The sequence below is a fragment of the Cucumis sativus genome, chromosome 1, assembly GCF_000004075.3.
Source record: "Cucumis sativus cultivar 9930 chromosome 1, Cucumber_9930_V3, whole genome shotgun sequence".
In the NCBI taxonomy this organism is placed as follows: Eukaryota; Viridiplantae; Streptophyta; class Magnoliopsida; order Cucurbitales; family Cucurbitaceae; genus Cucumis; species Cucumis sativus.
Genome location: NC_026655.2, coordinates 31607350 through 31751528, shown reverse-complemented (window position 1 = coordinate 31751528; position 144179 = coordinate 31607350). Strand labels below are relative to the sequence as shown.

Here is a 144179-nt window from a genome sequence, read left to right as displayed (position 1 = left end):
TTGCATAGAAGAACATGATAATTTCAATGCAAATATCTCATATTAATTGAAATCATAAATTTTTGTGTAGTGTAACAATTTTACATCTTCTTCATGTGAAATTTAAAAATGGTCACATTAGCCTATCTTAATAGGCCCAACTACACTAATAGCCTAAACCTACCATTTTTTCATGAATTCTAAAAAGAAGTATTTCAAAAGGAAGTTAGGCTCAAATGTCATTTTGAAAAAAAAAATATTCAAGCAATATTTTCTCACAATCCCTTCCATTTGCCAATCTTCTTCTTCAATTTGGTTGGTAATTTTTGTAGAATTTCGTTTTTATGGTACATTGCTTTCACTATGGTTCAAATTTTATTATACTTCCTTTTAGATACATTAACGTGAAACGGGCACAAACATGTCACAAAAATTGTATACATGACTATGTATGCTTCTTTTTTTTTTACCGATAACTTATATTTTAAAAAAAAGATATTGTGATAAAAGTTAACTTTTGTCTCCATTTTTTACAAAAAAACAAAATCTACTAATGTAATATATTTAAAGATCATGACATTTTTTAATTAGGCTAAATTTTTAAATATTTTCGATCATAATTTGTATCACTTGAGATCAAGGTGGCCACAAAAGTGTAATCAAGTATTTAATATACTTCACGACAAAAACTACATGATGTTACGTGTAAATATTTTATCAATTTTCCTCAAAATTTAAAGGGAGATTCAAAAAAATTATTGATCGAGAGGGGGCTCAAGCCCTCGACCTACCCTAAATGCGATGTGATATGTATTTAAATGAAATGTCCCACAAACTAATATTGATAGACAAACTAGATTTTTAAATCTCTCATATTGAATAATTCTACGTGAGGAGAGATATTGAAAAGATATTGAGCAATACATTTGTTGATGTGTGATTCTGGTGACATGTTTCCTAAGATCCACATTTATTGCAAAAACATAACTTCAACATTGATGGAGTTTTGGACCCAACCCACGTTGAAGCTTAAGTTCATATCCGATATAATTGTGGTCAAGATGAATAAGATCATACTGGCATGCCTCTATTTCAAGCAATCATGTTTCCTCATTCATATTCTTGAATTTTTACACAAACACTTGTCTGTATGTCAGCAAAGGTTAAAGGAAACATTTAGTTTAATTGTATTGTATGAGTGCACTTAGTGAGGCATTACTACCTCTTTCACGAGTCAAATTGTTCTTTGGCATTCACTACGAGAACTTTAAGATCTTCGCCCTCCTCTTTTTTATACTTGGACAATCATAAACTTTGTAGTAATCATAAAGTGATATTTTTTCTTAATTCAACCTATAACAAAATGGTTTCTACCTTCGATAATAAAAAACGTCACGCAAAAATAGCTACCTCATACTCTCTCTTCATTAAATTTACCAAGACTAATTTTTTAACTCAAGGTAGAGAACAGTATATTGACTTAACTTTCTCTAATAACTACACAAATTTCAACAACCATAATTGTTGAACATCATGTCCAAAAATTCAATTCACCAACATACCTTACCAAACTAGAGCATCACAAGCTGCAGACTAAAAAGAATCCTTGTAAATTAAAGCATAACTTTTAGTGTATATATATATATAAAAGGGTATTGAGCAATCTCTATAATATCTCTCTTGTCTGTCATGGATTTCGTCAATACTTTAGCCAATAACTCTTCTCTCAAAATTGTCCATCTTTTGGTGTGTGTACGTATTTATATATTCATAAACATTCTTGGTATGTTAAGAAATGATCAATATTGTTTTTAATTTTGTCGCTATTATTCAAAACCAAAACTAAAAATATGCTATTTGTTCTAATTTCTCTAACAAAATTCAAAGTGATCGAAAACTTGAGCATAAATTGGATTGATTGGAACGAATTTTTTAATTCCTACTTTTAATAATTAGTTCTCTTGTAATAACATTCCCAAGAATGAATTTGGTTTACATCATCCAAAAGTCATAACAAGGTTGGTTTATATATAATGATTATTCTTATATGCTTTAGTTTGAGGCCAAATAATGAGTAAAAAAGTTGATAAGATGGCGAACTGTTAGAGAACTTTATGAATTAAAAATAAGACTCAAGGAATAACTTAATAGTCCTTCAAATTTATATATAAACATCACAATTGTTTGTTCATTATATAAGGGTATTTACTTCAACACAAGAAGCATAAATGCTTATGAGAAAAACAAGAGAATATGTGCTATTATCTCACTCAACGAATAAATTTATGGTTTAAACTTTATTTTTGAATCAGATTCTATTTTAATCTTTAAATTTTCATATAATTAGTTACTTTACTCCATGCTATTTAACACCTATATAAGTAGATACATAATATAATTAGTTACTTTAGTCCATGTTGTTCACCCTTTATTCCTTCTCCAAATATTTGTATGTGAGCCTTGTTAAGTTCCACTGAGGTATGAGAAAAAGCGCTTTTAATTTATGGGCTATGATACCAAATGATATGAAAATTTAGGGATTTAAAAATTATGAATCCAATTGGTGAATCCTTAATACAACACTATTCAACGGAAATGACTAGAATTAGATTACCTTTTGATCAAAGACCAAGAAATAAGGAGAATTAGCTCCACGTTACAAGTAAGGCGATCAAATTTAGTTTAATGTCCTTTGCACGGTGCAAAAAGCTAGGGATGGGACTTTCTCATATGCTAGAGGATTTCTATCGATAAAAAAGCCCTCAAACTTCAATTATTCAAAAAAATTCACAAACAACGTAAACGCGGCTTAAATAGTCTCCCAATAAACCCGAATGCATTATGAAAAAAAAGACTAGATTAATCATATTAAATCTTATTTAAAAAAATAAAACTGAAAAATAATTAATTAAATTAAATTACATCAAATTATTAAATACAATTTAACTAATAATTTGATGTTTGTTTGGTTCATAGGGCTTGTTACCACATGAGTGCCTAAGAAAGAAAGGGATTTCAAAGCTTGGTTTCCCAAAATGTATTTCTAAAATTTGTCACTCACTAGACTTTTTGTCACGCGTCGCCATGCACGCATCCTTAAACTTGTTGTGTGAATAAAACATGATTTAAAAACTTTGAACCATTAATTATTACCATGCAAACTTAACATTAACAATATCTTAATTAAGTAATATTGGGTTTTATGTTCTAAAACTCGTAGATAGTAAATATAATTCATTGACAGTGAGTCGTAAAGTATTATTATTTCAATAAATGTTATAGATTATATTATTAGTTTTGTTTTAATAACCTAAATCCAATAAACTAACATCCTAGACTGTTTGATGAGTCTTGAATAGTATGTAGAGACATACAGAGATCAATGTCCGAGATACAATTTAAATGGTCTATACTATAGGGATAAGGTTGGACAATTTATCTTGGTAACACTATGGATACATCTCACTTTATATTTGATACAAACACATGATCCAACGCATTTGTGTAGGTGACATGTGAGTGAATGTATCCTTTGAAATGAGTTTACATAAGATCGAGCCACAAAATAGTAACCACTAGATGTAACTTCATTAACTAGTTGAGTTTCTGTTTAATTAGGATGATATAGGTAACTTAATCTTAATCCTGAGTGTATTATGAACTCCTGTTTGTGAGGGATTGTCCTTTGATTTGTACGGGTGAAAATGGTCAGATTGTCGACTCAATATGCTCATCATTTTGGGGACAAGACCAAGTAGAGACCTGGAAACATAATCACACAAGATGGAATTCATTCATTCCCGAGTTTAGGGTAAGTAGATGAGTCTTCCCTTAAATGATGTTTTCAAGACTTGAACAAAGGGTTCTACTCTTTCTATAGCACGAGAAGGGTTTCTATTTAGTGGTTGGACCATAAACAAGTTGTTCATTAGAGAGGCACTCGTATTTAAGGACTAGAAGTAACCCAAAGGGTAAAATGATAGTTTGACTCAGTTGGTGTTACGAACACTTGTGAATGACTAACTTGCTGTTATTGGTCTATATCCGTGGACACAGAAATATATCTATAGTGAGAAGAACTCAGTTGTGAGCCTTTAGTGGAGTGTACACAATTAACAAATATTGATTAATGTGGTTAATGAGATTAGTCAATTAATCTCATATTGTTGTAGCATCTGATTTGTAGGTCCATTAGGTCTCGTTCTTAGCTCGTAAATGGTAATGAGATTTATTTATATTGAATTGTACTTTGAAATGTTCAAATTTACTTTGGAAATTAATATAATGTATGGTGATATTTATGTCAATTAATCTTATAATTATGTCAACCTTCTCCGATGTGCTTCTCCATTGCGTCGGGGATGCTCACCAATAAAAATAATATATTCAACCATCCCCGACGTGCTTCTTCATTGCGTTGGAAAAAATCTAATGATAAATTAGAAAATGGTAGATGGAGTCTGACGTGTTGGATTACGACGTCAGCCTTGCATGACTAAGCCGACGTCACGTTACCTGAGTCAATATTAGTCTAGTTTCTCGACGTTTTGTTTGTCGACGTCCATCGCAACATCAAAAGACCCCATTTTCTTGGGGTAAAATGTTGTTTAATAAATAAAGCTAAGTTTGAGTATACTACTTTGCATGTGCGTCACACAACATGTATATAGTTTAAATAAGAAGCATAAGTAGCTTAAAGCATTGAGAAATTTAAGTTCCTACTACGCATTGAATGTCACCCAAAAGCAGGATGCTAACAAAATATATAACAAAATGCCATAGTCTACTACTTGACTAATATATATGTTTATTTGTATATATGTTGATTCATTTTAGTACGTTTACGATCCAATTTTCTTTCAAAATTAATTTGTTTTACTAATGAAAGCAATATGAATATGAAAAATGGTTGAATATCAACAAACAGAAAGGTATGAATGAAAATTTGGAGAAAAAAAAAAAAGGAGAGAAAGAGAAGCAAACAAAAGAGGTGACGTTGTTTAATTAACACAAAGCCGAATTGTTTCGGCCCTTCTCCACATTGTACCTTCCTTATTTATTATACTCTCATTTATCACTCACATTAATAATTAATCATCTTGAACTAACTAATACAGATAACAAACCTTGATTAACATAAATTCCTATTACCAAACATTGAATTTAAAGTTTAACCCTTTACTTATCTCATGAGATTGTAAAAGAAAAGAGCAATTGTGTTTTGGTTTCTTAAACTTTTAGTAGTTGAAGGGAACAGAAATGAATGAAAGTGAGATATTAAAGTAGGGGTGAAAGGTAGATGGGATTTTAAGATTTGGCCCACTCATTAACTATAAACACTCTGACTCTCTCCAGATCTCGAGAAACAAAAAACAAAAGAAAATTTTACCACCAAAAATAAGACACTTGAGTGTATGAATTAAAAGATTAAAATTCTTCCAACTTCCAAATATAGTGACCTAAATAAAATGATTTTTTTTTCTTTCAATTTTATATTATGAAAGATGTTAGATTAGGATACACTCTGTCTTTTAGTTTTTGTCTATTTAGTGTCTCCATTTTTCTTTTGAAAAAGTCTTAATGAAATTAAAATATTTGAATTTTGTAGCAAATAAACTCAACCTCTCTAATGTATTTTTTAAAGTTAAAAAGAGTTTTGACAGGTTCAAATTGACACAAATAAATTATAAAAAAATATGTGGACTTTTGATTAGCTTCATATATTCGAAAATGGAAATAGCTATGGATTTCAAATTATTTTTGGTTTTTTCTTATTATTAGAAAATGAAGTTAGACAGAATTGGGAATGCTTAAACTATTTTTGTTGTTTATATTTCTTTCATGGACTCTGTGATTTATATTAAAATAAAGAGGCGAATGATAAAAAAAGAACTGTGGAGAAGAAATTGGTCCTTTTTCAATTGTACATTTCTCTGTCTTTAAAATAGAAATTGTTCCATTTTTTTAATTTCTAATTTAATTTTTTAAGATTTTGATTGCCTCCTTCCCAAACCCAAAAAATATATATATATTTAAATTACGACTTAATCATTGATAGAGTTTAATTCATATCATTTTTTTTGTCTTAATGTTCATTTCGAACTAACCGAGTTTAATTGGAGGTTTTAGTACGTCAATGAAGCAGGGAATTGATGATTGACAAGTTGAAGGCATGACATCATAGTGCTCCATAATGCTAGTCGTGGCACCATAAGATAGAATGGAAAGCATTTAGGCATATAACATGACACTCCGATGCTACGAACGTGGGATGAAAATGAACGCACAAAACACACGGCACCACAACGCACAAAATCTCACCTACACAAATACGTTTTAAAACTTGAGTCGGATTAAATTTAGGTCTTCAAAGACGAGACGTCCATACAAAAAATTATTCTTTGTGTTTGTAACAATCTTTCACGTAGTGTTTTTCTTTTTTGTTTGTGGTTTTTCTTCGAGTTGGAATTGTTTAACTAAGTTTTTATTGCTTTCTTTAATTTCTCTATTATTTTTCTACTTATTTCCTACACTAGAAGTCGGAGGTTTTCTTTTTAACAAGTTTAATTTGTAGTTTCTTGCATTTCTAAGTATGCTTTGTGGTTACAGAAGTGTATAACAACCCTCCAAATCAGACAAAGAATTCTTGAAACAAACTACACTATTTGTGAGTAGTGTGAACTGCATGCTCACTATTTGCTAATTTGCTAGGAGTGAAGTAGATATTTATGAAGTTTTATGAGTTAGGTAAACTTCAATGTGGAGAGATTTGATGGAAGGCAACTTTCGGCTTGTGGTAAATTCAAGTTTAAGGATGTGTTGATTCAAACTAGGTTACAAAAGTGCAAGTTAAGCACGATGTTATTCTAGTGATGTTCCAGAGTGTGATTCCAAAAAAGATTCAAAGAAGATAGTCTTCGACCAAATTAAAGATAGATTGTTGGGAATGCAAACAATCCAAGCACATGAAAAACAAAGCAAGTTCGTCAATTAAAGGCTTTGGATAAAATGTTGACATTATCTTTCTTGTTAGGGGAGGTGATGACCGCTTCAGAAGAAGACGAAATTCATCTTTGTGGTATGTTCGCTTTATCATGATAGAAGATGTGATATTGACGGTTCCACAAGTTTGTACATGGGCATGGACTTGGCAATTATTCAAGGTGTGTGGTGGATAAGTTATGTTGATGGCTAAAGAACTTTTAGGCGTAAGCCAAGTAGGCGAAAGTTGCACCATAAGTCTCGGCTGTAAGACTCTTATTTGATATATGTGACAAAAAATGAAAAACTTGGGAGGTGGTCTTCCACGGTGGTTTACTCTTTATGTGGTGAAGTGAGTTATAATTATATAAGTTACTGAGAATTATATATGATTTACGGTGAAAACAATAGGTGTCGTAGAAGGCTATGGATTCTTCAAATATCTTGCTAATTAAGTGAGAATTTGTTGGCGTATTCTAAGTTTTTGTTGCTTTCTTCTAATTTCTTATTTATTTTTTCTGTTTATTTCGGTAGGAGTGAGAGGCTTTCACAACACATACATGTGGGATATTTTTAAATATGAAAGATGAATAGTAAAAAGGAATTTTTAAAAAATATAACAAACCAGAAAAATATTTACATTGTATACAACAATTTTGAAAACGAAAAAAAGTTTAAACGAACGTTTTTATATAAATGATTGTGTTCCAAATATAAACGATAAAAAAAATCTAAACGAACGTTTTCCAAAAAAAAAAAATTAGACGACCCAAATTTAAAGGATCAAATCTAAACGAACGTATATCAAAAAATTATTAAAAAATCGTTTAGATTTGGCTACCCAAATTTAAATGATCTTGTACCAAAAAATTATTAAAAAACCGTTTAGAATTGAGTTAAACAATCGTGTAAAACAAGATAGTTAAATCTAAAAAATTGTTTCCCAAATATATTAAGTGCGTTGAATGCAAATTAATCTCATAAATTTTTGGTATTTTTCATTGTGAGTTTTGAACTTTTTTTCGCTTTTTAAATTGTTCTATTACATGTAACTATTTTGTCGCTTTGTTATATTTTAAAAAAGATCCTTTTAAAAGTCCTATAATTTTTTGTTTATAAAGAATTTGTAGAATTTTAATATCTCGTATATGTAACAACTATGAAGATTGAATTTATTATTTATACAATTTTAAAAAATTTATAGAAACAACCTTGTTTGACAACAATTATGAAAGGGCCAAAGGAGTTTAGCTAATTGACTATTGACGACTTTAACTTTCATTCTAAATATCGACAGTTCAATTCTATATCCGTCGTTGTTACCCTAAAAAAATATCAAATGGAAGTAAATATAAATTTATTTATTTTTTAAAAAAATTAGTCATTAACAATTTTAATTTGGAAAGTCCATCTAAAAGTTAGGTTTGTCTATTTTATTTTACTATAAGCATTTGTATTTGTAGTAGAGTTATAATCAAATGATGAGTGTATATCTAAAGTACTCTTTTTTTTTCTTTTCTTAAAGTAATTACATTGAATAAGATATAATTTCTTTTTCTCTCATAGTTTGAATTAGATATTAAAAACATGTAATCTACTAATTTGTAGTTAACATCACGATAATATAATTCAAATTATTTTGGTAACATTATCTCAATCAAAATTCAATTTCATTATCTTTTAACTTGTAAAATTTGAACTAAAAAAGCTAAAATTAATTCATAGTTTATATAAAATAAACGCACAAATTAGTAGAAAGAGAATTCTATTGAAGAAGAAAAACAAAATAAAAAAAATGATTTGAATTACAATGAAATTAGTTGTATTATAAGACACTAGAAGATGACAATCCATACACGTTACTTTCTAATTGTCGTAACTCTCTTTTGATCATCTTGCTACTCTTCAATTATATACATACATACATATATCTCATTTTTGTAGCACACCTTGATTGTTTAAACTGCATTTCTATCAAACGTTGATTGAAGGGAGAAAATGAATTTATTAAAATTAAAATAAAAGAAGAAAGAAATGAGATAAATAATCAAATTTGTATTGTTACCCTAAACCTAACGTAATCTTGCTCTATTTTTGTTTAGTCGACAAATGAACTATCCACCTTGTTTATATATGTCTAGAGGGAGAATAAGAATAAACTTATTTGATTTAATTTGGTTTTTCTATAATGTATATTTATCACAATATTTAATTTTATCGACCGTTATAATTGAGTGTTTATTAATTGATCTAAAATTAATAAAGAGAAATTCTTAAAGATAGCAAAATTTACAAAATATTTACAACCGGATAAAAGACTATGAATGATAAGATCCAAAATTTTTCTATAACTTGTAAATATTTTAATTTATTTTGCTATTTTTAAAAATACCCCGTTAATAAATTATATTATAATTTACTCTAATCTATTTATTTATTTTATTGAAAAAGATTTGACCCTAATTTAAATTAATAGCTATTTTGCACTTTTTCCTCCCAAAAAAATGGTATGCTATTTTTGAAAAATGGCCTCCAAAAACATAGCTATAAAGTCTAAATTTCATTGATTTTTCTAAAACCGCCCACACAAAATTAATTAATTTAAAATCTCTTTATAAAGCGATGTTAGATAGCAAGACACAACCACCCTAAAAAGGTGATTAAGCTTATAATCTAACTTTGTTTAAATTATAAAGTAATGAGTCAACAATTTGATGTATTGCCACCTAATGTCTACTCTTATGTGGGTTCAATTAGCCTCTTCCAAATAGATTGTGTTCAAATTATTGAGTCTAGTTGGTTTGGTCTAAGTTAGTTTGGTTCACATACTTGGTTGATTCTACGTTTTAGTTATTGTTCGTCAATTCTAGCGTTTGTAACGTTTTTAGATCTTCCAACGACGACTTTGTTTCATTTTCAAATTGGTCATTGTGGGTTCTATCGACCATGAGAATTTCTAATAATAGTTAATTAAACGTATGAATTTGTGTAGTTGTGTCAATTTCCATCATTCTTTAAACTTTAGTTGGATTTTGAAATAGTTGAGTAATAAAATGGGGGATTATTAGAATTTGATTTTAGAAAGAAAAGTGGATTGAATGTGTAATTGATTAATATAGGGAAGTTAAAGAATTGAATGAGTAGAATAAATGTAGGTTATGTTATAAAAGTAAAGTTAGATTAGAAAGGGCGTGGAGTTTGGAGTTTGGAGTTTGGAGTGTGGAGGGAGAGGCACCGGCAAAGGATGCAAGTGGGGGTTTTAAGTATAAATAAGTTTTATTTATACTTTCTTATTTTTGGTGGTTTTCTTTCCTTCTCTCCAAAGTAGCTGCAAATTGTTGGCCTTTTCATACCTACGCACTTTCTTCACAAATCTCCCTCTTCTTCCTTCCTTTCTTCCTTCCTTTCTTCCTTCCTTCCTTCCTTCCTTCCTTCCCTCCTTCACTCTTCGCCATGAAAATACCTCCAGAAACCGACCATTTCCTTCTATCTAACAACCTCATTTCTTCTCTTCTTGACGATATTCCTCTCATCACCATTTTCAAAGGCAAGTGGTCTTCCATCAGAGCCAAACTCTCCGATCTTCGCACTCAACTCATCGATGTTTCCCACTTTCCAAACTCCTCTTCCAATCCCCTCTCTCTCGATTTCCTTCATTCTGTTCTCGAAGCTCTTACTCAGGCCGCTTCTCTCTCCCACAAGTGCCGGAATCCCGCTCTCTCCGATGGTAAACTCAAGACCCAGAGCGATATTGACGCTATTCTTGCTAAGTTTGACTCCCTTCTCAAAGACGGTGAGGTTTTGATCAGAAGTGAGATTCTTCACGACGGTGTTGTTTCCAGTTCTTCGTCTAGAAGAGAGGCTGTGAGAGCGGAGTCCAGGAATTTGATTACTAGGTTGCAGATTGGGAGTATTGAATCCAGGGTTTTGGCTATTGATTCGTTGTTGCAGTTGCTGAATGAGGATGATAAGAATGTTACTATCGCCGCAGCTCAAGGTGCTGTTCCTGTTCTTGTTCGGCTACTGGATTCCAGCTCTTTGGAATTGAAGGAAAGGGCTGTTGCTGCTATTTCTATTGTTTCTATGGTGGATGGCGTTAAGCACATCATGATTGCTGAAGGTCTAGTGCTTTTAAATCACTTGCTCAGGATTCTTGATTCCGGTAGCGGTTTTGCTAAGGAGAAGGCCTGTTTAGCCCTCCAACCTCTCAGTATTTCCAAGGAAAATGCTAGGTCTATCGGTTCTAGAGGAGGAATTTCATCTCTGTTGGAGATTTGTGAGGGCGGTACTCCTGGTTCTCAAGCTTCTGCAGCTGCGGTTTTGAGAAATCTTGCGTCATTTAGTGAAATCAAAGAGAATTTCATAGAAGAAAATGGGGTTATTGTTCTTTTGGGGCTTTTGGCCTCGGGAACTCCGTTGGCCCAAGAAAACGCAATTGGTTGTTTGTGTAATTTAGTTCTGGACGATGATAATCTGAAGCTCTTGATTGTTAGAGAAGGCGGAATCGAGTTCTTGAGAAATTTCTGGGATTCTGTTCCATCAGTTCGTAGTCTTGAGGTTGCTGTGGAGCTTTTAAGCCTCTTGGCTTCTTATTCCCCAATTGCAGAAGCTCTTATTTCAGATGGATTTGTCGATAGACTTCTTCCAGTTTTGAGTTGCGGAGTACTAGGTGCTAGAACTGCAGCAGCTCGAGCGGTTTATGAACTCGGATTCTGCACGAAAACGAGAAAAGAAATGGGGGAATCTGGATTCATTACACCCTTAGTTAATATGTTGGATGGTAAATCTGTTGATGAGAGAAAAGCAGCTGCTAAGGCATTGTCTTCTCTATTACAATACTCTGGTAATAGAAAAATTTTCCAGAAAGAAGAGAGGGGAATTGTAAGTGCAGTTCAACTCTTAGACCCTTCGATATCGAATCTCGACAAGAAGTACCCTGTTTCATTATTATCCTCAGTTGCGATTTCAAGCAAGTGTAGAAAGCAAATGGTTGCTGCTGGTGCTGGTTTGTATCTACAAAAGCTTGTTGAAATAAATGTTGAGGGGTCAAAGAAGCTATTGGAAAGCCTTGGCCGTGGTAAAATCTGGGGTGTCTTTGCCAGATCTTAGCCCATCAAGGAGGCAATTTTCCAAACTTCTGTTTATTGTATAGGAACAGATGCATGATTCGCTGTATGTACAATATATGTTTGTATATTCTTAGTTTTAATGGGTGTTGATTTTTAGTTTACAAGTTAATAAACTTTTTATCTGTTCTTATGTGGTAGAAATGTCAAAATGCTGCACCATGCCAGCTGAATTTGAGCATCACTTTACAGACACGATCTAGGTTTGATGACCCAACTTGATTTTGATTCTGTGATCATTACTGGAAACTTCATTGTCCAATAATCGAATGACACACCTTCAATTATTTTAGGAACTGTTCTCTATAATATTAGATTTTGCAGCTGTTATATTATTCTAATGAAGAAAATAAACTTCGATATCAGGATGAATTTTGTGTTCCATTCAACTGATGGAGAAAGGTTGGAAGGCCTTCTCTGAGTCTTCTTTGGTAATAAATTCTAGTCTGCATCTTTTATTCCATTATTAGGTCTTGGTAATCCTTGAACTTTAGAATACAACCCTTCTCTATTCTTCTATATATCTTTCAAACAAAATTATTAGGGTAGGTTTCTGATTGCCTTTTCTATTGTCAATCATGTATGTATCTTATTTACAGCACTTTTCTTACCTTTTCATCATTTGCAGTTTAGAACATAAGAATAATTGTATATTGTTTTGACATTATTGATCCCATATATACTTATTGTGGTGATGTTGAATCCTCCCTGTAACTGTGGGTCTAAACCACGTGCATCTGTAGTTAAGCATGTGCTTTGTTCACTGATTAAGGCAAGAATTAGACTGTATTTGTTGGCTGGTGCCTTAACAGGTAAGGGTCCTACCAAACCCTTGGCCCATTCCACCCATTTGCTCTGTTGACTGACCTAAGGTAAGCTCATTATTTTATTTTGTATGCTCTCAGTCCCTTTTCTTCTTCTTTACATAATGATGTTATCCAGTTTGGAGCTGAAGATATAACTTTTTTTTATTATGGAAGCCGTAGTTTATTTCCTATGTTCTTAGCTATATAATGGATTTGACTTGACCCAATATATACTTGAGTAGTGAGAACCAAATGGATTAGAAGGTCACAACTTTTGGGCAAATTATGGGTTTTCCTTTTTCCCTGCCCAGTCCCTTTTGTATCCTAGCTGGTTTCATGATGAAATTACAAATTAGTGACTAGTGGAGTATCTAGTCATGAAAGTTGTCCAAAACATGAATTTACACTCCATCTGTGTGTGTGAGAGGGGTCGTTGTATCTTACGATTTAGATTTAGATAACAAGAAGCATAAACATTCTTAGACTCCCTTGTCTAATCAATCAGTCTTAAGGAGACGTTTAGGATAACAACGACGTTGTTAACATCAAAGCAACAACTAAGCAAATGGCGGATGCTTCTTCTTTCCTGTTTTATCAACATGATATCGTAGAGAAGAGATTAACGTTAATGGCTAAAGGAAACTAGATTTGGGTTTTATGTGATGTTTTCTGATGTGGTTTATAGCTTTTCTAGTAGTTGCTTTTCATCCATTTGAAAGTAGATTGAGATATTAGTAAAGACAACAAATTGTGTGATTGTAGATGAAGGTTCCCTTCCTCCACGTGTACCCATACACAATCAATTTAGGAACAATGGTAGATAGTAACTCTCCTCATCGTTGTCTTGGAAAGAGTAGAGAGAAGTGTTTTACATATGTCAAAATCCCATTCTCACTCATATATGAAAGAAGTCTACATATATGCTTTAAGCAACAACATGAAAAGCAAAACACATTGGAAGACTGTAAAATACAGTGATTCAATTCATTTGACTAATAAAAGTGTAACTGAGATGGGGCAAGATAGAAACAACAATAGTAATAATCATTGGTGTGCTAGTTTAAAACATCTTATGACCTATATGATAGAGAAGTGATTTTAGAATCATTAAACTATTATAAAAGGCGTATTACATTTGAGAGAGAGAAAAAAAAAAGTAGAGGGAAGTAAAGATTTGGAGATAGAAGAAAAGTAGAGATGTAAAGAAATTTTTTATAAGAATCAGAGACAGATAAGGACAAATTTTAAAGTGACAAAAAATAGTAAAATTAATATGCATAACTGTCTTTACATTCAGGGCCCACTCTACGATGCCACGTGTATTTGAAAATTTAATATTATTTTTCATCTTTTGATAATATTTTATTTCCCTTCCCTTTTTATTACTTTCTTCACAAAATATATGTATAAATTTTAGGATTTTTTCAAAAAGAAAAATTCACAGGGCCATATTTATTTCAAAAAAAAAAAAAAAAACTGGGAGACCTATTTTGTTTTATAATAGAGAAAAGGGAGAAAGTTGGTTGAACACGTGGCATGATTGGAATAGGTAACGTATGAATGTATGGGTGGAAAGTGGAAAGCATTCTAAGTTCAACTCCAAAAGAAAATAAAACATCAGTATTGTTATTTTAATTAATGATGCTAAAGCTAAAAAGAAAAAAGTTGAAAAGTTGGAAGTGTATATATCATATGATAGTGAGAAAATTTAGAGAGGAAAATTAATAATAAAATAAAGACATGAACAACTATTTTAGAATTAAGAAAAGGTTAAAAATGATAGAAAGAAACGAATAGACATTTTAGAAATGGAGAGAACAAAATATTTGAGAAAACTTCTCTTTCTATTCTAAATTTGTATCAATTTGACACATATATTTTTTCATTTTTTCATTTTAATTTTATCAAATCTAACCTTATAAGCTTACATCATTTCAATTTCAACTCATTTTAACTAAACAAACAATATAAAATGAATCGTAATTTTATTACTGCAAATTAACTATTTTAATATATTAATTCATATTCATATCTAATTTAAATCTTTTTTAATTAAATATATTAATTTATAAATTTAAATAAATACAATCAATCCCATATATTAATATTACTTGTTATGTGATTGTTTCTTTTTTTTTTTTTTCTTTTTTGGATTTGGTACTTTGAAATTGAAAAAAAAAATAATGATTTTTTTTAGTATAACCAATTATATAGTTGAATTTTAAATTTCATATCAATCACAAATCATCTCTCACTAAATTACAAATAATTAAACTTAAATTAACCTATGTTCAAATTAAAATCGATCCATTTCGAAGGTATCATGTGTTTTCATTTTAATCATTAGATTAAATTTAAAAAAAAATTGAAATTAAACAATAAAATTTGGGCTAAAATTCACAAAAGCTGAAAAAAGAGATAGTTGCAAATTTAGCAATTAAATTCAAAATAATTAAGTATATAGCAACATTTTAAAAAAATTATAAATATAGCAAAATTTGTCAAATTTTATCAATGATAGAGTCTATCACTGATAGACCATGTTGTAAAAATTGGTCTATCACCAATAGATCATACGAGTCTATCTGTGATACAAGTCTATCGGCGATAGTTTTGCTATATTTGTAATTTTTTTAAATGTTGCTATATCCTTAATTATTATTTCTCAAATGGTTATCCATTACAATTACCCCTAAAAAAAAGCTTACTTTTGATCAAAATTTCAAATAAGATCGAAAGCCATTTAGTTAGGTCCAAGGGTTAGAGAACTGAAATCCACCCAGTTCATGGAAGAACTCTATTAAATAAAAAGAATTTAGAAAAACCATTTTAGTGATGATTTTTCAATAATGTCTTAAGATTTGATTTATTATCTTAATTGTGTTTTTTTTAAGACTATTTTAACTTTCACATCAATATTAAACAAGAGAAATTTTCAAAAATAGCAAATTTTACAAAATATTTATAATCTATAGCAAATTCTATTACTGAGAGTCATTGATATGTTATAGTGATAGAAGACTATTATTGATCGAATCCAAAATTTTGCTATAACTTGTAAATATTTTAATTTATTTTGTTATATTTAAAATTTTAATTTTAGAAAATATATAATAAATATTACCTTAATTATATTATACTAAATTAATTATTTACTTTATAACTTTCATAATTATTATAATAAATAATTCACAATTATACTTACATTTATTATTAAGATATCATTTGTCCGTATATTATTTTTAATATAGTATTAATTTGAAGCTAATATGGTAAATCTATTTTTTGTTTTTTAAATGTTCCATCCACCATATATACTATTATATATCACTATATAATTTAATTCTATTATGTGATATATTAGATATATACACCTGCATATTTTTAATAATACATAAGTTGTGACACATATAGTTATATTATTGATTGTCAGTGCATATTCGTTTCATTAAACTTATTTATTTTCTTACTTTTGTTTCTTAAATGTGTCGTCAACAATATACTATGATGAGTTTTTCAATGATTGTGGCAACTACATTAATTATACTGTTTCTGAAATATTAGTGCATGAACATATGTCTTTTCAAGATTTGTACAATAGTCTTCTATCTAAGTTAAGTAATTATATTGATATATACTTCTATTCCTTCGAGTGCATATTTGTTTCATTATTATTGTATACATTGTATATTTAAAACAATTTTGCGATGTGACCTATATATACATTGTATATTTAAAATATTACGTAAGCAGTAAAATAATACCAAGGTGGCAATGATGGACTCCTTCCCCTAAGTTAAACGTTCAGCTGGTAGGCTTAAAAAAAGAGGTTTACTTTATTTTTCAAGAAAAAAGCTATTGTTCATTGCAACATATGTGGTTAAAGAGGTCATAATTGTAGGTCTTGTAAAGAACTCATACATCATTAAGTTTTCGATTTAACATTTTCGTTAGTTCTTAGTTATTATTTTTAAGTACTTGATTTTGTTCTGAAATTGTTAATTAATGTTTTCTTTGTTATTATTAGATTTGTTTAGTTGTATGGAAAAAAATATGTGCTCATGTTATTGAAATACAATGTATTTCTTTTATTTTACAGTCACCTAAGTATATATATTGATTTTGTAAAATTATACTCTATTGTAGGTTATTCGTATTAAATTTAAGTATTGCTCTTTTCAAATTAGATATATTCATATTGTCATAATCAGAAATTCATGACATATATTATCATTTAGGGTCAAGATACAATATGTATAGTTACCACAGTTGTCTTACAGAGTATTTGTCTTTTTTTTATTTGTAGGTTCAATTATTGTAAATCTAACATATTGGTTATTTCGAACAAAAAGATTATACGTTGGTAGCTAAACAATATGTTGGAATTTATAACGGTTAAATACATCGTCGTTATCTTAATGAATAAGTTAGGATATGCTTTTGATTAAATGTAGTTCGTACATTAAAAATTACAGTGTAGTTCTGAAAATGACTTGTCATAACATGATTTAATGATATTAATCTTGACTTTGTCCCTCACTATAGGATAATTTGTAGATTCAAACTAGGGGCACTTGCAAAAGTGACAAAATAAGTTATAATAAATAAGTCAGTAGCATACACACTTTATTATTTGCGACAATAGTAAAAACGAAGTCCAGCCCACACATCAAGAGGCAAAATGTCACAAATGCCCTCGTTACTAATATACGTTTGATACACCTTATACCCTCCTTGATACATCTAATACACCCCTTGATACACCTGATACTTCTTGATACATCTAATACTTCTTGATACACCTGATACATTTGATTGATACACTTGATGTATCTAATACTCTTTAATACAATCGATACATTTTGATACACTTGAAACATTACTAATATATGTTTGATACACTTCATACACTGCAGATACATTTAGTATTCTTACTTATAAAATTGATTGATTAAATGCACCTAATATGTTTGAAGTTCCACTTATACATTTGATATACATTTGATATACACTTGTAAACTTGATTCATATACTTGATAATGATTCACTTTACTGATATGCTTTAACAATATATTGTTGATATACTTGATAATGATACACTGAGTTACATCATTCATATACTTAATAATACTCTAATGAACTGCATAAAATTTGAAAAAAACGAAAATTATGTAGTAAGTATATTAACCAACTAATACATATAATATAGTATATCACAACACTGATATACGAAACTAAGACAAAGTAAAATAAAAAATTAATATAAAAAAATAAAACAAAATTATTTGGAATCAGATTCAACTCAAAATACACATCGAAGATAGTAAAAAAAAAATCACAGATGAAGTTAAATTACTTCGATCAACAAATATTATATTATATTTCATATTACAATTATTGTACTACTGATATTTTAAAATTAAGATTAAGACAGAAAGAATAAATAATTTTTCTAATATAAGAATAAACAAATAATTAAGGCCTTAAAAAGTGTGAGAATAAATAAATAATGAGTAGAGAATTAAAAAGAGAGATAAATAAGTTATTGAAGGGTAGTTTAAGAATAATAACAAATTTAAGATGAAGAAGTGAAAAAATTGCCATACTTGAAAAATTCTAAAACAATGTGTTATAATTGCTATATCATATTCTTAAAATGCTATCATATGCAATATTCCTTCAAACTACAATGTATTTTAATGGATCCAACATAAGGGAGGATATCTCAAACACAAGTGTATTTTACAAACAACCTTCAACTTTAGTAAATCCTAACAAAATATGTAATTTTGTTTCTAGACGAGATTGGCAGCAACTTTCCTTATAATTGTATTTGAGATACTGGTTTTTTCACTAAATTAGGGACATTTAAGACATTGTTGCAACAGTTTTTTTCCATAATTTTTTATTTTGCTATTTTATCAATTTAAATAAAATTTTGCTATTTATTCAAAGTAAAGCTTCGATTTTGCTATTTTTCTTGTCAGCCTAAAATTTTATGTTTTAGAAACTCTAGACACTACAAGAAAATGGGGATCTTCCGACGCACAAAAGCGTTGGGAGAAATAGCAAAAACGTTGGAAAATGATTTCCCGACGCATAAGTTCGCGTTGGGATCAAAGTCGGGAAAAATATGTAGGGAGAGGATATCCCGACGCTATGGGATATCCTCTATTTTTTTTATAAAAAAAAATGACATTCTCATCGTCATCATCTTCCTGCTTGGGTAACCATCTATTTGATCATCTTCTTCCAACTTCCTCCTCTTTTGCAATTATTGTGCAAAAACAAACATTTGCAAAAATTCAAACCACAAAGACACACTAAGTAGAAAGTAAACAACAAGAAAAATAAAATCATACTTTATCTTCCAAACTCACCATGGTTGCCAAGAACATCAAGAGCGATTATAAAACATTCCAAACGGTTGAATATAACAAAAACAGAAATCAATAAAAAATGTTCGGATACTTAGAATAAAAGAAAGTCAATGATAGAAAGGAAATTGAGAACAAATCGAAGGGATTTATGTTTAGGATTTTGAACTTTGAATTACCTCCAATCAAGAAGTTGTGAAAGAGACGAAAATGGAGGAAGTTGCGGCAGCGGACAGAACGGACGACAATGGAATGGGCGTACAACGATCTCTCTCTCATGCCCTCTTCCTCTTTTTTTTTTTTCAATTTGAGTTCTGTGTTATGTGAATACAAAACTCAAATATGTAGGAAATCTCCCGACACACTTCATGAACATCGAGCAATCCACCTATTCCTGACGTCGTAAAGTACAACATCGAAAAAAAGTGTTCTTCATTCTCGACGTTTCGCTAACGGCGTCGAGAAAAGTTTAATATTTTTTTATTTTAAACGTTTCCCAATGCCGTTATTTTTTCTTCCGACATCTTTTATCCCAACGTTCGTGTTGTGCGTCGGAAAATACTTATTTTCTTGTAGTGAGAAATAATCTTTTCAACAATTAGAAACTCTCTAAGTCCTAAAGGACACTTGAAGACTAAAATTCGTTGAAGATACAAGTTTCCTTCTAAGACTTCAACTTAAAAAAGTCACGCATCTGCTTTTTCAAAGCGTATGCATTCAACCAAGAAAAAATTAGAAGATCAAGTTTTAGATATTGAACCACATTGCATTCAAATCGACACAAACACAAGTTTAACTCCATAGAGGATAAAGTTCTAGATATTGAACCACATTGCATCAAAATGGACACAAACACAAGTTCAACTCCATAAAACATGTTTATTTAAAGACCTTGTATGAACATATAGTTTCCAGATTCAATTGATAGTACATCTGCTAAAGATTAAGGATATACATAAATGAATGGTTGCCTACAAACGTATGCATTTACTATTGTATGAATTAGAATTTTGAACTCTACGCATAACTGATATAACCATTAACCACTGCATTTCATAGGGCACAATGAGTAAGATCATCAAATAGCCTATACATATATATGGACCTTGCATTTCTTGTTCTCTGGTAGATATTTACTATGTGTGAATCTAGTGAACTTACATTTTACATATATCATAGATTTTGCGTAATTGAAGGGGAAGAAGTAACTGATTTCTTTATACAGTCTACAATGCTTTCACAATCTACTTTGCAGGGTCGCAGAGTGCCTCGTTATCTTCACCTAAGCTATCTGAATAAGAATGTGGCGACTGGAGATTCCCGTGCGATTGACAAGCTTTCATTGTCTTGCAATGCTCGCCTTCGTCGTCTCTGATGTTAACAAACACGTCGTACAAGTTCTCTACAAAAAAAGATATCACACATTCAGACGTGAAGTATGCCCACATTATGGACATTCTCCATTTATTTTGTGAAGTAATGCAATCAAACGAAAACAGTGTATATTGAAGTAAATTAAGGCAAAGGAAGAAAAAGGAGAACAAGTTGGTGCATAAAATAAGGAATCAAAACCCTTTTCTACAACTGAAGAGTTAAAACTTTTGATGTTTCACGACCAATTCTAATTTTAAGGTCAATTCTGAAGGTATCATCAAACTTTTAATATTCCAACTATAATGCCTTCATTAATCAATTTTTCAGGTGCATTCAACACATGGCTTCATGATGGCAGTATGTTATCGTCATATAGTAAATATTCCAGATTATAAAATTATTTTACCTATCTTTGGTCTTCGTGATTTCGGAGGTCTGGAAGTTTGAAATTCATCTGAATGAAATCAATCTGTTAGTGTCAATTTGAACAAAAGAACTGCGCCATGCGCTGAGAAAGATAGAACTTACCAAATAAGTACAAGTCTCCTTCAGTGTAATATTTCACAGCAACCTCAGGTGCAGGCAATTTTTTCAACTCATCTATGATGACACACAAGGAATGGAACATGTCAAAACCATATTCGTGTTTCAGAATAAACGTTAACCAAATGAAAATTAAGATCATTATCTAAGAAGCAAGGACACTTTAGTTTGGTTAACGAGTCTTTGTTGACACCTTACCTGGACACTACGATAGAACTTCGAACACATTTAATAGGACACACGGGTTAGTGCAACAAAATGTGTTAAGCATGCATAGAACATTTGTTAAAGTAGACGAAAAAGATGCGTATACAGCAATAATTTCTGAGTGTGAAATATATTAAACTAAGCTTTTTAAACATATAAATGCATCAACCCATTTACTTAATTTTCTTTTGGTATAAAAAACAAACATTTTTAATAAATGTGTCTCCTTAGTATTTGTATCTATGCTTAATTCTTAGATCATTGTCAATATAATGCAAGCAACATACCTCCTTGGGCCTTCAGAAACTTATCATAAGTTGAAAATGCATGGCTTTCAACACATTCAGAAAGATGATCTGCACTAATCAAATATATATCAATACACAACAATGTCATTAAAAGGTTAAATACAAAAAACTTGAAGATGTTAAAGCCAAAGTAGAAAGGTGTCAAAAATTAACTAGTAACTGAGTGTATTACACCAAAACTGATGTGCCAAACTTTAATTTAAATTATAATTAACTCCTTTGTAGGTTTTACTAAGAAGGAAAGTCATGACAATTTTCTGTTTTCTTGGTTGTAAAAACTGAACAAGTCCATAAAAGAATGCAAGAAAGAGAGTAGCAGCTGACGTGAATTTATAAGCTCCAACAATACTTACATGCCATTCTTGGGCTAATCATGTACATAAATACTGTCATGAAGTAATAAGCAACAGCGATATGTTGTGCAAGAAAACGGTCGAACCACCCATCATTACCCCCGAGTTCCTGCACACGAATCAGAAACAGGCATTTTGTTCAGTAATTCAATGTCTAGATGGGTGGACAAGCTTAAACAGTTCATAGAGATGGTTTAAAAGCAAAATATATTGTTGGAAAAAGGCAAGTTTTATGCATGCAGCCACCATTATTATGATCAATATATTCTAATGGAACCGAAATATACTGGGAATAAAAATGTTACAAAAAATCAGAAAATACGTAATCTTGTATATATAAGAGAATTTGATCTGAGTGATTTTATATTGTCTTCTTAAGAGACAATTTTACTAACTCTGGTGTCTTTCATGGTAATTGTTTCTCAAGATATAATAGATTAGCTTATGCAGCATTGGTCAAGCTATACTTTTTGAAAATAAATCGAATTTGAACAAAATTATAAAAGGAAAAAGAATGCTTGTGAAAAAGTTTAAATGCAATTTGAAGAATCTTATCCATGGTCATTTGAATTAGTGTCGTCTCTTTTTCAATTTGGTTGTTCGTGAAAAGACATACATTCATGAAACAGTGCAATTCATGGGAATAAAAAGATACACTTCCAGGGAGGAAACATAGGAAAGGACATCAAAGGAAGGGCTAATAATAATAAATACCTCCATGATCAACAAGTGATGCATCTCATTCCAGCTCTCAGCAAAGTGAACTTTTAGATAATCAGCTCTTCTCCACCACCCAAAACTTTCATATAAATGTAGAACTGACAGAAACGCTACCATTTGAAAGGGAGAAATTAGAAACAAATTACAAACTAAATACTACTTACTCTTCTCGTCCTCAAATAACATCAATAGGAGGAGTGAACTCTGACTCCAAAATTAGAAAGAAAAAAAAAAGTCCCTCCCATATTAAGATTATTGCAGATTAGCTCTGTTTCAAGGGAGTTAATGATAAATTTTGAACCAATAGCTCACCAAAGAACTTAACAAGTTGAGAAATTTGAAAGAACCTAATTCTTCCAATAAAAAAAAAAATCTCCAAATCAAATCAAGATCCAACCGCGTAATCATAAGTTCAAACTCCACACAACACTTTTCTTCAAAAACTATGTAAGAACACAAGAAAGATATATATATATATATATATAAAGACTCACCAAAATAGGGAACCCTGGCAATAGTTTCTAAGACAAAGAACCTTGCGTAGTGTCTATCATGGTAGAAGGAGTCGAGAATTCTTATTACCGAATCCTGGAAAGATTAGTAAATCAGAGTCATCATACATGATTCAACATATCAATCAGTAGTATAGGGAACCAATCATATATGCAGAAATGAAGAGAATGCAGTGAGATGAGTTTGAAGTGATTGTTTTACCGTGAGAAAAATATTAACAGATTGTTCAAACTTAATGATCCATTTATCAGAATCATTATCGGATGATGAATTTTGTGGTCCTTGGTTACTGCCTCCTTCACCGTCCTGAACAGGAAAAGCCTTAGGAGGGAATGATTCCTCCGCAACCACTTTTTGATCTTCATTTTCCTTGATAACTGTTGCCATCGCTCGACATGATGATTTTCTACATCACAAATGCCAATTACAATTGAGGTACCCATAGTTTCTTATACTTAATTATATGAACAAACACTTTTAATACTCACTTACTTCTTTCTTCTTCAATACCTCATATTCCCCTTTTTGTGATATCTTAATGTTTGATATTTTCTATATGGACTATATTTAGAATATAATTACACAGTTAGATATATATATGAACTATACTTAGAACAAAGAAAGATAAAAGCACCAATGAATTGATATTAGATTGTAAGGGAACCCATTAGAAGTAAGATAAACATGAATCAAAATCTGGTGTAAACACACCCTATGGTTTAGACGAAATAATCAAATCAAAGCTTTAGATTCTGTGTATTCTTTGTTTGGAGTTGGAGAGCATCAGGTGCGGTAGTAAAAATGGAGAAAGTAGTGTAGTAGATGTGATTTTAGAATACCTGGAAATAAAAGGAGAAGAAGGAAAGAAAGTGGAGGGTAGGTTGTTGTTTCTGCTGTTGCTTGGCTTCAGTTGGAAGGAGGAGGAGAGAGCAAAGACAGGTGAAGCAGTACTTGTGGAGGACGCCATAGCTTTGTTTGGAAACTAAACAATAAAAATTGAAGTATGAGGATGAAGAAGAAACCCCATAATATTAATTGAGCTACAAGTATTATTGTAGTGAAGAATATAAGAAGTGTGTGTGATTGATTATTTCAATTGTGTCCACATGCAATCAAACAAAGAAGCCTCTTTTTCCCATATTTTGTTTTATAATATCAGACCTTCCCAATCCCAACAGATGGCGTTATGAGAACCTAGTATATATATTAATGTTTTATCCACTCTTCACAAGAGTACACTATTTTATCCACACACCTACTCCCTTTCCTTCCTCCTCCCCAAATTCATATTCATCTTGCATCCCTTTTTTTGTTTTTCTCAATCATTCTCTATTAAGATTGGCTACCCAGATTTTTATAAAATATACTCATATATGTAATATATATTAGTTTATCATGCTCTCTTCCACATTATCACATTTTAATTTTCTATATTTATAAATATTTTAATTTATATTTTATTATAAATGAGATTAGAAAAATTCTAATAAAATGTAATTAATCAACCTACCATGAATGAATTATATTATCATAGTAAAAAAAGTATGAATTAACTGGCTATTATTATTAATAAAAATAATTTCTTAATCATTTGATTTGAAGCCTACAAATCTGGTATAAATTGAAAGCTGAGATGTTGGTTATATGAGATTAATTCTGAAAATAAATATTTTTTTAATACTTTTATGAAACTGATTGGTATGCATATACACTGTATTTATAATTCCGTGTTATATTCCATTATTTCACTCTACACAAATGCATTGTATCTGAGAAAAGTGAGTTTCAATATATGAAGGGGTAAAATCGATTGAAAGATTGTAAAAAAATATTTACTTCAGACGGTTTTGCTAAAAATCATAATATTTTTTAGGTTTGTTATTTTCCAAATTGTTATCTATTATTATTTTGTCATTTTCACGGTCGTTTAACGTACTAACTAAATTTTATAATAACCAATAGAATTAAGATTTTTCAAACATTGTATATATCAAATATGAATGATGTTATGAACAATGGATTTTAGAGACATGAAAAGGTAAAAAAATTGGTAATCAAGAGATAGTATCATTCGTCTATGTATAGAATAATCTATATATTCCAAATGTAGTGTATTTGAATAGCTCAAAAAATGAGACATGAAATTGGAAATAACATGAAAACAATTTATTTTGCAAACAACATTCAAATTTCGTAAATTTTAACTAAATTTGCTATTTTGTTGTTACACAATATTGCAACAACCTTTTACAAGATTCCCTATAGTAATTACAAGATTCCCTATAGTAATGACAAATATATATACAACATTCTCGAATTTTTTATATTTTAAACAATTTATTAAATAATACATTATATATATTTTTAATAACAATTTGAATTTGAATTTTAATATATATTTTTAATAATAATTTGAATTTAAATATTAATATATATTTTCAATAACGATTTGAATGTGAATTTTAATATATATTCTTAAAAACAATTTGAATGTGAATTTTAATAAAAATTTGAATTTAAATTTTAAACTTTAATTATGCTTCAATGTCATTTTTGCAATTATTTGAATCTTCTTCTTTTAGGTTTTATTAGATCAAAGAAAAGAAGAAGATTGAGAAAGGGGGACATCGGCAAGACACAAACACAAACACAGTGAGAGAAGAATTGAAGAAGTTCATTGTATGCTTATTTGTTTTCGGTAAATGTTGTGGCAAATTCTTTGATGAATTGAAGAAAAAGTGGGTGATTTTTGTCGAATATCATCACTGCGCTGTTCAATTTGAGAAAGTTTGAGAGGTTTTGACCCAAAGAAATTTCGTCGGATTTCATGATTTCTTGTCGAAGCTGATTGAATGATGGCTCTCTTCCGTGTTTTTGAAAATTGAATCAAAATGCTGCGAAATTGTCAATAAGGAGAAGAGGAAGAGAAAGATGAACAGGTGAAGTTTTTTATTAATAACAACTTTTCTAATCTTTATATTTTTGGAAGAATTTGTATGTAGCATATGTTATTTCAATTACAGTGTATTTTGGGTTTATGTGAGCAATTCTATTTTTCATATTAGAGAGAGGCATTTGAGGGATTGTTTCATTTATTTTTTTCTTCTAATTTTTATGTTTTGCTATTCTATCAATTTAAAATTATTTTTGCTATTTTTCCAAGTAAAATTCATAATTTGTTATTCTTAACAAAACACCAAAATATTTACAGTAACAAAATAAAAAAGCCAATGATATTGTCATAAATTCCAAGTTTGCCCTTGAATATTGCTAACGATTTTTTACTTTTTTTTCTTCTTCGTCTTTACGATTTATTCATTTCCTCTTCATATTCTTACTTCTTCATCTTCATATTCCTACTTCTTCTTGTCCGTGATTTTTTCATTTCCTATTCTAGAATTTATTCCTTCTTCGTCATTTCTCATATATATTTTTTCTTTCTTTTTTCACTTTTTCAAATTTCCACTTGGTAAATGATCTTCATCATCTCTCATATATTTCCTCTTTTAAATCTAAACGATCATGTATCAAGATCGTATATCAAATATAAAAAACCTTGGTACACGATGATGTACCAAATCTAAATGATATTAGTACACAATCTTGTACTAAATATATATGATCTTGGTACACCGATTGTAAATCAAGATCATTGAGATTTGGTACACGATCGTTTATCAAGATGGTTTAGAATTGGTACAAGATCATGTACCAATATCTGAACGATCATCTATTATTTCCTACACGATCGTATAAGATGATCATTTAGAAGAAGAATTACACATGCATGTGTGGTCGGTGTTAATATTACCTACTTGATCGTGTATCATTTTTTACATGATCGCGTATCATGATCGTTTAGAATAAAAATTACACGCATGTTTGTGAGGCGATGAATCTCGTGTTGACTGTGACATTTTTTCTATTTTCCATTGTAGGCCTAGGGACGTTTTCCATTTTCAAAATTGTAGTATACAATGTAAATATTTTGTCGATTTGTTACATCTTTGAAAAAAAACTTCATTAATTAATTGAAAAATTAATTAATAGTTTGGTTTTATTTTATTCTATTTTATTAATTATATTAAAACTATATAGATGATGTAAGAGATATTCATTTAAGTGAAATAATAGTATAATATAATTAATTAATACTCCCTCGACTAAGGGAGTTATCTAGGGAATGTGAGTGATTTCCCACATATCCCAAATTCTCTCTAATTCTCTCTTCTTCCATCTAAGATCAGGGAGGTAAATATATGACTGATATGAGCAAGAGTTTTCTCTAGGAAAGAACTCTCATTCCAATTTTGGTTCCTACAAACCAAAATCTCAAACTTAGAGAATAAAGAGGTCTCCGAGTAGTGTTGTCCCAATTTGGTGTTTTAGCAAATATAGAGTTGTTAACGTGAGTAAATACTTTTTCTCTTATCTGTATATTTTTTTTAAAGCATGCTTACCTTAGTTTCTGTAATTGATTTTTCAATCCACTGGTGACCCTAATTAAATTTGAGTTAAAGGTTCGGTTTAAATTTATTCTAATGCATCGTGCTTTTATCCTTTCAATTGTTATCTGAGGCAAGTTAATTTTTAATTGGGAAATTTAAAAATTTGCATTGGTTTGGTTAGATATCTACATTATGAATGTGGTTTGCAATTGAACGTTTTCTATAAAATTTGGTCATAAATTTACATTTTTCTTAATTTGATCCATTGTAAAGGTCCTTGCGTTTTTTTAGCATTTTTTTACTCTAAATCTTGTAATTTAGAGTCTGATTTTTGGATTCGTGGTGTTTTTCTAAGAAATTTGACACCAAATTCGTGATTTTTCGACATCGCATGGAAATCAATGCAAGGAAAAAAAAAACTTCAGCTGCAACGCACTAGGGAAAAAGAGGGTCAACATGTTATATCTTTAGTGAAGTGTACACACAGTCAATGAATATTGATTAATGTGGTTAATGAGTTTAGTCAATTAATCTCATATTGTTATAGTTTCTGATTTGTAGGTTCATTAGGTCTCATTCCTAACTCGTAATTAGGTTTATATATATATTGATTGTAATTTGAAATATTCAACTTTGCTTTAGGAATTAATATAATGTATGGTGATATAAAGTTCATATTTTAATTAAACTTTATTATATAAATTTACATTTTGGATATAATTTAAAATTAATTTATGAGAATAAAATATTTGAATGAGTTCAAATATTAATTTAATGTGAATTAGTTTTATATTAAAACTATAGGTTAAAATTTATTAAGTATATGATTCGCATTAAAACTATAGGTATAGGTTAAGTGAGAAATTTATATTTATGAATATATATGATTCAGATTTGGATTAAATTAAATATAAGATATTTAATTTAACAATTAATTAATTGAAAAATTAAATTATGTGATAGATGTTAATTTTAATATGATTAACTAAGGGAGTTATTTAGGCTCGGAATGTGGTGGATTTCGCACGTATTCCAAATTCTCTCAAACTCCCTCTTCTTTGGTCTAAAGATTAGAGAGGTAAAGATATAACATACGTGAGCAAGAGCTTTCTTTGGAAAAAAAACTTTAGGTTCTCTGCGTCTTCTTTCAAAAGAAAAAAAAATCTTTCTGAAAAATTCTCGTTCCAACTCTGGTTCCAGTAAACAAAGTCTCAAACTTTGACAATATTTTTCAAGTGGTGGTGTCTTAATTTGGTGTTTTACTAGATACATAGTCGTCAACGAGAGTAAGTACTTTTTCTCCTCTCTCTTTATTTTGAAAGCATGCTTAGCCTTACTTTCTATAATTGATTTTTCAATACATTGATATTTTTACGATCACAATTATATTTGAGTTAAAGGTTCTATTTAAATTTATTCTATTGCATAGGGCTTTTATCCCTTTAAAAGACATACACCATATCAATATCTTTCAATTTCTCTTTGAGACACATGTCAATTTTCATACTAAATTTATAGCTTTTAATTTCATTATTAATTTTAGAAATAACATGACAATCTTTATGATTGATCCACAATTATTTCTAATGCTTTTCTTTTTAATCTATATGTTAAATAAAATTTCAATTGAGTTGTACAATTTAGGGTTGGAGTCTCTTTTGATTGAATTAATAATTTTTTTTTTCAAGAAACTCGTTTTTATTTAAACTCTTTTTCCTAAAAATTGTTTAAAATACACTTAAAAAATCTACTTTGAGTGGTTTTCAAACATTTTAATTCTTTTTAAAATGACTTATTTTCTAAATTAAACACTTGAAAATATAATCCAAACATACCATTAATCTCAATTTGCTTTTTACATTATCTGTTAAAAGTTTCATTTGGTCTTCTTATTTTGTGATCTTTATGTTTTTTCTCTTCTTTCTCTTTGTTTTTTTTTTTTTTTTTATGGTTTATATTTTGGTTAAAATATTACTTTGGTATGTGTAATTTACCATTCGTTCAATTGTAATCCTATAATTTTAAATAATTAATTTTAGTCCATAGACTTTCAATAAATCTTAAATTTAGTTCTTACTATTATTTTATTGAAAATTGCATCAGATAAGAAAAAAATTTAGAAAAAAACAGCTCATAACATTTCTTTTTTGCATATTGCGAATATGACAAATATGACAAGCAATTAATGACATAGTACGACTATTAGATGACTATCAGGCGATATCGAAGCTACCAGAGGGATATCCACTTTTAAATTTGTTACTTTTGCAATTTAGAAAATATAGTGACATGGACCTTATTTTCATAAATTTTTTTTGCTATTTTTGCAAATGTCCATTATTTTATTATAAATTTTTTCATTACTTTAATTTATATTTTTTATTAGCACTCTACAAAAAAAATGGGGATCTCTACGAAAAAGCATCGAAAAATAATTTTTCAACGCATAAATTTACGTTGGGATTGAAGTCAAGAAAAATAACAAAATGTAGCGTTGAGAAATCCTTGACATCTTTCAATTCTACATTTTATGCGTCGGGAGATCCTCTATATTTTTTATAAAAAAAAATACTGTAACACAGAATGGAAAACAAATGGAAAATTAGAAGAAAACGAATAGAAAAATAGAAAAATTATAAGAAACTCAAAAGAGTAACACACAATTTAATATTTTTTCTCAACCTCAAACAAAGATAAAATTGAAAACAAAGACTTACCAGCGAGGGGCGGATGGTAGCGACGGTAGAAGAGCAGCAACGGACACCGACTGCAAAGAGAAAAACACACAAGAGAAGACCTTGACAATCACAAAAAACATACCTATTTAGTTTTTTTTTTTCTCAAACTCAAACCAAAACAAAGAAAAAATAATAATAACAGAAACATTTACTGGTGAGGGACGAACGACGACTCACAAGCGTCGATGGCAACAACAAGCAATGGACGGTGGATGGCGAGCAGCGATGGACGTTGTTCTTCCTCTTTTGGCCTTCAAAACCTTCATTAATTCATCTGCCTTTCCCTCATTTTTAGCTAACAAATGGTATTTAAAGGGGCATTCCTGACGTCATTACATATGACATCGAGAGAAGTTAAATATATTAAAAAAATTATAAACTTTTCCCAATGTCATGCATAACAACATCGAGAAAAGTTAAATATATTTTAAAAAAATTATAAACTTCTCTCCATGCCTGTCATGCATAACGACATCGAGAGAAGTTAAATATATTAAAAAATTATAAATTTCTCTCGACGTCATGCATAACAGTGTTAGGAAAAGTTAAATATATTAAAAAACACTATAAACTTCTTCTGACGCCATGCATAATTGCATCAGAAGAAGTTTGTAATTTTTTATATTAAATTACGTATACTGACGTCACCTTATGTTGCGTCAGGATTGTCAACCTTTCCTGACGAAGCTTCTACGACGACAAGAGAAGTTTTTTCTTTCGATGTTACATATCCTGACGTATGTGTTGTGTGTCAGAAAATACATATTTTCTTGTAGTGCTTTCACTATAAATCTTAAAACATATTCACATTTTCTGTTTCTATGCGAAAGTTATTATGATTATTTAATCAACTTTCAATAAAAATGAAATAATTTCAAGTGACTAAATTTAAGATTTATTAAAAATACCATAACTAAAATTGAACCAATTTCAAATTTGATGGAGGAAAATGATATTTTAATCTTATATTTTAAAGTTGATTATGAACTTGATACTATTTAAGCTAAAGAAATTTAAGATACCAAAAGAATTATATTAATGTAAAAACAAAATTTCAAATAATACCAAAAGAATTCTATTAATGTAAAAATATACCTAAAATATTATAAGGAGGGACCTTTAACTTTGTCATTTATTTTAAAAATATCTCATTATCATTAAATGTTCATGAATATTTCAAATCTAACATCAATTTACAAATTCTTTAGAATTTAGAATAAGAATGAAGCAACAATACCATTTTATACCTTGGGCTTCGTCCTTTCATTTTAGAAAGACTAAAGTATTTACAAAATGTTTTTGAATTTATAAGCGATAAAAGTTGAGATTAAAGTTAATAAATTTGTAATTATCACAAACGTGAAAAACTAAATCAAAATTTTAGTATATTTACATTTTTTTAATGGAGATTTTTTCAAGAATAATAACAAACAAAAATACAAAATAATATTTTTGGTTATTTTATTTATTAATAATAGAAAAAAAACAAAATAGTCATAATTCTAAAAGTGGATGTCACGTCCACAATTAGATGAAATGATATATTTAAAAGGAAGCAAGCAATCAGAAGAGCCAATTAAGCGCCACGTGGAGAATACAGCGCAGCTTCCAGCAGAAGATCAAAAGCAATAAGGAAAAATAAAATAAAATAATACGTGGCAACTCCACCGTGGACGTTGCTTCTAATTGGCCCCACTTCTTACTTTCCTCTGTCTCATTGTCACCTTTCCAATAATCTAGTAACTCCCAATAAACATTCTAAAAAGAGTTCATAAACATTATGATATACTAATGAAATAAATATGAAATTATGAAAATGAAATAAAAATTTTCTAAAATTTATTTGGTATAATTTACCAATCTCACTAATTATATCATTGTTTATAATCAATTACGGTACATGACAATTATGATATTTTGTCAAACCATAATGGATATCTATTTAATACTATTTATAATAAAAATACTTGATAAGGTAAAAAATCACTTTTATTTAGAAATTAAAATGACAATATTAAAAAGGTAAATCACATTTTACTATCAAAATGTCCATATTTAATCTTTCAATTTTAGTTCGTAAGAATTTAGTATGACTATTTTTAAATATAGCAAAATAAACCATAATATAACAAAATATTACTGTATATTTATGATCAAAGATATATTGTAATATTTTATTGTATGTACAAATAAGAGCATTTTCAAATATAGTCAAAAATTAAAACTATCTACAAAATATAGCAAAATACATTAAATTTTCGAAGTGTTTTTAAAAATAGCAAAATAAATGGAAATATTTACAAATTAAAATAATTTTTTTGAATTCTATCAATAATAGTAATTGATATGATATACTTCTATCACTAATTATCAAACGTTTGTTATCTATAGAATCTGAAATTTTTGGTATAACTTTGATGGGTGACATTGGAAGTTTAAAGTTTAAAATCAGAGGAGTTGTTGCATAGATAAACACATAAACTAATTAAGGATTAAATATTAAAAAATAACATATTGGATGATTTTGTGGATTTGAAATTTGGATAATTACTATAAAATTTAGAGAATAAAGGCAATAAAAGAAAAGGAGAAGAACTAATCATTACACATAAAAATTGAAAGAGTAAATTATGAAGCATTGTGATAGTTTGAGTTTGAGTAATTGCAATAAAAGAAGAGAGGTAGAATAAGTTTGAGTTAATGGTGTTTGACCATTGCCGTTAGAAGGTGGAAGTTAATCGGCTACAATAGAAATACTATTTCCATACATAAGTTTTTTTTTTTTATATAAATTAATTATAATTATAAATATAGTTAAGAATAATCCATAAAATTAGAAACCCATAAATGTAGAAATAAGAAAAGTACATAAGCCATAAATTATTATCGTTCTCTCTCTTCCTCTCCGTCTCTAATTTTTCCTTGTTGAAGCACCAAAATCTCCCGCGAAGCATCCCATGGAAACGGTGGAGAAGAAATCTCAACCTCAAATAGATTCACAGAAATCAAAATCAGCTGAATTAGAATCAGAATTGGAAGCACCGGAATTGAGAAAGTTGGAATCATTTCTGAGATGGATTTGCATAATGGATCACTCAAATCTGTATCGCGCTTCGGTTTCCTGTATCATGTTCTTCGTGTTCGGAATCGCGGTTCCCATCGCATCGCACTTCGGTCTTTCATGCTCCGATTGCGATGAAGATCATCAAAGGCCTTTCCATGTGGTCGTTCAGCTCTCGCTTTCCGCCGTTGCTACGCTATCTTTCCTATGTCTCTCTCTGTGGCTCCGTGTCTTCGGACTGAATCGATTTCTGTTCCTGGATAAGCTGTGTGAAGCAAGCCCAAAGATTCGGGCTGAGTATTTCCGGCAATTACAGGTATCCTTCTTTCCTTTTCATTCAGTTTCAATCTTTCCTTTTCTTTCTTTCTTTTTTTTTTTTTTACTATATTTTGTTTTAAAGAGAGAAAAAAGAAAAAAAAAAAAAAAAAAAAGGAATTATTGTTATTGTTTTTCTTTTTCATTTTATGAGTCAATATTTCTTTGCCCGGTCCATAGAAATGCAAGTGGTTGCCAAATTGATATTAAATTAGTGGGTCTATTCATTTTATTTTTGAAAAAGGTTAAATTAATAATTAATGTTGGATGTAAAATAGCATAGATGATGTCTCACTACTCCATCAATTTTGTGTCAAAATCATTTTCAAAATTTAGGGGTTTATAGGTTTTTATTCCTTTGGGTTGGGGGGATTTTTTTCTTTTCATTTCTTCTCTCCACTCCAAATGGGTGGAAACTCCTTGAAATTTAGAGCTTTTATGGATTTTTTTAAAATTATATATTTTTTATTAATTGAGAAAACCACAGTACTAATAACTAAAATTTCATAAAATTCAATCCGTTAAATATATATTAAAATCATTAAACAAACACCATACTAATATGAGTTACTATAGATCTAACTCGAAAGAAAACATGAAAATTTAATAATTTATAATTAAAACTAATTCAATCCAACTTTTAAAATATGGTTGAAATAGTTGGAATTATTTGAATCATTTAAACACCTCGTACAGTAATTGAGCAATAGATAAATGAAAGGGTCGTACGGAGATAAGTGTAGTTTAATTACGCTAAAATTGATAAACTACATTAAATAGTAAGAAAATTAGAAACTCACCCGTAAGGCTATATGGTTTTAAAATTTGAACCAAATATAAATAAATTAGAAATACGGACCAAAAGTCTTCTTTTTCTTTTTTAAGAGTGGAAAATTAATTGTTAATGTTGATGTGAAATAAAACTTGAAATTTTTTAAAGATAATAAATAATTTATAATTTGAAAATTTGTTTCAAATACGTAATAAATCTTTTAAATTTCATATTTTAAAATTTTAAAAAATGAATCAATTTATTTTATGTAAGCAAAGTAGCCTTTCAATCTTATATTCAACGGATTTTTAAATTTTAATATATATATATATATATAGGTTAAATAATACTAAATTTACCATTTAGAAATTTTGACGTTTAAAATTTTATTGAGCATTCTTTTAGGAAAAAAAATAGAAATTAGATTGACATAAATATTAAACTTCAAACATTTTATTTTGAAAATTTTTCATAAATATAACGATCGGGTAAAATATTCACGGTCGTATAATAAAATGAAAAAGTCCATGAAATTGTCTATTTTTTAAATTACAGGCTTGCCCTTCCTTATGATCGTCTGCGATTTTCTTCTCTTTCTCTTTTGCCATGTTTTATTTTATCGTCATTTTCTCTTCTTCTGCCATTTGTGTAAAATATTTTACTTTGTCATTCCTTTTCATATTCTTTCTTGCAACTTTTTTTTTCATCGTCTTTTTTCTCATGTAATTTGTATCAAATATAAAAGATCATAAAAAAATCGTTGGAATGTTGGATTGTCAAATATAAAGTGTACAAAAAAAAAAACTAAATTTAAACCATCGTTTCTCAAATATAACGACCGTCTACCAACCCAAATACATGGTGTCACAAATCATAAAAAAATCATTTAGATTTGGGTATGATCAAATATACACTCAAATCTGTAAATTAATCGTTTGACATTTTTTTATATTTTTTATTGTAGGTATGTGTACTTCTTCCGTTTTCGAAACTATTTAAATACTTTGTGGGTGTGTTATAATTTTAAAAAAACCATTTTATAACTAATAAAATAATATTTAGTATCTTGATTATAAGAAAATTGTATTAAAATATGTAAGGACATAAATCTGTAGCTTTGTTGAATTATGCCTTAAAGAAGAAAAAAGATGGATTAAATTAATGCAGTAAACGCTAAATTTGATATTATAATTGCTATTATTGTTATTTTTAATTTGGTTTAATGAATAATTTATTTTATAAAAATAAAAATAGACAAGTCTGGACTATTTCTGATTTGACTATTTTTTATTTATTTTGTTAATACAATCACTTCCCATTATTCTACAAAATTGCTTTTCTTTTTCTAATGAAATTAGCTGGAATTTAAATAAATGTAGTATTTAATGCAATTTTTTGGAACCCCTTTTTTATGGATAACAAATAATGACAACAACCCCTTTTCAAAATGTACCGTTGCTGATGACTGTATAATTGCAGAAATCGATGAAGCTGATGTCCTTCTTCCTATTGCCATGTTTCATGGCAGAAGCAGGTTACAAAATCTGGTGGTACATTTCAGCAGCTAAAGAAATCCCATATTACACCAATAACATGTATATTAGCTACGTTACCTCTTGCACATTGGAGCTCTGCTCATGGCTTTACAGAACTTCCATCTTCTTCTTTGTCTGCATTTTCTTCCGCCTCATTTGCTGTCTCCAAATGATCAGACTTGAAGATTTCGCTTCTAGTTTTCGTAGCGAAACTGAGGTTGGCACCATCTTGATTCAGCATTTGGGGCTTAGAAGAACCTTCACTGTCATTAGCCATCGCTTTAGAGTCTTCATGTTGCTGTCTCTGATTTTGGTCACTGCTAGTCAGTTTATCTCTTTATTGATGACTACAAGATCTAAAGCTCATGCTAATCTCTCCAAGTCTGGACAACTTGCGGTAATACTATCTACTTTCTTTACCTTCTACTACTATCTACAAATTACTATACGTCTTTCTTGTCTCTAGAAATTTTAGTTTAAACCAAACGGTTATAGAAATGTGAATTTATACGTGTGTGAGTTGGAAACTAAATAGATGCAAACTTGAATGTTTATAAGCAAAGTGTTGTTTGATAAAGATTCTGTTTTAAAAATATATTCTTTTTCTTTCACACATTTCTTATCGATACATTTGGCTTTTTAGTAAACTAACAAAAAAATATAGACAGATTTTCAAAAACTACAATTGTTAGTTTTATAAAACATTGGTAGAAACTGTAAGTGAATAACAAAAGTGATAAACTCATGAACAAGAGTGATCTTTTAGAAGCTTTAATTTCAAATTCAACTTAGAAGGTGTTTTAAGGTGTTTTAATCAAGTATTGTTATGCTCTGAATTCTAATGTATTGAATGTTTATCATATTGAAGTTTTTTTTTGGATATGTGTAAGTCAGTAAAAGCTAAGAGTTTTGAGAACCATGCAGCTATGCTCCATCAGCTTGGTGACAGGTTTGTTCATATGCCTCCGCAGTGCTGCAAAGATCACCCATAAAGCTCAGTCCATCACATGCCTTGCTGCGAAGTGGCACGTCTCCGCCGTCATAAACACATTTGATGAGCTCGACACTGAGATGACCCCGACAGCGTCTTTTGTTCCCAACGTTGTTGAATCCAACTCTGATGATGAGGACGGCGATGAGGATGAGGACGACTTGGATGATGCCAAACTAATGCCAGTTTTTGCTCACACAATCTCATTCCAAAAGAGGCAGGCATTAGGTAAGTAATTTATAAACATGTATATCAAATCTATCAATCATTTACTTTAGTCTTTTAGTCATGAAAGGAAGGTATTTGTACTATTGTCATTTAACTTAATTTGGTAGGGTTTTTTTTTGTGCCAACAAGTGTTAATATTTTACTTTTGTATTGTATTTTGTACTAATTACGTTAAATTTTATATATATTCTAGGATAAAGAACGATATCCATATCTTAGTTGTTAGAAATTGACGTATTGTTGTGTCCTATTAGATTTGTATCATTGTGTAACCAAAGAAATATTTGTTTTGTTTTGTGCAGTGACATACTTGAGAAATAACAAAGCAGGAATAACAGTGTATGGATTCATGGTGGACAGAACATGGCTGAAATCCATTTTTGCCATTGAACTTGCTCTTTTCTTGTGGTTGCTCAACAAAACTGTTGGTGTTTCTTGAAGCTCTTGCCTTTTCATATATTAGATGAATTTTGTAGAGGAAATTAAATTGTTTATATTCTTAACATGTAGTGCTCTGTATGTATATTGAGTATTAAAAATGTATTGGAAACAAAAGGTTTATCTTTACAATAATGTGTGTAATATAAGTCTAACTAATATAGAAAGAGAGAGTAGTTAAGTTGATGATATCATTTATTTGGAAATGATAATGAGTTGGTTTGTTCTGATCTTCATATGAATATATATATATATATATATATATATATGTTTTCTTTCAGTTACTAAGTATAATTAATTAACAATAAAACACTAAGCACTATTAAGATTTTTATATCAAGTTTCCAATACAATTGTAATCCTTTGATTAGGGGATAAAATAAAAAATGAAGTAAATACCTTGGATTTGAGTGAGAGAAAAGATGGCCAATTTTAATTAGCACAATCATGGTGTATACAACTTCTTTGTAAATAAACAAGAAAATCATTCAATGCTTTACTTGCCCTATTCAATCATCTTCCAGCTTGGCATGACTTGATGACGTGGCTATTTTGTCAATTCTACTTTCTTCTCCAACATTACATGACATGTCACACTATAATACGATGAATGTTACATCATGAAATTGAATAAGAATTGTATGAAAATTGGTAATCTATCTAGGTTATGGATATCTACTTCTATAATCTATAATTTATAATTTATGAGGATTTCTTTTTCAAAATAATAATAAAAATAGAAAATTATGTTTGCACTTCATAACAAAAATCTACTGCACACAATTTTGTCATGAAGTGTAAATATTTTGTCAATTTTATTATTTTTGACAATATGAAAAAGATATACATATACAATATTTTTGCCAAACTTATAGTGAAAATAAGGGATAATAAAAAAAATTATCAACAATAAACTAGAGATGAAACTAAATTTAAGATTTATTAAATATATGTGGATTAAAATTTTAAAGTATGGAGAGTAAAATGGTGTAAATTAAAGGGGTGATCATTTAAAAAGTATAACAAGCGACAAAAACTTTATACCGTATATAACAATTTTGAAAACGGAAAAAGCTCATAGGCCCACAATGAAAAGTACCAAAAATGCCCCAATGCACCTAATACATTTGGAAACGATAGTTTAGATTTGACTATTCTTTACTACCTGATCGTTGGCTATTCTTTGATAAACAATTGTTTAGATTTGGTTATTCTTTGGTAATGACAAAGTTTTAGTGGTGCAAGCAACTTTTGTTGTGGCGCAAGAAATTTCAACATGGTAAAATTATTTAATATTTAGTGGGAATAATTGTCGTGTTTATAAATTTACGATGAAAGCTATACATTTTAACACTTGATTATGCATTCTAACTCCATTGTTCAACCTAAAAAAACATAATAATTTGTATTCCCACAAATTATCATTAGGCAAAGCTGCGATAAGAGATTGGGAATTTTCTTCTTACCGCAGGGAGGTAGTATTTTGGATTTAGCGGAAAGGGCTTGGTGTTTTGGATTTTGACGGAGTTGGAGTTTGGATTTTTTAGGAGGACGATGGTGTTCTTGGTTGGGTGGAGGTGGTCTTTTTCTGCGTTTTGGAGGGCAAAGGTAGGATGGTGGTTTGGGCACCAGAAGGGTTAATTACAGCTAAAGGAATTGAAGAAGGTCCTTAGACTCGTTGGCTTTGAGTTTCTTTTCTCCCTTCTTGGACCCAGACACCTCGTCCTCGTCCTTTCCTCTTGCGAGTAAGTGGGGTTTCTTTTTCAGCCTTCCTTTCTTCTTCTTCATTTTTATCTTCAACCTCTATTTCCTCATCCTCAACAAATGTTTCCATATTCTTGGTCTTTAGGTGTTTGTCTTCAACTTTGTTCTTGTGGAGGTTGATCATGCGGTTTAGACTTATCATCGTACAAATTCCATCTTCCTCTGCAGTCTTAGAGAGTTATCAATTACTGCTAGTGAAAATCTTGTTTAAGCCTAATATTCATAGGGAGTATTCCAAGTCTGTGACTATTGAAACCAAGCCTGCGGTCGACCCTGTTAGGACCAAGGTCGAGGCTATGGGTGTTGGAGAGCCAGATTTTCCCATGATCAGAACTACCAAAGATAAAGCTGATCCTTCTAGGGTCGAGGCTGAGGCTGCGATTATAGACATTAAAGTCAAATTTTCCAAAGCAGTTGAAGCCAAGTTCGAAGCCAACCCTACTAGAGTTATGGATGTTATTGAAGAGTTGCATCTTTCCAAATTCAAGTATGTTGAAGCCAAATTCGAGGTCATCCCTATTACGATCGAGATCGTGGCTAAACCATCTAGAAACAGACTCGAGACTGGGTCGAAAGAAATAGATGATGATGGAAGAAATGTAACTAGGATGGATCTGGCAATCAAAATTTTTAAAAAAATGACGAGTTAACTATAGAGAAAGTTGAGGCTAAGCGACTATAGAGGTGTACATCATATGATATTACGAGGGAAGACAAACTCTATAAAAGATATTATTAATTACCCATGCTAAAGTGTCTCACCCAATGAAGCAGAATATGTGATGAAAGAGATTAACGAGCGGATCTTTGGCAATCACTCTAGAACAAGATCTTTATGCCACAAAATTGTTAGGCAATGCTATTATTGGCCAACCATGCTTCAAGATCAATGAAACTTTGTAAGATTATGTGATCAATGCCAACGATATACATCAATTTCGAGGTAACCACCATTAACCAATATTATAAGTCCACATGGTCTTTCACACAATGGGGAGTAGACATTATTGGCTCGCTCCCTCAGGTAAAGGGTAGACGAAGTTTGTGAGACAACACATTTATGTGTAGCAGAGTAAAAGAATAGGATCACTTTATACTACAACACCACATCTAGAGTACGAAGCTTTATAAATGAGATCACATATTAAGGAAAGTGATGTATAACACTTGAGATTTAAATGCAGGAGACTGTATCATGTGATTAAAGTAGTAAGGCCCGACACATACAAATTGGCAAGTCAGGATGGGAAGATTCTCCTGCATCCATGGAATGTCGAGCACTTAAAAATTTATTATCATTAAAGATGACTACAAGAAAGAAACATAATATTTAAATCAAGAACAACAACAAGGGGTCTAGCTTAAGCCCTAGTTCAAGCCAGCATGATCAACCTCAATTAGGGCTAAGATCAAGTCAAAAAAAGTTTCTAACTTTACATCTTAAACTAAAAAAAAAAAGGGTACTTGGCCTCGACCTTGGTCAAGATTGACCCTAGAAAAGGGGTACATAGTACATCATAGCTAAATGAACAATAGAAAGACACTTGTACAAATTTAAAATGTTCAATAGATGAAATAAAAGCTACATGATTATTAAAAAACGACACGTGATAAATTGGCATGAAGAACAAATTGGTCAAATAACAAGAACCAAATAAAAGAAAGAATTATAACGCATAAGCATAATGATAATTAAAAAAATAATGACTTCTGGTCGACCTTGGCCTAAGGCCCAACTAGAGGAAGCTTAGAAATAAAATGACATAGGAGGATTTACACAAAAACTTTCAAGGATAGTTGGATCAAACAAATTGGGAAAAAGACAAAAGCTATATACTGAGACATGACAAGAAGCGACAATCAAAACAGAAAAAGAGACAGAGAAAGGATAAGAGTTAACAAGACACGACTAAAAATAAAGAAATGTCAAGAAGCCAAGATTTAACTTGATAATATCCCAAGCAAACTTCTAATCTAGAGACCATCTGAGGCCAGTCGAGTAATAACCTATGATCAACGATTATCCAATTGGTGGGCCTAACAAGATTTGACGTAGAACTTTGTCATCAGATGGAGAAGTGCATTGGAAAATCGGTTGTACCTTAAAGGGTTTGGCTTAATAGACTCAATAGACCCTAACAAAGCTTGGATTGAGTTTTGCGATGAGGTATCATGAAATCAAATAAGAGATAATACTCCCCAAGGTACAAAAAAAAGTCTGGAAAGTCATGAACCCTCACTTAGGATGGAGATTAATGTTGTGGGGTCGATTTAGAAACTAGGATTAGATTAGTAAAACGAGAGTAAAAGAAGACGGGTCCAAAAAAGGACCAAGCCTGGTCAGCCTCGACTCGAGCCCAAGGAAAGGTTTAAGGTTAAAGGGGATTGAACCCTGCAAACACCTAGTAAGAATGTTGGGCTAGTTGGTTTTGGCTTAGAAGAATTATTCCCATAAGTAGTCCAATCATTAATCTAGTCAAATAAAAGAATAGGAATAAGGTGAAATCTCTACCAATAAGACTTATATATACATGCATAAAAGAGGTAAGTTCTTCGATCACTATCAAATACTCTCTTCTTCCTCCAATTTTTTGACTTAATTATCAGTGTGATTTTGGCTTACAACACACCGAAATCCAAGTTGCTCTTTGCTGGTAGGCGAGTTTTCTTTCTCTAAAATACAAATTTATTGTTGCTGCTCCCTAGAGATCAAGTACGCTCAACTTGGTTAAAATTTAGTACTAACAAAACTAATTATCATTCAGCTAAGTTTCACTTTGATAGGCATGTTTATACAATTTACTCTAACGGAGTTCACGAGTTGACAGAGTTAAATAAAACTAAAAGAATAGTTTCCATAGGATAATCTAAAGAAATTTTAACAAATTTATTCCACAGTTAGTGTATTAATTATATAATCAAAGAAGAAAGGTTGAGAAGACCACGTCAAACTCTCATCCTTTTCTCAATCTCCTTATGCAAAAAGGCAACACATTTTTATATTAGATTATTATTATGTCTTCACAAGCCAAACCTAATATTCTTGCCGGCCTCAAATTTTGTTATCAATATGCATTTTCTTAAGTGAAATGTAAAATCTTTTGTTTGAGAAACAAAAACAAAAACAAAAACCTTCTTATAAATTAAATATTTAGTAGGAAAAATAGATATATGGATGAAGATATTGATGTCACAGATTTTTGATAAAGTTGATATTGATATCAGCAAATTCGAAAACAACATATCGTTTAGGCTCTCTGAGTAACCATTTCAAGTCTTTGTTTTTGTATGTTTTCTAAATTCGGCATTTAAGTTTTAGTTTATTAAGAACTTTATTCGGTCCTTTTGGACTATGAAGTATGAACAACTACTTTGTTATACTGTCAATAATCTGTTTAAAAAATTGATTATGGGGATCACTTCTATCTCAGTAAAAGAAAGGAATCAAATGATATTCCTTTATTAAACTGAGCTTATTCCTTTATCAAGTTTAAGAAAACTGAGATTAGTTTTGCACATCTTGTCCATAACTTCACGAATGAAGGTGATTCAACTCGATGGTAAGCTTACAAATATTCATCTTCATAGCCACCCAACCCTACCGGCCTTTCCTTTTGGACTAAAAATTGCATGCAAAAGTTCAAAACCAATGAGTGCATTGTCAATTATGTGAGGATGATGAACACCGATTGATCAATGGGAGATAGGATCACATCAAGGATTCTTTTAAGCAAAGTTTGTCACAATTTTGGAAATGATGTTGTAAAACACATTACAAAGACTGATTGGGGTAGAAATCACTGGGTTTTTTGCATTTCAGAATGAGAGAAAAAAAGTTACAGGCATATTATAGTAACTTTTTGAACTATTTCTTTACATCTTGAAGGCTACGATTAGATGACTCAAATAATAATCTCTTCAAAAAAAAACTTGAAGCAAACAAACAGAAGATTACCCACAATAGAAACAAAGTAAAAGCCAAAACACACTAAACACATCGAAAACAAACTTAGAAACTATCGAACTATAATTGACTGATCAAGAACAAAACTTCCAACCTCATTACTCCTCCATCTTTTTTTCTTCTAACAATACGAACTCTTGCATACTCCGCCGTTCCCGTCATCGCGTTGCAGCAACCACGGAGCTGCCACAGCTCATGGCAGTGAGTGTTTTCTTCTTCTTCTTTGTTGCTTTTTTTTTCTTTTTATCCATCAACACAAAAGCACAAATAAAACCCAACTATTAAATGATATCGTGGTCGTGTGGAATTATTAGTTAGAAGTAAGTTTGTATTAGTCTTCAATTAATTTAATGTAATGGGCAGGGGCCAAAGTCGTCATCTCACGTTCCCAAATTCGGTAATTGGGATTCCGATGACGTACCGTACACCATCTATTTCGAAAACGCCCGTGAACTCCAAGCCGCCGGCATCACCTTCGATCCCAACGATCCCGACACCTACCCGCCGACCGCCGTCGCAAACCAAAATTCAAGCCCAGCCAACCACCACCGTTATCACGATGGCGACGACTCCCACCAGCGGCGAGAGATTGTGAACTCCGGGTCGGAGAAATTAAGCAGTGAGAGAAGCGATTCGGATTACGCGCTTCTGAAAGCGAAACAGAGTGGGAGGAAGAAGAAAAATAGCAATGGAGCGGAAGGAATGAGTAGATTTTCTCCGGCGACGGTGGACGGAAAGGGTAATCGGAACCCTAGGGTGCGGCGGAATAATGAGGGGGAAATGATGGCGTCGGTGCCGAAATTTGGAAGCTGGGATGTGAGGGATCCGAAATCGGGAGATGGATATACGGCGATATTCAATAAAGTGAAGATAGAGAAGCAAGTTGGAGGTTCTAATGATACTCAGAGTGTTCCGGCATTGATGAATCAAACGAAGCAGCCAATTACTCAAACAACTGTTGGTAAAAGTTCAAGTCATGGATCCACTTCATTTGGTTCCAAGGTACCCTCCTCTTTGTTCTTGTTTCTTTCTCAAGTTTCTATTAATTTAGGTCATGTTTGTTAATTATTTGGTCTCCATTCATAACTGTTTTTCTATATCAATCACATCTTTGTTGAAATCAATATTTGTTTATTTATGCAGATATGCTGTTGTTTATATCCAAAGTGAAGCACATCGCACATCATGACTGCTTCAAGAACAGACTCAAAACGGTGCAAATGTATTTGCTCATTTTCACACTTTTATAAAATCTATATCCCTTCTTGTGTTTTGATATAAATAATATCTTTCATAATTTCAATAATTATATTTATCTTCAATTATAAATACAAATTATTATAATGGAATAAACCCAATCTAGAATTTGCTTGCTTCATTTTCCTATACTTGAGACTCCCCTAATTTTAAATTTAGATTCTATAATTTAAACAAAGTTGAAATTTGTTATTTTTGTCTTAATTTTGATTTTAGGATATCAATGGTACATTAATTGTAATATGAAATGTAATGGTTGTTGATCAAAATAATTTGATTTTTTCTCTACTTTGTTCGATGTGTATTTTGAGTTGAATCTGATTTCAAATGATTTTGTTTAGTATTATGTAGTTCATTATTGTATTATTAAGTATATAAAGGATATAACTCAGTGTATCATTATCAAGTATATCAATAATATATTATTAAAGGATATTAGAATACTAGTAAAGTGAATCATTATCAAGAATTTCAATCAAGTTTACAAGTGTATATCAATAGTGTATCAAGTGTATAAGTAAGACTTTAAGTATATTAAGTGTATTTAATCAATCGAGTGTATCGGTGAATAATACTAAGTGTATCTGCAGTACATCATGTGTATCAAACATATCACGTGCATCAAGCGTATGTAATTTTGTATGTTAAATGATTAATCTCTCTAATTTGTACAAAACACTCCGACCAATACCTTCGGCTATCCTCGCCAACCAACTTTTGACAATCGTCTTCGTCAACTGTCGTCGACCTACATTAGACTATCGTCTCCAACGACCATCGTCTGTGAACTTTCGACCATTATTTTCTACATAATCATTGACAACCAACTTTTGTTTATTAATTATTTTTCTTACAATAGCTTTCAACTAACCTCCCACACACGCTTTTTGTCAATTGTAATTAACCAGCCAAATTTCATATACGTGTTAGAAATGACTATCATAAAACAACTATTGACCACCATTAATCATTGGCAACAAACTTTTGGTAACCGTTTTTCTGGATGCTGTTTTTGATCGATCAATGACAATCAACTTTCATTTATTGCTTTTTTTACAATCGTTGTCGGTCGACCTCTGATAACCATCATCAATCAACTTTCAAAGAACGTTTTTCTGGAAACTGTTTTTTATTGACAATGATGGTCAATTTTCTTGTACCATTTTTCTCTAAATCACTACCAACCAACCTCCGACAACTATTTTTAGTAATCGATATTGACAATCTTTTGACTACCATTTTCCAATAATCGTTGTAGACTAACTTTTGAAAATCGTTTCTCAATGGTCGATGTCAATTAACCTCCACCTGCTACTACCATCAACCTCCGACCATCATTTACAACATTGTCACTGACCACCTTTGTTTTGCTTTTCGACAAACCGTGGTTAGCCAACTTTTATCGATCCTTATTCGAAAACCGTTGTCAGCCAACTTTTGGTCGACCTTTTTTCGACGACTATTGTCGGTTACTTTTGCCAACCATTTTCAGTGATCAATCGTAGCCAAATTTAATCAACCGTTTTTGTCACACTTCTTTTGGATCACTTACTCATGATCTGAGAGACGGTGTGAAGTCAATCAACATCGTTTTCCTTCTGAACAACACCAGTTGACCCTGACTACTGAACTTTTTTGGAATGCTAAATAACTTTGAGTCCATTAAAACTTATGCAACGGACTAACACAACAAACCATAAATTAAACAAACTTCTTATATAATTCTCAAAATAAGCTAAGGCTAAACGCCAATGATTACAGAGAACACATTAATCAAAAGAAAATCAAACATCTTAACTAACTTAACCTAAACATAACTTATATACATAACATAGATAAATCAAGAACTGGCCTACAACAACAAAACTAACAACAACTTTGCACATCAGATTAGAGACAACGGTCAGACTGTTAGATCACGACCTCTATTTGGAAAGTGGAAGAACATTTGAAAAGGGAGAGCTAAAACTTCTTTATGCTAAACTCTGTCTATCTTTCAAAAGCTCATTTCTTTCTAAAATAAATCTCTACTTACTTATCTTTGTTGGTTCTTTCTTTTCTGAAACACTTCTCTCTTTTATTTCTGTTTATTCTATATCCTGGAAACACGATTACGATAGCAACTAGCTCAACCTATTGTGCCTGATCTATAATCTCAGTCAAGATAGCAGAGCTCTGTTCATACTATCTTGCCAGAACTTGGTAGTAATTGGTTAAGTGGTCAACACAACCACATAACCTTGACTGTGTACATTGACCATCGAGACCTCGATATATAGAACAACATGGTTTTCTTGCTTAAAAACTTTCTCATCAAACTTATGTTTTTCAAACATCTTTCTAAAACAGCAACAATTCCATAAACTCAAAACATACTTATAAACCATTGCTTGCTAATCTCATTGGTAAAATTATAAATTCATGCTTTTCCAAACACTTTTAAACTCATGCTTTGAAAACATGTTCTTAATAAGCATACTCAAATACTTTTTATAAACATGCTTGTAATCAAGATATAATGTCCAATACAGTTCAATAATTATTTCAAAGCATACTTAATTTATAGCTTGTAAATCATATTTAGAATCATGCCTTCTCACCTAGCTTCTCACACCTTACTAGCCTTGATAAACAAGCCTTCAGCCTCTTCGCCGCTTAACTTAAGCCCAATAACCTCTCAAGACAAGTCTTCTCGCCTATCTCACTTAGAGGTTATTCACTGCTCAGGCACACACACAACTTAAGTCTGTTGCCTACCTTTGTCTAAATTCCTAGATAACATCTTTATAGGTTATTTTCTCCTATTTTGGCCACCTACCAAGCCTAAAATGACTAGCCAAAGGACTTAACCAAATTTATCATGTTTCAACTTAACCTCATTTTCTTTTTAACCCTTCTTTCCTAGCTTTTCACCGACCATGACACACTTACAATGACACTTCTTAAGCTTACTTCCCCATCTTAACTTTACTTAAAACTAACCTTTCAAACTCTTTGGAAAGTCCAAGATTCTTAGGGTTTGAGATTTACAGTTTTTTCATAGCAACTGCTAACCAACTATCAAACATCGTTTTTCGCTGATGTTGTCAACAACTTTTGTCGATTGTTCTTTGATGACTATTTTTGACCAATTTTCATTGATCATTGTCTGTCAACTTTTTGTAGATCGTTTTTGGTAACCATTGTTAGTCAACTTTTGTTGACCACTTTTTGTTATCGTTATTGGCCAACTTTCATGGACCATTTTTCGATAATAATTGTTGGCAAACTACCGATGGTCGTTTTTCTAGTGACCGTTGTTGAATGTTGTTTAGCGACCATTGTCAGCCAACTTTCTTTGACATTTTTCAGTGATCATTACCAATTAACTTTAGTCGATCATTTTCCTTGACTATTAGCAATCAACTGCCAACAACCATTTTCAATTGTTGTTGACTGACTTTCAGCAAAAGCTTTCGTCAACCTCTGATTATCATTTTATAGTGACTGTCCCCGACCAAAATCCTCAATAATCGTTATTGAACTTCTTTCAAAATCTCTACGAACAAATATTTTGAAATTATACATTGTAAAAAACTTAGTATGTAACAAATCAAAAAAATCTTTACTAAAAACACTTTTGAAAAAAGAAATTACGTTGCCAAACGGATATGTGTTTTTCTTTTAAGGAGTTCTTAGAAAAAAAATGTTTAGATGAAAATTCATTTTTTGAAAAACATTTTTCTTAAAAATCATTCCATACATGCTCTAAATTATAATTACAGTCTATATAAAAAATACTAAATTTTAACTTTATCCAAAATTAAAGGAAACAAATTTATAATTGGAACATTTTTTTAAATAGCAAAATAAATTAAAATATTTACAAGGTATAGCAAAATTTTGAATTATATCAATGATAGTATTCTATCACTATAGCATATCAATGACTATCAGTGATACAATTTGCTATAGGTCGTAAATATTGTATAAAATCTACTATTTTTTAAAATTGTCCTCTATAATTTAAACATATATTCAAATAAATACATGATGATAATAATGTAGAAGTATATATATATATATATATATATATATATATATATATATATATATATATTTATTGTAAAATATACCTTTTTTGTTTATGAAGTTGAAGACTTGAAATTCAAGGTGTAAAATTTAGTTCAAAAAATTGTGGATAGGGACATAAATTCTTGCATATTTGATTCTACTTTGGAAAGAAAAAGTTTTAGAGATTTAATCTTCATTTAAGGTTGGTGTAGTCTTCAAAATAATTGCTGTGAAAGTGAAATAATGTTTGATAAATTGTAATTTTGAATTTAAAAAAAAATTAACTACAGTGTTTGACAAATTAAATTAATACTAAATTGGTGTAAGTTTGTTTTATCATCCTTAGTGCCATTAGAATGCTTTAAACTCAATCTTTGAAGTATGAATTCTTAAGCAAATACATCTATATTAATCAAATTCACGATGAAAGTTTCCTCTAGCTCTTCATCATTCTTGAGATGCTTCAAGAATTTTGTAAAAATTTTATTGAGTATTTTGAAAGAATTTAGAAAGTGGCTAAGTGTTCTACTAAAAAAAGATACAAGTTTTTAGTAAAATGGTGGAAAAATAGCATGTGCATTTAAACTTTAGGCTAAACCTATATTGGGGCACGCTGATTTTTTTGTCAAGTTTCGAAGCATCGTAACGCTAGGAGTAAATACTGCACCTTGTCGAAGTGTAGGCATGTGGCTTATTGAGTGTCACAGTGCTTAACGTAACCATCATAAGTGTTGTGACGAGCTAGTTCAACAACACAATGTCTCTCTTTGTAATGTTCTGATCAGATTTTTTGCGTTGTGCATGAGCGCTGTGGCGCATGGGTTGGCCTCTGCTTGCATTTTGACAATTTCTTCAACTTATGCCATTTTATGCTCTTTTGCTCAAATTTGAGTTGTTTTTGCACCATTTGACTATTGTTTCCTTCTTGATGAACATTTCCTACAGAGTAAGGGAATTATGATGCATAAACTTGACTATTTTTGGGTATTTTAGCCAAAAAAAACAAAGTTTATTTATGGTGTTTTCACCATGCAAGGCTATTTTTTTGTTTGATAGGGAAACATATCCCCTATAAAGTTATTCTTTGCTCAAAGAGGAAGCATATCCTCAAAGAGGAAGCATATCCTCTGTGAATCTGCTTTTTGTTTGATAGAAGAGCATATACCTTTTAAGATTGCTCTTTATTAATAGAGAAGCATATCCCATGTAAAGCTACTTTTTGTTTTGATAAGGAAATATAACCCTTGCAAGGTTGTTTTTTGTTTGATAGGGAAGCATGTCTCATTGAGGTGAGCATTATAAACCAGAAACCTAAGTTGACTGACCAAAACCGACCAAGTCGAAGGTGGTTGATCAAAGATAAGAAGAGGTTTCGTCGATGTCAGCTTGAAAAAAATTCAAACCAACTAAAACCGATCGGTCGACCAAAACTAAAGATTGGTTGTACTCTTTTGTGGTCTGATCGGTTTGAACATTTACTAAATCGGTCATAGTTGCTTTGGTGTTGGTTTGATCGGAAAACCAACATCAATCGACTGAAGCTCATCCCTATCTCATGTAAATATGTTTTTTAGTAGGAAAACCAACATCAATAGACTGAAGCTCCCTAACCAAGAAATATTTTGTTTGCACGGAATTAGAGAACATTTGTTTGGATATAAAATCTAAATTGCGAAAAGAAAAGAAAAGCTCATATCCATTAAAGTAATGAAGAAAAGCAAATTCATGTTTTGAAACAAAAATAAATATTCTCAAACAGAAAAATGAAAATGAAAGAACAAATCTATTTATGACGAATTTGGTCTCGACCTTGGCTTTAACCTTACTTGATTTCTTATATGAGGTTACGTTCACCTATGTTCTGCCTTTACTCATGTTTCTCATCTTTTTTTATGAACTCTCTTTAAGTATCTATCATGAATCAATGCTTCGATATCATCCTCCAGCTGATAACATTTTTGAGTGAAGTGCCCACGATCTTGATGATATAAATAATAATGATTTTTATCTCTTTATCTAAGCTCATCATCTTCTTTCCTAGGTGTTTGAACATATCGATATGTGTTGCATTTCCATGAGAATCTTGCCAGAAGAGATTATCATAGGGTTATATTTCTCAAACTTACTTATTGGACCACAACGAGGTGACCTTAATCAAGGCTAAGGTGATATTGGTCGCTCTTTCAACCTTCTACTCTTTGAACACCAATCGTCAATGTAGTCCTGATAACTTGTAGAAATAAAAGTTATTATGGCCTTTAGGTAGAATAATGAGACCAAAATGCAAGATAAGTGTGCCAAAGCGCATGACTTATGTTGTAAACACATAATTATTTGGAAATACATTTTACATAAGCTTTATGCCTGCTTTTACCCCGTTTTTAGTGTCTAAACGCATGATTATTAACAAAATCTTAAGTTAAAAAATTGCAAAGGAACTCGCGTAGAGACAAAGCGACAAAAACAAACCACCACGCAAGAAGAGGTTTGCTAGAAGACAAAACTGGTAGTTGGAGTGATGTGACTTGACGGAAAGGACATCTTTTAGCGCTGACATGGTCAAAATGATAAATTTCCCACAAAAAGAGGTCTATATAAGAAACTCCATCACCACCAAGAAAAGCAGGTCTATATTGGTCATAAAGGTCTTAATGGACCAAAACCTAGAGAGTTGGTGGCAAGGATTAGTCTTACCACCATATGTTCAACACTTCTTTATCTTCTTTGATCAGTCTGTGGAGTGAAAGCGAGTAGTCTAAGTGAAAAGGATCACATCCCCATCTCCCCCTAACTTTTTATTCCTTTTCTTCTCTTTTCATTTTATTATTTCTTTACATTGTATACTATTTATATTGTATAATGGTCGAAAACCTTCATTCTTTAATACAATGTATATTTTTACACTTTTAATTCCTTCCATCTCTTTACAGTTCATTTGTCTTCGTGTTATTTTTGTAGTTTAGTTTTATGATTCATGCTTGATAAGAAGATTTCTTTATAATGCTTATTGAATTAGCCGAGCTACATTCATCACTTGGCCAGTGTATGTTGTTAACTACCCAAGAGGGTAAGTAGCAAGGACATAGCTAACACGTGCAAGAAAGATTTTTCTCGACTTATGCAAGATGACTTCCATCATTTGTATACTGAAAGGTAAACAAGTGTAGACATTAGGCGCCAAAAGGTTGCTGTTCTTAAACGTAAAGTCCTATAAGTATTATAACCAAGTACTTCTAGATATAACTCATTTACCTAGTCTTAGTCATTTGGGTCCCAAAAGGAGATCAAGTGTGGCGTTCAATGACTCAGAGAGGAGCACACCTTAATCATAAGCTAGTTATGCGAGTTATATCACATTGAGGTGGTCATATAGCTTATTTGCCTGGTAGCATGAGAACTTCTTTCACCCCCTTCTTGAACACAAGTTAGTTCCCTCACTCCTCTATCGTGTCATAATTTATTCCTCTATGCATGTATAGGCATAAATTAGGTAGTTATGATTCTTTTTATATTCTTTTAACTCATTTGTTATAACGCCTAGATTGATGAGTAGTACCTACAACTAAGCTTTGATATCAATTTCGTGTGTTCAATTCTGATTCATCCGGAAAAACCTAGTGTTTCGCTTACACTTGGATAAGCAATAAGAAAACTCGCACAATGTGGACTTAGAAAATAGGTGGTGGGGACATTGGGAGCATTATATGCATGCAATGATCATGTCCACTCGCACGATGAAGAGAATATTGGAAATAATTTTGCATGCAATGATCTGTCTTCAATGACACGCTATGAGAATTAACCTTAACAAGGTTCACCACAAACCAAAAATACAAACTATAGTAAGGCCATATAATTTGGTATGGCTAAGATATGTCCGCTTGCCTTAATTCGAGGCAAGTTTTTGAGAATATTGTTCTTAGAGGCAACACAGATTATTTCCACATTAAGTCCCATGAAACACAATCTCAATTTCAAAACAATCACGTTCACAACTACATTTTTGAGTGAAGGTTTCATGAACCTCAAACAAACAAGCAAGTCCTGATGGTGCAAGTGACATACCCTGGTTCCTCTTTCATTTGCCTATTTCTTTGATAATTTGATCAACTTCTTTGCACTCATGTATTTTTGGGCTCTAGTTATGAATCTAACGTAAATGTTAAGTTCTCTCTTACCAATTAATCGAAGGAGTCTATCATTTCACAATCTAGATCCTATAACAATCAAGGTTGCTTCATCAATACATCCATCAATTTGAAGTGCTTCATTGTTGAAATGTGCAACATATTTTCTTAGACAATCGTTTTTACCTCTACTTGATTGTTAATTCATACATCTTTGGCTTATGATGGGCTCTTCCACCTAAGAACTGTGTAACAAAAGCTCGAGCTAGTTCTTTGAAAGAGCCAATTAATTTTATTTTCAAATTTTGAACCAATCTTTTATCAACCCATCAAGGTTGAAGAGAATGTTAGACATAAAATTGCATCATATATTGCGTGAAGTTCCATCAAAGACTTGTACATGTTAAGATTCTCTGTAGGGTCTTTCTTGCCATTTCGTTAAAACTTTAAACTTTTGAGGAAGTTCAACTGCCATGTTTTTTTTAGTAAATGTGGTTCACTTGCTCGATTAGTGCCTTGAGATCAAATCCTTTTGTTTCTCTGGCCTTCTCGATGTTTCCCATCTCATCTTGGATTCTCATCAACTCTGCATTCCAAAGAGAGATCTTGTGAGACCCTAACTAAAAAAAGAAAGGGAATTCCTAGATAACTTGGGGTAATCTCGGACAAGAAGGAAAGCAGAAAGCAAGAGTTTTGAAGAAGTATTTTTGGTTAAACGATCATATAAAAAGTTAAGTGATGTTATAAGAAGAAAACGATCGTTTAGAACAAATTTTGAATGGCCATGTTGGTTGGTTTATAAATAAATATTCAAAGTAAGAGGTGGCCATTTGATGACAAAATTCAAATTTGAAAAAACACAAATCTCAAACTTAGGGGAGCCCACAGCATTTCATCATCCACTAATAGTGTGTACACGTGGGCTCCACTCACCATATTTGTTGAAACTTCAAACCGGCGCTCTCACTTCCTCTCATTTCAAAATTATGGCGTGGACAATTCAATAACAATCCCCTGTATAAGTCCCTACCCTCATTTTCCTGATCCTCACTGCCACGTGTACTAACCTAATCCACGCGATTAATCACGTCCCAAAACACCTCCATCCTCACCATCCAATTATGGACCATCCACTGATTCACAATACTTCGGGTCATACACAAATACAACTCCGCCACTCACCCGTTTCCCCACCCCTCCTAACGGCGTGCGTTTCAATTCAATTTTGTTCATCCCGAGCGCCAAACACTTGCTACAACTCAAGAAAAAGGATAAAACATCAGAGAAGAGTTGATAGTAGAAAGAATCGGGTACATCATTCTTCAACTTTTGAATTTCATTTCTCTCATTCTTCTTTCGAAGTTTTCTTGAAAAATGGAGATTGGATCGGGTGCCATTGCCTCTTCCTCCAAAGAGCACCTTAAGATCTTTCACGAATGGTTCGGTTTGGCCGATTCAGGTACTTTTTCTATTATCAATCCCCGTTTCTTCTTCTATTTTGTTCTTCCATGATGTTTATCCTTTTGTTTTCTGTTCTATTCTTTCCGTGTAGATGGAGATGGTCGTGTTACTGGAAATGATGCCATACAGTTCTTCTCCATGTCTCATCTTTCTCGCGCCGAGCTCAAACAGGTATCTCACTTGTTTTTCTTTTAGTTTATTGAGTTAATAGTTCGATCTAGCGTTGACGCCTCGATAGATACAGTATTGTGATTTTTCTTAGTTCCCAATATTTTAACTGATGTTAAGTTTAATTTAACTTCGATGTGTTTCGTGGTGAATATCAGTGTTCAAAACTTCCTTATCTGAATGAGAATTCAAGAAACTTCTTTATTTCTTTATTTGGTCAATTATTGTGTATACTCTGATTTGTTTGTGGTCACAGATTTTCATTTGGTTTTCTTCTTAAAAATTTTGTGCTTATTGTTTTTCTATCTTTTTTCCTGCTCACGATTGATAAGTTTCTTTAATGGAAAACTTAGGGGTATTTTAATTATATATATATATATAGATACACACATCAATAAGTCAGATGCAAACACTGGATTTATTGAATTTATTATATGCTCATGCTGTCTTTTTCTTTCTTTGTATGACACGGGGTTTGCTTATTTGGGTATATACTATGTATTTGATTCTGTGGTTACATCTTTTGCATTTTTCTACGATGCCACGAGTAAAACTAATGTGATATTTCATATCATGTTTAAAGGTTTGGGCTGTTGCAGACTCCAAACGACAGGGATATTTAGGGTTCAACGAGTTCGTTACTGCCATGCAGGTTTTATACTACTTTATTTTGATTTTATTAAATTAACCAATACGTAGATGTTTTTCTAATTCTCAATATTGTTTTTATTACAACCAGCTTATTTCTTTAGCACAAGCAGGGTATGACCTGGACTCAGATATCCTCAAGAAAGCAGGCAAGTTGAATGGATATGTTTGATAGTTATGTCTTTTACTTTTACAATTCAAAGTTCCTTTGGCTTTTATTATTGGAGTGTAACTGATTAATTCCTGTTCTGGATCAAGACATCAAATAATTCAGATATCTTATGCCAGAGCCTTTAATTTTATGGCATGTCTGAACTTATCAGTTGCATATTAGATCTATTGATTTATTTTTACTTTATCTTCCTCTAATCCTCGAAATGTGACAATGCTCTCATTGTATATAATTCAAGAAGAAATGTTGTCTAAGCAAATTTTTTGTAGACTGCCCAGGTGGGAATATTGAGTTTCAGGGACCGTAATTTTTCTAACCGGTTAATCCATCCTCTAATGGTTGGTTCCTTGATTGACTTTATTGAATGTTATTGAACTGGATTATTTGGAAACTATTAGTGAAAAGTTATAACGGGCAGAATGGATAAAATCTGGTTCATAGATTGTAAACAGAAAGCGCTTTCTTTGAATTCAAACTTCGTATTCATGTGCTTACATAACACCTTGGAATGCAAAGGCACTACTTGTTTACTGTTGACTACACATTGACGCCCTTCTACTTCCTTACAGCTGGCATGGAGGAAATTAAACTTCCAGTGCTAGAAGGCTTGGACGCTTTAGCTGTTGTAAGTACTATCACTCTTTTGACAATGTTGAATTTCCATTGAAATATAGATAAATTAATGTAAAACATCTTTTTTCTGATTCTCTTTTCAGAAGACTAAGAGATTAGCAATATCTAGTCAACATGAGACAAATGGTTAGAAAATTTCTGATCATTGAATTTCCATAATAAAATTGCCAACCCGGTCTCTGATTTAAATTGATACTCTGCCAATATAGGAACTTTTCAACCTATGCCCCCACCATCAACTCCATGGTTTGCTACAAAATCTGGGAGCAAGGTATTATGGGTTCTTTTTTCCATTTTTTTCTTTCTAGTTTGCGTATATTTCTTATTGGGTTATTTTTAAATATAACAAAATGAACCAAAATATTTACGACTATAGCAAAATGAACCAAAATATTTACGAATATAGCAAAATGTCACGGCCTATCCATATCTATGATTGATGGATGATAGTATACTATTGGCGTCTATCATTAATAGATAATGACATTTTAACTATATTCGTAAATATTTTAAGCAACTTTTCCTTTTAAAACAATTACTCTTCTTATTTCTGTTAGAAATTTTTTAATTTGTTCTAGATTTAAATATTTCATGAAATTAATTATACGAAAATTGCAAATGTTAACCTATTAATCTCTGGTAAGGTTTTCCTCTGCATGATTTCTTATTCAGATATCCCATACTGCGGTTACATCAATCATTGACGGTTTGAAGAAACTGTACAATGAAAAGCTGAAGCCTCTCGAAGCTACCTATCGGTTTAATGATTTTGTGTCCCCATTCCTGGTGAGGAGATTGGGAAATATCTTGTGCACTTTATTTATTTATTTTTTTCGTAAAGATGAAAGACGAGTTGTTTGAAGGTTTTACCAACATTGTGTAAAAATGAAGATGCTTCTTCAACAATTGTTTTGATTAATTTCTTGTAGACAAGCAGTGATTTTGATGCTAAGCCAATGGTAATGTTGTTGGGCCAATACTCGACTGGAAAGACAACATTTATCAAACATTTGTTAAAATGTAATTATCCCGGTGAGTTGAATTTACTTTATGACCTTTTGTAATCTAGATGTATAAATTTTGAATTATTACATATTGTTTGATTTATTTAATCTATCTTTTTCAGGAGCTCACATAGGACCTGAGCCAACAACTGATAGATTTGTAGTAGTAATGGTGAGGGAAGCCCTTTCTTTGTTGTTTAATAATAATTTAAAACTCGTATAATAATTAATGTGTTTAAATTTTTGCTAATCACCGCAGATGATCTTTTTGCTCTGTAAACTTTTTTCAAGGAAAGATATGGAAGTATTATGTCTAATTGCACATATTCAGTTATTTATAAGTTTTTTCTCCTTGTTGAATGTTTCCTATAACTTCTCAACTAATGAAATGTTGGCAAAAGAGACCTTCAGTTTTCTTTTACTTTCCATGGTATGAATTTTGTTTTCATTGGAGCTACTTTAGTTGATAGGCCATAGTCAAATAGGATTTTGAGTCATTAAAGGGGCGTTTGGGGTAAGGAGTTGAGGAGTTGTGATTTCCTTGGGCCAAGCAATGGGTGAACTTCACAATTCCACTCCTCCAACTCTGACTCCTGGGAGAAAGTTTACTTATGTATTCTTATTAAGAGGGCATAGCTAACATGTTTACGGTTTCATTGCTTTATTGTGAACTTGTGCTCAGTCTGGACCAGATGAGAGAAGTGTCCCAGGAAACACTATTGCTGTTCAAGCAGACATGCCATTCTCTGGTTTGACAACCTTTGGTGGAGCGTTCTTGTCAAAGTTCGAATGTTCTCAAATGCCGCATCCTGTATGTCAAAGTTTTTAACGGCTTAGTAAAAAATGTTTAATACTGTCAGTTCATTCAATTGCTCTTATTAAATTTATGAAGTTTCATTTTGCCAAATTGATATAATGGAGCTAAGACTTTCACCTATACTTTCAGCTCCTTGATCAAATTACATTTGTGGATACTCCTGGGGTTTTATCTGGGGAGAAGCAACGCACACAGAGAAGCTATGATTTCACAGGGGTCATATCATGGTTTGCAGCGAAATGTGATCTCATCCTTCTTTTGTTTGACCCCCATAAACTGGATATCAGCGATGAGTTCAAGCGTGTTATAGGATCTCTACGTGGTCAAGATGATAAGATTCGTGTTGTTCTCAATAAAGCAGATCAAGTTGATACTCAACAAGTAAGATCTAATTATTTTCTACTTTGCATTGTCTTTTATTGGAGGACTATAATGTTGACCTTTTTGACTTTCCATCATTCTAGTTAATGAGAGTATATGGAGCATTGATGTGGTCTCTTGGTAAAGTGTTGAATACTCCAGAAGTTGTCCGTGTTTATATTGGGTAGGTTCTCTGATTTACACTCTACTCTTAATGTACCGTGTACGTTGATAGATGTGTGTCTGTGTGTGTTTTGGTGGGGGTTGCAGTTTACATAGTTGTCATTTAATTATTTTAATTTAATGTTCATTTGATATTTGATATTTTGGATATTGTGTTTGTTGTTGATTTCAACCTTTATCATTCTCCATTGTTTTACTTTGATTGTGTAATGAGTTATACAAACTGAAACGTCTGCTTCTTAACTGATCCATGATAGTTTTAGTGCTATCACATTCTTTAGCCATTCCAGTTGTTTCTTCATCCAACTCTACATGACTTTTCTCGTCTTTGACCTTCATCGACATCATCCATTTATTGTATTTTCACTAAGTTAATTTTATTATCTGATTTCATCAGGTCATTTAACGACAAGCCTGTTAACGAAGCATCTGTTGGCCCAATTGGTCGGGATCTTTTTGTGAAGGAACAAGATGACCTCTTAGCAGACTTGATTGATATTCCAAAGAAAGCATGTGATCGTCGGGTATAGTTCTAAAAATACATGTGATTTCATATGCAATAAAGGATAGATACCTCTTTTTCTCTTTTGAGATCACCATGATGCAGATAACGAAGTTTTCATTTTTCACATTCCAGATTAATGAATTTGTAAAACGCGCTAGAGCGGCTAAGATTCATGCCTATATCATGAGCCATCTTAAAAAGGAGATGCCTGCAATGATGGGCAAAGCTAAAACTCAACAGCGGCTTATTGATAATCTTGAAGATGAATTTGGAAAGGTACCTAAGCTCTCGATCTATTTTTCTATAGGTTCAACTATAAAAAGATACCTTTATGTTTCTCCTCTTTGCCATTTGGTTAAAAAATATCCATATACTTGGAAAAGTTACAACATTACTCTTGATTTTTCACAAAAGTTTCACTTTTGAACGAAAATGGAGTAACTATATCTAGGTAACCTCCACACTATATTAGGTTTCAATTTTTATCTCTAACGATTCTACTCCAAAGATAGGTTTGAAACATTTATGAAAATTGAAGGGTAATATTGCAACTTTTGAAATATGGACATACTTTTGGAATAGAGCCCAAAAGTTATGGGGTACCATATCTTATCTTGAGACCTCTGGTTTTGACAGGTTCAAAGGGAGTACCACTTACCGGCCGGGGATTTCCCAAATGTGGAGCATTTTAGAGAGGTACTAAATGGGTATAGTATTGATAAATTTGAGAAATTGAAGCCTAAAATGATTCAAGCAGTGGATGACATGCTTGGCTATGACATACCAGAGCTTTTGAAGAACTTCAAAAATCCTTATGAGTAATATATATAATAACAATATTATATAGTAATCTCAATCTCTGTTATTGCATTGCTACTTGCAATGAATATTGATGATGATGATGCAAAGTTTTGTTAGAATTCAAAATTTTGGGGACTTTTTTTTATCCATTTTTCCTTTAATTAATGCTCAAATGTATGTGTATTTCTTGATTGGGCATTTTGGTGTATTCTTCAAAGTTTTGGGTTTGTACAATGGGATTCTTCGTAGTACATTCCATGAATGAGAATAGTTGTTTTTGTTCTTTTTTCATTGAAAGTTTATGAGAAGTTCGTGGCTTTATTATATATTTTTTAAGGGCCATTTCTATCTCTCCAATTACTTTACATCAATCGTTAAAACCAAGTTGATTGTACCAACCAAGATATATTAATTTAAGCTTGGTTTTGTTGGTTTTTTTTATTTTATGGTTTTCAAAAAAGAACCTCAATCTCAAGATATATATATCATAGTATTATTGTTGAATTTGTATACATTTACCATAATTTGATGATGGACATGCCATAATTCTATTGATTATATATTTTATCGATCTAGTTTTCAAATATTTGTATGCCCTACACAAATCTTTGCTAAAAAAATGTTTGACTATGATAATATTGATAAAGTGAAATAGACAAATCTTTTATTCCAACATTTTCTATATCAATCCATTGGTAAAATATTAGATAATTATAAAAAGTAGCAATAGCTTGGATAGTCATTGATATGTTATAGAGTGATAGAAGACTATAACTGGTAGAATTCAAAATTTTACTATAACTTATAAATATTTTAATTTGTTTTACAAATTCTTTCGATGGTGGATAGATTTTGTTAATTTTTTTAAAATAATGTAATATATATTGATATTTTAAAACAAATGGTATATAACTAAAAAGAAGCTTGATATTAATAAAGTCAAAGAAATATGATAACTTTATCTATTCACATACTTCAAGACTGATAAATCTAATTCCTTTTTCTTAGAAAAAAAAACATAGACAAATTTACAAATTTGAATGCACATTGGAATTTGACTACCAAATTATCATCATTTAAAAAAAAAAACATGACAAATCTATATTTATAATTTTTTTTTAAAGGTGGTTATATACTTAATCATCAATTCTATTTTTTATAATTAAAATAAAATATGGATTTTCTGAAAAAGAAAAAGAAAAAGAAAAATAAGTATAGAAAAAAAGAGAAAAAGAAAAGGAAAAAAAGAGTGTCGAATTACTCTGGAAAAACTGTACAAAAGGACGTAATAAGGATAAAAATGAACCTCAATCTCAAATTTTCCCGGTAAATAAAAAAGAAAAGAAAAGAAAAGAACCATTGACCAGAAAACGAAGTCCCTAGTTTTTTTTAACGCAGAAAAAATGGGTAATGGGAAGATTGGGAAACGATTTGAAGGGAAGGTCGCCATTGTCACTGCTTCAACTCAAGGTATCGGCTTCGAAATCGCTCGCCGTCTCGCCTTTGAAGGTGCCTCCGTCGTTATTTCTTCCCGCCGACAGGTTTATTCATATTCTCCATTCTTCTTTTTTTTTTCTTTTTTTTTAACATCCTTCCCCTTCATTCTCCTGTTTTCCTTTATGATCCTCTCCCGGGGCTTCATAATCAAGTCGGATCCACCCTATTCCAACTCACTTCTAATTAGTCTTTATTCTATCAATTTTTCTTTTGAATTTTCTGTGCTCTTGTTGTTTGATTTCTATAGGTAAACCACAACGTTGGATTTTGTGCTTTGACATACACATACAGTGTTTGATGATAGATCATATGAGATGTCTGTTTGGTGGAAATTTTTTACCAACAAGGATTGAAATTAGATTTTATGAAATCTCGAAGTTAACACAGGGTATCTCAGATTATGCGTATGGAAATTGGATCAATTAGAAATATGAAGAATTATGATGGGATTTAAGTCCCAAACATACTCTTGGACTTTTCTTCTCTCTTAGATTTGAATTACCATGTGCAGAGGAACCTGAGTGAAATTTATTACCTGTATGAAATCTACTTGTCACTCCATTGCATGTACTAACTACAATGTATTTATTTTCTGAATTTTACTTCTATGTGTTGTGAACTCTTCTTAAATCAAATGTTCTAGAGAAATGTCGATGAGGCAGTTGAGAAACTCAAAGCTCAAGGACTTGAAGTGTTAGGGATTGTTTGTCATGTATCAAATGCACAGCAAAGGAAAAATCTGGTGGAAAAGACTATCCAGGTGAGAATAATTTTGTTCTTGCTTTCTAAGTTCTCCTGAACCTAGTGAAAACTGAAAGAGTGGTTATAATAGATGATCCTTTAACATTATGTTACTGGTAGATTCAAGCTCACAAGGTTTTTGTTTCCAAAAACAAATAAATTTGTCATTTCATTTACTGAAAAACGTGACCAGATTTTTGTTTGATAAGAAAGAATGAAGTCATATCAAGCTGACAGCCAATGATATACACCTGTTACAGTCTTCTCTTGGGCAAGAAACCTGTAAATATGGCCACAAGTTATAATGTTCTCATTCCCATTGCATGTTTCAGTTATTTATTTGGGATTAATTGACATTCATCGGTTTCCTTACAGAAATATGGAAAAATAGACGTAGTTGTATCAAATGCAGCTGTCAATCCATCAGTTGATTCCATTTTGAAAACCAAAGAATCTGTACTTGACAAGCTGTGGGACATAAATGTTAAAGCTTCAGTCCTCCTTTTGCAGGTACTATATTTTGAGGCACAATTTTTCAGAATATTGTGATGATTCAGGGATTTTTGAAATTAAAAAATATTTTGACTTGAGATGACATTCTATTTCGTGTGAGATTTTGAATTTTTGGGCACTTCAAAATGTCTTTTGAACTACTCCTTCCGTAACTTCTCCCTTCAATATGAACACTACTTGTATATTTAAATTTTTTCGTGAATTTCTACCACAGGATGTTGCTCCTCACTTGCAAAAAGGCTCTTCAGTTGTTCTCATTTCCTCCATTGAAGGATACAATCCTTCTTCTTTATTGGCCATGTATGGGGTCACAAAAACAGCACTTCTTGGACTGACAAAGGTTAAACAATGGCTTTACATGCTTTTTTTCTTTGACTCTTGTAACTTTTGAATTGCAATGGACTATAATTATGAGTGTGTAGCACAGTTTTTAAAGAATTGCAAATATACCAAAATTTATTAACGATGGACTGATAGACAGACTCCTATATCTTATAGTCTATTACTAATAAACTTTGAGAGATAGATCTAAAGTTAGTTATATCTGCAAGTTCTTTTAAATTGTGCTATATATGCGAATATTTTGGTTTGATTTCTATATTTGCAACCATTACAAATAAGTATCTATAGTTATTTCTGCTTAATTCTTGATTGATTTCCTTCAGGCTCTAGCTGCAGAGATGGCCCCTGACACTCGTGTAAACTGCGTTGCTCCCGGTTTTGTGCCAACACACTTTGCTGATTTTCTTGTGACTAATGAAGCCATTGTAAGTAACTATTTTAATACCTTCGTCTGTTTATTGCTCTGGACCAGTAAATATGTTTTATAGTTCCAAAGATGTATGTAGTTCAATCTTTCTTACTTAGTATAATTGGGGATTTGAACCAAATTCAGAGGAAGGGGGTTGAATCAAAGACTTTACTCAACCGGCTTGGCACGACTGAAGACATGGCTGCTGCCACTGCTTTCCTTGCATCGGATGATGCTTCGTATATTACTGGTGAAATTCTGGTTGTAGCGGGGGGGATGCCTTCAAGACTCTAGCTCCTTTACGGTTTATTATGCTGAAGCTAAGTAAATTAGAAGTGGAGGGTGTTTTTGTTTTCTTTCTCAGTTAGATATTCAGAAATAAATATCTATAAGCTTTCTTGTGGTATTATGAGTTAGCTTTTGCAACAGAAAAAAGAAGAGAAAAAAAGAAATTTTATTTACCCCAATAAATTTTCTAGTTTAATTTGTGTAAATATGGCAACTTCTTGTTTGCCTGTTACTCCCCAAGAAAGAAGATGGTCAGTTTTTGGTTGTGTTTATTTAAGGGAAATGCTTTCTATTCATCTGCATATTTGATGGCTTGATTTATTTTTCATTTTCTTCATCAGTAAACCTATTATTTCAAATACTACTATCAACAGATTTAGTATAGGTCCCTCTCAACTTTATTGTCTTTATATAATATGTATAAACAAACGCAACTAATACTTAATATTTGTAGTTAGTTTAGTGGTAACTATACTTGTCAGTCCCCTTCCAACCAAAGTTAAGTGTTATATGTGTAGTTTTTTTCAGATTTCAGATTTTTATTTTTTCTCTAAGTTACAACTCGAAGCCCTCTGTCAATAAATTTTCTGGATCCGTCACTGACTATCAATTGACTTTTTGATAACATCTTAAAACAACTCCTCACTGACTATCAATTGACTTTTTGATAACATCTTAAAACAACTCCTATTAGAGTAAAAATCTATTAGATTTTTGAACGATAATAGTGATCTAGAACAGTTTGGCAATGCTTTAGAATAGTGTGACAATTCAATTTTTTCTTTTAAATCGCTGTCACACTATTTTAAATCCCAGTTTTTGTATGAATTTTTTTCTTTCAAGACTTTCTACTTCAAAAATAGTTTAGAAAATAAGGTTGGATTATATAGCAATATGAATACTTTTTTAATTACAAACATTGAGGATTGTCATAGTAAGAAGTTTCTTTGCGAGGCAAAGGGAGAAGAGAAAATTCATACCAACGTTCCTTCTCGAATGAAAAGAAAAATCTTTATTACTCTCAATACAAGTCAAGGTTCGTTGAAAGTAAAAAGACATAATGTTATACTAACGAATCCTGAAAAGGAAGACTCGGAACAAGAGAAAGGTGAAACTTCATGTCATCACATCACCATTATTGAGGAATCAGAGATTGAAACTCATGAAGAAGATGTGGAAGATGCCCCACATAGTTTAGAGGATGGTGGCCAATCTACCGTAGATGAGCTAAAATAGGTGAACCTTGGTACAATAGAGAAACCACGCCCAACTTTCATTAGTACATCTCTCTCTAATGAAATGGAGGACAAGTACATGAGTTTGATCATTGAATACAGGGATATCTTTGCTTGGTTGGTACAAGGAGATGCCAAGACTTGATCCAAAAGTAGCAGTCCATCATCTCGCAATTAAACCAGAGTATCGACCGATTAAACAAGCACAATGACGTTTTTTATTGAAGCTTATTCCCTAATTTAAGGTGAAAGTCAACAAGTTTATTGAAGCGGGATTCATTCACGAGGTTAAATATCCAACGTGGATAGCAAACATTGTCCCTGTCAGAAAAAAGAACGGACAGCTTCGCGTTTGTGTAGACTTTCGCGATCTAAATAATGCATGCCCTAAGGATCCTTTGCCCATCACATAAATCATGATTGATACAAACACGAATGGATATCCAACTACTGAGCACAAAGCATTGTCATTTATGGATGGATCGTCTGGATATAACCAAATACGAATGGCCCTTTCAAATGAAGGACATGACAACTTTCAGAACTCCAAAGGGAATATACTATTACAAGGTGATGCCCTTTGGATTGAAAAATGATGGTGCTACTTATCAACACGCTATGCAGAAAGTGTTTGATAATATGTTGCATAAGTCTGTCGAATTCTATGTTAATGACCTTGTGGTCAAATCCAAGAAACAACAAGATCATTTGAAGTATATAAAAGTTGTGTTTAACCGCTTGCGAAATTATCAACTGAGGATTAACCCTCTCAAGTGTGTGTTCGGTGTGACTTCAGAAAAGTTTCTTAGCTTCATTGTAAAACACCGAGGGATCGAAATAGACTAGTCTAAGATTGATGACATTCAAAAGATGCCAAGGCCAAAAGGTTTGCAAGGCCTAAAAAGTCTCCAAGGACGATTGGCTTACATTTGAAGATTCATCTCTAACTTGACTGATCGATGTCAACCTTTTCAAAAGTGGATGAGAAAATGAGAAAATTTTGTGTGGGATGAGGCTTGTCAGAATGCCTTTGATAGCATAAAGAAATACCTGCTTAGTCCCCAATGCTAAGAGATTTAGTACTTGGCAAGTCATTAATACTATACATTGCTGCACAAGAAAGGTCCTTAAGAGCATTACAGAACCAAGAAGAGGAAAAGGGAAAGGAGCGTGCTCTCTACTCTCTAAGCAGAACATTAATTGGGGTTGAAGTTAACTATTCTTTCATCAAGAATATGTGCCTTGCACTTTTCTTTGCCATTGAAAAGTTTAGGCATTATATGCAGGCCTTCACGGTTCATCTAGTGGCAAAAGCGGATCCTATAAAGTATTTATTGTTTAGGCCAATCATCTCTAGACGCTTAGCCAAATGGACTATTCTACTCCAACAATATGATATTGTCTATATTCCCAAAAAGGCGATAGAAGGGCAAGTGCTAACAAACTTTTTAGCAAACCATCCAATTCCTTCAGATTGGAAGTTATGTGAAGATCTGCCAGACGATGAGTGTTTAGGGTTTAGGGTTACGACATCCCATTTGATTGATGAACAAGATTGGTGTCAACGCATCATAGAATATCTTGAACATGGAAAGATTCCAAAGGATTCCCTTCATAAAACTGAGATACGAAGAAGAGCTACGCACTTCATTTGTTACAAAGGAAACTTATATCTAGTTCTCTTGAAGGGCTCTTCCTTCGATACCTTGGAAAGAAAGAGTCGATAAAAGCTCTACAGGAAGCACATGCAGATGTTTGTTGAGCACATCAATCGGGACCAAAGCTTCAATTCCAGCTAAGAAGAATGTGCTACTACTGGCCTATGATGATCCAAGATTCAATGGACTATGCAAAGAAGTGTGTGGCTTGTCAATACCATGCAAACTTCATACACCAACCTCTAGAGTCTCTTCATCCAACTATGTTTTTCTGGTCGTTTCAGACTTGGGGACTCGATCTGGTTGGCCTCCATTACGCCAAAATCATCAGAAGGACATTTATATATCCTTGCAACAACAAACTATTTTTCAAGGTGGGCTGAGGCCATTCCCTTGAGATAGCCCAAGAAGGAGAACGTGGTAGACTTTATTCGAACGCACATTATCTATCAATACAATATTCCTCACCGAATCGTGACGGATAATGAAAGAAAATTTCCCAATAACGTGATAGACAAATTATGTGAAAAATTCAAGTTCAAGCAATACAAGTCATCCATGTACAACGCAGTCGCGAATGGGCTAACAGAAGCATTCAACAAAAGAATGTACAATCTTTTGAAGAAAATTATCTCCAAGTCAAAGAGGGGTTGGAAAGAAAGGATCGGTGAGACATTGTGGGCTTATTGAACTACTCATCGCACTCCTACAGGAGTACACCATATTCACTTGTTTACGGTGTGGAGGTTGTCCTTCCCCACGAAAGAGAAATTTTATCGCTAAGAATCGCAATACAAGAGGGATTTATTACTGACGATAATGTCAAGTTACGTCTTCAATAGTTAGAAACACTTGATGAAAAGAGATTAGAGGCTCAACAAGCATTAGAATGTTATCAAGCGAGAATGTCCAAAGCGTTTAATAAGCACGTTAAACCTCGCTCCTTTTAGGTTGGTGATCTAGTACTTGCTGTAAGAAGGCCGATCATCACAACAAGGCATACAGGAAATAAGTTTACACCTAAATGACATGGACCCTACATTATTAAAGAAGTTTATACAAACGGCGCATACAAGATCGTCGATCAAGACAGACTATGAATTGACCTAATCAACAACAAATTTCTTAAGAAATTTTATGCTTAATTTTGCTATGTAAAAAAAAATGTTGAACTACGTTATGACTTGATCCTATATTATAAAGGGTACGTAGGCAACTTAAGGAAAACCTTAAGTCCAGTCTAGTAAAAAAGAATTGCAAACTACATTTTGACTTGATCCCTACATTATAAATGGTACGAAGGCAGCTTAAAGAAATTTAAGTTCAGTCGTATATTGAATAAAAAAAGGTGGCCCTTTGAGTTAATAAGGATGTCATTTATCAAAGTAAAGTGCACCATTGCAAAAAGCAAAATTCTTGCACAAAGGAAGCAAGAGTAGGTAAAAAAACAAAACAAGAAGAAGAAGAAAAAAAAACAAAAACAAAAGAAGAAAGAAGAAAAAAACAAAAAACAAAAAGAAAAGAAAAGAGAAAAACCAAAGCGAAGAAAAGAAAAGAAAAATGAAAACAAAAAAGGAGAAAAAAGAAAAATGGAAAGAAAAGAAAGAGGAGAAGTTTGTATCTATCTATAAGGCCAACAAATCTAATTTCTAAAACGATTATGAATGATATTTAATCATTGTTTAAAAAAATCCAAAAGGAATGCTACTTAATCTTCTTTTAATAATAAAGAAAAGATAATTCAATTATCTTATCTTATTATACTCAATATTTAAAATAGAAAAGATAATCCAACTATCTTGTCTTATTTTAAATTATTCATTTTTTGGGACAAATCTCGAATTTAATTTTGTAGGTAATCAAGATATTTAAATGTTAACTCTAATTTTAAAGTTAAAATTTGGGTTAAAATTCAAGTCAAATTAATTTGTATATATGGCCTCCTTTTTATCTCATATTTAAATTGATGTCGTAAATTCAACGTTATCTCAAGATCGAGCGCATCTTTTTATCTCAAACTAAATTGATCGTTCCAAATTCTTATGCATCCTCAAGACAAATTAAGGTATGGTAGAAACTTCATCATTGTTTCAAATTAAATTTTGGCTATGTTCCAAATTTTATTTATTTAAAAATTAAATTTAAATTTTTATCCTCAAATCAAATTAAATTGCGGATAAAACATTGAACTTTTTTTCAAATTAATTAAGGTTTGACCATATTTCAACCCTTATTTCAAATTTGAATCAAAATCATGTAGTAAATTCATAGTTTGATTAATTTGATATGTTGAGTTGAGCAAAAATGAATGCTTGTATCTTGACTTCAAATTTATGTTCTTTGAGTTTCATTCAACCATATACGTGCATAAATCTTGAAAATGGGACATTTGTTGAATATGAAACTTTTTTACCAATCACAAATTGTCACATTATTTACTAAATTAATGATGAAAAATATAAATAATTAAAATTTGGACTAATTAAAATTTTGACATATGTACCAAATTAAAATTGAAAATGTAAATTGGTCAATTTTGATAACGTTAGCTTAATTGAGCCCAAATGCTAAATATGACCTAATTCATATGGTTGAGCCCATGGGTCTGGTTCCCACCAACCAGGTTCAAACCCATAAAGCCCACCAGAGTACTCTATAAATAGAAGAGTTATCCTCATTTGTAAGGGTTGGAAATATTTTACTCCAAAAGGTCTCCCTATTTATGAGTTCTGCTTCCTCAAATCAAGCATAAAAATTCAATCGAGAGACAATGATAGGATTAAATTTTAGAGATCGAACCACATCGCATCAAATCAACAAAAATACAACATCATTTCAAGTTCAACTCCACAAATCAAATTTCTTCGAAAATCTCGTGTGAATAGGGATCATTTGGATGGAGGGAATTGTGATAGAAATGGATATGGGATACCATGCCCTTGTTTGGTTCAAGGCTTTGTAATTTAGGCATGGAATAAACTATTCCAATTCATCATTTATGCCCATAAACTATACCCATTTAAGATGATGGGTTTTCTTTCCAGGCATGAACTCGGACAATTTTGGGATCAATTTCGACTGAGATTGAAGGAAGAGAAGGAAATTAAGGGTTCCTAGGGCAATCTCGGGTTGTGTTCACTAGAGATTAGAAGAAAAAAGGAAGTATTATGAGAAATCTCGGGCAATCCCGAGATCAAGTTCGATTGAGATTGAAGGCAAAGAAGGAAAGTAAAGGGTTCTCTAGAATATCTCGGGTTGTGTTCAGTCGAAACTGGAGAGTTTCATGATTACTTTTACAAATAAAATACAAAAAGAATTTATTTCCATATACATTCCCATGGACAACCAAACACGGACGTCGTTAATTCGTAGCAATCTTATTCTCAGACATATTATTACCAGACATCTTTAATTCGCAACAATCTTATCCCATTCCAATTCCCTCAATCCAAATGGCCCCTAAAATTATTAAGTTTGAAAGTCAAAGGTCTCAAACCAATCTAAGTCTCTTAAACCAAAAGTATAATCTATTGGTTTTTTATAATGTGATACAATCAAGGTTTGAAATATCGATGTCGATGGAAATGGTGAGGTTCCATTTTTATGAAAATATCGATATCGATAGAAATTTTGAAAAACTTTATGGAAATTGTTATAATTAGTTCATGAAACTTTTATTGTGGCCTATTAGACTACATTTAACCATATTTAACCACCATTTCTATCTAGTAAGACAACTTTTATATATATATATATATATAAAGTTTGTTTAGATATCAATGCGAGAGCAATTTTTTTAAAAAAAAAGGAAAAAATATGAATTGCAAAATTAAAGGAAATGAAATGTTTGTATACAAAATAATATAAACTACCTGCCTAATATAACTCTCATGTCCTCCTATATTAAAAATGTTGAAGATAGTCACTTAAATGAAAATGATAGAACTCATGCAACCAACATATAAACTCTATTGGTGGATACATCTCATTAGTTGAAAGTTAGGCAAAAAATTGTTAGGGCGAGTTTTTAAGCACTATCATAATCTTAGCAAATAATTATCTTGACCATAATTTTATTATTTATTACTACTTCTTAGGCTCATCGTTTCCACATTTGAAATTAAGAAATTCTCATAAGAACCAAAATGATAAACAAAGAATTTGTCTAAGAGAACAATATTGGATCTAATGTTAAAACAATGTGATTAACATTAGATCCAACATTGTTCTCTTAGACAAATTATTTGCTTTCAATTGGTATCAGAGCAGGTTTTGTGTGTTTCTATCATGGATACAATCTGAGAAGGTGGATCTACTACCAGACCTCCAAGGTTACAAACAAACTATGCATACTCGAAGCCAAGGATGATAGCTTTTCTTTAGTCAATAGATAGCAAGACCTAGAGAGTTGTTGTATCTAGATGGTCTCCCATCCTTCTCTTAGTAATGATGAAGGGGTTGAATCTCCTAACCATAGAAGGATTGGACAAATGTTGAGGATGAACTCTTGGAAGCTCTCGTGCTCTTTAATGCTCTATTCAATGGAGTTGACAAAGGTATTTTCAAACTTATAAATACTTTTGTACCTCGACAAATGAATCTTGGAAGATTTTACAATATCCTCACGAGGGGGCCACTAAGGTTAAAATATCTTGTCTTTAAATTTTAACCTTGTCATTTCAATCTTTAAAGATGTTGAAGGAAGAATGCCTTGTTGACTATAATGTGCATATCCTTAACATCGCAAGTGAATCCTTTTCTCTTGGTAAGAAAGTGTTCAATGAGAAAAGCTAGTCACAAAGATTTTTTTTTTTAATCTTTTTCCAATCAATTCAACATGAAGTAGGCAACTATAGAGGACACAAATGATATATCATCAATGAAGTTGGACGAGTTTTTTTGGATCACTACAAGAAAATATGTATTTTCCGATGCACAACATAGACGACGAAAGAAAAAGCTTCTCCCAATGTTGTAGAAGCTCCATCGAAAAAGGTTGGCAATTCGAACGCGACACAAGGCGACGTCGATAGAAGGCAATGTAATAAAAAAAATTAATCTTCTCCTAACTCTGTTATGTATGGTGTCGGAAAAAATTCAATTTTTTTAAAAAATATTAACAATATTAATGGTTATAATTAACAATATTAATATGATGAGGAGCTCTTTTCATTAAGAAATAAGAGAAAATGACATAAATATTGAAAGCTTACAAACCAAGAATATGAGAGAATCTGATCTCCAAATGTAGAAAGTGTGATGGATTTGGTCATTATCATGCATCATATCCTAATTTCTTGAGCAAAATAAAGAAAGAGTAAAAAATGAGATAACACAAGAAACTAGCTTATTTAAGTGCAGTACACCTACATCGGTTGAGAGTTCTGCCCAATTGAAAAGATATTTTCACTAGAACTATGTCCAAGCATATGCAACTTATATTTTGATAGACTATCTTGAATACAACAAGGTCACACTAGAAGATCACTTAGGCTCCTCTTAAATATGTTAATATTGATTGATTGTTTATGTGAGATTAGACTCCCCTTAAACCTATGAACTCCCATAAATATAGTAAGATTAGGCTTTTCTAACAACTATATTCTCACTTTTCAATCGATGTTAAAACAACACGTCAAAATCAAACAACCATCAAAATCAAATATGTTTATCGATCTTCATGCTAAGAGGTTCATAGGACTTAGCACATATACAAAACAACACCAACATATATCAATCAAGTTTTCTATTTGACGTAGAAACTTAGAAAACGGAGAGTCAATATATGCCACCATACAAGAAAAGAACAATCACTAGCCATAAAGGCCACCCACAACATTAGGACCAAACAATAAGGAAAGTTTGTAACAAAGAAGGAAATAAAACAACCAAATAATAAAAGAAGATTTTTATTGGACATCAAAACATTGACGGAAAATATAATGCATATCGTTGTTGGTGAAATGATTTACCAATAGTAGCAATTCCTTCGCCACCCACTCGAGATTCATGGTGAGAAACTAACGGTGAAAAAAAAATTCGAATGAAAATGATGATGATTATATGCTATTTTTTTCAATTTTGGTTTCTTTGGAAATGAAAGGTTTGGATAGTAAAAAAAACATAAAATCAACATTAATTCATTTTTTTAGATCAAATTATATATTGTTGCGTGAAATAGTACAATTAATTGGTGTAATCATAGATAAGTCCATAAATCTTAAAAAAAAACATTGTAAAGAAAGAAGGGTCTTTAACTCATATAGCCTAAATTGCTATATAATATTACATGAAGAACCCAAATTACTTTAATACTCATTTCTATTATTTAATGATTTATAACAAATATTTGAATGAAAAAACCATGTGGGATATGGTTTTGGAAAGAAGTGGAAAACCTTTTATGCTTTCCTTCTACGAAAACGGTTGTCTACTCCTTTCAACGTGGATTACGATTTTTACTTCGAAATTTTAGAGAGTTCGGAAGTGAAGAATAAGACATCCGACGACCGACAAATACAAAACTTCTCAAACATAATCTAGTTAAAAATTTCGAGGTTAGTGTTGTATATATTCAACACATATGAAACATTAGGTATATTAGATATATTTTAGATATTCAATTAAACAGGCAATCAAATGAAAATGTAGTTTTGAATGTGATACATTTTAGGGTTTATTGAGATTTCGGTGGTGAAGAAGAAAACTTTCGATGGTCGACAAATATAAAACTTATCCAACAAAATCTATCTAGAAATTTTGTGCTTAATATTATATATATTCAAAACATATGAAACATTTAGTATATTAGGTATATTTTAAATATTCGATTAAATAGGCAAACAAACGAAAATCTAGTTTTGAATGTGATACATTCTAGAGTTTATTGACAATTCAACGTTGAAGAAGAACGACAATCTTATCAAAAAAATAATAGAACTATATGTCAGTATATAGTATTATTGTATATAATATGGGGTATATATATGCTAAAACATAAAACATAACTATTATAGATTGCAGATGTATTAAAGTATAATGTAATCAAATACATTTATAAAGGAAAAATATGTATGTATGATCATGTCGTTTACTACTGTTTTAGTAATATTTACTATATAAACAAAAAATTTAAACACAAATTTTGTATGAATTATGTATAAGGTATTATTGTATATGATATGAGGTATATATACTAAATAACATATATAAATTCGGTGTATATTTTATTAGTGAAAGGTTCTTATATCAATTTGTTTATGTATTTTATTTAAATATTCATATCTTACGTAGTAAATAATACGTTATGTATGAAATAATATTAATTATGTATTAAAGTTGTTTATGTCTACCGGAACATGAATGAGAAATAATTATGATGAGTATACGTAATATATGTCATTAAAATATTAGTTGTTTTCTAGTATATGTAATGTTGAGAAAAACTTAATATAATTGTAATGTAGGGACTTTGATGAAAGAATTGAAGATCTATGGAATTGTATGAAAAAAAATGTATTATTCAGTAACATATATGTAAGAAATATAATCAATGTTAAATGCAGTGAGAAAAAAACACAGAACATAACAAAAATTATGTATGTATTATTGAATACATACAGTGGTATATATGTAACAAATCACAAAACATAAATGAATTATTCAGTAACATATATGTAAAAGATATAAAAAAGATAAGGAATGAATATATAATCTGTGTATATATTGGTATATATACGCCCTAAGAAAAATCACACAATATGAAAAAGAATGTGTATGTATTATTGAATATATGTAGTAGTATATATATTACGTATCACATGACATAAATTCATTATTCAGTGGTATATACGAACGACAGGACATTTAATAAAAAATTATATGTCGAATATGACAGGAAGATGAACTGAACAATAAAAAATTAAAAAAAAAAAAGAGGAACATGGTCGAAATATATATTACGAAACAGAAAAAGAAAGAACAATTTTTTTTAAAAAAAAAATGCTACGAAACGAAAGAAGAAAGAATACATATGACATATTGTATATAAAATGAAATTTCAAAATAAACTAAAGAATCAAATTGAAGAACGATATTGATAACAGCGAAATTGATGGAAGAAACTATCGAAATTGAATTATGAAGAAGAAGAAATCATTGCCGGCGCCAGAATTTTTATCTTGGAATGTTCAAGGATGATGCAAATAATGATATAATGTTATTTTTAATCATTAAACAATTTTATATTAAAAATGATTTCATTCTATATTGCATTAATAAAATACTTCTTAATAAATTTATATGTCAAACAAGGGAGTGTTAATTTAGTATAATATAAATAAGAAAATGATTTAAACTTAATTTTAAAAATTATATATAATTAATAATTATTATAAGGGTATAAATGTCTTAAAAATATAGAAAACTAATTTTTTTTTTTTTTTTGGGTAAATATAGGACTTCTCCCTAAATCTTTGAAGAAAGAAAGGAAGAAAAAAGAAATGAAAATAGAAATTTTGGAGAATGGATATAACATATACACTAATCCAAAGTTGAGTGTTCCTTTTTAATTAATTTTTGGGGGTAGGGGGACGGGGTAAGAATCTTTTGGTAATGTCAGCTATGAAGGGGAAAAAGACATTACTTTATCCAAGTGGCTCATCTTATTCCTACTTCAATAATACAATATCGTTGAATATATTGAACTAAATCTTTCTTTGTTTACAATTATTATTGTATTACACAAGTCTATATAGACCCTTAATAAGTGCACATAATAAAGTCAACCACACTTATAAGGGTCAAATGGAATTCAATTCGATAGTGACACTAAAACACTTCCCTCAATTATGTCAATTCTGAAACGTTAAATGTGTTCATACACTATGGTTCCTTTTTATAGATTCTTATGGAGTAATTGATGCATGTGAATGAGATGGATGACTTTGTACAAATGTCAAAATTTAGAAATATTTTTATAGATAAATTTGATATAATTTGAGTGAGTCTTTTTTAAAAAATAGAAAAAAAAATGACAAACTACTTACCTTCTAAGAAAATAAATGTAAATATTTTATCTAAATATTCTATTATTTACAATTTCTCTAATTTTGAACTTATATAACATATTTAAAGTTGACTTCTTATTTTAATTCTATAAACATGAATGAAGATCAATATATGTGTAATAAAAAATAAAAAGGATAAATATAAAATTGAGATGTTAGAAATTTAGAAAATCCATGTTTGAAGGAGAGTATCCAAAACTATTCCAATCTTCTTACACGTACTCAATAATCTTCAAATGTCGGAGTACCTCATAATACTACAAAACAAACATGATAATAATTCAAATGTTCACACCATTAAAATTTAAGATGTCTATAAAACAAACGACCTTTTAAAACTTATACGGCGATAGACTATACTGAATAAATTTTATTTATTTGTGAGACGGTTAAATCAATGAAATGAGTGAAAATGGGGTGAACACAAGGATAAATGTTAATTGCCATATTTAAATTGAGATAAATAGAAACTTTCATAATAATTAAAACGAATTAGATTAATTAAATTTACATGATATTTTAATTAGATTTTCGAATATGTATATTTTGCAAAATTAGTTAAAGAAAATTTATGATAATAAAATTCATATCATTTACATTTTCAAAATTACAAAAATAGAAAATTTAAAAATAAATTACCGTTTGATTATAGTCATGTTTGTCAAATCTACGATATACAAAAAAAAAAAAAAATGTTATGAGATGTTTTTTCTTAAATTTTAGTTCTCTCATGTAATTTCTTCATTTTAATCAAATCATTAGTTAGGAAAAGAGATGTGATGAAAGATAGGTTGAGAGTATTACACAACAATCTCATATTGTGTTATATATAAAGAAAATTAATTAAAATGAACATAAAAGACTCATAAACTAATTCCAAAACCACAAAAACTTTGGCCTTAGGGATGAATCCTGTTTTTTTTTAAAAAAAAAAGGAAAAAACAACCGATTGATGCATATTCACTTAATCCTTCCATTCCTGTTTAAAATCAAATGTGTGATGACTACACTTGGTTGAAAGTTATCCATTGGTAATGATTGATTGAAGACCCTAAACTTTCTACCTTTATTTATTTATTTATTTATTATTATTATTATTATGAATCTTTAATCTAATGAATTTACCAAACCCCCCCTTTGACTATTTGAGTTACTCAACTCCGACTTGGCTTCAACCAAAGTGTATCAAGCAAAATACCACTCAATTTGTATTATATTATTTAATTTTCTAAAACGATTTTCATAAAATAATGATACTTTAAATACTATTATCTTTACAAAATAGTGAAAGAGAGAAATGTATTCTGCTGACGCGATCATGACGCATGACTGAGGTAATAGAAAAAAAGGGGGAAATGGTTAATTTAGTTATTTAAAAGAGAAGAAAAAGAAGAGTAATCAATGGGGGGTTAAAATTTATAGAGAGAGAGAGAGAGAGAAGATGACAAAGTTGTTAAGGGGGGTTTTTGGGTGTGGAAAAGAGAAGAAGAGCTATGGGCCCACTTATTGGGCCCACTTATTGGGCCCACTCCCACTTTAGCGGGCAGTATTGTCCAAAAACTTTTGGGTCCTTTTCACGCGTGGGGTACCCCACAATCTATTTAATTTAATTTATTCTTTTTTAAAAATATAATATAGGGAGAGGGAGAGGGAGAGGCTATGCCTAACAAAGAGAAAGTGGTTAAGTATTGATCAACTCATACGGACTTGGACGGTCGCGGCACCCCGGCCCCACCTTTTCCTTTTCCTTTTCCTTTTTCCTTTTCCTTCCTTTCTTTTCTTTTTTTCCTTTTTATTTATTTAATCAACTTTCATCTATCTAACCATGTCTTTTATTTCAATTCATATTCAATTTATCCACACCTCTATTTCTGTTCACCATCTTTTCTTTAATTCAACTCTAACTTTTCTATGCCATCAATATTTTTATTATCTCCTTTTTTTTCTTCCTAATTTCAATTATTTCATTATTCTAACATTTTTCTCTAATCATTTTTTTATCCTTTAATTTCTTCTTCTTCTTCTTCTTCTTTCCTCTATTTAACTCTTTCCTTACTTTTTTTTTTCTCACCTTTTTCTAACTCTCATGTTTTAAATTAAAATATTTATTTATTTTTAACTCATTACTATACTCAATGGTGTAAATTGATTCTAGCTTATATTTTCATTCTTTACTTTAAAATAAAACGTGTGATATATTTTTGAAGTTATTATGATTTTAGAGGGAGAAAATTGCTTAAAATGAAACAAAATATTTATTTAATTATTTAACTTCTTCTCTCCAATATGTTGTGAGTAAATAATTGAATTAGTGAGTGTTGGTAAAACATGAAAAGTACGATTGATTGTCTTACGTTAAGTTTAAGAAAGTGATGAATTTGAGTATAATGTGCTTCTAGTCTCTATTTTAAATTTAATTACGTTAACTCTAATTAAATTCTTCATTTTCATTTTGAGTATGGAAAGGAAAGAATGTGAGTGGTGCAAATGCTATAAGAACTGAGAAAGTGTGTCTATTTGTGTACAATCAAAGATTTTAGTGTGATAATAATAATTTTTCATTTCTATAGTCCATATTCTTTTGATATAGTTTAGAGTTTTTCCACTGTATTTTTACTTTTATTACTTTTCCTTTCATTTATAGACTATTTCATCTATTTATTTTCATAGTGACGGGGAGGAGATTTTTTCTATACATGAACCTCCAACTTCAAACCAATACCAAATCAAGAAATAAAATATCTCGATATTTAACTGATACTCCAATAATAGTTACTGCATTTGTAGCAATAAGAAAAAAACCAACTTCCACGTGATTTTTTATAATATAATATATGAATTTAAAATTTGCATAAAAAAAAAAGAATAATACATTTTTTATAGAATGTTGTTGAGAGAGTGAAAGTTTGGATCACCGACTTTATTGCAATTGTTTTAAAATTATTGATATTTAGAATAAAAACTATTTCGTAAAAGAAATTATATCATACAAGATTTAAACTCACAACCAAAATACACCACCACCATAGCAAAAACAGAATTTAGGCCAAGCGAAGTTGAATTTAATACTTCAAAAAATAATATTAAAATACAAAAACGGATAATAAAAAGAAACACGTGTCTGTGATCTTTTAATAAATGGGTCGACTTTAACATTACTAATTTTATATTTGTGGAGGGTGAGTGATTTTAACCATTAATATATATAGAGAGAGAGAGGGAGGGAATATAATAGGAAAATTAAAAAGAAAAAGGAAAAAATGAAAAAAAAGGTGGGTGGGGGTGGGGGTGGGGGTGAGGGGTTGCTCGTCGTCTTCTTATGGTTTGGAGTTACCCAAACCCATAAAGTTCTGCTGATTCGTGGTGGCTGTCACACTCACGTGAGCCCCCACGTGACCCATGAAAATTTCCCTCAAATTTCTCTCTTTTTTAACTCCATATGCTCATTTCTATCTTCTTTTTTCTTTTTCTTTTTTTCCTTTGGTAATTTTATGCACTTCTTAAATATGTATATTCAATACTTCTAATATACTCTTTCTGCTTTTTCTCTACAGAAACCAGTGTAATGGAAAGGAGAGTAAATTCAATATATGCATTATGTATTTCATTCATATAACAAAAAAATATAGATTGATGAATATTGAGCCCATGATACAAAGACTGTCAATCGTTTTTTCTTTTCTTTACATATATACGACAAAGGTGGTATTTACAATTTTATAAACACCTATTCAAAACTACATTGATAGGATTGATAATGTAACTTTTCAAATTTGTTTTTATGCAATTAGAAAAGTATTGTAAAATGAAGAAATTAACAAGGGTATCATCGGGATTAGTACTTTTTTAATGTGGAATTATGAGAGAGAGAATGAATTATTGTTACTAATAATTATTAAAATAACAAAAGAGGAGAATGATTGAAGAAATAGTTAAAAGAAGTAAGATACGGATTGAGATAATGATCTAAAAACAATTCCTTTTGTCTGTGTTTAAATGTTTTAGTTCATTAATACTAATTCAAATATCTTTTTAACCATAACTAAAAATCCATCCTAATAAACATAATTTCATAATTTCACCTCACCCACATATTGCTTTTGCTTCATATTCATCTTAAACTTAGAAATTTGATTCTTCATCTTCAACTTCAACAAATTATATATATATGTATAAACATTACTATAAAAACAATACCCATCCAATTTACTAGCTTATATTCTAAATAGTTTTTCAACAAGTACTTCAACTTCACTTTAAAAATAATTAGAAAAAGGTTTAGTCATTGACTTAAAACTCTTCATATTTTACTTGTTCACACAGCTGGTGCATTTTTCTTTTCTTGAAATTTAAATATCTTTTACCAAAATATATATATATATATATATATATAATTAAGAAGGAAAATTAATATGTTTTCTAATATGATAGGATTATGACTACAGTACTATAGTAACTAGATAAGAGAAAAAATTATGATAAATTAAGTTTGTGTGGTATATTAATTATATGAATGGTTTAAACTAAATGTACACTAAATATCGATTAATCAATAGTTTATCTTTCTTATAGTAGTTTTTTCTTTTTCTTAAAAGAAAAAAAGTGTGCATGGGTAGTTGAATAAAGCTTTTTATCTCCTTGTATTTAATTAAAGAAATTGATTTTGAAAGATTTGTTTTTAGTAACATACAAAGTTAAACATTCAAAATATAGACATTTCATGGTTAACATATATGGAAATTTTAAAATAATTAATAAATAGTGAAAGATTTTTTTTTTTAATTTTAAAGGTTAATTTAATGATTTAATTCATAGAAATTAGTTTATGATTTTAGCTCAACTCACATCCAGTTTGTATCCAATGACAAAATATGTTAAGTTTAATTAAATCTCTACTCTAAGTTGTATGCGATACCTTAAAAAAATAGTTTTTAGTTTTTAGTTTCAATTGCTAAGCTTGTTTTGTTTGATCGAATACAAAAATAGCTTTTCAAAAAAACAACTGTTGCTTTTGTGTAAGAAAATCTATTGCTTAATTTAGAATTTAATGAGCTAATTAACTTAAAAAAACCAAGACATTATACTTGGGACTTTTTTATAAGATCAAAATTGATGGTTGATAGATTATTGAATCTAATTTAAGAAAATTCATAAAATATTTTTTAAAGAATATAAAATTGATCATTAACACATTATTATTCTATCTTGTAATATTTCATTTAAGTTCATAACTTATTTAACAATAATGATGTTCAAACTTGTTAATGGAATATATAAGAGAAAAAAAATATTCACTATTATTTAGTAACGAATTATAAAGGGAGAAATATATGGAGAAAATCATAAAAGATTCTTTGGAAAGTTGAAAAGAGATTGATTACAATATATGAAAACTAAGAATGAGAATAAATAAGAAAATGTATACGTGACATAACCGCATTTGAAGATATATAACAAAATCCTCATATGGTTTAATATCCCCTCAGGACAGTTTGCGACTGTAGGTTTGGTTCATAAGTTCCAAAATGGGATGATGGTAATCCTTTACTCATGTTATCAACAATTTGATCCTCATATGGCACACAGTGGGACCGAAAACTTGTTCTGAGAATTCGTTTTTCATACAAAATGTTGGTTGATCTTCATATAGGCTTGCTTCTGTGTGTTTTGTTGTTTTGATGCATGATTAAAATGAGGAAATGAATTAAACTGATGCAATGAAATGAGATGATGATCTTATGTATCCTATGCGATAAGATTTCTCGCACTTGTTGTGTATTCTGGTGTAAGATCACTACAAGAAATCGAGCAATTTCCAACGTCGAGACGGACGTCGGGAATCAAAACGTCGCCAAAAATTACCTATATCAATGTAGGCAATGTGGCGATGGCTTTGGAGAGCAAGCCCGATATCACAATAGAATAATGTTCCCCGATGCCATTAGTGAATTAAACATCAGCCTTGGTTTATACTAATTCTAATGTTTCACTTTATGGCATCGTAAAAAGGTCTATTGGTTGATGTTTTCAACCTGTGTCGACAATTCCAACTCTATTTGTTGTTTTGTGTCCATAGAATACAAAACTCACGGAGAAGAAAGAAAACCAAGAAGCAACGTTCGTCCGCCACCGTCCGTCGCTTCATTGTCGGTGTCTCCACCGCCCATCGTCGTCGACCACCACTGCTCTATAAAGCAAGGTTAGTTTTGTTTTTTGAATTATAAAAATAGATGTATATGTATGTGTAATGTGTGTGTATTGATGTTATGGGTAATTTGAATTTGAGATTTTATGTGTAATGTATTATAATAATGTATGTTTTTTATGTGGAATGTATGAGATTGTATGTGTAAATTTGAGATTGCATGTGTAAATTCATAATCAAATTTATATACTATTTGTGGAATTGAGATTGAGTTTGATAGTTAATTTAAATTTGAATTTTGAATATGAATTTCTATTGGAATTTGAACTATTGAAAATGTTAGATATTTAATTAAAATGTTTGACGTAATTTGTGGTTGATTTATTTTATAGCTATCTTGCAGTTATGGTAGTCTAGTTTTTTATGTCAAAATTAGTTTATAATATGTTAGTAGAGTTGGAGATAACTTTATTTAAGTATGTATGAAGTCTTAGGTATGTTTGAAGTGTTAGGTAAATCTGAACTTAGTTTAGATTTAAACTTAATTTTAGTGCAAGATGGGAGATTGTACAATATAGCTTATTCATTGAATAAGTAGAGTAAGTTGTTGAAGTATTTGAGACAAGAGATATAAAACCAATTCAACATATTTATGTTTTAGGGTTTTTAACGAGATGGATAAGAGTTAGATGAAACTTATGGATAGATTTTCAGTTGAGTATAGAGAAGAAGTTTTCCAATTTTTAGAAGTTGCAAAATATCAAATCAATAATTACGAACAAATAAATTGTCCATGCAAGAGAATGTATGAATTTGAATTGAGACTCATTAGAGGATGTAGAGTGACATCTATTAACCACTAGAATAGCCTCCTCCTACATAGACTAGGTGTGTCATGGAGAATATGTGAACTTGCACAGAGGTATGCAAAGACTTGATGAAGGAAGAGTAGTAGTAATCTTTTTGATGAAGAAACTATCAGTAACCTATTTTATGAAGAAAATGAAATGTTGGGTATGTTGCATGATTTACAAGCTGGTATTAAGCACTTAGAATAGATGGGAAGAAGGTTTGAAGAATGAAATGTCGTTTAACTGTGAGGTAGATTTAGACTAAGATAGAACATACGTGGTATTTAAGGAAATATCAAACCAAACAAGTCATGAGCTATACTTCGGCTATTGTCCCTAAACTTTTTGGTTACGATAATGCATGTGAAGGTCCTCAATGGTTGGAGCAACAAGTCCTAAACTTTTTCTTTCTTTTATCATTTACCTTTTATTTGAGTTTTCTTAATAAAAATGATATATAATTATTAATTATCAATAAATGTAATATAAAATATGAAATGTTTTTTTCTATCTATTTCTTAAAATTAAAACCACTTTTAGAATTTATGACTCATCTTTAATTATAATTTCATTCATTTTGAAACTTTTCGAATTTTAGTAGTTTTGCGATATCATTTTTGGTACTATAAAATGAGCATTTTTCACTAAATTTTCTAAAACTTGTTTTCTCTTAGTTTCTGTTGCACAACTCAATTTCTTTCACAGTTCATTTAAAAAATGATATAGATAAGGACATTTTTTTGTTCCTTCATCCACACAGATTCCTCTAGCAAATTCTATTTTGTATGATTGATAGACAAAAACAAAATTATCAAAGATTTTCATTGCACGTCAAGAGTTTTTAATAATTATGTAGCTCTTCCTACTCATGCTAATTATGTAGCTCTTCCTACTCATGCTAGCAAATGTCTGTGGAATGAATTTGCCAAGAAGATCATTCTTGGGTCTTTGAGACCATCAATATGAATGTTTTATTTGTTATAATTTTTTCATTATTGGCTTGGTTCTTTTTTTATACTGACAACCATAATGTGCTACAATAATTACTTCGTAACTACAAATATGTTTTTTATGTTTTTCATTTACTTTTAATTGATATACTCTTCTTATTCCTACAATAATAATAAAGTAGTTCTTTATTTTATGATATATTTTTAAATCAAAGTAACCTACCTTTAACGAAAAATATTTGTTATAGTTTAAGAAATTTTGTATTAATTACTACATCTTTTTTTTAAATACTAGTTTCTTCACGTACGTTGTTCGTGGATGCCATGTTATTTTTTAAAATATAAAATTAATAATATAAGTATAGTAGCATTTGACTAATAATTATAGTTTCATATTTACCTAATGTAGGGTTATATCTTATAATTTTTTTACTTTTAATTATAATTAATGATATTGATGTTTCAAAATTAATTTCTATAAAATAGTGAATACAAACTTTTGTTTTTATTTTTTTTTAGTTAGCTCTTTATTTCAAGTTTAGTTAGATATGATAACATTTAATTTATTTTAAAAAGATTATATTTATTTTTAAATTATAAAATATTTTTAAATTATATTATATTATGGAAGATTATTGAAAGAAGCATAATAAAGAAGAATGAAGAAAAATAGATTTAAGTAATATATAGAAACATGAAAGCAATTACTCTTGGATAATTGATGTGAAAAATATCCGTATATATAAAATGTTAGGTTTTTATGAGATTAAATAGTTAATTTATCATCTTTTACTATTTTAGAATTGGAATGTTTGTAACAAATATTCATAAGTCATCCATAGTTGATACATAAAATAAAGGTAAAATAATATTTGGAAGCTATGAATTTGAAAATGTGTAACTAAAATCATTTATTTGAAGCTAATATGAGCTTAGTTCAACTGACACATGTGTCCTCTTGTGGACAAGAAGTCTTGGATTCAAATCTCACCTCATTATTTATTACAATACATTTGCAAAAAAAAAAAAAAAACCATTTATTAACATTTTACTTTCTCATTTTAGCTAGAAAAATAAAAGAAAGATATAATAGAAAAGAGTAAAAAATTTTCATGTCTAACACAGAAGAAATAAATCTTATTCTTGTCTCCTTGCACTTCCATCTCCAGTTAACAATGATTTGTTGTTCAAGGAAACAATAGATATCATACATTTATATTGAATAAATTGGTAGAAAGTATAGGTAAGAGAATTTGATAAGGCTTCTTTGAATTTATTACCATGCCTATAAAAATTATTCTTCCACTACCCATGAAGTTAATTAGGATAATAAATATTTTTGAATCAAAGATTGAATGGTTAGAGAAATGAAAAGAAAGAGTTAAAATTCACCCACTATTCATGCATTGAAATTGAATGACAAAATGACAAAATTGTCATCAAATAAATAGTGAAAGTACTTATAATTAAAAGCATAAAATGAACTAAAAAAAATTTCTCTATAGAGAAGCTTTTATATATACTATAGACTATAAATTATGTTTTACGTAACTCAATAAACTTGAACATCTTAACTTTCAAATACACAAATTTTAATATTCTTCCATTTACCTTTTTTTTCTTTTAGGTTAATTTTTTTATTTCAGTGTTTATTAATTCATAGTAGAAAATTTTCAATTTATAATATGAAGTGTTTGAAAACTAATTAAAATTCTCACTCCTACAATTATTTACTATATATATATAATATATAACAACTATGTTTTGTTTCTTTTGAAGTTTATGTTTATTTTTTTTTCCTCTTTATATTTTTTCTTCTATATCCATGGTATAAAAAGAAATCTTTAATAATTAATCTCACATTCTTATACTCATCTTATTATTTTAGCAGTTTTTTATTTCTTCAATTATTTGTTTGCCTAAATTTTGAAAGATAGTATAAAAAGAGAAGAAAAATAATTGAAAGGTTAACATGACAAATCATGATATAGAAAAATGTTTAAAATATCACGGCAGCCCGTGTTAAGTATTAGTGTGTAGTATATATAAAAGTATGTATGAGGAGAAATTTTTTTTTCCAATTTTGCTAGATTTGTTTGTTTCCCACTTTGGTTTTATTGTAATTTACTTTTTATTTATTTTTTAATTTGAAATTAAGTATTAATAAATACTTGCATATTAATAGTTTTAACTTTTTCTCTCCCATTAATTATATCGTTAAAATTTTTCTAAAATCATTCTCATCTTTCTATCTCCCACCTATTCACATTCCCTCTCTCATATTAACTATTTTTTATTTATTTCAACCTCTCAAAAAAAATTTCCTTTCAAATCTTTGGATATAAATAATAAATATCTCAATTCTTTTTCTTTTCTATTCATCTTCACAACAAAAAGTCAAGAATATGAAGAAATTAGTCTTCCGACAAGTTTAAATGAAGATTTGTGTTCCAAGACTGCTACAAAAGCTCATGAACCTTCATCGGATTTTTGTAATGTCTAGGAGCAAGTAATCAACCCAATAAAAAAATGTAGAGAAATTGATGAAGATTCAATGAAAAAAGAATGTAAAATTGGGAGACTGAAAGAGAACGGTCAGAAACGTCATTTTCAAAAAATAACAAAGTGGCAAGAGGATGCCAAAAAACTAGGTTTTTTCGTTTTTAATTATTGTTTTGTAATTAAGTATGTTTTTGATGTAAAGATGTAAAATGTGTTTAACCATAATAGTATATTATGGATCTTATAATTGAGGGATCAAAGGAAAAAAATATATTTTTTCTATTTGTACTATTTCTATAATATATTTTCATTTAAATTTAATTATTCATTTCAAAATAATAACTAATTATAATTCTGAAAAAAATGGTTAAATAATTATACTTTCTTGAATAGGTTATAAATACATAAATTATATAGAAATTAGCACAAATGTCCGAATAATAATCACGTCAATGTTTATGTCCAAAATTCAAATTCAATTAAAAATTTAATGTGTAATTGATACGTATAAAAAAAAACTATTTATCAATTTAAAGTTTGATTGAATGAATTGTTTCCTAGTTATACTATCAAATTTTTTATATCTTTTAGTGCATTCAATTTATACTACGCGTTAATAAATCTTGAGTAAGATATCTCTTAATAATTGGCTATGGGATTATATGTTGTAATTTTGCATTTAAATAAATCATTAAAAAAATATGTATTGAATGCACTTTAAAAAAATCTTTAACTATTTATTTTGGCTTTCACATTTAAATATAAATTTGAAGAAAAAAAATCTATATATTCAAGTTGAATGAAACTTTTAGAAAATGCAAGATCTCTAACTATTTTAAAAATAATTAATAGATTTTGATATATTCAAATAGAAAACGAAATATATACAATTTCTTAAAAGATAAAAGATTTTACATATGGAACATATTTTTTGAAAAAAGAGACTTTGATATTCACAAAAAGGGAACAATTTCTTTAAAAAAAGGTTGGGATTTTTAAATTAATATTCAACCAAGGACAAAAAATTTTTTTTTAAAAAAATATATATATATATAATAGTTTTGTTAGGGAACAAATTTCTTTAAAAAAAAATTAATAGATTTTTAAAAAAATATTCAGTTTAAATATACATAATATTTTTTAAAAATATTCTTATCTATAATTAATAATTTTGAGATTTGAATTTAGATTAAAATAAATTAAATTTAGAATCTAAAACATCAGTTTTCTTCATTTGTCTGATCTCTATATATCTTTCTGATTTTTATTTATCTAATCTTTTTATCCCTTTGATTTTGTCAATAACATATAGAACTTCCATTAAATTATCTCTCTTACTTTTCTTTTATATTTTGTTCACAACTTCTTTTTTATAGATAGGCATTCACATTTTATCTAATTTTTTCTTATAATATTCATGACAGCCATCTACTTTTTATTTCAATAGGAATGAAAAAGAAAGTTCTTTTTTGGTGAAGATATCTTTTATAGACATTTTCAAATTTTCATTAGTTAAGTAATCGAACTTACTTCGTTACATTTTATATTCATGTGCGTTTTATTTTAACTTAACTAATAATAATAGGAGATCTATGGAGAGAATTTTACTTTTTACATCTTTGTAATTATTTTTAACTATTAATTTTGTAATATTTAATCTTAAATTATATATGACAAATGATTTCAACTTAAATTTGGTTCAAAATTAATTATCCTTTGAAGTTTTCGAGTGTTCCATCCTCATTTTTACTAATTTGGTCCAAAATAGCTTCGTGGAGAGGTTTGGTTCATGTCAAAGTCTAAATTAATGTCTTAGTTAAGACCAAAAGCCGATCCTACAAAAAAATAGTTAATGGGTTATGTCCCACGTACATGTCATGACCCAAAAGCATAATTCTAAGACCAATGTCATAGAGTTTACCGTGTCGATATCATGTGAACGTCAAATATATTTGAGTTGTCTAAAATTAGGCATCAACATAAAATTGTTATTGTGTGGGTAGAAAACTCTCAATATTTCTTTCTCTATTCATATACATCTAGTTATTTTTAAAATTTATTCAAGGGATTAGGTCTCAAATATGAAAAGAATGTTATTTAGACACATATATTTATAATCATACAAAATTTGTTTGATATCAAAATATCCATAATTGCATATATATATATATATATAGATAGATAGATAGATAATAAAATATATGTAAATAATAATAAGAAGAATAATCCTACCTCCATCAAATCCTTTTGTAAATGAACTAGATAAACCCTAGGGTAATTGAAGGTTAGGCTACAAAAATGAATGCAAGTATTGGGGTATAGATATGGGCGTAAAAGTTAGGCAATTTAAATAAGCAAAGTTACAAATATGGGGTTTTAGTTGTCATCTTATGATAAAAGAACAATGCTTGGAAAAAGTTGTGTAGTGTAGATGCCGTTGAGAATTGGGAATTAGAGGGGGATTGTGACACATTATTACCAATGTGAACTCCTTTTCCATATTTCTTATTCTTACTATAACATCCAATCATTAATGCCTATTTTAACTAATTATACACGCTTTACCTCACATTTTAAATTTTCTTTTCATTTCCACTCTATTTTTTTCTTCTTTCTAAACATATTAAACTTTCAACTACATCATAATTACCGTTTTTAAGTTAAGTCCACTTTAGTTAATGTCAATTTTCACATTTCATTTTAAGTTTTAAGTTTTGTTTCTATAAACTTTCAACTTTCTGTATATTTCTAACTTTTGATTATGTATGTCTAATATGTCCCTCAATAATTAAAATAAAATTCATCTCATTGATATAAATTACATTTCATCTTAAATTTGTGTTTATCTAGTAACTCATGAATTGAGTGAAATATGAAATTAGTTGGATGGAGTAAATTTATAGTTTGAAAAGCTTAATTAATAACAATATGCTTACAAGTATTACTTGAAATTTAGGATCTAAATAGACACAACACATATGCGAATTTGAATGATTGATGTTCGTATGCTATCTTATCACATATATAAAGAAACATTTTGGTATTTATAATATGAAAACTCTTTAATTTATCTATTAATAAAAATAATAATTATGATTATTATCACTATTATCCTCTAATTTGTATAGAAAAGAAAATATATATATATATATGCATGCGTGCACGCAAAGTTAAAAACACAACGTGTGGGATTTATGGTGTCCAAAGCACCAATAAGTGATTTAAATTGCCAATAACTTGTCCCCTTTAGATAGTGACGACTTTCTTCTTTCAACAACATAAACCTTCTTCATATTTTCTGCCCTTTTAATTCTTTTCAATCAACTTTAATTTCATATACAAAAATAAAAAAATAAAACTTTCTTTTTGCTTTTCAAATTGGAACTCAGCCCAACTTCATTTATATTAGTTATTGCATTATACTTTTACCTTTTTCTTTAATATTATAAACCTTTTCCAAATTCCCCTTTTCCCATTTCTCTCTTCTCCAAAGTTATATCTATTATTATTTGTTCACTTATTTAACTAAATTATACATATAAAATATTGTTTTCTCCTTAATTTAGACCTTCTTTCCCGTCAACCAACATTAATTGTTACCCACATGGGTCCCTCTCATTTTAATTATATTCTTTTTTTCCCTCATGGTTTATAGTTATACATCCAAAAATATTCTTACAGAAAAATGGTTTCGTACCCATTTCTTAATTATTTATAGCCAAACTCCCTGGCTTCTCAGTTGATTAAAAAAGGGCGAAAAAACTAAAAACTTGTAAAGGAAAAGTAGGTAAAGAGATAGAAAAAGAAATATATATATATATGTTATATTCAAGCGTAATGAGTGATGATAGCTTCGACCGTTGTTTCATAAAACAAAAACATAATATGGTTTAAGTAATAAACCCTATAAAGTAAAACCTTTTGGGATCATTGTAAAAATAAAAGGAAAAGAAAAGGTAGAAAAATTGTAGGGTTTTTAGGTTACCCTAGAGATTGCAGCAATGTGAAATGAATAAATGTATTTAAAAAAAGAAAAGAAAAGAAGTATTGGGATCATAAATTAAGGAGAATAATGGAGTAATTCAAGGAGAATTAAAAGAAAGTTAAAGAAATGTATTGATATAAGGGCATGTGATGAGAGGAATCCGATGATTGAGCAGAGGACAGCATCAAACAAAAATTTGACACAAGTTTTGATGGGTTGAATAATATTCGAGTTCAATAAAACGACATGTCGGGAGCCTCAAAAACGTCTTGGCTCCATTTTTTAAGTATAATAAAATAATTAAGAGGGTTGTGCAAAACATGCCTTCTCTTACTCTAAATATCATTCAATTTCCTTTCATCTCCCATTTTTAATTCTTTTCTTTTTCTACACAGACAAAAATATAACCCATCAATTTATGGATCCATCATCTTGGTCGCTCATAAACTGTTTTAAATATATATATATATATAATCCATCAAAACAAGTACATAATTTTTCCTTTCTTCATATATATCAATTTATTATTACTATACATATATAAATCAAAGGCTCCAAATCAATAATAGAGAACACATGTGAACTGTGAAGTAAGTAACGTGTACGAAGATTTTCCTTTGCTTTATCATGCCTTGAATTAAACTAAAAATCTGAGTTATGTAAATATTATTCATTTTCAAAATATTTAAATAATTTTGGATGAAATTATTTATATTTTTATTTTGTGTGGAATGAAAAAGATGACTTCATGGTATTATGTCAAGTCCTTTTTTTATGCAATGATTTCATTTTTCTTTAAAAAAAGAATCTTATTCCTCTTAAATATGAGAGGGGAATCTTCCATACTTATATTTATTGAACTTGCAATTGGGTTTTGTACAATTGGCATTTTAATTCAATTTGATGTGTTTCTTTTTTTACCTTCTTCATGGTTATTTTCGAGAAAATAAAATAAAAATTTAGGACAAAATTTGATATAAAGTTCACACTAGTTTCAAATTGAATAATTTTGTTTAAAATATTTGAGGATAAATTTTGATTTTTTTTCTTTATTTTTTATATTAATTTATAGTAAAATCAAAACCACTGCCTTTAGTACATGATGAATATATATTCTCTCCAAAATTCAACACAAATTTTTTCATTTTTTTTTTTTTGTAAATCTAAGGTAAATTGTGTTTATATACCAAATTTTAGTGAAGGAAAAATATACATGAATTTCACCTATCGAGTTGAAGCCAATAACAACTAAAATAATAGAGAAGAAGTTATAAATTCTTATATATCTCATTTATGGAGCCATAGTCACATGTATTTATAGTGAATTTTATCTAGGGTTTATCTTTACACCAATTAGACCAAAATATGAGTTTCTTAATCTTTCGAAAGCTACTATCAAATCTTATTCTATCCTATTGATAACACAGTTATGTGATATATATATCTCGCTTCTCTTAATTCAAGATTACTTTAGGTTTTATTTATCTACTTAATTAGTTTGTAAAGTTTTTTAATGCTAAAGAGGTTGAATATAATACTATTGACGAAATGAAGCTAAAACAAACCAAAAGAGAGCTTAGTCGCATCAATCTAATAAGAAAAGATTAAAATTACGAAATTGCCCTAGAGAGCGCGAAGCTACACTAGTGTTGTACCTATCCAACACTCAAAGGCAAAAAACAGACTTTCATTACAATGCTCAAACTGTCATGGAGCTTCAAAGACCACTAATAAAGTTCAAGTATTGCAGTACGCTGCGGCACTCCGACTTTATATTTATGTGATCTTTACCAATTTTTAGGTTACATCTCCCATCCCACACTTCACTTCTTTTGTTTTGTTTTTCTCTCTTTCTTCTCTTGTTTTTTGATATTTGGTTGTCTCAAAACTCAACTCCAGTGATTGGAATATCGATTACAAACGCATTCTAGCTACCTTGGATTTTATAAGGATTTTTCCCTAATTCATGTACTTGGGAGTTTTGAACCGAACATTGATGTATTTGCTTGATTCAATTTTTTCTTAAATAACTTAAGATTAAATTATAGGATGCTTGTCTACTTTATGATTGATGCTTTTGATTAATATTTGATATGTGACATATAGTCTCATGTTGATCACTAAGCTGCGATAAGGTTAGATTAGCTTGAATGGAATGAATTTTTAATCATGATTTTTTCTTGTTAAATATTCCACCTCATGTTTCCCTTTTCAATTTTAATGACTAAGACACATTTGAATTTGCATATTTTTCATCGATTCTAATTGGACTAGTTAGTTGATTAGGACGAACTAGTCGACTTTTCCAATTTGTTTGGTAAGATGTAAGCAAATAAACTCAGGTAATGAAAATTGGATGAGATGAGCGAGTATACTGAATAGAGAAAATTCTAAAACAATCTAATAGCTAGGAATTATTCATATAATTGTTTCACAACGTTCCCTCTCATGCTTAGTTAGTTTATGCAATTTATTTTCCAACAAATCAATATCAAAATTCCCCCTCCCCAATTACCTTAGGACTATTTACAGTTCAATTGATAAATTTGACGGTGTTGTGTGTTCGATCCATTACTAACCACTAGTTTATTTTTTGGAGTGGAAATTATTAACTAGTTGGTGATTTAGGTGCGAAATTCGCTCGACCGCCTATCTTATATCTAATCTTATATTATTTCATATTTTCCTAATCTTTGCTTGTTCCTTCACTCTCTACAAGTCGTAAATATAGTCATCATGATTGAAGTATATGTGCATAAATACCACAATACAAAAATTATAAAGAAAACTTACAGATAAAGAAGAAAATTTTCAAGTGATAAACTAAATCATTAATAAGAATGTATAAAAATATATATAGAATCTATATCATCAATAAACTATATCATTAATCATTGGTCCTAAAAGTGGTACCAATTACAATTACCCTAGATCTAAACACTATACTTCTTTTATTGGATCCCTTCCTATATGTTTTTTCCTTCTTTGTGCCACAATTCTTAATCTAAGCACACCTACAAGTAGTCACACATAACAAAAGAAAAAAAAAATTGAAAAAATAAAAGATGTAAGAGTTAGAGTAGGGTATGGTTTATGCAGTGGTTTTAAGTTGTTTAAATTAGATTGTAGTTGAAACAAGAATGTAATGTAACATAAAATGAGTATACATATAAATATAATGTTGCATGAATTGGTTAATTAAATTGAAAGAGAGTTAGATATTTATAATGTGTTTGTTGTAGCAGTGGAGATGCAGAAAAAGTAAATAAAAAAGAGAAGGAGAACTTTGAAAGAAGTAGAAGCGGTTTATAGTTATTGAAAAGGAAAATGGAGAAGAGAGAGAAAGAGAATATGAAGGGAGAGAAAGAAGACAAGGAGGAGAATGTTAGGAGTTTTGTTTGTGTTGAATGGTGGAACATATAAGAGAGCTTGGGAGAAAGGGAAAAAAAAGGAATATATTGGTATTAATAGAGAGAGAGAGAGAGAGAGAGAGAGAGAGATGGAGTTATAAAGAAAATTAAAATATGAATGGAAGAAGGAAATGGTGTTGTAGTTATAGTAAAAGACAGTACACCCTCCGACAAAGATTTTTGGGGGTACGGACAAAGACACCACTCCCTAAACTACTCTAACTCTCTAAACTAACTAACCCTTTCTCTCTTCCCACACTCATCAATTGAAACACTTATCAAAATCAAACTCAAATGGGTACTACAACAGTGCCTTTATTTGTATTATGGTACATCAGTTTTTTCTTATCTGTATATTCATATAACCAAAACAATCTACTAACTTATTTTTATAAAATCTCCTCATTTTGTTATTCTTTTTCCTTTTATGCTCATTTCTTTTTCTCAAGTAAATACATATTTGGATTCTTGTAATGGTCGACTCTATAACTTTTGGTAGTCCCCATATTAACTCAATTCTTTTCTTGATTTTTTTAATAACTTTTTTATGAAACTTTTCATTTAGATGAAAATGTGTAGTAGATCTTCTTTTAACATCTTCCAATTCCATTGTCTAATGTATCTTTAGAAATATTTTGAATGAGTTAAGATTTATTATTATGATTATTACTATTATTATTATTTGTTGAAGTTGTGTCAACTTTATTGGGATGGTCAAGTTCTCATTTACTAGCTTTTATCATGATCAATAATTTAATTATTCTTATATGTAACACTTTCATTACTCATCTTCATCCCCTGGTCTAAATATTGAACAAAATAATCAACACACTAAGTTTTTTTTTATTTTTTTCTAATATCTATTAGAAATGGATGGTTTATTAAACAATAAAACGTTTATGAACCAATTAGGGTTCAACGTAATTTTATTCTAATAAAAGAATTATTTTTATATATATTTTTTCTAAAATAACATTTGAAAATACGGTTTCAAAATTAAAGCTATATTGATAGGTTTGCCAAATGATTCAATGTTTTTGAAAATAACTTATTAACATTAAACCAAACACACTGTTACACTGTTTTTGATGTTCATCGAACAAAATATGTAAACTTTGTAATATATTTGATATGTATATTTACAGACACGTACGAGTAATTGCTCCAACCAAAAAGAAAAAATAAAAGAAAAACCCATAAAGATTTGGGAAATTGAAATCAACCCATTATCTAGAATTTGACCTTCATCTTGAAAACTGTAGTCAATTTGGTTCTGCTTTCCTTTTCTCAAATCTATATCCTCCACAAATTTACCCAAAAAAAAATCAAATTAATTACTAATATATATTTTTTAATGAATGACATGGAATGAATATTATTTCTAGTAATCTCTCATGCTTTTGCATTATTTTGAACTGTAAATTGACTTCTAAAGAAGAAAATCATGTTAATTATGTTTAACTGAACTCATTTTAACTAAACTATAATTTAGTTTGAATGAAAATGATAAATGATTTTATATCACATTTAAGAAATATACAAGAAAGGAAACCTCTTAAACTGTAAATGAAATAACATTTAAGGAGATATTTTTAATTCTTGTGAATAATATATATGCTGGCTAGCTAGCACACATATAATTTCAATACAAGACAAATGTAACCATGATTATGAAGTCATGTTATTTAAAGTAACTACCAAACATTCCCTATGATGACATTTTTAGGGGTTAATTTAAAAGTTGTGTTTACAATTTTAGCCACAACTTTCAAATTTATTATCATAGTATACCCAAAGTAAGACAAATAATAAAGTAAATCACATCAACAAAACAGTGCAAAAAACCTTAGCTGCAAGACTACAGAAATTAAAGTTAATAATTCTAATTTAACCCTACTATTTCTTTTTTACAAAAGAAATTTTAAAAAAAGGTATCTTTATTTTTTATTTATTGGGTGTGAATAATGAAATTTGATGTATATATATGATAGCATATAAGAAAAGTTAGGTGACTATATATGGATTTTGATATGATGAAGGGGAAAAAATGTAAGGTGAAGAATGATGGGATTCCTGTGTACTCAAAGTCAGTCTACAAAAATCCATATTTTTGTTTTTGTAAATTTTATGGGAATTGTTAACAGTACCTTTCTTGTCCCACACAGCTTTGAGATAAAGTAAAAGCAGAAGAAAAAGCAAAGAAAAAAAAGTTAAAAAAAAGCTAAATAATAAAGAATGAAGAAAGGGAGAGAGATATAATATAAAGACAAAGGTTCTCTCTCAAACTCTATGATTATTCAAATTCTCTATCTTTTTTTTTAAAAAAAAAAACTTGATTTTACCCTCTACTTATACTTGAGTAAGAGGAAAATTCAGAGTTTATTTGCTTAGGCCTTGTTGGGCTACCCTTCCATTTTTTCTTTCTAAAAAGAAGAACAAGAGAAGAAGATCAAGAAGAAAAAAGATCGATAGGGTTTTGTTTTTTAATTTGGTTTTTTTTTTTTTTTGTTAGGAAGGGGAAGGTAAATTAGAGATGAATAGAGGGGTTTTGCAAAGCTCAGTTATGCAACAAATGATGGGTTCAGAAAACCCTAATTGGTGGAATATGATGAATATTAGTGGAAGTATGAGAAGCTCAACAATCACACAACACTCTTCTCCTAATCATACTAATAATTCTTCTTCTTCTTCTAATATTCTTTTCCCTCACTCTTCACTTCCTTTTCCTTCTAATTGTTACTATGATGCTCAAGATCATCACCTAATTCCAGAATCTTGGAGCCAACTCCTCTTGTAAATCCCTCTCTTTTTGTTTATTCAAATTTAACCCTACTTTACTTCACTTCAATTTTCATTTGTTATTCGTTTTGATTTTGTTTTGTGTTTTTGTATAGGGGTGGATTGGTTGGTGAAGATGATCAAAAGGGGTGTATGGGAATGTTCCAATCCAAAAAGTTAGAGGATTGGGAAGAAGAGATTTTGAATAGCAATAACAATAACACTCAACACCAACAACAAGTTGATGTCAAGAAAGAACACTCACCTCATGCAAGTAGCTATGTCTATGGACATGGTGGAGGTGGCAGTGGCGGTGGCGGTGTCGGTGGTGGTGTCGGTGGTGACGATTATCAATTAGTGGCTTCAAAACAAAATTGGTCGCCTATGATACAATCTTCTTCTCCTCAATCATGTGTGACAAGTTTTAGTAGTAATATGTTGGATTTTTCGAATAATAACAATAACAACAAATCTCTTGCTGATCATTCTCGTCCTAGAAATCCTCCTCAAGTACTAGATCGCTCCTCTGAGGTAAGTATAACAAATTATAAGAGTTTTATTGTGAATTTTTGTTGTTAATATATGTTCAAAATTTTAGTATGGAGTTTGGGGAGAGACGCTTTTGTTGGTTTGATTTTGATTTTCTTTATGGATCAGTAACCCCTTGCATGCGATTTCTCTCTATTAACCATTTTTCATGGAAATACTTATATTGTAAATGATCTGCATATAACTTGATCGGTTAAAAGATAGTATTACTTTTTGAAGGTGACTATAGTTCCCTTAATTAGTGGGATTTTGAATCTCCTTTTTTGCTCTTTTTGATTTGGGGTTTGGTTTTTCAATTCACTAATAATAAATTACTTAGAGATTTTATGAATCTCTCAATTGATTTTATTTATGGGGTTTGTATTTGTTAACTAGTGCAATAGCAATGTAAATGGTGGGGCAGTGAAGAAGGCAAGAGTTCAATCCTCTTCAAACCAAACAACTTTCAAGGTAATTTCTATCTTTTTATTCTAGATTTAAACAAAAACTAAAAAACTAACTCACATGGAAATAAAAACCAAACCATACACAAACATCTCTCATTGTGATGATATAATTGTCTTTCTTGCTTGTCCATTTCTCCTTTTTCCGATTCTTAATTTTATTTGTAGGGTTATTTTCATCCCAATATTAGAATAATAATAATAATAAAAAAAAAAAACAAAAGCAAACTCATTATAATATTTAATCTTCTTCTTTTTAGTACAAATTTACATGTGTTGCGTGGATTATTGAAAATGCTTCTTTCTGCTGAAATTAAATAAATAAAATTCAGGTAAGAAAGGAAAAATTGGGTGACAGAATTACAGCTCTCCACCAGCTAGTTTCCCCATTTGGAAAGGTAAAAATAATTTAAACATTCCCTTACTAATTTATTTTTCTTAAAACATATATAACAACTAGTTTAAATAATATAAGATTCGTTTTTACTATTATTTTACATAACTATTAATCTTTCACTAAAGTAGGTGATTGAAAATATAAATTTCCCAATTAGAAAAAGTAAAAAAAAAAAAAGAGAGAGAGAGAGAGAGAGAGTAGCTTTTTATAATAATAATAACAATAACAATAATAATACAAACCCAAATCAATTCTTGTTTTTCCTTTTCTCACCAACTTTTAATTTTCTTTTGCTTTTCTTTGCCAAAGTCTTGAGAATGAGCTGTTTGTTCAACACTTATGGACCCATAACCAAATAATAATAATAATAATAATAATAATAAAAATAATAAAAAGGGGTGATCTTTCTTTATAATATTTATCATAAATATATATATACACATTTGAAATATATTAAGTATATAACACAGTAGTAGAATATTCAGTTTATAAATGGTATAAGTATTTTTTAAAAAAGAAAAAAGAAAAAGCACATGGAAATATGAATTTGGATGGTTGTGGCGTGAAGCTGAGGTTGTCTTTTAATTGGTACAGACTGACACAGCTTCAGTTTTGTTAGAAGCTATTGGGTACATCAGATTCCTTCAGAGTCAAATTGAGGTGATGTTTCTTCTACTCTTTTTCTTTTCTTTTCTTTTCTCTCTTTTCCTCAAACAACCATGCATTGGAACACTCTTTTTTATACACTCTCTTCACTATTTCCATCTTTATATATATTCTTTCCTTTCCTTTCTTTTCTTTTCCAAGTTTTCAAAGATAAGACACCACCTTTGTTCAATCTACATGTCCATGAGTCTATTTGTTTTCATTTCCACATTTTCATCATACTAATACTAATCTATCATCAGCTCTGTATTTATCTTTTTTGCACCTCAGTTGATAAAACATTTTAAAAATAGAAAGCATGAGAGTTTATTACGTGACAAATTGTTATTCGACAATCGAGTGGACTGCATATGAAAATAAGTGCAGTTCAAGACACATGCACCTACGTATTTTTGTATAGTACTAAAATACAAAGAAGAAGAATGAGAGGTCTATGACCTTGCAAAGTGTGGTTGGACAAGTAGTTGAAATGGAAATTAAAAGGCAAAAGTAATTAATAGTAATGGGTAACAATAATAATTAAGTATTTAACAATATTTTTATTGAATTACACATGAAGCAAAATTTACCAACGATACACTCTCTCGTTGGGAGACTTCTTCGAGTGATAGGCTCTACATTGATAGATTTTAAGTCAATGTTGTTATATCTACAAATTCTTTTCGTGTGTTATTTATGTTAATACTAGACCCAAATTCGTATACTTGCAACGTCAAAAAAAAAAAAAAGAAGAACAAGGAGTACAACTTAAGATGGACTCATATAGTTCCTTGAATGATATGATAGAAAAATCATAATAAAAATGCATGAAAATGTAGAGGTATATTATTAATAAGAAAGATTTACAGATTATGTTGTTGATTGAAATAAGATGTATGTTAAATGTGATGGAGATATTAAACCTTGGCCATATACGTACGAAAGTAGAGAGATCTTCTTTTCTTTTTATTTTTTGCTTAAAATGTAACAACATTCTCAAAATCAATTTGTGTTATGGTTACTGCATGGAATTCAGGCCCTGAGCTTACCCTACTTGGGCAATACTTCGGGAAGTACGAGGCAACATCAACACCAGCAACATTCTGTAAGAAACTATTCTCTTAAACTCTCTCTCTCTCACTCTGACCCTTTCTCAATTTTATGCACAAATTTGTATCATTTATTTATTTTGTTTGTTTCAAATAAATTCTCTTAGCTTCAAGGAGAAAGAAACTGTGTTTTTCCTGAGGACCCTGGCCAGGTGACCTTTCCTTCTCTGCATCGGATCTCTCTAATTTAAACCCTAACTTACTTTTTTTTTTATTATTTCTTTTCACTATTTTTGTTACTTTTTCCAAAAGCCTAACCTATACTTCTACTTTCCCCCCCTCTTTTTCTAGCTAATTTTGATCCTACGTTTCTTAATTCTTAAGGAATAAAGTACTGACTTTTATTGACTTAAACATCATAACTATACTTATAATTTTTTTTAAAAAAATTAAAGTTAAGGATTTTTTTTGTCTATGTTTTTCAACCTCCCATGTCAAGCTTTTAATAACTATAGATTCTCATAATTAATGTTATTTCTTAATCAATAACATTTCTTAAAAACAACAATGTAGTCAGCTTTATTGATTATAAAAAAGATCAAACTATATATATTAATCCTCATATTAAAAAATAGTCTTAATAATAACTAAGAAATCATGAATTCAATGCATGATGGTAATTAATTTTCTATTAGTTATCTTCACATTCAAATGTTATGGTTATAGGGTTAGGTATACGTAACATATGTGCAAACTAACCCAAACACTTATATATATAAAACAAAGGATCAAAACCATAATAATCTCTATCTTTAACAAACAAAATTTAGCTCAATTTTATTTAAAGATATTTGGCTCATAGGCTAATGTTATTATTTTTCTTTTCATTAGCTCTTGAACGAGAATTGCTTGAAGAGGAAAGGAGTCTCTGAGCAGGTTGGTTTCAAATTTTGAGTAAAAAATTATAAAATTTTACATAAATTAGCTAATAGTTTTCTACTGTAAAAAATATATGAGAGAAATTTTACAAAAAAAAACAATTTTGTATTTCATAGCAGTGACTATTTATCTAAATAATAATTTTCTTTTTAACTAAATTATTAGACATGAAATTTGTTTTAGGAGGAGGAGGGAAAGAAGGATTTGAGGAGTAGAGGGTTATGTTTGGTTCCAGTATCCTGCACTCTACAAGTTGGGAGTGACAATGGAGCAGATTATTGGGCTCCGGCATTCGGTGGCGGTGGTGGTGGCGGTGTTTTCCGGTAGACAATGGGAAGGATTTGAAAGGGCAAGTTACAGCATAACCCTTGAAGAGTACTAAAAAGGAATTGGAGAGAGCTACATTATGAAACTGATATAACATCATGAGCAGTCAATCTGCTTAAGAAAAACCAAAGGCTGATTGCTCATGATGCTATGCAAATTAAACCATACTCCAACCATGCAAAAACAAAAAAAAAAAGAAGTGGTTATATATATAGATAATATTATACAAAGAGTGCTGTAGCTAATGCTTTTAAAAAAAATCTAATCTTTTCTTTTAAGTAATTCGTGGTTTATTTTAATCTTAATTAGTTATTTATAACTAAAATGATAATAACTATATTATCATTATTGATGTTTTAATTTTTTTTTTTAATTTGGCTTTTCTCTCTCTCACAAACACTCTAGTTCTTCCCCCAATGCATTTGTATGTAAATGTAGTGTTTGGGGAATGTGAGAGATTTGCTATCATATTATTCTTAATTAACATATATTATATTGTAGTTTGAAATTTGGGTTGTAATTTTTAGTTGAGCTTTTAACATCAATATCCTTTTCTCTTTACTTTTCTTATCAATTATCACAATTGTCCAATATTCCTCTAGTAATTTCTTTGACCTTATATATTCTTTTAATATATATATAGGTATTTAACTATATATCACTAGGCATGGGTATTGATTGGGACATATCAAATAAAGTGGTTATCCCCACCTTCTTAATTAAATGAAGTTTGACAATCTAAGAGTTGGAACTCAATCTTATAAATCTTTTAAGTTGTTTTCATGAAAGACAACTATCTTTATAATTGATTTTAAGGGAAAATACAAGATCTAAAATGTTATATTTTTATCTTTTTTTGTTTGGTTTATAGATTTCGATATTTTACCTTTTATTTTCTAGTTCGGTTAACCAATTGAAAATATATAATTACAATAGGTGTTTTTCTAATCAGTTTCAATCAAATGAAAAATTAGCGGCAACTCATCGTATTATAATTAATTATTAGATATTACCACCCACAGTTGAGAGTAAATATTTAATAAAAAATAAAACTAAAAGTTGCAATTGTTGATGAAGTCAGTCTTATAAGGATCCAACTAAAACGAACTCTTAAACGCAAACATGTATAACATTTTAAAATCTATTGAACTAATTTAAATATTAATATTCAAAATTTAAGGTTAAAATAATAGCATGTTAAAGCTTACCTAGACTAGACTTAAATATTCTTTTTTTGCTTGGATTAGATACACATATAGACATTTTTCCAACTCATATTCGACTTAAAACCATTCTAGGCTATAAACTTAATCATAGTATATTTACTAAATTTTGACACTATGTTGGGAGAGAAGATCAAACATCAAATTTTGAGATTTGATAGTACCATTTTATACTAATTAAGGTATATTCACATGTTGGGTATACATAATTCTCTAAACTAGAAAATGAAACGTAACTCTTCCAAATTAGGGTAGGGTTAGGGTTAGGGTTAGGGTTAGGGGAGGCTTAATTCACACATTAAAGTAAAATATGTAAAAGGTCATAATCTTGACCATATTCTAAGTAGGGATATAAGAGAGGAATACTATTGAAAAACTATGAAAAGTTTTGGCAGCAACAGCCAACAGCCTTTAATATATTTCCTTTTTAATGGAGGAATATATAACAAATTCAAGCATTCACATGTCAAGCTTATATTTTTAATATATATATATATTTTATGACAATAGGTACCTTCCTAATTTTTAGAGATACATATTAATCATATAACTCCATCCAAAAGTATTCATATTTTAAGGGGAAATTTTTTTAACTTCAAAGTATTTCATATAAATAGTTCTTATTTTTTTGGGTGATGAAGATGCTATTTTAGCTTCACTTGGGCTTTTTGCATAAATTCCTTTAAGGTCTGTTTCAGTGTGGCCCAGTTTAAGGCTTTGGAATTGACAAGGCGAAGTGCTTTGAGGAATTGGGACCTCAAAATTGTGAAAAATCAATAAAGATTGAAAGAAAGAAATCTTTTTTTCTTTCTTCTTTGATTTTGTTCTTGTTCTTGTTCTTTTTTCTTCTTTTTATTATTAAATTATTGTTATAATTTTGAGTTTCCCTCTGGTTTTCATTTGCTCTAAGTGAATAAAGGAGACAGAGAGATGGGTCCAAAACTGATGAATTTGAAATAAGCTTAGAAGAAAAAAAAAGTGGAAAGCCCCATTTGGAAAAGACAAAAGAATTAAAATAATATGATAGGATTTTGCATAATTTGTTCTCACAACACAAACACAAACCACCACTCTGTCTTTAGCCCTTTCTTTTGCAGCTTTGGTACTTCACCAAACACAAAAACTACTCTTTATAAAAGCAAAAGTCTTTTCACTACTTGTTCTCCCCTATTCACTCCTCTTCCATGCCCAATATCTATTCGTCTACGAATAATATTAGATAAACTTTTATTTATTTATAAAAAAAAGTAAAGAATTAGTAATAACATAATATCTTATAATATCTTATTTTTATTATTTTAGGAAATAAAAATAAAGCAATTTATTTTAAATAAAACATTTTAATACCACATTTTATCTTCTTTGTACTATTTTAGAAAAAAATAAATGAATTTGTTTTAAATAAAATCTTCCAATGGGAAAATCAAAAATTTAAATAAAAGTATTTTAATATTCGTTTGATGTATTAATTTATTTTTTCACAAAATCTCAAAATATCTAATTTAATTTAATTTATTTATTTTAGAAAATCGTTTATGCAGAAGATAAGTTTTTTATTATTTCATTTCTTTACGTTAATATCTTTACTTTTTTGTTTTGTACTTTTTTTTTTGTTTTTGTTTGATAAATCAAGTCTCACGTTAAAATAGACTTTGTTAGAGATTGCATGTGGTAGAGATTTACTTTTCTATGGATCCGTACCTGATCCACCACTAATTTTCTCTGAGATTTGATATTTTTTCTTTTCTTCTTCTTTAAAGATAGAGACAAAGAAAAAGAAATGTATAAGATTTTTTTCTTTGTGCTTTTATTGTTATTTAAAAAAAAACCCGTAGTTTTTTTATAAGTTTTTTTTTTTAAATACTGATCTTTTTTTTCTATCTAAAAATATATATATATATATATATAAAATGATTATGTACTTATACTTAAAGTTTATTTTTTTTATACTCGTTATTATTAATATACCTATTATTTGTTATTAATACTCTTTTTTTTTTATATTACTGTTTTTTTAACTTCTCATTATATCTTACTGTTTTTTTTTTCCTTCTCTTTTGAACTTTGTTTTTATCATTATTGCTATTGCTTTTTATATATACTTAAAATTTATTATTATTATATAACTTCTCATGATGGGTATGGGCAAGGCAGCCACACCTCTATTTTTAAATAAAAAATTCATTCTTTTTATTTTCCTTTTATTCCTTCTTTCTTTCCTTTCTTTCCTCTGTCATTTTTTTTGGTTGTTTATGGTTTTTATTTTTTTCTTCTTTATTTTAACTTATTGTTTTCGAGGCATAATAATTATTATCATGTAATATTAAATTTATGAATATTTTTTTTACACTTTGCAATATTATCACGGTATTTTATATCAGTTAATTGTTTTTTTTCTACATCATATTTATTTTTACATTTTACTATTCTAAAAAAAATCCCACGATGAAATTAGAGAGTTCGTTATTTCTAAATTCTTGGGTGAGGGAATCGTTTCTTTGGGAGTCCAAGATTCAATTTTCAATATTTTTTTAAAAAATAAAATCCTATCTTACTTGCTTAATTTGTTGTATATTATATTTGATTCCATTGTGCATTATTTTCTATTGATTTAATTTTTAAATATTTCTTAAATTTTCTTTTTTAGCTGTTTAGAAAGTTTTACTTTACAACTATCCTTTTTATTTTTTTTTTAAAAGTTTAAAATATAAATCTATACTTCATAAGTCTTTCTAATCAACATTTTTAATAACACACTTCTATTTCGCTAAAAAAAATCCTATGATGGAATCTAGGAAATTTGTGAGTGCGATTTCCTAGAATTCTTAAGGGGATAGATCAATATCTTCAGGAGTCCGAGATTTGATCCCAAGAAAAAATAAATTTAATCAATATTTAATAAAAATCTTTATTCGAAGACTAGCTTACTATAGACTTTGAGAAATTGTAATAATTTCTCATTTTCTTAAGTTGAGAAGTTTCCTTCAATATATAATCTAACTAATGTCTTATTTTACCCTTAATTGAAAATTTGGCCACCGTTTTTCTAAATTTTTATGTGGGGTGTTAATACCTTCTCCACACACAAATGACTTCCGAACTCAACTTTATTTTTCGCAGACCATTTTTAAAAAATTGTATACTTTATTTTGGTGTCCAATCACAACGTAAAAAAGATTGATGGCGACTCATAGTTTTTTTAAAACTAACTCTTTTGAGGACATCAACCGCTCCGCGTCGTCTCGGACACGTGGCGACAGTGTTGATATCAAATTTTGGTGCCCATGATGAACTTATAATATACTAGAGGAATTGGTAGAGATGGATTTTGTCGCCCAAACCTATACCAAATGATAAACTAAATCACACCAAGAACTAGCCTTAGGTGTCAAGTCCGGGTCAAACTTAGGGACTATCACACTAATTCTCAAGCAAATGAATTTTCCAACCCAAGGTAATCAAACGGGGGTTGAGTAGAATTTGTAGCAGGAGAATATATTGCAAAAAGAAAGTAAAAATGAATAAAATTCCAATGACAAAAGAATTTAGCTTGGGTTATTCGATTGCTCTCTTATCCAAAGAATTCATTCATCTAACTATCATTATTTAACCACATATACTCCTTACCTAACCAATTTAATTGAAACTACCAATTAAATTGTCCTAAGGTTCTAATTGTTCTAATCCAATCACATGCAATATCAAATTTTCCAATTAGCATTAAGTTCTCTTAGGTGAAAGCCTTATATTTAGTGTCTAATTGACATTCAATAGGTTCAATTCTAGGTTGGTTAGAATCAGTATGCTAATTTACATTCTAACTTAACCTTTCACTTTTAACTGAATCCTTATCTAATTGTCACGAGTTAAAGATTTAGTGTAAGCAAGAGTTATATATTTTTCATGCATCTAAACATATAACCAAACTTTCATTTAAAAATAGAATTAACTAAACCAAATATTACATAATACCAAGTTAAGCCCTCATAAATTCATAGAATAAAGGAAGAATCTAGAAACCCAAGCTAGAAAATATATAGTACCTTGGGTTGTTTGAGGATAAAGGGGATCACCGATGAAGTCTTTGAGCTTGATTTTGAGGCTTCCCTTTTTTGCATGCATTTAACTTGTATATAGTCTTTCACAAATTAGTGTACATCTTCAATTTATTGCATCACATTATTAATAAGGACGAACATCTTGAATTTAGGGATTTGCCCCCAATTTGTCATGATTCTCTAGTAGTGATGAACACCTTTTGAAGAAAAGAATTAAGCCATAATGTAGTTTAAGTTTTTTTTTTTTTTTTTTGCTGGACTAATTAACTTAAAGTTTCCTCTAAGCTGCCCACGTACCATTTATAATATAGGGATCAAGTCATAACGTAGTTTAAGTTTTTTTTTTTTTTTCCTTTTACCTTTTAAGTTTTTGTGGGTTAGTTGTGTTTAGACTCTTTCGATAAGGATAGAGCTTCATATATTCAGTAGCTCATATTCCCATCAAGGATTTGTTCACCTTCCTTATTTGTAGAATTGATGAATATAATAACTCTTGACTTCACTATCAATGAATCTTTTGTATTTATGTCAATAGACAACTTCCTCTTCATGCGTGATGGGACATGAATGTGAATCTCATCATTCTTGTTTTATTAATGAAATGGTTTTGCCTTCAAAGTTTTCATCTCTCTTTCGTGTTGATCGCTTGACATCTTTATACAATCAAAAGCAGATGTTGAATGTCGATCTTTCTTCGATATGAAGATACTTAGTCTTTTGAAAGCTGAAGTTCAAGTGGAAGTAGACGTTGAACATTGATTTTCTTCTTCTTTTGTGGACATACTCAATCTTTGACATACTAAAGATTGAATAATTAAAGGCTTGATACGATCAAAGACAGAAGTCCTTTGCTTAATTTCATTTGAATTGTCGATTTCTTCAGAAGATGCATAATTGTTGTCGACTTCTTCTATGTTGACAACATGGAATTCTGTTAAAGTTATCGACCGTTAAGGTAAAAAATAGACCTCATCTTTTCCTTTAATAGTCTTAGACTTCCACATCTTTTTGTTTCTTTTCTTCTTTTTATGAGAGTTGCTTCCTTTTCCATGTTTATGATGGAAGTGCAACTTCGTTTGAATAAAATTTGGTTGTCTCCTTTTTTTACGAGCCACAACTATCCATCCTTCGTAATCATCTTCAATAGGCTTTTTTGTTTTTGTTTTGAGAGTCTGTTGTCACGATCTTTTGTTGGAATCGAACAAGTATAGATCTGAAAGTCCCAAACTAAATCAATCTTAGCTTTTCCATTGATCATAAGGCAACATTGATGGTGGAACCCTTGAAGTCATCTCAACTGCAACATGATTTGTCTGAGCTACTTCATCCATATCCAGCTCGATCTTCTTTTCACGAGCCAACTTTAGAATCAACTCCTTCAACATGAAACACTTTCCAAAAGAATGGCTAATGACCCGGTGGTACTTACTGTAGTTAGGATCATCTACTTTTCCTACAATTCAGTTGTTTGCATTCTGGTAGTTGAATAAGCTAAGTTGTTTATCTAACAGCTGCTCTAACATGTCTGCAACATCAAAGTCAGAAAATGAATAAACTTTTTCCTGTCTTTCTTTAAGAGTTGGATGATGCTTCTCTTCGTCATCCTGCTTTTTTTCAATTTTTGTTTATTTTCTTTTGGAGAAATATTTCAATGGAGACTCGTGAACAACCATAGACTCATTAATAACACTATTTGTGATCTTTCTAGTATCGTTGATTTTATGCTTCTCCTTTTTCACTTCAGAGATTAAGAAATCTTTAGTTCCCCTATTAGTGATGCTCAACTCCATGTCGTGGGCGCGAGTTGTTAATTCTTCAAATGTATAGGGGTTTATTCTCTGCAAAATATAGAGAAGTTCCCAGTGCATGCCTTGGGTGCATATCTCCACTGCATATAGTTCTGTGAGTTTGTCTTTGCAATCCAAGCTTAGAGCTCTCCATCGGTTTATGTAGTCAATGACTGGCTCTCCCTTTCGTCATCTCGTGTTTGTAAGCTCCATCATGCTTACAGTGCGTTTGGTGTTGTAGAAGCAGTTGAAGAACTTCTTTTTCAGTTGTTTCCAGCTGTCAATGACTTTTGTCTCCAAATCAGTATAACACTCTAATGCATTTTCCTTCCAGCTTCGAACGAACCGCCTGACTAGTTAGTTTCCACTTGATCTTGCGTTCTCACCTGTTTCAACAAAGTGAGCAATGTGCTACTTTGGATTGCCCTTTCCGTCGAATTGTTGGAACTTTGGAGGTTGATACCCAACAGGCATTTGCAGGCCATTGATTTTCTTAGTATATGGCTTGGAGTACATAAAAGAATTTTGTGGCGGTCCTCCATACTGAGCTCTTATAGAGCTTGTGATCATATCCTACAGTTGTTGGATTAATAGGGAGGTTGATACGCAACAGGCATTTGCAGATCATTGATTCTCTTAGTATATGGCTTGGCGTACATAAAAGAATTTTGTGGCGGTCCTCAATATTGAGCTCTTATAGAGCTTGTGATCATATCCTACAGTTGTTGGATTGATAGGGAGGTGACAAAAATGGACTGTTATGTATAAGTTTCCTGCAACATAGCTTTTCCTTTATCGTCAGCTTTGACAACATGAGTTTTGCTCGACTAAGCAGTTTCACAAGCTTTCATTTGGTCTTTCAAGGCGACAATTTCATGTTCTTGCTCATCGACAACTTTCATTAGAAAATTTATTTTCTTTCCATCTTCGCCATGATTACCTCAACAGTTACATCAACCATCGTGACAGACACTACTTCAAGGTCTAATTCTTGCTCTGATAGATCAGAAGCAGAGTGGAGTTGTCAAACAAAGGAGTTTCTTTGATGATGATCCTGCCTTTAGGAGATTCCATCAATTGCTCAAGGATGATCTACGGGATGACAGAACCTTGATCCTACCCTTGGATGATCTGCTTTGAAAGACTGCAGATGACAGATCCTGTGTAACCATCGCTGGAAATGAGGGGTGTAATTGGGCTGGGTCGGGTCGGTATTCCTTCAAACCCAACCCTACCCGAAAATGTACGAGTTTCTTAATGTTATGGACTGACCCAACTCGACCCAAATTCGGGTTGGACTAAAATGAATCGGGTCGGGTCGTTTTTTTTAAAGTTTTTATTTTCTATTTATTTTTCTCTCTTCATTCTTCTCTTTCATTTTCCCCCTGTTTCTTACCCCTTCTCCTCTGTTTTCTTCTTTTTTCTCTTCATCTTTCCCCTTTCCCCATTCTCTTCAGTTGTCCAAGAGAACAATCAACAACTTTTTCAACTATTATTCTTAACAGATGTCAACTCAAGATCATAAACTTCTTCATATTAGGGTTTGGACAATTCGAGTTTCTTAGATCTAAGGTTTGAAAAAAATTTGGGCATTTCAATAAGCCTAGCTACCCGGGTTCAATTTAGGAAAAATTAAAAAAAAAAAAACCCACGAAACATAAACCCATGTGAAAGGAATGAAGATTGGGTTTGAAAGGAGGGAGGAAGAAAGAGGGTCGAAGATTAGGGTCGAAAGGAACGAACCCACGTGAACAGAAGACGGAAGACAAAATTACTTGGTGAAGACTTTTCTTCCTCTTTTTTCAGACCCACATAAACAGAAGACAAAAGACAGAAGACAGAAGACCCATGAATGGAGAATGCCCGGGGAACGAACGGTCGAGGAACAAAGAATGACAAACTCGTGTAGATGGAGGAAGACGAATCACGGCGGAAGACAAAAGACCCATGAACGAAAAACGTTCAGCCAACAGAGAACGATAAGAGAATGGAGAATGGCGAATTCGTGTAGATGGAGGAAGACGAACGACGAGGAAGACGAATGAATGACAAACTCGAGTTAATTTCAATTTTCACTTTTTTATTTAATTGTTTTACATTTGAACAAAATCGAACAGAACCGACCAAGTTCATTTCAGTTCGATTCGGTAATAATACTGTTGAAGCTCGATCTTACTCAAACTGGGTTGGTTCGGTTCTTCGATTCAGTTTAGGTTTTTTCACCCGTACTAGAAATAGGAGATTTAGATGCAACTTTTTTTTAATGCCATTAGTTGCTTTGTTGAGTTGAGTTTCGAGAGAGCGATGAGAGGTAGAAATGTCCCACTGGACGTGCCAATTTGTTTGCATAAGATTTCTGGGGAAATTTGATTCGTAGAGTTGAACTTGTGTTAATGTTGTAGTTTTTGTTGATTTGATGTAATGTAGTTTGATCTCTAGGATTTGATCCTCTGATTCTCTCTCGATTGAATGCGTATGTTTGATTTGAGGAAGCAGAGCACGTGATGTTCTCAGAGGAGCTTTAATCTTTGAGGGTGGTCGACTTTAGGAGTTAGAGAATCTTCTAGCTCTTGGGAGAAGCCTCCATAGATCTTTTGGAGCAAAAAATTTCCAACAAACTCTTTTATTTATAGAGTTTTCTGGTGGGCTTTATAAACTTGAGCCTGGTTGGTCCATGGACCAGACCCATAAACTCGACCACATGGATTTAGGTCATATTAAGTCTTTGAGCTCAATTAAGCTTATTTTTTACACAATTGAACTTAACCCAAGTAAATAATATTTAATTGAACCAAAATAATTAATTTGATTCAATATTTATGATGAAAACATGTGACATTATTAGAATTGACCAATTTAGTTTTCAATTTTAATTTGGAAAACATGTCAATTTTTTAAATACTCTCCAATTCAATTATTTATACTTTTCATCATTAATTTAGTAAATGATGTGACAATTTGTGATTGGTCTAAAAATTTCCTATTTAACAATCAAGAAAACAAAAAAAAAAAATTAAATGAAATAGTAACTTTTGAAAATGCAACAAAAAGAAAAAAAAAAAAGGGGAGCATATTTTTTAATGTATTGGATTTACGGATCAAATCAAACTACAAATTAAAGACAAATGAAAAAAAAAATACAATTTCTTTGTGAATTGGATTTACGGTACAAATTTCATAAACATATTTTACACAAAGCAAAAAAGAAAAAAAGAAAAGAATATTTTGTATATTGGATTTAATGTAAAAAAATAAGAAAAAAACTTCACTTTTGAAAGTGTATTGGGTGTACGTTACAAGTTAAAAAAAATATTTATACAAAATCAACAAAAAAAATTAATGCAAAATTCTAATATATTTTGGTTACGATACAACTTAACTTTCACGAAAAAAAACAAGAAATTCATACCCATGAGAAAAAAATAATACAATTTTTTTTCCTCATATTGGGGTTGACGTACAAAAGATAAAAATTTACACAAATGAAAAAAAATACAGTTTTTTTGTCATAATCCTTCGCACATGCTTTCCCAAAAATTATAATCATTTCCTCCACTTAATCTCCCTTTTACTTATTCCTTTCCCCCTTTATTTCTTTCCTTCCCCCAAACGACCCTTTAGCCTCTCATCCACATGTCGGATGATGAGGAGATGTTTGGGAACTAAAGTACATGAAAGAACATAGAAAAATAGAGAGAAAAAGGGGTAAAAATCGTTTGGAAGGAGTTAGGGCTCGAGTTGGCGATAAACTGATGTATTTATAAAAATGACGATGCACGACAAATGAATGGAAGATGCGTGCCTCGACGCTTGGCCATTCATGTGGAACACGAGCTCTCTACTTTACAGAGCTGCACTGGGTGTTGTAGGGCATCGCGATGCAGCAAGGCAAAATCCTTTTGGCTTCTTTTGCTTTCTCTTTCACCTCTCGGTTGCTTTGGTTTGCCTTGGCTGATGTCATTTAACTCCAAATTGATCCAAATTAGCTATGCATTGGCGTTAGCATCACATTATACCATGAATGGCTCAAAACCTACAACTCAATCAAATAGGATTTTAAAATCATGGAACAAACTAATTCGAAGAAATAGATAACATATACTTCATATCACTACAAGAAATATCAGTTACGATAGCATAAAAAAAACGTTATTGTTGATTTTCGATAGATTTTTCGAAATCCAATCATAGTCAATGTTTTTACAACGTTATGCAAAACGCTATAACATGTCTCTATTGATAGCACACATATGTTGCTATAAATGCTTTTTATAACATGAAAAAAAGCTATTGAAAATTGGATAGCGATTTTTATTGCATTGGAAAATCGTTGTCAAAACGTTTCAATAGCGTTTTCAATAACATTAGAAAAATGCTATAAAATACATTTTATAGTGTTTTTTATTGCGTTCGAAATACATTATCAAAACGTTTCAATACCTATTTTCTATCAAAATGTTTCAATAGCGTTTTAATAACAATGAAAAAAAATGTTATAAAGGACTTTTTGTAGCATTTTTTATTGCGTTCGAAAAAGCGTTATCAAACCCATTCAATAGCTATTTTAATAACATTGAAAAAATGCTATAAACCATTTTTTTAGCGTTTTATGAAAGTTGTAGTAGCAAAAAGTCTTTGACTTTTAATATCGGATTTTGTAGAGCTATTAATAACAATATAAAAAATTAATATGTTATAGCATTAATTCACTGTTATGGAAACATTTCATGATATTAAAAAAGTTTTATAAAAAATGTTATAACAATCAAAGACTAGATATGTTACTGAAGGTCACTTATTTTTATTAACATTATTTATTGTAATGAAATAAAGTTATAAATACCCAATTTTTACACCCAAACTTTATTATTGATTGATCCTCTATAGCATTTTTTTTTTGTAATAATACAAACGTAACTATAATTGATCAAATAACACCTATCCAATATTATTATTGTAAAATCAAATTATAATCATATAGATATTTATAGATCAAGTAGTAATTTGTCATACTAAGAAGGTATAGTTCACATTCATCCAGATCTACAATCATAATTACAACCAAAATATTCAAATTTATAACATAAAAAAAAGCATTATATACATTAAAAGGTTTGAAATAATCATCAAGACTAAGTTCCAACAAAGCCCTTAACTACTAGAACAAGTAAATTCTTAATTCAAATAAAATGATTTCATATATATAATCCCAAAATTTTGATAGGATAAAAAAAATGTTTAAATTGTAGCAGTACCAAAATTATCCCAGATATATGTGTTGCTCCAATGTTTTCTCTACACATCAATCACCTAACAAAAAATAAAAAGAAATATCATTATCTAACTCTAACAATAAATTAGTTAAATAACTAAATAAATACCTAATTCACAAAGTAACTAAGTGATTCAATTCCAACATTCATGATTCATGACCTTGAGGTGGAATCGTTTGATACAGTGGCTTCTGCACAATAAACACCATCAATATCATTACTTTCAACTCCACCTCACTGTAAAGGAAGAAACTTCCAAGGATGTCAAGTTTCTAGAGTGGCATAATTAGAAGGCAATGACTTGCATTAGGGAGTTAACATTATAGATTATATCATAGATTCTTCCTATATATATATATATATAAAATTATATACAGGGACAATCTTCGTTTGTGTTCGGGCTGCACCATGCACCCATAGCAGGGGAGCGTTTGAGGAATTAGAGCACATTGCATCATTTAGAGATGGCAGTTTTTTGCTACCTTGATTTCCAACTCTTGTTGAAGGCCTTTAGAGTTAGTTTGGTTTGTAATAGAGATTGTGGTCTTATGTGATAAAAATCTTCAAGACCATATAGGCAACCATCCTAAGAGCCTTTGGATTCATAGAATGCATGAAATTAACTCATATGAAAGGAAAAGAAACCGAAATCATTACACAAGCAGCAAATAAATTCAAACAAAAGGAATGATGCCTCAATGAATGTATTAATATTGACATCTATATTGACAAAACTAATATCTTGTCAAGTAGAAAATATAAACTGAAATCACTGACTGATCATTACCTTTGTATATTGTCCCCTCATCACCATCCTTCTTGGTAGATGATCATGGAACACGTTATGAAGGTGCATATTCAATCACTCTCTTGTTGCCTTCTTGATGAAAACTGATTGTTGAGGTTTGATACAACCTTTCTTTGTGTATTGCTTCTTAATTGTCTTATTGTTTATATGTCACTGTTATGTCATTTTGCTTTTAATCGATGCCAAAGTTTTATTTTTCCTTTCAACAAGGGTTTGAAGAGGCACCTTTTCTCAACCCAATTTCAATAATTTTTGAAGAAGCTCTGGACTTTTAGTGATACCATGAGAATGCCCATTCTTGTTCATAGTGCTTTGAACGCTTGAAGAAAGACTTTGAACACCAGAAACTTTGGACATTAATATTTCTTCTAAATCCATATTTCACAATTAAGAGTCACATATGCCATGTACCAAAAAACAAATGTGAATGTCAAGATTGTCACAAAATACAAAAAACATTGGTAAATGGTCAGTGGTCACAATGGGAGAAGGTCAAGGACATAATATACATATAATTAAGAACACAACTACTAACTTATCTAGTGACTTCTTACACAAAATCAACAAGAAATATGAACTTATTCCATTGTATGAAAGCTCAGTCCTTTGCGCAACTCTTTAATTCTCTCATTTAGTTTTCATCTATCAATATTCTATCCTTAAAATAAAGAACACACAACAGAACAACACATTATAGCTTCTCAGAGCTAACAAACCAAACACTCCATTAACAAAAAAGACATATATCCACTGAAAAGCAAAACCTCACTTGAAAAAAAAAACACCTAAAACTCTAAGAACAATAACCCATCAATGAAAAACGAGAAACAATACAAGTTCCAGACATTCCAAACAAACAAAAACACAAGTAAACAAAACAACGAGTGACAGACAAGATAATGCTGGAAAATAGATATAAGGGTAGAAGCAAACCCAAGACGAATTCAAAAAAACTTCATCATATTAAAATGAGTGTGAAGAACATATTAACAAAAAATTAGAGCATTAGAGCATTAAACATGAAATCAAAAGTTAAATTTAGTAGAGAAATCCATACATGATGTCAAATAAAACTGAATAGACAACCATTAAATGACACATTTGCAAATATTTTCGTTTCAAGATATGAAAAAACAACAATATATATCCTCAATCACAAGAAAACCAACAGTCATTTTGTAATGTCAATAGCTTGCTGCATGTGCTCATTTCAACGTTGCCTTATCCACATATTCTATTTCTAGTTCAAATGTTTTGACATCAATAATATATCAACTACATTGACAAAAAAAAACATTTAACTTATTCACTATGCTAAGGATTGGAATTAAAGAAAAATGTATGTCAACCTACGTTAAACTAATCTCATGTCAGTAATTTTATTAAAAACAACAATAGCAATACCAACAATAGTGATAAAAGAAGTGGAAGCATACAACAGTGGCTTGCTTGTAGACTTGGTCGTCCACTTTTAGAACACCATCCCAACTCACCATTTCGAGGAAAAACATATGGGTTTTGATCCAACATCTGAAAGTGAAAAGATTAAAAGTGGAATCGTATTAGAAGCGTGAGTATCCATCAAGTCAAATGCAATCTAACACCAATGAATTTACTCTGGGCTAAAATGAAGACATACTGAACAAGCAGATGAGTGATAACAACATTGAAATCATGAAGTCTAAAAGGAAAGAATCGCAAAACTTGCCTTCAACTGCACAATCTCCTGCTCCCGTCTTACAAGGGTGATAATTGACAATTGACATATTCCAGCTGGCGGAAGAAGAGGGAGAGTGGAAATGATTTAGTATTTTACTCACAGGAAAAGATTTAAAAATTCTCTATTGAAAAATATTCCCTTGAGATGTTAAGTAGATTCCTTCTAATGGATGAAAACCGCTATAGTCCTTGGTCTTTTAAGTTTCATATGATATAAGATTTTAGCGTGATTTCAGGGAGCTAATAGCGATAGTCCCAAACATAAGGGTCCAGACTTCGTGGATCATATTTAGCTTAAAGTTCATAGGGCCTGACTTGACTTCATTACTGATCACCTTAGGCATACAAGTAAAAGGCTAAGTCGTTAACTTTCTATGTGGAAGACCTAATTAAAAGACTAGTAAATAATGGTGTTGTGAAATATAGACAAAGAAGTAGAAAAAGAGGCAGCAGACAAACTCATAGTGGTAGTGTCATACGTCGATCCAGAGCCTTCAATTAAGATAAGTCCATCTCGAGAAGTCTTATCCGTAGCCTGCAAATATGCAGAAAAGAATAAGATTACAATAAGACTTCAAGGAAGATGTTACTACATCAAGTATCTCCAGTGGTCAGATCAGATAACTTCAGCTTGTCTCAAGACTTCATGGCGTGCTGTTGAATATTCTATTCAAGATTTATCTTAATTGGAATGGTTTTATTCTTCTGGTATAATCTCGCTACTTCAATGTCTTTACTTCACTCACTTTTTTAGCAAAATTAGAAGATTGGATAGTGTATAGTGTATATTATGCTATCAAGAATTAAATAAACGACACGCGTAAAGAAAACCTCAAACCGATATGGTGCTTGACCACCGACGTTCAAGCGATCCAAGTTAGTAATTGTTTAGAGAAAAGAGAATGTAAGTTGTTTTTCAATGTAAAATTATATAATAGAAGTAGGTTTTGTAATGGTTATTCACTGAATAATTTCTTTGATCGTTCACGTATCGTTCAGTACAAAAAAAAAAGTTTGTTTTTCTTGATCTACAATTTTCCAATGACACTTTTTGCATATTTTTCCAACACTATTACATCAACACTATTACATCCGTTTAAAACATACAACCTATCGATGTTCTCTACTTTATTTGATGTGATGGAGTTGAATTAATATTATATATATTAATTATATTAATCTTAATTTTAGAATATAAATGTTACATTAATTTCAATATGAAATATAATGGTTTTGTATGGAAGTAATTTAACTTTGTTTGTGATTGTTCTCTATTTTTTTGGATGTGTATTTTAGAGTTGAATTTGGTTTCAAATGATTTTATTTTATTTTTATATGTTGATTCTGTTTTGGTTTTATTATGTATTTATTTTGTATATAAGTGTAGTGAAATATTTATATTATATGTATTAGTTTGTTGATATACTTACTACGTGATTTTCATTTTATTTTTCAAATTTTATGCAATTGATTGTAGTATTATTAAGTATATGAATGATATAACTCAATGTATCACTATCAAGTATATTAGTAAAATATATTAACACATTGGTAAAGTGAATCATTATTAAGTATATCAAATTAAGTTTACAAGTCTATAGTAGTAGTGTATTAAGTGTATCAGTAGGACTTCAAGCATATCAAGTGTATTAAGTGTATCAGATGCATCAAGTGTATCTATCAAATGTATCAAATGTATCAAGTATATCAAGAAGTATCATGTATATTAAAAAGTATCAAATGTATCAAATGTGTATAAGGTGTAACAAATGTATATTAGTAACGAGAGCATTTGTGACATTTTACGTCTTATTGTGTGCGGCTAAGCTTTGTTTTTGTCATTTTTGCAAATATATGTTCTATAAACTTAATTATTATAACTTGTTTTGTCATTTTTGTAAGTATCCCTTATATCAAACATAGTCAAGAATTTGTAGAAATGCATCCAATTAAGTTTCCAAATGATAAATAATAAACTAAAGCATAATTTCTCCCATATTACGCAACTAAACCAATATAATTAAGAACATAATATAGAAGAAAATAATGTGACAAGTCATTTATTGGGTAGAAAAGTCACATAATTACGGTCAAATTCATTCCCTCAATATCACGAGCCCTTTTGGTTATATATAACTAAGCTTTGTAACGATCATTTGTCAATTATTTTCTTAGGTCATTAATCAAATTTATCATAATGAATTATTGGATTTATTTAACTGTCAACACCCAAAAACATATGTAAATTAAAAGTAAAAGACTCAAACGGAACCCTAGTGTCAATTGGGTTGATCTCCATGAAGTCTATGGAGTTGGAACCTATGGCCTTTCTTTAATTAATTACTTCTTGTTAATCTTATGCAAGAATGAATATCTTTAGCTCTAACATAGGCTATTGAAATTTTAGAGATGTATAAAATAGAGAGTTTGAAGCCGATTATGAGTAATTCCGAGTTTTAAAATAGAAACAAATTACGTAAGAGTGACTAACTAAGAAACAAATGGTCTAAGAGCGTAGCTAACTAAATGTGTGTTTAGATTACTTTTTAAAGTGTATAAGTTTGAAAAAAAATAATTTTAAAAAAAATTGAGAAAATGCATTTTGAAAAAATGAGAGGTAAAAACAATCATATTCATTTTAAAGAAAACACTTGAAACTAAATTAAAAAAAAAAAGGAGTTTTTAAACAAAATTATGTTTAAAAACATTTATAAAAATATGTAACCAAAAAAGGTAAATTTTAAACTGTCGTTTTAAAAGAAAGGTGTATAAAGAAAGGTGTATGAAAAACGTGTATTCTTGAAAGATATTTTTAGAATATATATTTTTTTAATAGATAACCCAAACGTACCCTAATCTACTAAAAAAAATTGGATTTCAAACGGTGAATCACGAGTTTCCACGTTTGTATTTTATGGATAAGATATTATCATTTCGTACGTTCTTTGATTTTGTCAAATCTCAAAAACGTATAGAAATCCATTCTCTACTTTGGTCTTCTTTATTGTGAAACTTGGAGGGCAATTTTGTTAAGTACAACTAGAGGAACTAAAAATGCAATCAAAGAATGGTGGAGAAGAAAAGAGGATCTAGCCAGTGATTATAGTGGTTGGGTGAGAAATCACTTACATTGTCACTCCAAGGTATGAGTTTTTTATTTCTATTTCAAGAACTGCTAATCACATTCACATACAATGTTTCACACAGATTTTTGTCATGAGTTAAATTATATTATTTTTCATATTATAAACCACAAAGGAAAAGCTAATTTGGAGTTACAAATCTGGTAACCCAAAAACGTTACAAAGGCTACAGTTTAATTGTTGTTAACAAAAAAAAAAAAACTGACTGTGAAGATCTTGTTGTAGCTGAGGACTTCCTTTTCGAGGTATTTTTAGCTCATTCATCTCTTAACACACATAGATGTATTTTTTTTGGTTTAGAGTATATCCTTATATGTTCAGAATTAGAAAGTTAATGAGGGTACATGTTGAGAACACTCACTAGAAAGATGAGTTGCTTCTTTCTGTGTCAGTAGAGGTGAACATTGACGGAGCAAAGCTAGTTTTGGACAAAAACCGTCATTGGTGTTGAATTCGTCGTTTTTATCTGGTGGGTTTGGAGGTTGGACAAATGTCGACCATCGAGCATACAGAAAGATGGGTCGGATTTGATCAGTGAGCTCCGAAAGGAGGATGAGAACGTTTATTTGAAAAAAAGAATAGAGAGAGAAAAGGAAGAGATAAGTGAAGAACTGTAGGAGAAACATAAATGAATGATCATAAGAAGAGACAAATGGGGCCTTGGAGAAGAAAGTGAAGAGAGAGAGGAAGAAAGATGGAAAGGAAGTGTATAAGGACAAAAAATAATCAAACATATTGGCTACAGTATAATTGGCCAATCATTCCTTCATCCCATATGTATTAATTAGCTATTAATAGATGATAATTGCCTGCTAACATGCTAAACATTAAATATTGTATGAACAACCATCGGTTTTGGGCATAGTCGGTCCGGGTTCGGTTTGTTTCGACAAAAAAAAAAACCATTCACATTGGGTTTAAAGGAAAAACAGTCGGTTTTCTTCGGTTTCGACCGATTTCGACCATTCCATTTGGTTTTTCAACTGCCTTTGCTTACTCCCAATTGCCAATTTGGTTTAAAGTACGAAACAAGCTAATATCATTCAATGTAGAATTGAAACATTTTAAAGAGTTATCATGCATCCATTTATAAAAACATTATCTACTTTAAAGTTTCCCTACCAAATGTCTAATATTAAGATTTATATATTAAAAAAGTAAATAAAACGTAAGAGTTTTATATAACTTATTTAGGCTTAAATGTTATTTTAGTATTTATTTTTTAATTTTGGTTCTTTTTTTTTATATTTTTAAAATGTTTATTTTTGTTTTTGAATTTTTTTTTTCATTGGTTTCTATATTTCAAAATGTAGATTTATTTACGATCAAAATCTTATATTGGTTTCTAAACTTTGTATATTGTTTTATTTTGGTCTCTAAAGTTTTCTTGTTTTGGTCTCCTAATTTTTGAAAAAAGTTTACTTTGGTCCATGTCAATAGAATTGCATTAACTATGATATGGTTTCTATATTTTGATGATTAGAGTCAAGATTTATTATATTAATTAAATTGATATAAAGAATCCATAAATCTTACTAATTTACTGTCTAAATATTTTAGCTCAACACCACCCTTAAATAAAATAAAACTCAAATTTAAAAGTATATTTTTGGGTTTTTTTTCTCCAAAAATCCTAAATCTCCCGCATCCCCTTCCTTACTCTCCACCATAGCTTTATTTTTTTTAAAATTGAAATCTTGAAATCTTGAAGCAAATTAGAAGAATGACTCGGCAGTAGAATAAGAAAAATAAAAATAGAACTGATATATTATTGGTGTTAACATCTATGACAAGGTAAATAAACTAAAAAAAATAAACTATACGTGCAACCCTTGTAGAAAATGAACTCTACAAAATTGCATATATATATTTCCACAATGAATCATAAAACCTAGAAAAGAAAGAACTGGGAGGAAGAGAGAAAAAGCACCTTAATGAGTCACAAAAGTTATCAAACTTGAGGCACTAAAAGATTTGTATATGGATGAATTGCGCAATATGCATATCAATTGTATAAGTGAAGTAGAGTGACAATGCGTCAATCTTTTTTAAGATAAAGTGACTTTTTGAGTTCTATGATAAAACATCAATTTACCACCTAGCCTTTAATTAAATTAAAATTAAAATCCTAAAGAGTGATCATCTTATGTGGTAACCTAGTCATCCAAACATAGAAGTCATCTCATCATTTCGTTAAAGTTAACGAAATCTTATTGACAAGGATCAAATTTGAGAATTGAGTTTCAAGTTTAATTGAAAAAATTGACAGGAGCAAGAACTCGATTCTTCTTAAATTTCGACCATGGAATTTTGTGTCCAGAAACCACTTTGCAATCTAGCAAATAGCCTAAAGCTTTATTCAAATGCTATAAAACTATCTTTTTTAGGATGACTTACTTAAAGAAAAGTACAGAGAGTAACGATTCAAAACCTTTCAACCCTTTCTCTTAGAAACCTAAACTAACATTCATCCTTAATTGGAAACTAAACAAAGAACAACAAGAGAGGTATAAAAAAACAATAGTAATAATAAGAGATGAAGAAATTACAATTGCCTTCTAAAAATGAGGATAAGAGGTGGAACAAATCTGAGAAAGGCAAGATTTGGAGGATTCAATGGTAGACTCCAAAGAGTGGTTGTAGCCCGTTCGTCGTGTAGTAGAAGAGGTACAAGCGGCGTTAGAGTGAGGAGACGGCCACGAGAGGGCAGTTTCGATGATGGACCTCGTCGTCGTCTGGAGAAAGGAGTTCATGGAGTTCAGAGATTGGGAGGCGAAAGGGGAGAAAGCTGAAAGGGGAGGCAAAAGGGGAGAAAGACGAAAGAAAAGGGAAAGGGGAGAAGGGAATAAGTTAAAAATTCCTAAAAAAGTTATTATTTTTCATATATTAAATATATTATTTTATTTCTATTTTATGACATCAAATAACTGTCGCGAAAAATATTTTCTAAAAATTTCCATCTTTTCCTGCCAAAAACACGTTTTTTCCCTTTCGTGACATTTTTTTTTTCTTCATTTTTTTGTGATATAAATAAATGTCATAGTAATGAGTTTTTCTTGTAGTGAAAATATGTTCTTTAATCTTTTAAAGTTAAGTGACTAAAACAAATGTTGTTAGGAGTGGAGGAAATCAAAAAAATTGAATAAGGCAAAGTTTAAAAGACCAAAATATGATATAAACCTGCATTTATGTATGTACTTCTAAAATGTGACCATTTGATTACCATTATTTTCACTTTTGTTATAAACATTTCTTTTCTTTTTTCCTTTTGCACTCAAAAATTTTAACCGTGGTGGAGCCAAAATTTGATGTTAGGAGCATAATTTCATATAAGATTGAGAATGTAGTCTATACACTTCTGAATTTGTTTTTATATCATGGCACCTAATTATTCAAATGTATATAATAAGCCTTTAAATTTCTTATCGTGTGTTTGATAGATCCCATACAGTTCAAATTTATATCGAATATGTTTTTACAAATTTATTTGAAGACAAATTTAATTTAAAAATGGTAGGTTGTATCATATATAAATCTAACTTTGTGTCGAGTAGATCATACATTATCTAACTTTGTGTCGAGTAGATCATACATTATCTACATTTTTTAAAAAATGAATATAATATACTAGAGTGAAATCTTAAAACTCAATTCTATATAAAATTAATTTTTTTAACAATAAAACAATCCGTTTAAATTTTATGGGACGTTTGAGGTGCAAAGTAGCTAAGTTACTATAATTCGTGGTTATTATAGTTTGTAGATTATAATAGTCGATTAGAGAGTATTACAATTGGAGATTAATATAGTTTATGTTTGAGGTCCAAATTATTATGGTATATGTTATATCATGTTTATTTTTTTCACCATTATTTTTTGGCATACATGTATTTAGATACATGAAATGACAGTTTCTCGATAACGTAGTTAAAGTAGTGGGAATGCATGTCTTCTACAATTTTATATTATAACTTCTTTAATACTATTCATATGTGATTTAATTATATATTGTTAATTAGGTTGCTCATTTAATAAATTTAACTATAATGTTCCTACCATGACTGTTAACAAGTTTAACGAGTAGATATAATAATCTTTGCATTTGTTCTAATATTGTGTTTTCAATTATGTAAGAAATATACATTCCTACGACTCTTGAACGAATTACTTTAGATAATAAAAAAAAATTAACAGAGATGTGACAATGTGATTAACCAAATTTAAATATATAATGATAGAATACAAAAGAAGAGAACATATTCACAAAATTTAAACTGAACTCAAACCAACACAAAAAATGTAGAGAAAATAAAAAGTAATTAATATAATTTACTATCTAATAATAGTCCAAATCAGGGGTTAGTCAAACATTAGCATCCAAAAGAATGTTGCAAGAAAGAAAATCATGAGGAAAAGCATATTTTAAAAAATACTATTATAATTAAACTAAAGTATACATGGAATGACTTTATAAAAATTAAAAGGGCTGTTTTCAAAACATAGAAAAAGTTGAGATATTATTTACATTTGATAGAATAAAATCACACCCACACAAAATTTATTACACTTTAGATTTTTTTATAGATATTCTATTTTTTTTTTACAATTTCTTTTTTTTTCGATAATTTCTTCTTAAAAATCTACTTTTATTTAAATATTTTTAATAAAAACACAAATGCGTTTTAAAATCTTTTTAAAAGTATTGGTATATACAAGTTTTTTTGTTTGTTATATATATAATGACGATGTTATTTTTATTAAAAAATTTCAAAATTGATTGGTGGCGTCAATCACTAAAGTTGGTTGTTGGAAGGTTGCTAGCAAAGTTATCGTAGTTGATTGTTGGAAGTTCGCCGGTGTACTCACCGATGGTGGTGGTCGGACATTGGTTGATAACGATAATTGGAGATTAGCCCTAAACCCTAAAGATGTTCTTACTAAATTTTTTAAGGTTGACCAGTGACGCCAAAGTTGGTTATCAAATGTTTATCGATTAAGTCACCAAAGAGAAAAAGGAAAAAAAGTTTTATAAAATCAATCCAAATATGTGTTAGAGATAAGTCCAAACAAAAGTTGGAGGAAAAAATAAGAAGAATGATTTAAAACACGTTTATCTGTTTTAATGTGATTTGTTTGTCTTTTTTTTCTTCATTTATTATCATTGTTATTTTTATATTTCGTACCATCATTAATTTATTTTCTTTTAAACTAAGAAAGGTTTTGCTTTTTTAGGGAGGAACAAATGTATGGGTCTTATGCATTAGTTAACTAAGAAAAGTTTTAGTTATATATACTTTAATTTTTCACATGATTCATATATTTCAAAAATAATAATTAAAGTTACAAAATAATTTTCTTTTCACTGGTCCAGATAGTTTATATACTTTCTAAATCTATGCAATCAATTCTAATATTTTTATCATTAATATTTTCGGTAAGATATTATAAAAGAAACTACAATGCATGTCGTAGTCACGATTGGCTAAAAAAAAATATTTGATTATCATATATTATAAAAGATAATTTTGGAAAAAATAGTCATAGTTCTTGGTTTATAATCAACATTTATTATTGTGATTATGATATATTCTAGATCAAGTTTGAATAAATTATATACAAAAAGGTCATTGTCGCTTTTCAATCTAGAAATTATGAATCTTTTCTCGATTTTTATTGGTAGGTATAGTTTTTTCATCTAGATAAAAATTTTGGATCACTGAAAACTGAATAATCAATAAAACAAAAGATCGATATCAATAGTATAGAAACTAAAGTAATAACTTTTATCTTGAAAGCAAACAATATAATGGAAGAAAAAAAAGATTGAAAATAGTTGGAAATAAATAGTTTAGATCTTCCAAAAAAAAGTCCAATTAAATAATTTAGATTATTTTCCAAAAAAGAAAAGGGAAACTTGGAAAGGAAATAAAAGTAAAAGTCAAGGATGAGTATAATATTAATTAAAATGAATTAAATGCATTGTATGTGGAAAAATACAACTTTTCTTTGAAAGATCAACAGTACAAGTTGAACCCTAAAATATGAATATAGAATGAGACGTTAGTTTGGCCAATTTGATAAACATTAAGAGATTGAAACAGTCAACAGCCACTCCATAAAATTTATATTACAACTCTTCAATATCCTATACATATATATATCATAAATTAATTAACAAAAATAAGCTTGAAATTTAGTCGGAAATTAAGATGATTCATCTCCTTTCTTATGTTTTAATTAATATTCCCAAAAAAAGAGTGCCACAGTCATGAAATATTATTAAACAACTTCAATGTCCACCAACAACTTCCACAATCACTTCTTTGTTTAAATGGAAACAACCCCAAACTCATACTAACTTCATCTTTTCGACCAATTAAACCACTCCTTGTTTTTCAGTATTCCAATCCTAGTGGTTAAGAATCTTTGATAACATAGACGAGGCGACGATGGCTTCTTTGCTCCATTGAGATCGAGCACGACTAGTCATTGTCACCTTTCTTGCTCAAGTCCTAGCAAGTGTTTAAATTATGTATCGTAATCAATATGATAAGACAATTACTATTCAACTTGCTAGGCGGCTTTCAAAAGTCTTAGATTTTATCAATCTCTTGACTTTTTGTGTATGCGTGTGTGCATGTGTATATAGTACAATTTCAAACCTAGAGGCCACATGCGAATGAATCCTCTCACATTTTTTATTGACTTGGTAAGAAAAATAAAAGCATCTAAAACAAGTTATATCCGTCACCATCGTTATCTCTTTCATTTGTATTATTGATAGGCTTTTCCAAAGAAACTTTGTTTGAGTTTAGAGAGGAAACATGGAGAGCCGTTTGATTTTGGTGATATTAAGTGTGGTTGTAATGGTACTGGAGATTAGCCTCATGACTCATGCAGCTGTTCCAAAGAGTATTATGAAACATATTGATAGAGTAAACAAAAATGGCCCTTATTTGGGCATAGTGGTGCCTAATGCCTTTGAAATGAATCCTCTTCTTCAATCTCCAAGCTTGATGGCTGATCATAATCTTCCCCACCTTGATTTTTCAGGTTTGTCAAATCATTATATACATTATACTTCTTTTACGTGTACACAAAAAGATGACAGTTGATATTTGTTATTGTTTTACTTTTCTTATTTTTATTTTATTTTATAGGTCGACGGTTTCGATTTGGACGTATAAAAGACAAGAAGGTTATAATTGTAATGACCGGACTAAGCATGGTATACTTCCACAATTAAACATTCATAATATGTTTTTTCTTTACTTCATTATGTCAAACATGTATGATAACTTTTCTTCATTTAGATCCATTAAGAGTTTTGATGGATGAAGGAAAACGTTTTATGTCTTAAAACAATGAATATCTTTGTCAATGTAGAAAAGTTTCTCAAACAAGAAAAGCTATGAAACACATGTATTGATTTGTTAAAACCTTGAAAGTTAGAATAGACAACTTAATAAAATGTATCCACGGATTCTTTTATGTGAGGGTTAAGATCAAACCTCAAATTTTTCTAGATTTTGAGCAAGGATCAAAATATCAATCTTCATCGAAATCCATACATATAAAAAATTGTATAAATTTACTTCACGTAATAGTTAAAAGGAAGATTGAGATATTACTGACAAATTAACGGGAAGTATGAATTAATTTATTTATGAATAGCTTAATGCAGGAACAACCACACAGTTGCTTTTAGCCCTATTTAGAGTAAAAGGTGTGATTCATTGTGGAATAGCAGGAAATGCAGATCCTCAGCTTGAAATTGGGGATGTAACAATTCCTCAATATTGGGCTCATACAGGCCTATGGAATTGGCAGGTAAACACAAATCCCTTTTCATATGAATATTCTAAAAAAAAATGTCTTTCTTCTTGTGCCAATTAAGTTTTTTATCATTTGACTTTGTTTTCTAATCAATTCAAACTTGTGAGCAGCGATTTGGAGATGGACCGGACGACGAACTTGCATTAGAATCCAATGGAGATTACACGAGAAAGATCGGTTTCCTGAAATTTTCCAACTTCAATACGGTTGACACAAAGACAGAAAAATCTGTAGACAACCTTTTGAACAATGTCTGGTACCAACCAGAAGAGATCTTCCCTGTAGATGGAACTCCTGAAATCAGACAGAATGCGTTTTGGATTCCCGTGGACAAACACTACTTTTCATTAGCCAAGAAACTTGAGGTACTTGTCTGCCTACCCTCACATCTCAATAATAATTCAAACAATCATGTTTCCAATTCTTTCATCCTAGTGTCAATTAAATTTGGAGTAATCAATCAGATCAATCTAGCTTGGATTGGCCTCTATAATAAGAGATGAGGAGGGAGCATAACAATATCTACCATACCATTTGAAGATTTTAAAGCTCTCTCTAATTTGCATGATATTTCATTGTAACGAGGACTTGTGAAAATCTCTCATGCTATGATAAAAATCCAAAACATAATCATTGTATTTAACTATGAAAGGTAAGAGCTAGAAGATAACAAAAGTAATTGCTTAACACAAGTCTAAAAGGCCAAAACCATCGAAACAATTCTCTTAACTTAATCATTTTCCCCTTCTTCTATTTCTACTCAAATACCCCAACTTACCTTACGTATAGCTAATTATAACAAAGAACAATAAACGAAGATAACGAAAGATAGAAACAAAAAAGATATTGTCCAAAAAGGATCAAGTGCTTCAACTGAATTTCTATGAGTTTTATAGGTTCATCGAAGTACAAACAATTACGAGTCTTCGTAGGTAAATAGAAAACTAAGCTAAGTCATTAGGCCACTAACTCTAAACGTAAAAGCCACTCCCCTAAATAAAAGCCAATAACATTAATTTTGAAAATCAACTAATTCAATTACTTGCCAACTAAGTTGCATTAATTCTTAACAATAATCTAATATATAGTTACTACTTTTATCGTACTCTGATAGCATTTCAATCGTTGGGTTCAAACGTATATGAATCTCGTGTTATGAAGAAACAATTTTCATGATTGTAGGGATTGAAGTTGGAAAGGTGTCTGAATTCAACAAATTGCTTACCAAGGGCTCCTGTTGCAGTGAGGGTGCAAAGAGGGGTCAGTGCCAACGTGTTTGTTGACAATAAAGCTTACAGAGAGTTCCTGCAATCAACATTCAATGTGACCTCCATTGACATGGAAACTGCAGCTGTGGCACTCGTCTGTCTTCAACAAAAGATACCCTTCATTGCATTTAGATCATTGTCTGATTTGGCTGGTGGAGGCTCTGCTTTGTCCAATGAGGCTGCAGCCTTTGCCGTATTAGCATCCCAGAACGCTGCCACTGCTCTTGTTAAATTCATTACTTTACTGTAATAAAAAGCAGATAGATACCTGCTGTTTCTGCAACGACAATGCTCTCTTCTGAACTTTCAATATCATGTCTTCATGAACGGATTCGATGTTAGATTTATTTTAAAATATAATGTTATTATTAACATGGTCTACGTGCATGCGATTTTATCTCTTTCAATCTATTATTTTATTAGGCTTATTAAATAAAAATATAATGTTCTAACTAAATACCATGGTGAGTGATGTCTATAAATAGAACCTTAAGATTGGTCTTCGTGCCCCCTCATTCAAGTCATGAAGAAAATTAATTATGTTAAGAGAGGTCAAGTGAGAGAAACACTCATTCATGAATCAAAGTATATGATTCTCCAGATTAAATATTTTGACATTTATTGTTTTATAGAATGTTATCGTTTTATTGTATATTCATGAAAATAAAACTTACATGTGGTATCAGAGCCTTGATCTGTAAAGTATAAATTCATGTTTTCACTTGAAAATATTTTTTGTTCGATTTTTCTTTAGTAGATGAAGAACTCTTTTAGATGAGAAAAGATTAAGAAAATAATTATAGTAAATAAATAAATAATATCTAAGAAATAATCAAAAACTCAAGGATTAAGTTTTCTTTCATTGATTTTTGTTGTGGATTAAGTTTTGGAGTGATTGTTTTTATTTATTAATTTATTGTTTTTTATATCAAATAATCCAAGTGGATTTTAAAAGACGTTATTATGATGATCACATAAATAAATTATGTATCAATTATATTTTATGTGGTAGTATGGATATATAATGATAATGATATAAAGTATGATTTAAAGTATCCACTTATCCTTGTGATTTAAGTTATACAATTTAGATTGAATGATAGTTTTGATAAAATTATTTGCAATATTAATTTTTTCTTGCAAATTTTTCGATTAAAATAACTTGAGAATTAGGTTATTTGATTGGAAAATTGTATTGGGTGGCACGATACAAATAGGATTTAGCAATATTAGCACCAATCTTTTCAATTTTGCAAATATGGCAATTTTCTATTTTGTGTTGATATTTTTTGTTTTAATTTTTTCGATATTCCAAAAATGTCCTTCTCTTAAATCTGCACTATTTTCTCTTCATCGTCCTCTTCCGTCATTTATTTGTTCTCTTTTTATCGTTTTTCCTTTTCATGGTTTTCTCTGTCCTTCAATCTCCACCGTTCTTGTTTTCTCCTATTCGCTACATCTCTTCTCCTCGTCTTTTTCTTCCTCTTCTCCTCCGTCTCTTCTTGTTCAGGTATGTATTTCTTCCCATATTCTTTTTTAAAGCCCTTCTTTTCTTTCTTTTTGAATCGATCATCATCTTTTCTTTCTTTTTGAGTCGATCATCGTCGTTTCTTTCTTTTTATGTGAATTGATCATCATCTATCAGAAATTCTCTTTTACCGAATGGCGCTTTGCAGAGTTTAATTTTTTTTTTTAATTTTGTATTAGCTTTTTACAGTAATTTGATGTACTTTTATTATATGTATTAGTTGACTAATACACTTACTACATGTTTTTTATTTTCTGAAAATGAATGCAGTTCATTGTAGTTATGGTTAAGCTTGCAGTCATTGTAGTTATGGTTAAGCTTGCAGTCATTGTATTTCATAGTGGTCAATGGGATGAGCAACAGTGCTATGTGGACTACAAAACGAATTGTGTTTTGATTGATGGAGTGACATCATCATTTGATTCTTTTGTGAACTTGATATGTACTGAAATTCAGATTGAGTCATGTATTGAACTTTCAGTTTTATTGTCTATATATAGGTAGTAATGGTGTTCAACATGTTCTTAAGATTGTTGAAAATAAAGATGTGACTTGGTTCTTGACATTGGTTAAGGATCAATCTACCCAATATCCTTTAGTTGCTCGTTCTATAGACACGATATTGGATGTATCAATTGGTTCTTCTTCTTCCATAGTTGAGGTTGATTTAGGATGTGAATTAGCAATTTTTAGAAATGTTGATATTACTAATACTAACAATGAGGTGGCTTTTAAGGAGAATGATTTGTTTTGTAGTAAAGAAATTTTGCTAAAGGCATTCCGCTCTATAACTTTCAAGACTAATTTTGAGTTTAAGACATTGAGATCTAATGAGTTGGGATGTAATGAAGATGACTGTCTTTGGTTTGTTAGAGCATCGCGTTATAAAAGAAGTGAATTATGGATGATTCGAAAAAATGTTAGTGATCATAGTTGCTCAATGATTGTTCATTCTTCTCATAAGCAAGCATCTTCAGAATTTTTTAGTCAATGTATGATTGATTATTTGAGGTATAGTTATTCTCATTCAATACCAAAAGATATCATTCACCATATGTGTATGAATTATGGAGTTTCTGTTAGTTATTATAAGGTTTGTAGAGCAAAAGAATCTGTTACGAAGTTGTTGAAAGGAGATGTCGATAATTCTTATGCTTTGATTCCAAAGTTCTTTTCAAAACTAAAAGAAATAAATCCAGGTTTGTTTTCTACCACTTAATTTAGTATCTTGTTCAATTTATTTCGTTTTTTTATACTTATTGCCAAATTTTGTATATCATTTTACTGAAATACCTATGATGAAGTATACTTATTGTATGATGTATGCACTTACTATTTAGTGCTTTTATTAATTTGATTGTTCTATTTTGTTCTTTTTTTGTAGGTTCATTTACTGCATATGAAATAGATGCAAATGGCCATTTCAAATATTGTTTCATGGCTATTGCATCATCAATTGAAGGTTGGACATATTGTAGACCAAATATAGCAGTTGATGGGACATTTTTAAAGTGTAAGTATGGTGAAACATTGTTAAGGCAGCAACTATGGATGGTAATAGTAAAATTTTCCCTCTTGTATTTAGTATAGTAGATTTAGAGAATGATGCTTCTTGGAAATGGTTTTTTCAACAATTAAAACTTTCTTTTGGAGATCGAGAGGGATTGGTTATTATTTCTGATAGACATATAAGTATTCCAAAAGGTGTTTTAGATGTGTTTCCATTGGTACAATATTGCGTTTGTGTAGAACATCTTTTGAAGAGTGTCAAGTTGTCATTTAAAGACTCTTTAATTGAAAAGCTTTTTCGTCAATGTGCATACTCTTATACAGTAGATGATTTCGAGTTGTATATGAGATGGATGGAGTCGATATACCCATCTTTTAAAGGATACCTTATGAAAGTTGGTTTTAAGAGATGGTCACGCACATACTCTAGAAAAAGAAGATATCAAATAATGACAACAAATATTTGTGAAAGCTTGAATTCTAAGTTGAAGATTGGTAGAGACTTACCAGTTGCATCCTTGTTTGAGGTCATTAGAGAGTTTCTTCAACAGTGGTTTTATGAGAAGAAAAGCAGCATCATGTTCAAAGAGTGTTTTGAGTTCTTGGGCTGAAGGACTAATAAGAAAGATAGTTGATGAATCACGAAGCTTCATTGTAAGTGTGTTTTATATATTTCTTTATAATAGTGAATTATTGATATACTGTATTAAAGTGTAACGATTATTTAATACACTGATGATATACCATAATTTTTTTGTTCAGGTTAATCCTGTGAGTGAAGTTGAATTTCAAGTAGTTGATGGAGGCAAAAAATTTTTAGTAAAGTTGAATTGTAGTAGTTGCAGTTGTCTTTTCTGGGATCTAGAAGAAATTCCACGTACTCATGCTCTTATTGTGATTCGTAGCCTTAATTTGGATCTTTATGCATTGTTTCACAATATTATTATGCTAGTGTATTGTCTGCAACTTATTGTGGATTAGTTCGTCCGAGTTGGCAACCATACTAATTAGAGTGTTATAGAGGTGAATGACCATGTATTGCCTCCAGTATATAGACGTTCAGCAGGAAGACCTCGAAAAAGAAGGATTCCTTCTATTTGTGAATTTTCAAAGAGCACAAAATGCAGTCGTTGTAAGAGAGTCAGTCATAATATTAGGACTGGTACATTTGAACCCATTTGAACAATTTAATTGTTTTAAAATTTAGTAATTATCAATGATGTAGTATTTGAACAATTTACTTGTTTTGAAATTTAGCAGTTATTAGTGATGTATTAGCAATTTTATTTTGGAATATTTTCTTCTCTACTTTATTTTTTTAATATTCTTTTTTGTTCTTAATTGATATATTTATATGATTCAAGATAGGTATATCACATACGAAAGGTACTTATATGATTCAAGATAAAGTATATCACATACAAAAGATATTTATATGATTCAAGATAAAAGTATCTCACATACAAAAGATACCTATGTGATTCAAGATAAGGTATATCACATATGAAAACAAATTCCAAAAGTGCAAACAGATTTCAAAAGAAAAGTAAAATAAAAGTTTATCAAGGTAGCAAATCAAAACTTGGTGGTTCAAATGCAACATGTGATTGTTGTGCCTTTTTGGGAGATGTTTTTTTTTTTTTTTTTGGCCAATTCCAAATCAATAGTTTTTGGCGTGGGTTTCAATTTCCTTTTTGGCCGCTCACACTGCACTTTACACTTTTCATCATTGGCAGCAAGTTGTGAAGCTTTCCTTGTAAGTACTCTGTTTTCAATAACCCTCTAGATTGAAAATCAAAGTGTCATCAGTTGATTGTTTAGACATTCTTCTAATCAAATGAACTAACAATTGTTCAAGACCCTTTTTGATTTGAATATCAAGAAGGTGCCTAAATGGACCCTTCCTAAACATTTCCATTTGTTTTTCAGACAACTTTTTGACAATAGAATCTATTATTGTCAACTTTGAATAGTAATGAACTTTGTTTGAAAGGTTCTCTTCAACATTAACCTGTTTAAGTAAATTGAAAATGATTCATTCAATCAAGTGTATCATTAAACTATAACAAGTAGTGTGTCCAGAGCACATAAAGTGTATCATGCTTAGTGCATCAAGTGTATTTAACTAATTGAGTGTATCAACAGTTTAACAAGTGTATCAACATCATACCAAGTGTTTCAATACATAAAGTGTATCATGCTCTTAGTGCATCAAGTGTATTTAACTGATTGAGTGTATCAACAAAATATCAAGTGTATCAACAGTTTAACAAGTGTATCAACATCATATCAAGTGTTTCAATACATAAAGTGTATCAAGTGTATCAACAGTTTAACAAGTGTATCAACATCATATCAAGTGCTTCAAACTAAAAGTATGTGTATGAGCAGTTTATCAATTAAACAAATAGAGTGTATCAATTGTATATAATGGTATTTCAGTAATTACCTCTTTCTTGGACGATGATCCTCTCTTCTTCTTTTTTTGTCTTTTTCTAATTTTTGAACTTTCACCCTTTTCAAACTTCATTTTTCTTTTCGTCGTTTTATCCTTTTCAATCTTTCCCCTTTTTTGTTGTATTCAAAAATAAAAAAATATCAATTTCAAAAAGTTGTTTGTATTCAACAACAATATAAAATACTAGAAAAATAAATTAAATAATGTTTTGAGTTAAGTGAATAAAAGTGTATAGAAGTATATAAACTGTAAAGAAGTGTATGAGTTAGAAAAAGAAATCAAATAATGGTTGTATAGAAGTGTATGAAATACCTTACCATTTCGTGTGTCAAGAAAATGATCTCTGTGAAGTTTTTCGTCCAAAATGGTTTTCAATGTGCCCTAATTTTTGGGAAGATGAAATAATGCGAGAGATGAAAATGCGTGAGGGAAGAAAGGGAAGCTTTGTAATTTCATATATTTAAAATGTGAGTTGAGCTTCCATTTTGCTATATTTGCAAATGTATAAATTGTGTGCTATGGGCCTAATTTTTTATAATAAATTTGTCATATCTGCAACTGCCCCTATTTGATATCTATGTAGGAATAATTTTCCAGTCACCAAAGTGATCAAATTAGTAAGTTACATAGATATCAAATTAAATTTAGTGAAAACAAATAAGTTTTAGAAATTGAAGAAAAATCTTTTACCTTTTTATCCTAAAAAGATAAATCTTTTATTTTCTTACCGTGAAAAAAAAATTATCTTCTTATCATGAAAAATTCTTTTATTTTTTTATTATGAAAAATAAAAATAAAAACAAAGAAGATAAAGATATCATCAAGTCACACTATAAAGATTAGTGTTTTTCAAATTAAGTTTATTGGAGATTAATTAAATTTTTAACGACTCCATTAATGTTACTATTTTTCTCTAGATTGAGTTGCTTACATTTAAAATATAATGAATTATGCATGTTTAAATTTCAAGTTGGGTATAATAAATTATGTTTTATTGTTCATTTTGTGTTATGTTTAAATCACAAATAATTTAAAGCATGTATTTGTTTGTGCTTACTTGATATCTATAGTATAAATAATTTGTTAGTCACAAAAGTAGTCAAATTATTAAGTGTTCTATAAACATCAAATTAAAGTTACGTTAAGTCAATTATCGATGTTTGCAATTGTTTTGTTGCAATATCTATGTTATGAGTAATTTGTTAGTCACCAAAATGGCCAAATTAGTAAGTCTTATAGATATATTTTTAATTGATATTGTTTTGCAAATTAAAGAAATAATTATTTGTTATTATTTTATTATGACATCTATATTATGAATAATTTGTTAGTCACCAAAGTGGCCAAATTAGTAAGTTCAATAGATATCAAATTAAAGCTAACTCAATTACTCATATTTATCTTATGCTTATGAATGATATGATGTTAGGAAACATAAAGATATTATCATGAATATATTGATTTTCATTATTATAAAATATTTAATTAAATTGTCCAAAGGTATTTAGTAGTTTATAATTTTGAATCTTATCGTGGTTAGTTGGACTTGTTTTATCACGATGTGTATATTATGAACAGTTTGTTAGTCACCAAAGTTGCCAAATTGGTAAATCTTTGACATCAAATTAAAATTGATTCAATTACTCATATCATTTGATGCTAATGAATGAGATGGTAGTATGAAACATTAATGATTTGTCATTAATGTATTGATTTTCATTATTATAAAACATTTGATTTAATTGAGTAATTTCATTATTATAATTTTGAATCTTACCGTGGTTGATTGAGTTGTTTGATTAGATGTTGTTAGTAAATCCAAAGATAAGTAAGGTATCTAATTTATGCATTTAAATTACCAATTATGTGAAATTAAATATAGCGTTAAGTATAAATATTGTACATTATTGTGTCTTCCAAAGAAAAACCTCAATGTATATATTAATTATTATTTAATACTATCTTAATCAAATGTTTTATTTTTACATTTATTTCTCAAAGCAATAATGTGTAATCATATTTACTTTGTAATTGTAGCATCTACTCTCCTTACTATCAATTCGCATGTTACATCTATAATCAAGTTTAATGAACTCAATTTCTCTTATTGGTGCGAACACATTTGATTCCATATTCTTGGAGTTTTGGAGCTTGATTTAACACTCTTAAGTGAGAAACCTACTACACTTACTTTTGCTAGCAATGATAAGAACAGATCTTTGTATAAAGCTTAGGAAGATCAAATAAATTTAGCCTAATGTTTATGCGGATGACTATAGCAAACAATATCAAGTCTACAATTACAATATTGAAAATGCTAAGGATTTTATAAAATTTATGGAAAATTCAAGAAAGCACTTGTTTTGATCCATTGGCTAAATTCCTAGAAAATCATGGTATATGTACTCAATACACAATACCAGGAACACCACAACAAAATGATGTTACAGAAACGCGTAATTTTTATTAATGAATGTGGTTAGAAACATGTTTATTAATTTATCTTTACCTATGTCCTTGTGGATGTATGCATTAAGAATCGCTCAATATTCATTAAACATGGTTCCTAGTAAGTCGGTTCCAAAGATACATTTTGAACTATAGACAAAAAGGAAACTTAGTTTAAGGCACCTACATGTTTAGAGCTGTCAAGGGAAAGTAAGAATTTATAATATCTACACTAAAAGAAACTGGATTGAAGAATAATCAGTGATTTCTTCATTGGTTATACAGAAAAATCAAAAGGGTATATATTTTATTGTCCTAACCACAGTACGAGAATAGTTGAAATTGGAAATGTAAGGTTCATTGAGAGTGACATAATTAGTGAAAGTTTATAACCACGTTAAGTGGAAATTCAAGAAATTAGGGTGAAAGCTCCTTCATATATAACTTCTTTTCAAGTTGTCGTTCATGCATTTGTTGACTATGTTAATAATCCACAAGAAGAATAAATTAATGGTTAAACACCACTTAATGATGTTACATGTTGTGAAGAAGAAAATATTTATCGATGTTGAACAAGAGAGATATAGGAGAGGTGTCGTAGCTACAAAACAGAGGATATCGAGAGAGATGGGCGGTGGAAGTGAAAACTCTAAAGGGGAGAAAGGGTGTCACAACAGCAAAACAAGGGAGAGTATACGAGAGATGGGCGGCAGAAAGGGGGAGGTGATGGTAGCAAACAAAATCATGTGTTGATAGGGATCTTGTTTTTGAGGTAGATATCAAGATTAACAAAGTGTGGGATATAATTTTGATAGTTTACGTTGATGATATCATTTCCATCAGCAAAGACTCAATTCCATGAAGAAAAAATTAGCTGATAGTTTCCAAATCAAAGACCTAAAACTTTAAAATATTACGTAGACATGAAGTTTGCCAAGTTCAAAGGTAGCATTCTTGTTAACTTGATCTATTGAAAGAAACAAGTTTACTTGATTGCAACCTAATGATGCATAGTAAGAATTGGGGAATAATTGAAAGGGTTCCATATTGACATAAGTTAAAATCTATTGAATAAAAAGGTGGAGCGGAAGCCTAACTCCGTAAGTAAACATTGCAGTTCACCTAAGGGTGGATTTGATGGTTCCTCACCTAAAAAAGAAATTCTCATGTGCACATAATCGGGAGTTCTAAATTTATTCCTAAAAAAGAATTTAACATATCCACAGTTAATGGACCTGAAGAAAGAGAGTAAAGGACCAAGTCATCATTATTGTACAATCTATGCCCTGTTTGAAATTGTCGATTTCGAGGTCTAAAGTTTGAAACAAAATTTCGACAATGTTGGAGTCGAACGACACATCGATCCTATGATCTATTACTTGAATGATCTCTATGAAGTAAGATAAAAAAGAGAAATTACCTTCAGAAAAATGAATGAATGCTCTCCATGAACTATAGGGAGAAATTAGACCAAAGGTCTACCTAAAAGTCGAGCTTAGTGAAAGCAGTGCTTGTGAGCCTAAGCAATAATAGCCTGAATGGTAACGGAATGATTGAAAGCCGGTAGCAACATGAAAGTTGGGAGTTCGTGTCAACTTCAGTTACAGAGGGTTGGCCTATATAATGTTTGAGTTGAGGGCGAAAGAGAGGAATGCTAAAGACTTGAACTATTTTCCATTTCCATTAGTTTTATCCATACTTGATTCTAACTTGAACTATAAGGTGGATTGTTTTCAACACCACTTCCATGTTTAGTCTTTGTCTATTTTGGAGGATTTTGTGCTACTCTCCTCCAAAAAAACACAAATTTATTGTATTTATTGTTTGGTGTTATTTTTGGTATCGACACGATTGTTTTAACTTTTAAACAAAGTTATAAATCTTATTATTAAAGTCCATACTGAGATTAATAGATAATAATTCGTTATGTTTTATGTGTAATTTTAAAAACATCCATGAATTAACCTACCATCCATGTATAGATTAATGCAAGAACAACCACGGAGCTGCTTCTAACTCTACTTAGAGTAAAAGGTGTGCTTCACTATGGAACAGCTGGAAATGCAAATCCTCACCTTGAAATTGAGGATGCAACAAGTCCTCGATATTGGGCTCATACATGCCTATGGAATTGGCACTTGCAGGTAAGCAAATCTTCTCAATGGACAAGGGAAAAACTCAAACTAATGTCTTTACGAACCAACTTCCATTCGAATCCTATCAAGATTTCATGAGAAAAGTGGATTTTCTGAAATTTTCCAACTTCAGTATTGTTGATACATAGACAGACATTTGAAGACAACCTTTGAAACAATGTTGGTACCAACCAGAAAAGATCTTCCCTATCGATGGAACTCCTGAAATCAGACAGCAGCATATTTTTTTGGGTTTCTGTGGACAAACTCTAATTTTCAATACTTGTCTGCCTAATCTCATTATCTCCATAAGAATTGAAACAATCATGTCCCGAGTTTTGATGTAGATAAGTTAAGTTTTGGAAGTAATCAGATTAACTAAACTTGATTGACCCTATAAAAAGGGACAAGGAGAGAGCATAACAACCTAACAGTTGAAGATTGTAAAGCTCTCTCTAATTTGCAAGTTTTGAAAATTCCATATTCCATGAGAGTCCAAAACAGAATCACTGTGTGTTTTAATATAAAAGGTAAGAGTACAAGTTTATAAAAGCATTGGAGGCACTTGAAACTTCTTTCTTGAGTATCTGAGGCAGGCCTAAAACAATCCAAATTCAACAACTTCCCCAACTTATTACTAATACATTAATACTGTTATAATAACCTAATAGCATTTCCATCATTCGATCAAGCAAACAGGATCTGCGTAAGAATCTTATGTTTGAAGATACATTTTTCATGATTGTAGCGATTGAAGTTGGAAGGGTGTCTGAGTTCAACAAATTGCTTCCCAAGAGTGCCTGTAGCAGTGAGAGTGCAAAGAGGAGTCAGTGCCAATGTGTTTTTTCCCAATAAAGCTTACAAAGAGTTCTTGCATTCAACATCCGATGTGACCTCCATTGACACCAATAACTGCAGTAGTGGCACTCGTCTGTCTTCAACAAAAGATGCCCTTCATTGCAATTAGATCGACGTCATTTCTTTATATCAATAGATTCAATCAATTTCTTGCATTAAGCTGGTTCTACCATTTCGATTTTTACTTACCTCTTCGTGCCACAACGCTATATATCACACGCCAAGGTAAAGGCTCGCAATTCTTTTGTATGGTCTTCTTCACACACTTGGAACTCTAATTTTCTCAGCGTTGTTTCATTCCTATACCATGACAGCTAATACACATCAATCCACCCTAATGAACAGGAAAACTAACAAAATTAAGTTAAAATCATTATAGCCCACCAAGTGGGCTATCAAGAACAGAGAAGCTTGGCCTTACGATTTATGTGGAAGCTTCTGCTTTGTCTATAATTAAGGTTTTGATTGTTTGAAAAGTTCTTCTAAGCAATGAAATAATCAGTCAGCAAAAGGATGATGCATACATTTCAGTCAAGCCGGCTGGGGGCGGCACAGCACTTGCCTTGCCATTTATAATATTCACTAAAATTCCTGCCGCAAATCAGAATCAATAATTTTAACTTCCTCGAACTCGACGTCCGTTGTTACCGGAGAAATGGTGGACACTGGTTTCACCACCGCGTCGAATATTCTCCACCATATATCTACATTCATCTCAGAAATACTTGTTCAATCCGACCTCCGAAAGCGCCTTCTCTCCACCGTGTACGATAACTTTTCACTTTCCGACGAGATTGCCCTAAAACCACTAGGGCTTGCAGCTGAAGCTCTCGAAAACGCCATCTCCGCCGACAACTCTTCGATCAAAACCTCCTCTCTCCGTTGTGCAGAAGAGCTACTCCTGTCCCTTCCTGAAAATCCTATTTCTTCTTTTCTATTATCCCTAATCTACGGCCTGAAGCACCAAAACCTCAACTCCGCTCTTAGCCTCCTGGATTTGTTCCTCTTGTACCCATCATTGGCTCGGTCCGAAATCGCTCCGATTCTGTTCGAGGAGCTCTTTCTCGGGCATTTTCTTCCGATATTTCATTGGTTCAACGAACAGAGATCAAAAATCCTGAAGTCGTTGGCCTCGAATGGTGGTGGGGAATATTCAAGGAGTGAGGCTGAGGGGTGGGAAGTGGTTCCATGCACGAAATCGCTGTCGAAGTTGAGCATCGACCAAACTTTGAAGCTGAAGGAACTGGAAAGCAATTACGAGAGGGTTTTGGACAGGAATTGCATAGATTTTGCGGAACATTTCAAAAAGATTTTGGAAAGGAAAGAGGAAAGTGAATGGATTGCAAGTCCGAAGGTAAAATTATTGAATAAGAAAGAGAAATGGAAGGAAATGGAGCAGATTCTAGAGGACAAGTTAAGAACAGAGCACCTAAGCTTACCCAATGGACGGTATAATGTAATATATTATTAATTGCTCTTCTTTATAATACCCTCCGTTTTACTATTTTACTATTTTACATTTATCGTTTTTTAATTATTTATTATAATATTTACTATATATATTTCTTAAATTAATTTACATTTCAAACCTATATTATTATAATTCAAATTGAAATAATCTATACTCATAATATTATAATAACTAACTTTTGGTAGTAGACACTTCTTTGTATTTTTTGTATTGTTTTGATATAAAACTAACCGTAATATTATCATTTTTGAAGAGTGATGGTTGAAAATATTGAAAAGTGTAGTATTGTGGTAAACTACGAAGGCTTTCACTTATTTTTTATAATTTAACCTTTTCCCGATCTATTTTTAAAGTCAATTAAATTATTTTCGGTTCACGCGTTGATCCATTTACTATTTTTAAGTTTGTAGCCAAAAGTAATATGAAAATTTACAAAACAAACTCATTAATTTAATTAAAAATCAAATTTTAAAAGGATAATGTTATGAATAGCAACAACAAAAAAATTGAAATTTAAACCAGATTATTAGATTGAAGCTCATCTTCATGCACATTCCACATAATTCATAACTTGGAGGAAAAAAATGAAAGACAAAAGAGCTCTTCAATGAAATAACGAATCAAGACTTCGTTTGTCTTTTTCAATATATATATATTGAACAATTCAAGATTTCATTTATTGTTGTTCTTTGACACGTATGCACAAATTTAGAAATTTCACTGTTGATTAAAATCCTATAATTTCTTCAACGGCTTCAATCTAAAGCAACATGACATTCACTTTCTTCTTCTCCTCTTTCGCATTCCGTAGCCAGTTTGGGTTGAAGAAGATCCAATTGTCTCGCTTGTTGAAGTCGACAGTGCCACCAAGTCAAAGTCGCCGTCGCCGTCGCCGTCGCCGCCACCATCGCCGTCTCTTTCTTCCCGAATTCCCGGACCACTCAATTTCAACGGAGAGCAAGAATCTTCCAGTGGGTCCAAAACCTTTTCTATCTTCAATTCGGCTGCCCAAGCTCAAGACGATTCTTCTAAAATCGAGGTAAAACGAAGAATCGATGTTAACAAGAAGGAAAAAGAAAAAACACTACCCATTTGTTCCCTTTTGAAAATATTTGTTTCCCTTTGTTTGTCTTTAGGAAAATGACGGCAAAACAGCATTGTTTGACTCTATACTCGAGACCCAGAAGCTAAAACAGACCATAACGTCCATGGAAGAATCAGGAACCAAATCAGCGGAGTTGGATTTTGCTATGGAGGATTCCGGCAATGCCTCACCGGAAAGTGGCGAAAGGTATAATACACCTTCTAAGGACTTTGTCTGTCCCATAACTTGCAACATCTTTTATGACCCAGTGACTTTGGAGACGGGTCAAACTTATGAGCGCAGTGCAATTCAGGAATGGCTTGAGAGAGGGAACTCAACTTGTCCAATCACTGGACAAAAGCTGGAAAATACCCAACTTCCCAAAACCAATTATGTGCTCAAACGCCTCATTGCGAGCTGGCTTGAAGAGAATCCCAATTTTGCTTTGGATAAACCTATTGATGAAGCCGACCCATTGGTTGTTTTGACTTCACCTGTTAGTGTCATAAGTCAAGCCTCCATTGATAGAGGCATGAAGGAGGTGAGGCGTGCAATTGTTAATCTCTATGCTTCTGAAGTTTTGGAGGAAGCAGAAGCTGCTGTGCTTTGTGTAGAGAGGTTCTGGTTGGAAGAGAATGTGGAAATGGATATACAACTTATGTTGTTGAAACCTCCCGTAATCAATGGACTTGTTGAGATCCTTGTCAATTCGGTAAATGAACAGGTTTTGAGTGCAGCAATCTTTCTTTTATCAGAGCTGGGATTCAAGGATGCTGCTGTGATTCAAACACTCTCCCGGGTCGAATCGGATGTGGATTGCATTGTGACTCTTTTCAAAGGAGGTTTCATGGAGGCTGTTGTGTTGATATATCAGTTAGGACTTTCCAGCCAGAGTTTACAAGAGATGGACATGGTGGGTTCTCTTTTGAATGCTATTAAGAAGAATGAAAGAGATGTGAATAAGATGCGTTTAAGCCATAAATCTGCTGCAGTGATTTTACTTAGAAAGATTTTGGGAAAGAGTAAAGAAGGTTCTTTGATTGCTGTTGTTGTGCTTGCTGAAAATGCAATTGAATGTATTATAGGTAGTTTGAAAGCAAAACAGGTAGAGGAGAGGATTTCTGCAGTTGGGATCTTGTTACGATGCATTCAAGAGGATGGGAGGTGCAGAAATATCATAGCTGATACAGCTGACTTAGCTTTGGTTTTGGAGAGTTTCATAGAAGTGAGTAACCACGAACAATTCGAGATCATTACATTTCTCTCTGAGTTAGTTAAGTTAAATAGGTATGTTCTTCTGGTCACTGTCCAGACATCTTTCTTTTTCAGCAATGTCTTGTGGGTAAATCCAATAGACTCAGACAAGTCCTGCAATAATGATTGTTATCCTTCTTTCTTTTCAGGAGAACTTTTAACGAACAAATTCTTCAAAACATAAAGGATGGAGGTGAATATAGCACTATGCACTCCCTCTTGATATACTTACAAACTGCCAGAAGAGATCAATCCCCTGTGGTGGCTGGCCTTCTGCTACAACTTGATGTCTTGGTATGAGTATCCCATTTTCTGTTGTAGCTAGGTACATTGAACTTTCGAATCTTTCTTTAACATGCTGTTCTTCTAGTTCAATGGGCAGGTTTATTCGCTGGTGAAGCAGATTTCTTTTACTTCTAAAGCACTATGTTTGTCATACCTACTAAATACAATGTTATCATACTTATTTATAGGTGGAACCGCGAAAGATGAGTATCTATCGTGAAGAGGCAATGGATATTCTTATTTCATGCCTTGGAGATTCCGACTTCCCAAGTACCCAAATTTCTGCTGCTGAGACGATAATGTCTTTACAAGGAAGGTTTAGCACATCTGGACGACCCTTGACTAGGTATTTTCTTCTTGAACGTGCTGGATTTACTAAAGGTCACAGGAAATCCATTCAAAGAGATACTATTAGAAGTGCTCCAGGAGAAGTGGAACTCACAAGGGTGAGCATTCTATAAATTTTGGACATTTTGTCGGTACTCAGATTTCTGTGTCTGGCTTACAAGTTGCTAGCTAATTCCATTAATCATACGCGGTTCTATATTCTATTACTCGAAAAATAATTTCCTTTCCTTAAAACTTGCACAAAAGGAAGAAGAGAGGGCAGCTGATGAATGGGAAAGAAAGATGGCATTTGTACTTATAAGCCATGACTTTGGGTTGCTCTTTGAACCATTGGCAAAAGGTTTGAATAGCAAATTTGCAGCGCTATTTTCAGCATGCTTTGTCTCTGCCACATGGCTCAGTCATATGCTTAGGAGTCTTCCAGACACAGGGATTTTAGAAACTGCTCGAGTTTGCTTGCTTGATCACTTCTTATCCATTTTCACAACGACAACAGATGTGGAAGAGAAAACACTTGGCTTGCTAGCAATAAACAGTTTCGTACATGAACCAGGTAGGTAGTAGCTTCTGAAACAAGAACAAGTGTTCCTGTATGAATGTTTTATATTTTCTGCAGTGCACGATACCTTCTGTTGATTGTTTAGATGTGTACGTACATTAGTTTCTTGCTATTTGAATTTCAGATGGACTGCAGTGCCTTAGTTCCAATATGAAAGATATTATGAGAGGTCTCAGGGAACTTAAGAGATCAACACCGTTGGCCTTTGAAATGCTAAAAGTTCTATGTGAGGAACAAGACTTGACTTCTGTAAGTTAGTTACACCTATTGACGTCTTTTTTAAAAAAATAAAAAGGTATATTGGTGTCTTATTCCAGCTAACTATAGAACCATGAAATGATTTCATATCCTTGTTCTAATGTAGGAATTCTGGTGTCATCAAGAACTGTTTCAAGTAGATTGCAGTACAAATGGAGAAGTACTATCAATTGCTTATTTCAAAGACAAGATCATCTCTGGCCATTCAGATGGAAGAATCAAGGTATCTTTACCCAGTAACAACCATCATTTTTGTTGGTCTAAATTCATCCTCGACCGTTCTTGATTGATCCATTGAGATAATATCTCTGACAGACTGTAATATTTGTTATTTGGTACAAAGCTATTCTTCCTTTATTTTGATCGCATATTCTAATATTCATATAATGGAAACATCTTTCACAAATTTTGCCAAATG

At 30.5% G+C, this 144179-nt stretch overlaps 10 protein-coding genes across 17 annotated transcripts in view; 9 read left to right on the top strand and 1 right to left on the bottom strand.

Moving 5' to 3' along the window:
* The first annotated feature begins 10188 nt into the window (after positions 1 to 10188).
* Positions 10189 to 12382, top strand: LOC101203406 (vacuolar protein 8). The gene has a single exon (XM_004145416.3). It carries the CDS (start codon positions 10414 to 10416, stop codon positions 12067 to 12069), a length of 1656 nt encoding a protein of 551 aa, XP_004145464.1. The 5' UTR covers positions 10189 to 10413; the 3' UTR covers positions 12070 to 12382.
* A 7911-nt stretch (positions 12383 to 20293) lies between these two features.
* On the bottom strand, positions 20294 to 24377 carry LOC101214499 (ubiquinol oxidase 4, chloroplastic/chromoplastic). The gene is made up of 9 exons (XM_011661996.2): positions 24127 to 24377; positions 23489 to 23693; positions 23269 to 23362; positions 22769 to 22884; positions 22055 to 22163; positions 21681 to 21749; positions 21172 to 21243; positions 21050 to 21097; positions 20294 to 20671 (listed from the first exon to the last, which is right to left on the bottom strand). The coding sequence occupies exons 1-9, from the start codon at positions 24252 to 24254 to the stop codon at positions 20514 to 20516; spliced, it is 999 nt and encodes a 332-aa protein (XP_011660298.1). The 5' UTR covers positions 24255 to 24377; the 3' UTR covers positions 20294 to 20513.
* Positions 24378 to 33289: 8912 nt separating this feature from the next.
* On the top strand, positions 33290 to 38049 carry LOC101203162. Its single transcript, XM_011661995.2, has 4 exons — positions 33290 to 33850; positions 36101 to 36553; positions 37081 to 37375; positions 37678 to 38049. Exons 1-4 carry the CDS (start codon positions 33431 to 33433, stop codon positions 37812 to 37814), a joined length of 1305 nt encoding a protein of 434 aa, XP_011660297.1. The 5' UTR covers positions 33290 to 33430; the 3' UTR covers positions 37815 to 38049.
* Positions 38050 to 43581: 5532 nt separating this feature from the next.
* LOC105436357 (RPM1-interacting protein 4) lies at positions 43582 to 44919 on the top strand. The gene is made up of 3 exons (XM_011661994.2): positions 43582 to 43742; positions 43905 to 44543; positions 44685 to 44919. The coding sequence occupies exons 1-3, from the start codon at positions 43737 to 43739 to the stop codon at positions 44709 to 44711; spliced, it is 672 nt and encodes a 223-aa protein (XP_011660296.1). The 5' UTR covers positions 43582 to 43736; the 3' UTR covers positions 44712 to 44919.
* A 9268-nt stretch (positions 44920 to 54187) lies between these two features.
* On the top strand, positions 54188 to 60038 carry LOC101214261 (EH domain-containing protein 1). Its single transcript, XM_004145377.3, has 16 exons — positions 54188 to 54437; positions 54531 to 54610; positions 55191 to 55259; positions 55347 to 55404; positions 55997 to 56052; positions 56144 to 56186; positions 56270 to 56331; positions 56733 to 56846; positions 56990 to 57092; positions 57187 to 57236; positions 57747 to 57875; positions 58011 to 58262; positions 58346 to 58425; positions 58822 to 58948; positions 59062 to 59205; positions 59566 to 60038. Exons 1-16 carry the CDS (start codon positions 54353 to 54355, stop codon positions 59749 to 59751), a joined length of 1638 nt encoding a protein of 545 aa, XP_004145425.2. The 5' UTR covers positions 54188 to 54352; the 3' UTR covers positions 59752 to 60038.
* Positions 60039 to 61039: 1001 nt separating this feature from the next.
* On the top strand, positions 61040 to 63822 carry LOC101214017 (tropinone reductase-like 3). The gene is made up of 6 exons (XM_004145376.3): positions 61040 to 61271; positions 61871 to 61987; positions 62344 to 62478; positions 62696 to 62821; positions 63147 to 63248; positions 63377 to 63822. Exons 1-6 carry the CDS (start codon positions 61134 to 61136, stop codon positions 63524 to 63526), a joined length of 768 nt encoding a protein of 255 aa, XP_004145424.1. The 5' UTR covers positions 61040 to 61133; the 3' UTR covers positions 63527 to 63822.
* Positions 63823 to 95620: 31798 nt separating this feature from the next.
* LOC101207910 (transcription factor bHLH68) lies at positions 95621 to 101012 on the top strand. Of its 3 annotated transcripts, XM_004142463.3 has the most exons (9): positions 95625 to 96117; positions 96219 to 96633; positions 97027 to 97101; positions 97427 to 97492; positions 98086 to 98151; positions 99173 to 99241; positions 99353 to 99397; positions 100077 to 100121; positions 100308 to 101012. In XM_004142463.3, the coding sequence occupies exons 1-9, from the start codon at positions 95858 to 95860 to the stop codon at positions 100449 to 100451; spliced, it is 1185 nt and encodes a 394-aa protein (XP_004142511.1). In that variant the 5' UTR covers positions 95625 to 95857; the 3' UTR covers positions 100452 to 101012. The 3 variants fall into 3 exon arrangements, with proteins under 3 accessions (XP_011660295.1, XP_031744355.1, XP_004142511.1); XM_011661993.2 differs by lacking the exon at positions 97427 to 97492 and having other exon boundaries at positions 95621 to 96117; XM_031888495.1 differs by lacking the exon at positions 99353 to 99397 and having other exon boundaries at positions 95623 to 96117.
* A 17227-nt stretch (positions 101013 to 118239) lies between these two features.
* LOC101208152 (bark storage protein A) lies at positions 118240 to 127953 on the top strand. Its single transcript, XM_011661992.2, has 6 exons — positions 118240 to 118462; positions 125247 to 125515; positions 125623 to 125690; positions 126137 to 126292; positions 126409 to 126663; positions 127481 to 127953. The coding sequence occupies exons 2-6, from the start codon at positions 125287 to 125289 to the stop codon at positions 127814 to 127816; spliced, it is 1044 nt and encodes a 347-aa protein (XP_011660294.1). The 5' UTR covers positions 118240 to 118462; positions 125247 to 125286; the 3' UTR covers positions 127817 to 127953.
* Positions 127954 to 128943: 990 nt separating this feature from the next.
* On the top strand, positions 128944 to 131897 carry LOC116404743. 6 transcript variants are annotated; one of them, XM_031888110.1, is made up of 5 exons: positions 128944 to 129076; positions 130178 to 130293; positions 130479 to 130607; positions 130928 to 131257; positions 131366 to 131897. In XM_031888110.1, exons 1-4 carry the CDS (start codon positions 128970 to 128972, stop codon positions 131212 to 131214), a joined length of 639 nt encoding a protein of 212 aa, XP_031743970.1. In that variant the 5' UTR covers positions 128944 to 128969; the 3' UTR covers positions 131215 to 131257; positions 131366 to 131897. The 6 variants fall into 6 exon arrangements, 2 of the variants coding, with proteins under 2 accessions (XP_031743970.1, XP_031743969.1); XR_004217807.1 differs by lacking the exon at positions 130178 to 130293 and having other exon boundaries at positions 131139 to 131257; positions 131366 to 131839; XR_004217804.1 differs by lacking the exon at positions 130178 to 130293 and having other exon boundaries at positions 130479 to 130648; positions 131139 to 131257; positions 131366 to 131839.
* Positions 131898 to 138365: 6468 nt separating this feature from the next.
* Positions 138366 to 144179, top strand: part of LOC101222168 (putative E3 ubiquitin-protein ligase LIN-1) — a 7754-nt gene continuing 1940 nt past the window's right edge. The window contains exons 1-8 of the mRNA XM_011650255.2: positions 138366 to 139958; positions 140785 to 141012; positions 141110 to 142344; positions 142461 to 142605; positions 142785 to 143042; positions 143191 to 143497; positions 143628 to 143752; positions 143868 to 143984. Of these exons, the coding sequence (XP_011648557.1) occupies positions 139158 to 139958; positions 140785 to 141012; positions 141110 to 142344; positions 142461 to 142605; positions 142785 to 143042; positions 143191 to 143497; positions 143628 to 143752; positions 143868 to 143984 (3216 nt within the window). The 5' untranslated portion in view covers positions 138366 to 139157. The remainder of the gene's footprint in view (positions 139959 to 140784; positions 141013 to 141109; positions 142345 to 142460; positions 142606 to 142784; positions 143043 to 143190; positions 143498 to 143627; positions 143753 to 143867; positions 143985 to 144179) is intronic.

Excerpts from the sequence above, each read along its gene's own strand:
- LOC101203406 (XM_004145416.3), top strand. The coding sequence starts at position 10,414 with ATGAAAATACCTCCAGAAACCGACCATTTCCTTCTATCTAACAACCTC.
- LOC101214499 (XM_011661996.2), bottom strand. The coding sequence starts at position 24,254 with ATGGCGTCCTCCACAAGTACTGCTTCACCTGTCTTTGCTCTCTCCTCC. Across the intron at positions 23,694-24,126 it reads TCTTCTCCTTTTATTTCCAG|AAAATCATCATGTCGAGCGA; the intron begins GTATTCTAAAAT and ends TTTGTGATGTAG. Across the intron at positions 21,750-22,054 it reads GATTAGCCCAAGAATGGCAT|ATCATCTTTCTGAATGTGTT; the intron begins GTAAGTATTGTT and ends TGATTAGTGCAG.
- LOC101203162 (XM_011661995.2), top strand. The coding sequence starts at position 33,431 with ATGGAAACGGTGGAGAAGAAATCTCAACCTCAAATAGATTCACAGAAA. Across the intron at positions 36,554-37,080 it reads CCAAGTCTGGACAACTTGCG|CTATGCTCCATCAGCTTGGT; the intron begins GTAATACTATCT and ends AGAACCATGCAG. Across the intron at positions 37,376-37,677 it reads CCAAAAGAGGCAGGCATTAG|TGACATACTTGAGAAATAAC; the intron begins GTAAGTAATTTA and ends TGTTTTGTGCAG.
- LOC105436357 (XM_011661994.2), top strand. Across the intron at positions 44,544-44,684 it reads CCACTTCATTTGGTTCCAAG|ATATGCTGTTGTTTATATCC; the intron begins GTACCCTCCTCT and ends TTATTTATGCAG.
- LOC101214261 (XM_004145377.3), top strand. The coding sequence starts at position 54,353 with ATGGAGATTGGATCGGGTGCCATTGCCTCTTCCTCCAAAGAGCACCTT. Across the intron at positions 58,263-58,345 it reads ATCAAGTTGATACTCAACAA|TTAATGAGAGTATATGGAGC; the intron begins GTAAGATCTAAT and ends CCATCATTCTAG. Across the intron at positions 58,949-59,061 it reads AGAAAGCATGTGATCGTCGG|ATTAATGAATTTGTAAAACG; the intron begins GTATAGTTCTAA and ends TTCACATTCCAG.
- LOC101214017 (XM_004145376.3), top strand. The coding sequence starts at position 61,134 with ATGGGTAATGGGAAGATTGGGAAACGATTTGAAGGGAAGGTCGCCATT. Across the intron at positions 61,988-62,343 it reads TGGTGGAAAAGACTATCCAG|AAATATGGAAAAATAGACGT; the intron begins GTGAGAATAATT and ends GTTTCCTTACAG. Across the intron at positions 63,249-63,376 it reads TTGTGACTAATGAAGCCATT|AGGAAGGGGGTTGAATCAAA; the intron begins GTAAGTAACTAT and ends AACCAAATTCAG.
- LOC101207910 (XM_004142463.3), top strand. The coding sequence starts at position 95,858 with ATGAATAGAGGGGTTTTGCAAAGCTCAGTTATGCAACAAATGATGGGT. Across the intron at positions 96,118-96,218 it reads TCTTGGAGCCAACTCCTCTT|GGGTGGATTGGTTGGTGAAG; the intron begins GTAAATCCCTCT and ends GTTTTTGTATAG. Across the intron at positions 99,398-100,076 it reads TTCCTGAGGACCCTGGCCAG|CTCTTGAACGAGAATTGCTT; the intron begins GTGACCTTTCCT and ends TCTTTTCATTAG.
- LOC101208152 (XM_011661992.2), top strand. The coding sequence starts at position 125,287 with ATGGAGAGCCGTTTGATTTTGGTGATATTAAGTGTGGTTGTAATGGTA. Across the intron at positions 125,691-126,136 it reads TAATGACCGGACTAAGCATG|CTTAATGCAGGAACAACCAC; the intron begins GTATACTTCCAC and ends ATTTATGAATAG. Across the intron at positions 126,293-126,408 it reads CAGGCCTATGGAATTGGCAG|CGATTTGGAGATGGACCGGA; the intron begins GTAAACACAAAT and ends ACTTGTGAGCAG.
- LOC116404743 (XM_031888109.1), top strand. The coding sequence starts at position 129,999 with ATGATTCGAAAAAATGTTAGTGATCATAGTTGCTCAATGATTGTTCAT. Across the intron at positions 130,294-130,478 it reads ACTAAAAGAAATAAATCCAG|GTTCATTTACTGCATATGAA; the intron begins GTTTGTTTTCTA and ends CTTTTTTTGTAG. Across the intron at positions 130,608-130,927 it reads TGATGGGACATTTTTAAAGT|TAGATGATTTCGAGTTGTAT; the intron begins GTAAGTATGGTG and ends ACTCTTATACAG.